The sequence below is a fragment of the Marmota flaviventris genome, chromosome 14 (assembly GCF_047511675.1).
Source record: "Marmota flaviventris isolate mMarFla1 chromosome 14, mMarFla1.hap1, whole genome shotgun sequence".
NCBI lineage: Eukaryota > Metazoa > Chordata > Mammalia > Rodentia > Sciuridae > Marmota > Marmota flaviventris.
This window is the reverse complement of record NC_092511.1, coordinates 83,896,771-84,040,949: the sequence shown is the minus strand read 5'-3', so window position 1 is coordinate 84,040,949 and position 144,179 is coordinate 83,896,771. Positions and strand designations below refer to the sequence as shown.

General features: G+C 44.0%; 2 protein-coding genes and 1 non-coding gene across 7 annotated transcripts; 2 read left to right on the top strand and 1 right to left on the bottom strand.

Annotated features, from left to right (window-relative positions):
- The first annotated feature begins 41,492 nt into the window (after positions 1 to 41,492).
- On the top strand, positions 41,493 to 58,779 carry LOC114105560 (putative speedy protein E7). The gene is made up of 8 exons (XM_071601262.1): positions 41,493 to 41,538; positions 41,725 to 41,850; positions 55,991 to 56,092; positions 56,261 to 56,455; positions 57,557 to 57,615; positions 57,879 to 57,964; positions 58,443 to 58,617; positions 58,720 to 58,779. Exons 1-8 carry the CDS (start codon positions 41,493 to 41,495, stop codon positions 58,777 to 58,779), a joined length of 849 nt encoding a protein of 282 aa, XP_071457363.1.
- Positions 58,780 to 65,228: 6,449 nt separating this feature from the next.
- On the bottom strand, positions 65,229 to 142,978 carry Anapc1 (anaphase promoting complex subunit 1). Of its 5 annotated transcripts, none has more exons than XM_071601819.1 (48): positions 142,722 to 142,978; positions 141,248 to 141,484; positions 139,648 to 139,809; positions 134,916 to 134,967; positions 134,619 to 134,719; positions 133,533 to 133,615; positions 132,462 to 132,535; positions 130,130 to 130,275; positions 129,608 to 129,828; positions 128,650 to 128,859; positions 126,012 to 126,107; positions 123,771 to 123,861; positions 123,594 to 123,659; positions 118,567 to 118,701; positions 116,097 to 116,237; positions 115,338 to 115,398; positions 113,755 to 113,942; positions 110,493 to 110,567; positions 109,682 to 109,950; positions 108,496 to 108,587; positions 107,615 to 107,763; positions 103,035 to 103,113; positions 102,656 to 102,692; positions 102,493 to 102,563; positions 100,057 to 100,235; positions 97,033 to 97,247; positions 94,391 to 94,509; positions 93,087 to 93,358; positions 91,330 to 91,564; positions 89,422 to 89,513; positions 87,973 to 88,107; positions 87,727 to 87,809; positions 86,662 to 86,740; positions 85,712 to 85,786; positions 82,532 to 82,608; positions 81,731 to 81,821; positions 81,560 to 81,613; positions 80,419 to 80,612; positions 79,197 to 79,283; positions 77,337 to 77,454; positions 76,175 to 76,252; positions 75,763 to 75,830; positions 74,627 to 74,765; positions 72,846 to 72,932; positions 71,519 to 71,614; positions 71,185 to 71,383; positions 69,478 to 69,612; positions 65,229 to 65,591 (listed from the first exon to the last, which is right to left on the bottom strand). In XM_071601819.1, exons 2-48 carry the CDS (start codon positions 141,458 to 141,460, stop codon positions 65,476 to 65,478), a joined length of 5,835 nt encoding a protein of 1,944 aa, XP_071457920.1. In that variant the 5' UTR covers positions 141,461 to 141,484; positions 142,722 to 142,978; the 3' UTR covers positions 65,229 to 65,475. The 5 variants fall into 5 exon arrangements, with proteins under 5 accessions (XP_071457920.1, XP_027807863.3, XP_071457921.1 ...); XM_027952062.3 differs by having other exon boundaries at positions 142,747 to 142,978; XM_071601820.1 differs by lacking the exons at positions 139,648 to 139,809; positions 141,248 to 141,484; positions 142,722 to 142,978 and adding an exon at positions 138,863 to 138,965.
- Positions 96,801 to 96,870, top strand: Trnav-cac (transfer RNA valine (anticodon CAC)). The gene has a single exon. It is a non-coding gene; the product is annotated as a tRNA-Val (tRNA).
- Positions 142,979 to 144,179: the final 1,201 nt, after the last annotated feature.

The window sequence follows — 144,179 nt, the reverse complement described above, 5'->3', positions numbered from 1 at the left end:
AGTATTTAACCCATAAAAATAGAAATTATGTCACACCCAAACCTACACAACCAGAAACAACCCACATGTCCGTCCATGGCGAATGGCTAAATCCATAACTGGGATGGACCATGCAGCTGTCTAGTCAGGGCTCTCCAGAGGACGGGAAACAGGGAAGCTGGCCGTGCTTCGGGGAAGCCACAGCGAGAGATCGTGAGAAACCAGGCTCCATGACTGTGGAGGGCGGCGAGTCCCAACCGCACAGTTCTCCATGGAAACCTTGGCATTGCTGCTGCCGCAGCTGGAGGCCAAGGCCGTCTGCTGGCAGAATTCTCTCTTCCTTAGGGGAGGTCAGTCTTTTTTTCTATTGACCTTCAACTGATTGGATGAGGCCCACACATTATTAAATCAGTCTGTTGAGTTAAATGTTTATCTCATTAAAAAATTTTTTTAAAAGTACCTCTCTAGAAACATCTAGAATGTTTGACCCATGGTACCATGGTCTAGGCAAGTTGGTGCATAAGATCCACTATTCACTATGGAATGCTACTCACAATAAGAAGGAAGAGTCCCCTGCTGCACATGGCAGCTTGGACAGGTCTCCAAGGAATTCTGCTCAGGGAAAGACTCTCAGTTTCCAAAGGTCACATACTGTGTGACTCCTTGTGTGTGACATTTACAAAAGAACTAAGAGACGCCCAGGGCTGGGTGGCAGGGAGGTCTCTGGTACTTCAAGGCTCTGCATCCATGATGAGGTGTCATGAAGCCATACACACGATGACCAGTGCATACTCCTGGTTCCAGTATTGTGCGATACTCAGTTAAGATGTCCCCAGTGGGCCAATCAGGTAGGAGGCACCAGGACCTCCCCGAGGTATGTAACCTCAGATGCACCTGGAATGACCTCAGAGTGATTCTTTCCAACAGTTAATAAATGGCACAGCATCAAATTAAAATATTCTTCCCAGCAAAGGAAACAATTGGGATTGTGAAGAGAGAGCCTACAGAAAGGGAGAAAATCTTTGCTAGTCACTCTCTGACAGAGGATTAGCATCTAGAATATATAAAGAACTCAAAAAACTTTACACTAAAAAAATCAAATAATCCAATTAATAAATGGGCAAATGAACTTAAATAGACATGACTCAAAAGAAGAAATACAAATGACCAATAAATTTATGAAAAATGTTCAACATCATTAGCAAATTAGGGAAATGCAAATCAAAACTACCCTGAGATTTCATCTCACACCAGTCAGAATGGCTGCCATAGGAATGCAAATAATAGCCAGGTGCGGTGACACGTACCTATAATCCCAGGGACTCAGGAAGCTGAGGCAGGAGGATCTCAAGTTCAAACCCAGCCTCAGCCACACAGCAAGACCCTGTCTCTAAATAAAATACAAAAAAGGGCTAGGGACATGGCTCAGTGGTCAAGTATCCTGGGTTCAAATCTCGGTGCAAAAAGAGAGAGAGAGAGAGAGAGAGAGAGAGAGAGGGAGAGAGAATGAATACAAATAATAATAAATGCTGGAGAGGATATGGAGAAAAAAGAACATGTCTACACTGTTGGTAGAAATATTAATTAATACAACTGCTATGGAAATCAGTATGGAGCTTCCTCAAAAGACTAGGCATGGAAACACCATATGACCCAACTACACCACTCCTCGGTATTTAACCTCAAGAATCAAAGTCATCATGCAATAGTGATATGTGTGTGTCTATATACTGATACAGCAGCACAATTCACAATAGCCAAACTACGGAGAGAAGACAGCAAGAGATTTTAAACTGGCCCACATGACTGTGGAGGGTGGTAAGTCCCAAACTGCACGGTTCATGATGGAAAACTCGACATTGCTGTCGCCGCTGCTGCTGCTGGAGGCTAAGCCCAACCCCTGGCAGAATTCTCTCTTCCCCAGGTGCCATCAACAGATGAATGGGCAGAGATCATGTGGTCGACACATGCCTGGAGTTTTATTCTGCCATAAAGAAAAATGAAGTTATGCCACTTGCAGGAAAATGGATGGCACTAGAGACCATTATTTTAAGTCAAACTCAGAAGGTCAAGGATCAAATGTTTCCTCTGATATGTGGAAGCCAGAGAGGAAAAAGGGAAAGAAAGTGGGCAGGGGGTGTCTCATGAAAATCAAAGGGGGTCATGCAGGAAAGGGACCAGGGAGCAGGAGAGGAAGGAGAAGTGCTGGGGAGTGAGGGTGCCCAAATTATCCTGTGTGTTGTGTACGGTGTACACTTATGAATGTGTAAAAACAAAACTCATCAGTACGTTCAACACACCAATTAAAAAATGTCAGAGAAAATAAAAAAGAACCAGCCAGGTACAGCAGCACACACCTGTCCCAGGAGCTCAGGAGACTAGGACAGGAGGATCTCAAGTTCAGGGCAACTCAGCAACTTAGTGAGGTCCTAAGCAATTTAGAGCAATTTAGTAAGACCTTGTCTTAAAAGAATCAAAATGACTGGGGAAGTGGTTCAGTGGTAAAGCACCCCTGGGGGTGGGGATTTAGCTCAGTGGCAGAGCACTTGCCCAGCACACAGGCCCTGAGTTCAGTCCTCAGCCCTGGGGAAAAAGAAAGAAGAAGCACCCTAATCCCCAATATATATGTATTTTAAAAACTGATGTCTTTTAAAAACTGTTGGAGGAAGTGAAAATCTCCTAAGATGCTAAAGGAAGAGTCCCCTGAATGCCTGGCAGCCACCAGGCTGACCAAATCCCAGAATGCCAGGTCCCCGGAGGAAAGTCTGAAACCCTCACTCTGCTCCTCATCCCCTTGTCCCCAGGGACAGCAGTGACAGGCAAATATTACCTGGAAAGCTGTCCCTTCAGAACCAGAATGTGGTTCTTTTTCATTTCCACTCCTTCCTGAAACAAACCAATTTCCCCTCTTTTCATTTGTATCTAAACCAAGGGTCTAAATAAAGAAACTCCACTGTCTGCAAAGGCCATGCAAATCTGTGTTCACAGATTCCCCTCCACTGACTTGTTCATTAAACCCAATCAGATAGAAGACCCTTGCCAAAGCAAGTTAATTGTAGCTGCCTTCATCAGTTTTCTGATGCTGTAACAGAATACCACAAACTGGGTAGTCTATAAACAATATAAGTTTATTCGGTCTGTGATTCAGGAGACTGGAAGATGAAAGGGTGTTCTATAGAGAGGGCCTCAGTGCTGCACCCTAACATGGCAGAATGTCTAACAAGCATACAGGCAGTGAGAGGGTGAGGGGGGCCAAAGTCACCACAAACCTGCTCTTCAATAACAGACACTCGCTCAGCACAAGAAATAACCCCACTAGCCCAGTCGTGAGGGCAAAATCTATGACCTAATCACCTCTCAAAGGTCCCCCTTCTTAGTACCGTTACAGTGGCAATTAAGTTCCCACCGAGTTTTGGAGTAGACAGACCACAGCAGAAACTATCAATGACATTAACTGAAAAATGCATTTGCGATGTACTTCTGAAGCCATGTGCATTCATTTAAGCTGACCCTCTAGTTACGACTTCAAGTGGCCTTTCAGAGAGTACTGTAAAAAAGAAGAAGAAGAAGAAGAAGAGCATGCAGTGAGGGCACGCAGGCATGGCTTTGGGGAACAGGAGGGCTGCCAAACAAAGGTCGGCACCCATAGCCCTTAATCAAAGTGGAATAGGTTGGGGTGACGGGACGGGGCCAGGCTGATGGGAAAATGATCCGCAGGGATGAACTTTGCCGATGGGGCCATCTGCTCTTTTTCCCAGCAGCCCCTCCTCCTGTTGGGCCTTCCCCATCCTCCCCCCACCCCCTGACCCTGTCGGCCAGGCGTTAACTGCCCTAGCTGGGCGGCACCTTCTGTTGGCGCTCCCCCGGCCCCTCTGCGGGCACGGGCGAGCAGGGTTTGGTTGGCCCCTTCCTGCCTGTGGTTTACCGCTGACTCAGCAGAAGCCCAGCACACAGCTTAGATGGTTGGTGCAATCCCCTCCACATTAGATCACGTTTCTCTCTGTCACTAAATATTCCTGGAAAACATGCTATTTACGGATGCACACTTGGCCAGGCCCATCTGTCAAGCTGGAGGATCGCGGGGGCCTCTAGCTCTCTGACCCATGCATGGCACACACACACACCCACACGTGGCCGTGCTGGCATCTGCCGTTCACAGGTCCCAAGCAAACCACTGCTTTCAATCTTGGCATCTCAACATTAGAATGTAACAGCCACAATAAAATAAAAATACATCCTGCAACAAAATTTCTCGTGACCCTAAAGCCTCCTGGCCAGACCGGAACACACGAACTATCAGCACTCGGCGTCATCAATGCTGGGGTCAAACCCAAGGCCTCGTGCTGGCTAAGCACACACTCTGCCACTGAGCGGTTCCCCAACCCCTTGTGACACTATTTTGGGCTCAAAGTGGAAAGAAGAAGGATGCTCTGCTATAGAATTCCAGAGCCCAGAGTCAAATCTAGAACTGCAAGTATGACAGCAAATGATGCTCCACACCAAGGGCCCTGAGTCCCTGAGTCCCCTGCCTTGCCATGGGCATGTCACCATTGCATCATGAGAAACCCACCCTCCTATCACAGGCTGTTCCTGAGCACCTTCCTGCCATCTTCTGCCCCTCTCCACCCTGTGGCCACCCACACAACTGGACACACAGGACAGAAGCATCTGCAGGGTCCTTATCCCCAGTTGTTCTGTGGCACATTATGTTTCCAAAGGTGGTGAAAAAACACCTCTCAGCCCACAGGCTCTGTGAGCAGACTGTACTCCTCCACCGATGGGTGGGATCTAATCCCCTACTTCTGAGTCCAGGAAGGTTTGGGTCTTGTTTGCCACTAGCAGAACACAGCAACTGTCCCACATAACTTCCAAGACTGGGTCATAAAAGACACAGTCTCCACCATTAAAATTGGGGTCTTGAGCCCCAAGGAGAAATCTCCATGTCTGCCACCACCACACTGGGGCCACTATGCTATGAAGTCCAGGCCCCTGTAGGTACTCTGGCCAATAGCCCCTCAGAAGTTCCAGCTGATGACCAGCATCAGTGGCCGTAAACACAGCCAGACTTCAGGAGACTACAGGCCTCAGACTTCAAATCCCACCAGCTGAGGTCCCAGACACCGTGGGCAGACTGGCCAAGAAGGCTAACGTGACTCATAAAATGTCAAACTGGTGAATGATCACTGTCACCCCTAAGAGCATCTGTGATTAATTGGTTCTTAGGACAACTTTCAGCTCAGGCATGAGGGACACTTAGAAAATAAGGACTAACTGTCCCTAAACTTGCAGAGCTCAGAGCTCTGTGGAAAAGCTGGATTAGGCCATTTGACTAGCCTCAGAGATGGAACTTGAGATCCTGGCTTCACTCCCTAAGTCTCAGTTCTAGAACTGCCGGGGGGAGTGGGGCTGCTAAGCCCTGTCTGGAACGTCATGTCTCTGAAGAATGGAGAGAGGTTAGCCAACGGGCACAGGGGTGCAGCTAGATGGGAAAAACCACTTCCAATGTTCAATAGCATAGTAGGGTAGCTACAGGTCAACCAAAATGGCGAGTAGAGATTTTGAATGTTCATCACACAAAGCAGTGATAAGCATTTGAGGCGACAGGTATGTCAATCACCATGATCAATGCACATCATTGTATACATGCATTGAAATTCCACAGCTAATTATTAGGTGTCAAAAAATATGCATATTTTGGTAGTCAGAACCAACATACTTGATAGGAACAATTTAGAGGGGGAGAAGTTGACTCTGGGCTCATGGTTTCAGAGGTCTCAGTCCATAGTCTGCTAACTCCACTGCTCTGGGCCTGAGATGAGGCAGAACATCATGGTGGAGGGACACAGTGGAGGAAAGCTGCTCAGCTCCAGGCAGCTGGGAAGCAGAGAGAGAGAGTGAGGAGCAGGGGCAAATGTGATTTCCAAGGACACACCCCTGTGACCAGCTTCCTCCAGCCACATCCCACCTGCCTACAGGTACCACCCGGTTATCCATTCAGATTACCAGTCCACACACAGATAAGGATTCAGCTCTCATAAAAAGTCATTTCACCTCTGAATGTGGTGGCTGCATTGGCTCGTGAGCTCGGGGGTGGGGGGCGGGGGAAATTTCATTTTTTTTTTTTTTAAGAGAGAGACTAGTCCTATCCCAGATGTCATTCCCCCCAGGAAAGAAGACTGAGAGAAGAACTGGCCCTTCTTTCCCAGGTGAGACTGTGGCAGTTTGTACATGGACCAGGGTATCCTTGAGCGCCCCATGGTGGCCAAAGTCCCCGTCAGTGTGACCTGAGCATACTGGTCTCCCATGGGCCTTCCAGTAAGAAAAGACACTTCTTCACTGGGGCAAGTCAGAAAACTGAGTGGAGAAAAGCGGACTGTTCCCCCTGCCCTCGGTGAGAACTTGGGAAGAGAGATAGGACCCCACAAGGGGAGCTGTGGTACAACAGGTCACGCTCCTCGCCCGGGCCCTCGTGGCAAAGGGATTTCCACAGCTCACCCTCCCCAGAGGGTGGAGCTCCCCAGTTCTGGGAAAGGGAGGCCTAAGTAATGGAATAATGAAGGGTGCTTCCCACATGGGCCCCACAGCTGGGAAAGGAAGGGCTCACCTGTGCTCATGGAAGGACGGGCCCTGGGAGGATGGCCATCGGGCTATCTCTTCCCTGCTTGGTTGGCACAGGGGGAGACCTCACTCTGGGAAGGAGCTGGCTGAGGAGGAAGGAAAGGTCAGAGTCGTTCGATAGGAGGGGAGAGAAAGGGGACATGATGTCCATCGCCAGGGAGGGGACAACTGAGCAAGGAGCAAAACTTGCCCCGGAAACACCTTGGTTTCCCTAGAAGCCAGTAGCCAGAGGAGGAAGGGGCACCCGGCTGCCTTGTGGGGCCTGCCGTCTCCCTGTCCCCTCTCTGGGCGCCAGCTCTCCTGGCTTTGTGTCCAAGTCTAACATCCAGAGGCCAAGCTGCACAGGCAAGTCACCAGGCAGCACACTGGTGACTGTGCTCCTGGAGCTGCTGCCAGATGGACAACAGACCTCAGAGACTGGATTGATAAAAGAGCTTCTGTTGGCAGTTTCTGAGGGCCCCTGTTCCCCCCCACCCTAGAACACCCACGGGCTGTGGGGATTAGATGGCGCTCTAGAATGGACACTTCCTCTCACCTGTTATCAGCTGCAGATCCATCCATCTGAGCCTAGCACAGTTCCCTGTATACACAAGGCGCTCAATCAGTGCAAATCAAGGGAAACCCTAGGAGTGACCTGTGTGGACTGTCTTTGACCCTGAGCCTGCAGGGTCAGACAGAACAATAAAGGCCCCAGGACCTCAGACCACGACAGCCGACAGCTGACGGCCAGGTGAGGATCTGCCCAGCTGTCCAGGGGCTCTGAGAGCAGAGCCAGGCTGGAGGAGTCTCTCCTCAACTCCAGGGCCCCTCGTCTGGCAAAGTTTCCTCCTCCTGGAAGGGATGTGTGGAGAGAACAGCAACCTTGCTTGGTCCCCCACAGGGCTCAGGGCTCACCAGCACCTGGGGTGGAGACCTATGAGCCTCCGATCTGAGGTACTCACTCAAAAAAGCCCCAGTGCTACTGTCTTCACCATCTTGTGTCCTTCCATAATACATTTGGGAAGAAAAAAGCCAAAGATGGCTCTTAGGGTAGCCAGTGAGACACCAACAAGCTTCCCGCCCTGAACGGCCCCTCAAAAGAGAAGCTACTTTCTCTTAAAAAGAAGCGCAGATGAACGCCCTGCCTGTTGCCAGCTGAGGGATTGGGACCCCCAGCAAAGGGTGGTCTCCTTGCAGTTGCTGCCTCCTCCCAGCTTTGGGGACTTTGCAATGTGAGGCTGGTCACCTCCCCTGGGAACTGCTTCTGAGACACTGATCTGTAATGACCCAGGCATCTGGCACACCCGGCCACCGGCTTCTTCCCTGCCAGCTGCAGGGAGCCATGGGACAGCAAGTCTTTGGAGTTCCCAGCCACAACAGGGACAATCCAAGCAATTTCCAGGGATCCCACAGCCTCGGGGTCTCACTTGATGGCAGGGACAAGGAAGTGCTGAGCAATGGCCATTTGACATTCTAATCCCTGTGCTCACAGCTGCAGAGCTCTGTGTCACTGGTCCCAGACACAAGCAGGTTGAGTGAGGATGGGGTGAAAAATCACTGTTAGCTTTGGGTTTAGAAAAAGAAGGAGGAGGAGGAGGAGGAGGAGGAGGAGGAAGAGGAGGAGGGAGAAAGAAAAGGAAGGAAGGAAGGAAGGAAGGAAAGAAAGAAAGAAGCAAGCCCGGTCTGTGTTCTCCTGGCAGATCCCAGCATTTCCAGGCCCAGGCTGGCACTTCCCTTCCTTTCCACCCTATGCTGAGCAGATCGGACGTGTTCACTCCGAGGTCTGTGCACCTGGACACCATCCTTTCGGGCCTGAGGACCTTAGGGGGGAAGTGGGCCCCTGACTCTGGGAGGGGGAGAGCTCTGTCTCCTGGTACCAGGGAGCACATGGCTGCCCGGCCAGGAAGCAAGAAGCCCCAGGGCTGGGAGTGGACAAATGCACTTCTTTTATGTCCATCCAGTAAGGAACGGAGCTCAAGGTGAGAGCTTTTGGCTCACCTGGGCTCCACAAATATGTGCTCTCTTCCAGAGTGGGGGTCCTGGGAGGTGCTGGGGACTGGTCCAGTCAGTGAGAGCGATTTAAATTAATGAATGGATTGCCTGACTCCAGCTCAGCACCTGCGCCGGGGATGCCCCACCCCCTCATGAGACACCTGGGCTTCCTAAGGGATTTGCCAGATGCAACTTATTTCCAGTTACACATTCGCCGTCCACCCAACCGGGGCAGCCTCGTGACTACAGCAAGCTGCTAAAACAGGCCAGCGCTGCTTCAAACAGACACCCAAACACCTGTTGTTCTTGTTAAGTAAAAACAAGTTCATAGTCACAGCAAAACCATCAAGAAAACCACAAGTGACCTAAGGATTTCTGACTCACCCTGCAGCCTGGGTACTTTGTGACATTCCACCAAAAGGCATCAGCCACCTGCAGGGGCACTGAAAGCTGTTCATCAGCAGTCCTTTTCCCTCCCTTACTGGGGTGATTACTCATGTGTGCCCTGCCCCCAGATGGCTCTTGCCTTCAGGGGAAAAAAAGAGAGAGAACAAAAAAACTACCTTCCCCCTAAGCCCAAGTGACTAAGAAAAGCTGGCAGGGACCCTCCCTCAGACCATAATTGTGGGAAACCTCTTGCAAAACAGTTTTCTCTGCCAGATAAACTGTGTCTGTTCCCAGCAGCCAACTGCCACACCCCAGAGAACCAACGGGTGAGAGATTTCCTTTAAGAAACCTCAGCAAACATCAAGAACGGTCTGGTCTGTCAGTGGCTGCTCTGTGCCCTGGAATAGCTGTGGGGAGCTGCACCCCAAGAACGGCAGCTGAACAGCCACCACTGCACAACCTGTGCGCTCTTCTAGAAACCAGTCTCCTGAAGCACAGTCCTGGACCTGGCAACTTCCTACTGGTAGAGGAAGCCACACGCCAGGCACCAGGCAAGGCCCTGCGTGGTTGCTAATTGTCATGAGCCCAGCTGTCTAAGAAATGCAGGCCCCGCCAGGCCACGGAGTCATCTTGGAAAACGTAGCCAGCCTCAGTGTTGCTGTGCTGTGTGTCACATGGTTCAGGTTTCCTGGTCACACCTGGCAGAGTTAGGCCTGGGCCACAAGCCAAAGGTGGCTTCTATAGATTGAACTATGCATGGGCAGCCAAGCACTGCGTTCCCAAACATTGCCCACTAAAGCTGCCCTGTGGGGACCTGGGGACCTGGGGACCCTGGCCCCCACCCACCCCCCTCACAACAGGAGCAGGTGCCAGGACAGCCCAATTCTTCTGCGCACAATGCCCTCTGGCCTCTGCAGCCTGCCTTCATCAGTACCACTGTGCCCTGTGCCCAGATGGGCTGCCCAGGGAACATCGCTGCTCCCTAAACACTGACTAGTGGGCACATGTTCAGGTCCTTGATACCAAAGCAACAGCTAGGAATTCAAAGAAGACACCTGGGGCAGGAATACCTGGGCACCAGGCGAGGAGAAACAGGGACTCTGAACCCCACAAAGAAGAGCTGCCCCTCATCCCGCTCACAGCTCTGAGCACCAGCTCTCTGAAAACCTCTCTGCTCAGGAAGATATCTCCCTCAAGTTCTCCCCCATGTGCTGGAAATCCTCCCTTAGAGCCACCTCCCACCACCCCCATGGCAGGTTGTCACCTTACTCTCCAGCTGGTGGCTCCATGGGATAACCACAAGAAAGGTGACATCCACAACTTCTGCGCGTCTCACAACATTTCCAACATATGGTCTTTCAATGAGTGATCACACCACTTAGGAGATGGACAGTTCTATTAGCCCATTTGGTAGTTGAAGAACTGCATACACTTGGCCCCACAGAGCCCACGCCACTCAATCCCCACAGCAGACGCCGTGGCTCTGTGGCGCCACCCACTGGCAAGCTGCAGAAGGCACTGCTCTTTTCCTTTTTCTCTGGGCCTCCTCCAGAGGAGGGCCTGGAGAGACCAACGCCTGACCCTTTGCCAAATGTGGATCTGGGCCCAAGCAGGTACCTCCAAGAAGGTGGCAGTGGGCTATACAAAGTGTGTTTTGCCCCCTGGAGGGTGCTCCCCAGCCTCCCCAGTCTCCCATTTAGCTTCACAAACATTGGCTGGGCCTATGCTGTCTGAGACTACATGTTTTTAACTAAGACGTTTCCATAAATCTTTTTTTATGTTTTTTTTTAAAGAAATAAACCTAAATTTGAGAATCATAATGTTCTGCTTCTCTAACACTCAGAATCACCCAGGAGGCTCTGAACTCAGCAGTTAGCAGGGGAAAATGTCTCTCTCTAAACTTGAAGAAAAGAGGAAAATCACCTCAGAAGGCAACGTGCCTTGTCTAATCACCCCAAGAACTGCCTTCCTCAGATTCTGTATGTGGCATTACCCGTAAGGTAACCGTTGTCATGTTCCTCAGAGGAAGTGTCCAGCCCAGGCGTGCCCAGGTCTGCTGGCCGTCCATGCTGCACAGAGAAAACACCAGCAGATGAAATAGTAAATATCTGAATAAAAACTTAAAGAAGCCAAGAAAATGTGCAGAACATTCTAGAAAGAGCTCCTGCCCAGGCATTGTATTATCACTGTTCTTTCCAGCAGACCCGACACAGGTTAATCTCAGCACTCATTCATTTCTTTCCTTCTTGGCTGAGAGCTTTTTAAGTAACAACTCAAGTCCTGCCTTCTCTCTTCACCTCAGGAAAAAATGAAATCCAAAATGAACCTTCCCGCCCCAGAGCCCCCAGCTGTGCTGTCTCTCTTTGCACGAACTGAACCGCTCTGAAAAGCAATTGGCACTGTGAACTGAGAGCTCTGAAAAGGGAGTTGATGTCCATCCACCTGGCAGTGACCCTTCCAGCACCACAGGAGGGAGCGAATTAGAAGCTTGGATCACTTTTCAAGGATGTTCACTGAAGCTTTATATATGGCTGTAAAAAGCTGGCAACAGTATATTGGTCCCACAATATGGAGATGGTTAAATAATGATGGTACCTCCATAAGATGGCATCTCATAGCAACCTCGAGATGGCACTTTTGAGACTATTTAATGATGCAGAAACATACCTATGCCTTGACGTTAAATGGAAAACTATAGCACAAAATTATATGCACAATGAATTCCAGAACAATTGAATTACACATACATGTACCTATACAGAGAATTAGAACAACAAAACAAATAAAATGTCAAAAGTGGGTATCTCCGGGTGGCAGGGGTAGGGTTCATTATTATTTTCTCCTTTGTCCTTTTCCTATTCTCTATACATTGCCTTTATCATCTTAAAAGTTGACTGAAAAGAAATTTCCATCCAAAAATTCAAGAAAAAGAAACACTTCCCCTCATTATTGGTACAGGTTTGGATTAATAGAAAGTTTTTTGATGTGGAATTTCTATAAGAATGAAAAGCCCCTTAGGGAGGCTAAAGTAGGAGGATCAAAGTTTGAGACCAGCCTCAGCAATTTAGTGAGGCCCTAAGCAACTAGTGAGACCCTGTCCCAAAATTAAAAATAAAAAAGGCTGGGAATGTGGCTCAGTGTAAAGCATCCCTGGGTTCAACCCCTAATACCAAAAAAATAAATAAATAAAAGAGAATAAAGAGCCCCTGCTCTGGTCTGGCTTTGCCTTGCAGAGCTGAACTTGGTACACAGTACCAGATTCTTAACCTGTTCCCAAGAACAGAATGGCGCAGGGGCTGAGGGTGGACAGAGCAGGACTGCAACAGTGCTGGAGACTCAGGACAAACTATCTTGGCACACCTAAGAACACCCAGCTGCTAGCTGTGTCTCTTTTTAAACACTGTAAAGGCTACAAGGAAAGTTTATAGAACGACTGTCTGTACTGAGAGACTTAAAAGAAACAAATCAAAAGCTGTCAGGTATAAACCACAGGACACAGGAAGGTGCGAAGGAGACACGTCTGCCCCAGTGCTGAGAGGGAGGACGGAAAGGGCCTTCATCTCCCAGGAAAGCTCTGGTCTGAAACCCATGAATGCAGCAGCGAGGAGGGCCAGGGCTGGTCAGCATGTCCTCGGCAGAGGCCAGGACGGGCAGGTGTAACTTCCCTGGTTAGGAGCCAGGCAGCTGGGACCCTACCACCCCACGTAACCATCCACAGAGCGCTCCCAGCTGCCTCCTCCAGGCTCCCTTGGATGTTTGGATGATAAAACCTGCTTCTCCAGGACTTCAGACTCAGGCACTCCAAATATCCTGCCAAAGCCACGCAGAGAAGCCCCTGTCTCTGAGACAGAAGCCCCCAGGGTGGGGCTCTGCACCCTCGCTCTCTAACCTCTACATGTAGGGGCCGTGGCTTGGGGTGGCCAGCCTTGGTGTCTGCCCAGGTCCACAGCAGGGGCCCACAAGAGACGCAGCATTCTGGCCAACCTGGAAGTTTCTACGGAGTCCACCAGCCAGCCATGCACAGGGAGCCCTGAAGGAAAGCCACTCGGAGCCCCTGCTGCTGGCAGGACATTGAGACCCCTCTGTCCTCCTTGGCCCTGTGGGCTACAGGGTCTATTAAATGGGTCTCTGGTCACTATCCAGACCTGGGCCTTCAAGACAGTGAAAACACTAGATAGAAGCAAGATATTCTGATTTTTTTTTAAAGCTTCTTTGAAACCACAAAGAGTAAGGAGCCTCAGAATGTAGTCACTGTTGATTGACCTCAGGTAAAAGGGGGTTCCTGCCTCAAGCTGGGGGAGAAGGATGCAGGGAACAGTCCTGCTCCTCCCCTTGCTGGCCCCTTGCTCATCCGCCTGGCTTCCCTAGGAGGAGAACCAGGGTAGGGGGCCTGCTGGGCTAGTGACTGGGACCCCTGGAGAGAGGGTGAGGGAGCATTCCAGGCACAGTGACAGGGGGTGGCAGAGGTAGCAACTTGTGCTCCACGCCCATGAGGATCTACACCAGTTGCAGTTGCTTTACAACTGAGTTTGGGGTGGGGACTGGAGCTGCACTGGGTGTCCTGCAATGGACCTGGGTGGTGGGGTCAAGCTCTGGACCCTGCTGAGGTATTCTCTTCTAAAACAGGTCTGACCACAAGTCCACTGAGGCCAAGTCCCCAGCATGTGCTTTGCAGGCAACCTGTTCACATCACAGGGTTTCAGAGCAGGAAGAACCCCTAAACCAGTATTTCCCAAAATGTCTCCCCCATCACCACCAAAGGGGGTTTGTGGTCAGAAGCTAAGGGAAAGGCTGCAGAATGTAGTAGTTCCTTCCTGCAGGGACTGGCGGAGCCCTTAGCATGCTAATGCACGTAACCGAGAGGAGGAGGAAGGGTTTCTGACATCTTTGTCAGTGGAAACTTCCACCCGCTGGAGTGGAACACTCTGGAACATGACCTGCTGTTCCCAGATTTTAAAAAAGCAAAGCTAAGTGTTGAGGGACTTGCCTGAGGTCACATGTCTGCTCCAAGTCAGAAGAGCCCCAGCATTGTCTACCCCCCCCATCTGTCCCACCCCACCCGGGTCACCTCCCAACACCCTGACCACATTCTTGCTCTGTGAGGCCCCTCTCCATGTCACTCCAACAAACACTGGGAAGGTACATTTTGAAACTGAATCTCAGCCGTGCGTCCCAAGGCTCAGTGCACGTTCCAATCGTGGATTGTTTGGAACTACCCAGCGCGGCTCCCGTCAGCAATGATTTATGTGTGGCTCGATCTGTTGGGGAGCTGACAGAAGAAAGGCAATCTAACCAAAACAGTGCCATCGAAGTTCACTACAGAAACCCTGCTCACCAGGACGCGGCAGCCACCTGCTGGGGATGCAGACCAAGGCCTCTCCACTGCGGTCCGGACCAGTGAGCCCTGGGAGGCAACTTTTGGTGTAGACCCCTCGTGACATGGATGGTTAGTGTGGACTTTTTAAAAAATCTGTTTGGGTACAATAAAAGCATCCTGCAAGCCAGGCACAGGGGCACATACCTGTTTCCCCAGCTACTCAGGAGGCCTGGGTTGGAGGACGGCAAGTCCAAAGGCCAACCTAGGTAACTCAGCAAAACCTTGTCTTGAACAAAATAAAAAGGGCTAGGGATACAGTTCAGAGATAGAAAGCCATTGGGTTCCGTCCTCAGTACCAAAACTCAAGGATCACTCGGCCTCTCCTTTTTTCCCCATGGTTCCTGTCTGCTATCTAGACCAGAAAACAAAACAAGAGATGACCCTTCCTTTTTGGACAGAAACATATTTCTGAGTTCCTTGGTCATTTGTGATGACCCTTGAACTTGGGATCACTGGCCGCTAAGATGAAGAGCACAAAGAAGAGAAACGAAAGGACCCGTAGGATTGCTGGTCCCCAGCTCAGACACAGCAGTGGGGAAAGAGGAGACGGGGTCAGGAAGCCCTCATCACCCGACTCTCAGCATGACATGCGCCACCAGGCTGCTCGGCCTATCCAGAAGAGGTTGTGCAGGGCGAGACAGGGATGCCCCAAGAAGCCAGAGCCCTGGCTGTCCCCTCCAGCCACCAGCAGCCTCGTTCCACCAGCGGCCCTGTGGGTGTGCTCCAGGAGTTACTGTCTGTGTGGGTTTGGAGACAGGAAGGTTGGTGCCCCTCACAGGGGGATGCTGGGCTGCCTCTTCTGGGCTGGCTTTGTGCCGTGCCTCAATACAGCCACAGACAGACAGACAGACATCCTGCGCTGACTTTCATGCAGCAGCAGCCTTACCAAGCTGCTTCCCAAGTGAGCACGGCCATAGCCTTCGCCCCCAGACCCCCGGGCTCGCAGGCCAGCAGGAGTCGACACAGATGCCTGCCGCAGGGGTTGTGTGGAACGCATCCTGTTGTACAGTGTGGCCGCTCCACTTAGTAACAATGTATTCTGAAACTTTTTAAGCAGGGCAACTTGGTGTTCTCACCACCCAGCGTAATAATTATGTGAAGACACACTGATGTTTATTAGCTCAATGGAGCTGGCTCACGATGTATGCATACTTCAAATATTGTATATGATAAATATATGCAATATTTATCCATTTTTAAAATAACATTTAATTTTAAAAAATAAAATATAGTCAGATACAATCGCACATTGCTTACCAGCAGGACATGCTCTAAGAAGGGGGTTGTCAGTCAATGTCCTCCTTGATGGAGCATCATACGTAGAATATACTTGTAGAACATATCTAGTCGACATTACCCAGGGGCACACCTAGGCCACAGGATACAGACTATTCTATACTCAGTGACCAAAAGTTCTTTAGGTGGCACATGACCCACCCAGTTCAAATGTATGAGGAAGGTACTGTTACAATGCCCATTTTAGAGATGAAGAAACTGAGACACAAAGAGTATTTGGTGTTTGCCCAGGGCCAGCAGATGGGCAGAATTCCAACCCTGGCAGTGTAGCTACTGAGCCTGTTTGCACTCATTTATCCCTCTGTCTCCCTAGAAATGGTTGAATAATCAATTCAGACCACAATCAATCCAAGGTTGTCCGAGTACCTACTTCTAACATAACATTATGCTACAACCTTGTCCCCAGGGGCTGGGTGCAGCTCAGTGGCAGAGTGCTCGCCTAACATGCATGAGGCCCAGGGTTCAATCTCCAGCACCACACACACAAAAAAGAAAAATGTCCCCAGGGAAGAGGAAGATGGAAAGAGAAGGTGAAGTGGTGCAGACCCATGCAGAGAGCCTCCTCATGTGACCGTCTGCAACATCACCAGGGGCAGAGCCCCAGCCTGAGCCGGCAGGGCTGGCTCTGGAGGGCTGAATTCTGACTGATGCTTTTCCTTGCATTTTTCTGTGTTTAGAATATCTTTGTTTATAGTGAGCGCGATTTGCTTTTACAAAAACCTTTTGAAAAGGTCAGGGTTTAATCCCTCCCCTGAGGTCTCACAGTCAAGCTGGGACCAGGAAAATGCTCAAAGGCAATGACAAGGGAGAAGTAAAAAGCCCACCTGGGCGGAGTGGGAGCAGAGGGAAGGGAGGGCACCTGGACTGGGCGGAGGGAGTGGAGCAGGTGGGACCTGGTTCGTGCAGAGGCTGGAGGTGGGGCAGTGCCCCATGAGCTCAAGGCCCACAGTTTCTAAAGGTGAGTAAGTGGAAAGTTGTTTCTAGTGTACTGTTGTTTTTATTGAACTAAAAATGTACAAAATGACACAAAATAACACATGGCTCTCCTTTTCTTTTCTCAAGAGCTAGAAAATTGTACAGTGCACACCCAGAGCCTTTCCTGGGAGGAACTAGGCATGGTAGGAGGGGTGAGGGCAGAGCAAGCTCAGCTGCGGGAGAAGCAAGGCACACACGTGACCCCCGAACCAAAACACAGCAAAGAGGTTCTGGGAATGAAAACCACAGGTGAGTCAGCACAAGGCGGGGGAGGCCTGGACAAGGTCTCTGCCCCTTCCCACCGTGGGAAGAGGACTTCCAAGGACAGGAAAGCTCCTCTGCCCAGGTGGTGGGCCCAGGTCTCTAGAGCTAACCCCAGGGCGGACAAGGGTCAGACAAACCCTCCCTGGAAGGAGCACAGGCCTGCTTCACCTGGGACTCCTTGGCCTGGCCAGCATGCATGCTTCATCAGGAGTCACTTGCTGACCGCACACACCTCTGCCTTCTTCTGTGCGAGTGTGAGCCATCCACTGGACGATTCCCCCAAAGGAGACAACACGCCACAGAGTCTGAGGGGAAGCCACAGTTCAGCAAGAGGGAGGTGGTCAGGACAACACCCCCGCACTAAACAGGGACCAATGTGGCGACTCAGAGCACCTGTGGGCCCAACCTGGGCTCACTCCACAAGACTGATCTCAAGTCATCCTCAGTGACCTCGCTTTCTATGATAATCCCTGTGAAGGACTGTGAAGACCAGAGAGGTTAAGCAACTGGCTCAAGGTCATCCAGTGGGTAATGACAGAGCTAGAATCTGAGCCCAGACAGGCCATCTCTGAATTTTTTACCATATTGTCCTGATAAGTCTCAGTAGACTGTCACAAATTGGTGCTGAGTGAATGCAGAAAAGGTCAGATGCCCAGGTTCAACACAGAACAAAACCCAGGCTGGAGTGGCATCTCACCCATAAGGTCAGCACCAAGCCTGGGAATGGAGGGGGACACTGCATTCCTGGCCCTGCTTGCCAGAGGCCAACAGAGCCCCTCACAGGCTTTGTTAAGCACAAGACCAACGGGGTCCACAGCTCCAGGAAGGTGATAGCAGGGTGGGTGGGAAAGAAGGAGAAGGAGAACAGAGGTCAAGGACAGCGAAGCTGGGACAAACCACATTGCCCACCACCCACTGGTCCTGGCTATGACTGGCCCAGTGCAAGCTGGCTGGTGCCGCGGCAGGTCTGGAAGGTTCAGCAGAAGCGGCCGGTGTGCACAAGGGAATGGCAGGGTCCAGTTGTGCCTGGAGGTCCTCCAGCTGCAGCCACCCTCGAGAGCCCGCTCTCTCCTGCTGAGGTCCGGCTCAGGCCCCTTGGCGGAGGGAGACAGAGGGCAGGTCTTGCCACTCAGATGCCGGCACCTCTCCAGGGCACAAATGCTTCACCCAGGCCCAAGGCCCTGCGAGGCCCTGCGAGGTCCCACGAGCTGCACAGGGTCCCTGCGTGGTCATTGGCAGCAGGCCATGTGGCAACGCCTTCCTCTGGGCTTATCAGAGCAGCCATCCTGTTTAGAGGATGCTGTGGGAAGAGGAAGAGGAGAGAGGTCCTGAGAAACAGCCTCCTCTCGCTCCTTAGCAATACCCAGGATGGGAGCGGCTATCACAGGGAGTGAAGAGCCCCCATCTCCAGTGGTTCTGGTGACGGCCTTCTCAGCTGCAGGGGCCAGCTCTGCAGGACGCCCTGCCACAGGGAACGCAGTCAGCTGCTGGCCTGCCATGAACCTCTCTTCATTCTTGTACTGTTGTTTCCTTTTTATAGATGTTTAAGTACTCGAGTGTTTAGATAAGTCCTTACTCACGCAAGCCACAAGGGTCAGCAGAGGGATCCATGGGCATGTGCACACAGAGGTGCCATCCTGTTCTTCCAGTTTTTCTGGGAGAGGCTCAGCTGAGCTTGTTACCCGAGCTACCAGGAGATAGGGGCATGAAGCAGGTGGAGGGAGGCCATGCAAGGTGGCAGCAGGGGTGGCCCATCCAGAGGAGACCAGGGAAGGCCTGATGGTGGAGGCTACCCGACTGCCACCAGAGCGGCCAAGGAAGAGGATGCTGGGAAAATCCTCACGTCCAGGCGCCAAGCAGCTCGGGCCCCGCTGCATTGCCCAGCCTTCGCCTCCACCACCCACTTGTTATCATCTTAGGAATTAATTATCCAGTTGCTCCAGGCAGAATACAGGAGCCAAGCAAGGCCGCAGGCGGTTTGTGGGAACCTGCGGAGTCGGGGAAGCGGCTTTGATGCGAGTAACAGAGGGGTCCTCAGAGGCTGGGCTCTGCTGCTTTAACATTTACAGCAGCTCTGCCTGCATCTGAAGTGACCTGTCCTCTGATAGAAGCCCTTGGTTGTGACGAGTCTCTCAACAGAGAAGAGGTGAGCCGAGGAACCACTTCAAGAGGGCCTCTGAACACAAGACCCTCCGCGCCCATCTCGGAACTGGATTTTCTACAAAATCAAAGTGTATGCGAATTAGTCAATGCAGGGTTGAAAACAAAGGGAGCTTTTCATGAGAAAGTGTCGGGAAGGAATCAGAAGGCTCCCAGGATGCCACTAACGTTCTTTGAGTTTGTTTTGTTCCAGACACTGCTTTTCCCTGAAGTGTGGAAACCAACACTGCTTCCCTAGGATGTGAAGAAGGGCTTGGTAACACCGAGGCTTGATTAAGAATGGGCCAGAAGGAGGGGATCATAGAAGCAGCAGTCACCAGAGGGTGGGAAGGCCAGGATTGCAGAGCACGGAGAGAGGATGGCTAAGGGGCATGTATGCAGCTGGAGAAGAATGACTTCTAATGTCCTACAGCACAGTGGCATTACTGTGGTTGGCAACAATTAAAAATATATTTCAAAAGAGCTGGTAGAGGGGATTTCAAATGTTCCTAACACAAGGCAATGAAAAACGTCCCCAGTGGTAGATCCCCAATTATGTTGATCTGATTGTTACACAGTGTATACATGCATTGAAATGCCACGCTGTACCCCATAAGCATGTAAGGTCATTAGTCATCAGTTTTTAAAATGCCGATTAAAATTTTTAATTAATCAAAAAATGGATAATAATCAAGGCCATGATTACAAAACACATTGTAAACACTATGGTAGCATAAGAAATCAGAGCTGAGCTGTCACAACTGGAAGGTGATGAGGAGAACTGGCAATTTTGAGAATGGTACTCTCTCATCAGATTCAACAGAAGCTTTTAGATTAGGGTTAAACTTTTGTTTTCTGGGGCATTTCAAAGGGCATGGGAAGAACATACTGTATGTAGTAAATGATAAATCATGTTTTCAAGAATATCTGAAACTTTGGGAGGAGAAGAGCCTATAAAGATTAAAATTCTTCTTTAGATTGAACACAGAGGTGCTCTATCGCTGAATGACATCCCAACCCCTTTATATTTTATATTTTGAGACAGGGTCCCGCTATATTGCTGAGGTTGGCCTTGAACCTGCAATCCTCCTGCCTCAGCCTCCTGAGGGACTGGGATTGCAGGCGGGCACCTTCTCCTTTACTCTGAACCTTTTGCTTTCAACATATTCAGTGGTCTGGCAGGCAAACTTCTAGAACTCCATGTTTGCATACATTTATAATAAAACCTATATATGCCTCATTCCATAGCTCTCATTCTTTACTTCTCAATTTGTCAGAAAGATCTTTTGATAAAGAGCTATTTTGATGTATCTAGAACATTAAGCCTCAAAGACAGCTTCTTTTAAATACTACCACCTCCCCTGTGCCACTGACCCAGAACCCTGGGGGAGAGTCACTGTTTGCAGGTGACTGGGGGGCAAATGCCTGAAGGCTGGAGATGAGTGTCAGTTTAGAAATGATGCAGGCCAGGTGAGGGGACCTCAGGTCCCCCAGTGGCCCCTTTCCAGTCAGATGCCCTCTGACTCCCCTCAAGGCCAAGTTAATGGCAACTGCTACCTTCCCACCCCTGTCCATCCTCCTAGTTGGTGTTCCAGTTCCCCGAGGGAGTGCAGCCTTGTGTGTCCTAGAGACGTGATGGACCAGTCTCAGCCTGTGGCTGCAGGGAACGAGGTCCCACCCAGGGAGCTCCCACACAGGCAGGTGTACCCCACCCATGGCCCTTTCAGGGTAGGAGGCCCTTGGCCTTGCCTCCTGCCCACTCTGGGTGCTGCCTTATGAGGAGTCCACCAGAAGTCTTTTCTAGAAGACTGGTTTCCAAGCTTACAAAACAGAATCCGTTGAGCAGGAGAGGCAGGGCCAGCTTTGTGAGGTCACCATGTGACTTAAGAAGTCACACCAGCCCCCCATACACACAATAGCTCTATCCATTGATTGCAGACACCCACTATCTGCATGAGAGTCTGAGTTCCCCTCACCACCCTTTTTAATCCTGGCACATTGGCCCTGTCTGTTCTCCTGAGGAGCTGTGCAGGGCCTACCCCACTAACCAGCTGGGAACCAGGAGGATGGGCTCCTGTAGAGCCCTGGGTGGCCAGGTGTCCCAGCCCACAGCCTTCCTGGTCAGGTGGCCTAGGGTCCCTGTTCCTGCCCAGGCTGGCAACATTCCTTCCCCCATCCAGGCTCTAGCCATGTCTTCTCTCAGGGCCTGGGCACTACTTCATGCTGCCAGTGACTAGAACCCCTCCCGGGAGCCAGACGCAGGACTGGGTTCCCACACTCCCACCACAGCCTGTTGCCCGACACCAAGATCCTCATATATCAGGTGAAGCAGCTGCTGGCCAGCAGGAGCCCACATGATGCTAAGCTGCATGCTCCTCTGTGTTCTGGGATGCCTTTCTAGACACCCACCCTCCAGTCACAGAACCTACATGATCCAAGCAGCCCTAATTATATTATTAATTTCTTGTATTCCTCCTAAATAACAAGGAAAACTATCAAAACATAGGTATTTGCCTAGGTATTTGTGGTGGCAATGCCTGTAATCCCAGAAGCTTGAGATGCTGAGATAGAAGGACCACAAATTTCAAGGCCAGCCTCAGCAACTTAGTGAGACCCTATTTCAAAATAAAATATATATATTTAAAAGGGCTAGGGATATGGCTCAGTGGTCAAGCATCCCTGGGCTCAAGCTCCTGTCCAAATACACACACACACACACACACACACACACACACAGGGATCTGCCTTATTCACTGAATCCATAGTTTCCAAAATAGGGCCTCAAGGGATTCACATCTAAAATGCTTGTCTTAGTAAATTGCTAGTTGAGGAAGGACAGGAAACCAGGTAGGGAAGAGGAATGTGCTAGAATGAGGCCAAAGAAACATCCCTTGGTTTATGATGCTTTTGAGTGGAAAGGCATGTGGGTAGCCAAGCTCTGCCTTCAATAGTGACATTTGCAATGACCAAGTACCCTAGGGGTCCAGATGGATGTGCAGGTCATGCTTCCCAGTTAGGCCATGTGTCCCAGCCATAACACAAGGGCCTGGGGCCAGGCACAAGCCCCCACCCAGGAGCTCTGAGCCTGTGGTCATCCAAACAGGATATGGAAAGCTCTTTCTTCCTTCCCCTGGCCCTGGCCCTGGCCCCGGCCCCGGCCCCCTCCCCCACTTTGGTGTGGCTGTGGAAGGGAAAGCAACCCTTACTGTGGTCTGGACTCAGGGAAGAGTCACCACTGGACAGTCACTGCCACAGAGTTCCTATGTGCTTTATGCTCAAGGGCCTTCTGTGTAGCCTTGAGTATTTCAAAACTATCCTCGTGTGTGTGTGTGTGTGTGTGTGTGTGAGAGAGAGAGAGAGAGAGAGAGAGAGAGAGAGAGAGAGAGAGAGATACATACACACAGGGCCAGGAAGGAGTGGAATTATGGTTTTGAGCTGTCCTGTGACAGAGGTGATGTCTCTCTGAGAACTTTCAGTACAAAAGTTCTGATGAAGATTGCCCAGTTGCTATGGTGACACCTTGTTCAAAAGGAGATTCTGTGCCAGCCTTGAAGTTCAGACACCAACTGCCCAGGGGTAGAAAATTATGAGTGCAAGCTGATAATCATGATCAGGCTGCTCATTCCTATGACTTTGGTTCTGCCTGTTTTGAAGAAACTTTCTCACAATAACACTTTTGATGTTAAAACTCATATATAATAATCATGCTGAGCTGGTTCTGGGTCACTAGCTCCCTACAGGTTTAAGGACCCACTGAGCCCCAGCTTTCCTACTTGTGTGTCTGTTTATCTTTTCTTCATCCCTTCATTGCCCCATCTGGTTTCCCAAATAAACAGCAGTGCGGGTCACAGCAGTTGGCACCTAAACAGGGACCACACACATGTAGGAACTTCCATTTTCAGATGAGCAGGAGGCTCCTGAGGACACACGCCAGATAAGAGAAGGTGAGGAACAAGTTTATAGCCCATGGGACACACAGGACGCTGGGAAAGGGGCCTCCATGTTGCAATGCGTAAGACTGTGCTTCAACCACAGGGCAGCTCCACAAAGCAGGCACAGAGACCCACAGGGATACACAGACCTTCATGACCTCAGCGTAAACCGCATGCACTCATCCCTCAAGGGCATAGCCAAGACCCAAGGGATGACTGAAACTGCAGATAGCTCCAAATCTCATACTCTAGTGTTTCCTAGAGGTACAATCATTGTGTTCAACCCTGGGGCTGCAAGGGCACAATCCCAAAGAAAGAATGTGGAGGACTCCATCAAGAGGCCTTGGACATTTTATTACTCACCTACTCCTTGGCAGTGGCAGGCCAGGACAATATGGAGGGTCACAGGCACCTGCAGGCAGAGGAGACACACAGGACAGGTCATGTGCCCACTGTGCAGATAGAGCTCCTCCAGAATTTTATGAGTACATTCCCCTACTTCACAGCCAAGGTCGCTCTGCTTTGATCCCCACCTGAAGACTGGAGACTAGGAAGTGGTCAGCTTCCCTCCCCTTCACCTGCCTTATCAGGCCTTCTTATCTCACCACCTGGAGCAACAAGCTCTCTAGGCCTTTGTTTCCCCAACACCTTGATAAAGTCTTTTATTTGTAAGTGAGGCACAGTAAGACATTAATAAAATAGAAACATGAATAATTAATAAAGTAGAACTAATAATAACACAATGACAACAATGTGTTGCAATAAAAGTTATTTAAAACTTGTGAATTGCATATTTCTGAGGTTTTCTATTTAATATTTTCAGACTGCCATTGACCTTGGAAACTGTAACCACAGAAAGCAAAACTGCCTCGCCTGCCAGGTAGGGGAAGGGTGACCACCGACAGAAAAGGCCCAGTGGCCCAGGGCGGGACAGAGCTTCCAATCACTCCTGCAAGGTAGGCGGGCCTGCGACCCACCGGCAGAAGAGGAGCAGTCGCCTGCTGAGAGGCTGAGCCGCCCCCTCCCCCTGCGCCGGCATAGTAGAGGGAACTGGGACCAAACACAGAGCAGGCCCAGCGGCCTGCTGAGGGGCAGAGCCGCCCCCCACCCCCCTCGCCTGCCAGGTAGGGGAAGGGTGACCACCGACAGAAAAGGCCCAGTGGCCCAGGGCGGGACAGAGCTTCCAATCACTCCTGCAAGGTAGGCGGGCCTGCGACCCACCGGCAGAAGAGGAGCAGCCGCCTGCTGAGAGGCTGAGCCGCCCCCTCCCCCTGCGCCAGCATAGTAGAGGGAACTGGGACCAAACACAGAGCGGGCCCAGCGGCCTGCTGAGGGGCAGAGCCGCCCCCCACCCCCCTCGCCTGCCAGGTAGGGGAAGGGTGACCACAGACAGAAAAGGCCCAGTGGCCCAGGGCGGGACAGAGCTTCCAATCACTCCTGCAAGGTAGGCGGGCCTGCGACCCACCGGCAGAAGAGGAGCAGCCGCCTGCTGAGAGGCTGAGCTGCCCCGTCCCCCTGCGCTGGCATAGTAGAGGGAACTGGGACCAAACACAGAGCAGGCCCAGCGGCCTGCTGAGGGGCAGAGCCGCCCCCCACCCCCCTCGCCTGCCAGGTAGGGGAAGGGTGACCACCGACAGAAAAGGCCCAGTGGCCCGCGGCGGGACAGAGCTTCCAATCACTCCTGCAAGGTAGGCGGGCCTGCGACCCACCGGCAGAAGAGGAGCAGCGGCCTGCTGAGAGGCAGAGCCGCCCCCTCCCCCCCGCGCCTGCAAGGTAGTCGGAACTGAGACCACCATCAGAACAGGTCAGACCTGCAACCGAGAGACAGAACAGGCCCAGTGGCCTGAGGAAGGGTAGAGCCGCCCCCCCCCACGCCTGCAAAGTAGGCGGACCTGCGACCCACTGGCAGTACAGCCCCAGAGGCCTGCAGAGGGGCAGTGCCGCTGCCTGCGCCTGCAAAGTAGACAGAACGGCGACCACCGACAGAACAAGCCTAGCGGCCCGCAGAGGGACAGAGCCGCCGCCCGCGCCTGCAAGGACGGCGGACCTGCTACCGACTGGCAGAGCAGGCCCAGCGGCCTGCCGGCGTGGTAGGCACATTGCCCCAATTGGCGGAGGGGCAGAGCCGCCGCCCGTGCCTGCGAGGGAGACTTTGCAACTATACAAGACCAATATAAATATATAGGGGGAAAATTCAATAGCACAACAGTTTCACCAAGAAGAAAGGAACGCGAACAGTATGAAGAGACAAGGAAAGAAAGGACCACAAGCATTGCAGGTCAACTCAACTTTAGAAGAGGTAATAGCTGCAGCTGATGGAATGTCAGATAAAGAATTCAGGATATACATGCTTCAGATGATCTGGAGTCTCAAGGAAGACATCAGACAGCAAAATCAGACAATGAAAGATCACTTCAACAATGAATTACATAAACAAATCCAAGAAGCAAAAGATCAACTATACAGGGAAATAGAGGTTATAAAAAACAAACAAACAGAAATCCTAGAAATGCAGGAAGCAATAAGCCAACTTAAAAACTCAATTGAGAATACTACCAGCAGAGTAGAACACTTAGAAGACAGAACATCAGACAATGAAGATAAAGTATTTCAACTTGAAAAGAACATAGACAGCTCAGCAAGACTGTTAAGAAACCATGAGCAGAACATCCAAGAAATATGGGATAACATCAAGAGACCAAATTTAAGAGTCATTGGGATACAGGAAGGAACAGAGTTTCAAACCAAAGGAATGAGCAATCTATTCAATGAAATAATTCGAGAAAACTTCCCAGACTTGAAGAATGAGACAGAACCCCAAATCCTAGAAGCCTACAGGACGCCGAATGTGCAAAATCATAAGAGACCCACACCTAGACACATTATAATGAAGATGCCCAACATACAGAACAAGGAGAGAATTTTAAAAGCTACAAGAGAAAGGAAGCAGATCACATTTAGGGGTAAGCCAATCAGGATAACAGCTGATCTTTCAACACAGACTCTGAAAGCTAGAAGATCCTGGAATAACATATTTCAAACACTGAAAGAAAATGGGTTCCAACCAAGAATTGTGTTTCCAGCGAAATTAAGCTTCAGGATGGAAGATGAAATTAAAACCTTCCACGATAAACAAAAGTTAAAAGAATTTGCAGCTAGAAAACCATCTCTTCAAAACATCCTTGGCAAAACATTACAGGAAGAGGAAATGGAAAATAACAATGAAAACCAACAGTGGGAGGTAGGACACTAAAGGGGGGAAAATAATCAAAGTGGAAAACAAACCATGTTTAGTAACATAAATAAACAAATATGGCTGGAAGAACAACCCATATCTCAATAATAACCCTAAATGTTAATGGCTTAAACTCACCAATCAAGAGACACAGGCTAGTAGAATGGATCACAAAACAAGACCCAACAATATGCTGCCTACAGGAGACGCATTTGATAGGAAAAGACATACATAGGCTGAAGGTGAAAGGTTGGGAAAAATCATATCACTCATATGGACTTCGGAAACAAGCAGGAGTATCCATACTCATATCAAATAAAATAGATTTTAAGCCAAAGTTAATCAAAAGGGATAAAGAGGGACACTACATACTGCTCAAGGGAACCATACACCAACAAGACATAACAATCATAAATATATATGCCCCAAACAATGGTGCAGCTATGTTCATCAAACAAACTCTTCTCAAGTTCAAGAGTCTAATAGACCACCATACAATAATCATGGGAGACTTCAACACACCTCTCTCACCACTGGACAGATCTTCCAAACAAAAGTTGAATAAGGAAACCATAGAACTCAATAACACAATTAATAACCTAGACTTAATTGACATATATAGAATATACCACCCAACATCAAACAGTTACACTTTTTTCTCAGCAGCACATGGATCCTTCTCAAAAATAGATCATATATTATGTCACAGGGAAACTCTTAGACAATACAAAGGAGTAGAGATAATACCATGCATCCTATCTGATCATAATGGAATGGAACTGAAAATCAACGATAAAAGAAGGAAGGAAAAAGAATATATCACTTGGAGAATGAACAATAGGTTACTGAATGATCAATGGGTTATAGAAGACATCAAGGAGGAAATTAAAAAATTCTTAGAGATTAATGAAAACACAGACACAACATATCGGAATCTATGGGACACATTGAAAGCAGTTCTAAGAGGAAAATTCATTGCTTGGAGTTCATTCCTTAAAAAAAGACAAAACCAACAAATAAATGATCTCATACTTCATCTCAAAATCCTAGAAAAAGAAGAGCAAAACAACAGCAAAAGAAGTAGAAGGCAAGAAATAATTAAAATCAGAGCTGAAATCAATGAAATCGAAACAAAAGAAACAATTGAAAAAATTGACAAAACTAAAAGTTGGTTCTTTGAAAAAATAAACAAAATCGACAGACCCTTAGCCATGCTAGCGAAGAGAAGAAGAGAGAGAACTCAAATCACTAACATACGGGATGAAAGAGGCAATATCACAACAGACACTTCAGAAATACAGAAGATAATCAAAAATTATTTTGAATCCTTATACTCCAATAAATTAGAAGATAGTGAAGGCATAGATAAATTTCTTAAGTCATATGATCTGCCCAGATTGAGTCAGGAGGATATAGACAACCTAAACAGACCAATATCAATTGAGGAAATAGAAGAAACCATCAAAGGACTACCAACTAAGAAAAGCCCAGGACCGGATGGGTATACAGCAGAGTTTTACAAAACCTTTAAAGAGGAACTAATACCAATACTTTTCAAGCTACTTCGGGAAATAGAAAAAGAGGGAGAACTTCCAAATTCATTCTACGAGGCCAACATCACCCTGATACCTAAACCAGACAAAGACACTTCAAAGAAAGAAAACTACAGACCAATATCTCTAATGAACCTAGATGCAAAAATCCTCAATAAAATTCTGGCCACTCGGATACAAAGGCACATCAAAAAAATTGTGCACCATGATCAAGTAGGATTCATCCCTGGGATGCAAGGCTGGTTCAATATAAGGAAATCAATAAATGTTATTCACCACATCAATAGACTTAAAAATAAGAACCATATGATCATCTCGATAGATGCGGAAAAAGCATTCGACAAAGTACAGCATCCCTTTATGTTCAAAACTCTAGAAAAACTAGGGATAACAGGAACATACCTCAATATTGTAAAAGCAATCTATGCTAAGCCTCAGGCTAGCATCATTCTGAATGGAGAAAAATTGAAGGCATTCCCTCTAAAATCTGGAACAAGACAGGGATGCCCTCTCTCACCACTTCTGTTCAACATAGTTCTCGAAACACTGGCCAGAGCAATTAGACAGACGAAAGAAATTAAAGGCATCAAAATAGGAAAAGAAGAACTTAAATTATCACTATTTGCAGATGACATGATTCTATACCTAGCAGACCCAAAAGGGTCTACAAAGAAACTATTAGAGCTAATAAATGAATTCAGCAAAGTGGCAGGATATAAAATCAACACGCATAAATCAAAGGCATTCCTGTATATCAGCGACAAATCCTCTGAAACGGAAATGAGGACAACCACTCCATTCACAATATCTTCAAAAAAAATAAAATACTTGGGAATCAACCTAACAAAAGAGGTGAAAGACTTATACAATGAAAACTACAGAACCCTAAAGAGAGAAATAGAAGAAGATCTTAGAAGATGGAAAAATATACCCTGTTCATGGATAGGCAGAACTAACATCATCAAAATGGCGATATTACCAAAAGTTCTCTATAGGTTTAATGCAATGCCAATCAAAATCCCAACGGCATTTCTTGTAGAAATAGAGAAAGCAATCATGAAATTCATATGGAAAAATAAAAGACCCAGAATAGCAAAAACAATGCTAAGCAGGAAGTGTGAATCAGGCGGTATAGCGATACCAGACTTCAAACTATATTACAGAGCAATAGTAACAAAAACAGCATGGTACTGGTACCAAAACAGGCGGGTGGACCAATGGTACAGAATAGAGGACACAGAAACCAATCCACAAAACTACAACTATCTTATATTTGATAAAGGGTCTAAAAGCATGCAATGGAGGAAGGATAGCATCTTCAACAAATGGTGCTGGGAAAACTGGAAATCCATATGCAACAAAATGAAACTGAATCCCTTTCTCTCGCCATGCACAAAAGTTAATTCAAAATGGATCAAGGAGCTTGATATCAAATCAGAGACGCGCCGTCTGATAGAAGAAAAAGTTGGTTACGATCTACAGTCGGTGGGGTCGGGCTCCAAATTCCTCAATAGGACACCCATAGCACAAAAGTTAATAACTAGAATCAACAAATGGGACTTACTCAAACTAAAAAGTTTTTTCTCAGCAAAAGATACAATAAGAGAGGTAAATAGAGAGCCTACATCCTGGGAACAAATCTTTACTCCTCACACTTCAGATAGAGCCCTAATATCCAGAGTATACAAAGAGCTCAAAAAATTAGACAATAAGAGAACAAACAACCCAATCAACAAATGGGCCAAGGACCTGAACAGACACTTCTTAGAGGAGGACATACAGTCAATCAACAAGTACATGAAAAAATGCTCACCATCTCTAGCAGTCAGAGAAATGCAAATCAAAACCACCCTAAGATACCATCTCACTCCAGTTAGATTGGCAGCCATTATGAAGTCAAACAACAACAAGTGCTGGCGAGGATGTGGGGAAAAGGGTACACTTGTACATTGCTGGTGGGACTGCAAATTGGTGCAGCCAATTTGGAAAGCAGTATGGAGATTTCTTGGAAAGCTGGGAATGGAGCCACCATTTGACCCAGCTATTCCCCTTCTCGGTCTATTCCCTAAAGACCTAAAAAGAGCATGCTACAGGGACACTGCTACATCGATGTTCATAGCAGCACAATTCACAATAGCTAGACTGTGGAACCAACCTAGATGCCCTTCAATGGATGAATGGATAAAAAAAATGTGGCATTTATACACAATGGAGTATTACTCTGCATTAAAAAATGACAAAATCATAGAATTTACAGGGAAATGGATGGCATTAGAGCAGATTATGCTAAGTGAAGCTAGCCAATCCCTAAAAAACAAATGTCAAATGTCTTCTTTGATATAAGGAGAGTAGCTAAGAACAGAGTAGGGTCGAAGAGCATGAGAAGAAGATTAACATTAAACAGGGATGAGAGGTGGGAGGGAAAGGGGGAGAGAAGGGAAAATGCATGGAAATGGAAGGAGACCCTCAGAGGTATACAAAAGTACATACAAGAGGAAGTGAGGGGAAGGGGAAAAATAATACAAGGGGGACAAACGAATGTCAGTAAAGGGGGCAGAGAGAGAAGAGGGGAGGGGAGGGGAGGGGAGGGGAGGGGAGGGGGGATAGTAGAGGATAGGAAAGACAGCAGAATACAACAGACACTAGTATGGCAATATGTAAATCAATGGATGTGTAACTGATGTGATTCTGCAATCTGTATATGGGGTAAAAATGGGAGCTCATAACCCACTTGAATCAAATTGTGAAATATGATATATCAAGAACTATGTAATGTTTTGAACAGCCAACAATAAAAAAAAAAAAAAATTAAAAAAAAAAAATAATTAAAAAAAAAAAAAAAAAGGTTACTGAAAAAAAAAAAAAAAAAAAAAAAAAGAAAGCAAAACTGCGAGTAAGGAGAGACAACTGTAGGAACTGTAGGAAATCTAGGACTAGGGCAGAATTGAGTGACTCCAGGGCCCATGGATCACAGAGAAAGGGTGTATAGATGACCAGGTAGACCAGGTCCTGACCTCACACCCACAGCCACCTGCTGAGACCAGAACTCACTCAGGACCCTTCCCACAAAGGTGCAGAATGTGTCCTGCAGAACACATCCCCTATCTTAATTACAGACCAAACAGGGTATGGGCCAGGACTTGTTCCTGGATTACGTTTGTAAGGTTTCTAAAAATGATTTATGAAGAGAAAACAGGAAGTGAGTAAGCAGAGCAAAATGCTGGTCTAACTTGATTGACAGGTGGCATTCTATCCCCAGCTTTTTAATAGAATAATCCTCCATGAGAAAGGCATGCTAAAAAACAGGAGGGTTAGAGGGAGGATTACATTTTTTTATATGTGTTCTATGGTATTTGACATTATTTTGTAGATTTAAGATACTTTTTAATCTCCTGTAAAAGCATGAGTTCAAAATATTAAAAATTTGCTCTTATATCCTTAAATATTCACTAAGCATGCTTATTAAGCTCTTTAGTGAGAGAAGCAGCAGGCTGGAATAGCTGGTTCTCAGAGCATCTGAAGAACAAAGATATGAGTCAGTTAGGGGGAACATGTGGTGAGCTACACACATTGCAATCCCAGCTACTGAGGAGGCTGAGGCAGGAGGATCACAAGTTCAAGGCCAACTTGGGAAACCTAGCAAGACCCTGTCTCAAAGGTTTAAAAAATTTTTAAAGGGTTGGGGATGTAGGTCAGTGGTAGAGTGTCCCCTGAGTTCAATCCCCACTACTGGGAAAGAAAAGAAAACAAAAAAGAAAAGAAGAAACAGTTGTTGTTGTTGTTGTTGTATGGAACAAAAAATTGTAAGGTTTGGGTAACGTTTTCAACCAGATAGAAATCATTATTTACATCTTTACCAGACAAAAATCATACCCAACCTGTTTTGTACCTGTTAACATGTAGCTTCAGTCTGCTCTGAGCCTGAATTCCAAGTAACAGTTCAAGAAACAAGGATGCAGTCACTAGAAGTTTAAATAATCTCTAAGCACACCTATTAGACAACACTCCCCCAAATGGTGAAAGGACCTGGAGTTATCCTTGTTCCTTACTTTAAGTTTTAAGTAATCTTTTTGAATACTTCTTAGGCTAGCGATTCAGGTGGCTCCCACCAAGCCTACCAGCAGATTAGCACACAGCTCCACACCTTTGTGAAAATGACTTCTGTATTAACAACTACACATAATACAAAATCACTCACTTCAAATGGCCTTGTACAAAATTCAAAGAAACTCAAACGCCCAGACACCATCTGATCTCTTTCCAGTTCTTCACATTTTATCATCACAGTTAAACTTGGTCTTCCCTGGTTAGCTTTAACAAGAGCATTTAATTTTTTTCTCTGAAGTTCAGTCTGTATCCTCAGGCTTGGCTGCTTAGAAGGCTTCAGAGAGAGAGCCGGGCAGGGTCTCAGATCCTGCAACAGGGACTGGCATGGGAGTGGACCAGACTCCAGGAGGCATCCAAAAACTTAGGTTCAATTCAGATCCTGAGCCTGATATGCACAGCCCAGTCAGCCAAAGCACAGCAGCTCTCTGCAGTCACATCTGAGCCAGAGGCCTCTGCCTGGTTCACTCTGCCCTCCATCCCTGAGTTGGACCCTCTACTCCAGGCCCCTGTCATGCCATACCTAGATTTCAGAGTAGTATCCAATGTCCTTGCATGCCAGGGCCTCCAATAGCACGAAGAAAAATCTACTCAATTTATTTAACAAATATTTTATGATCTGCTTCCAAATACCAGCACTGTTCTAAGTCCTGGGGATGATCAAAACCTAGACCGGCATTCTACTGTCATTTATAATGAAAAAGAATAAATTTTAAAAATTTTTTAAAAAACATATACCAGGGGGCTGGGGTTATAGCTCAGTGGTTGAGCGCTTGTCTTGCATGCATGAGACACTGGGTCGAATCCTCAGCACCACATAAAAAAATAAATAAAAGATATAAAATAAATAAATAAATACACACACACATGCTTATTTATTTAAAAAATTAAATAAATTGTATTTATTTATTTTTTTAATGGTGATACATTCCTGCAATACCAGTAGCTCAGGAGGCTGAGGCAGGAGGATCATGAGTTCAAAGCCAGCCTCAGCAACTTAGTGAGACTCTAGGCAACTTAGTAAGACCCTGTCTCAAAATTAAAAATTAAAAAGGGCTGAGGAGCACTATGGAAAGCAGCATGGAGATTCCTCAGAAAACTTGGAATGGAACCACCATTTGACTCAGCTATCCCACTCCTTGGTTTATACCCAAAGGATTTAAAATCAGCATACTATAGTGACACAGCCACATCAATGTTTATAGCAGCTCAATAGCTAAACTATGGAACCAAACTAGGTGTCCTTCAATAGATAAATGGATAAAGAAAATGTGGTATATATATTCAATGGAATATTACCCAGCTTTAAAGAAAAATGAAATTATGGCATTTGCCAGTAAATGAATAGAGCTGGAGAATATCATGCTAAGCGAAATAAGCTAATCCCCAAAAAAACCAAAGCCTGAATGTTTTCTCTAATATATGGATGCTAATTCACAATAAGGGGGTGGAGCATTAGAGAAAAATAGCGTTACCTTAGATTAGGTAGAGGGAAGTGAAGGGAGGGGAGAGGAGGGGATGTGGGGATAGGAAGGATATAGCAAGACGAAACAGACATTATTACTGTATGTATATATATGTGACTGCATGTACACTCAAAAAAAATGAGAAATTATATCCCATCTATGTATGATATATCAAAGTGCATAAATAAATTCTACCATTATATATAACTAATTAAAACAAAAATTTTTTAAAAAGGGACTGAGGAGGTGGCTCAGTATTTGAGTGTCACTGGGTTCAATCCCTGGTACCAAAAAAATAGTTCTTTGCTCTTACCTATTTCCCTGAGGGCACAAAGACACTTAATCAAAGGAAAGAAGCAGGACTAGCCACAGCTCTCCTCATGGGAGCCTGCCCCACACAGCACCAGGCTCTTCACCTCTCATGGCCAGTGTGTCTGGGTCCCCTCTGCCTGTGGAGGAAGGCCTACCCTGGCCTCCATCAGCCTACACACTAAGCTGTCTGAGGCTGGCCCAGTCCACTCACCCATTAACAAGCTGTCATACTGCCTATAGGTGCGTCTGTGGGAGCTCTGCCTTGGCCAGCCAAGCTTCTGACCTCCACCAGGAGCCAAGCTGGGCACCTGTCCCCTGGTGTCCTTTGACAGGGCAGGGGACTGCAGCTCTGTGGCCTGGCTTCCCTCATGTGGGGCATGGTTCACAACACAGAGTGGGCATGAGGCAGACGTGTGTATAGTGCCAAGGAGAGCTGCCTGGGCAAAATGAAGAGCCCATCATGGTACCCTGGGTGACCAAAGCCATTGCCTTCTGTTTGTAGCCAGTGCCCAGCAAGTCTGCCATCAGGGTAGCAGTCTCTTTCTGACCATCTGCACTGGGCCAGCACCTCCTGCTGCTTCTCATGGGAAGAAAAGCATGGGCTTTATGTCCCACATTAGGACTCTTTTCACCCTCTGTGGCCATTTGAAGCTGGAAGAGATGACAATGCAGCCCTCTGGGGCCATCTCACAGACCTGTGAGCACCGCTCCCACCAAAGCAGCGCCCCCCTTGGATGGAAGCTCCTTCCTCTGGCTGTAAATCATTTTAAATGCATATCCTGTCCAGTGAGTCTCAAGATGGAAGGAATGCTTCTCCCACAATCACAGTCACTAAGCCACACAATTCCCTGGCTCCTTCCAAACCTACATATTTTAAAGCAGGAAAACACCATCACTTCCAACATGTTCCATATTGTGTACTCCAGGGCGTGTGTCCCCTGCCTCTGGCGCTCCTGGATTATCCCAGGACTGCTGCATTTAGGGCAGATCAGGTAACACTGCACAGGCTGGGTTTGGGAGAGATTTCAGAAGCTGGATTTTAGGAGAGGCTGAGGCGCCAGAGCACAGAGAGGCCAGCAGGACGTTGCTGCTGAGAGCAGTGGGGGCGACAGGAGAAGCTGACCCCAGGGAGACCTGGCACCTGGAGGCAGGGGCTGTGTACAAGACACAGCTTCCCACTACCCCCAGTCCAGATGGTGCAGGGCCTCCAGGGATCTTCTGACACCAAAACAGCATTCCCAGACTGTCCCAAATGATATAAGCTGATGAAGCGACATTTTCTAGTGTCGTGTCATTTATCTCTGAATAAAAAACTAGAGACACCACCTGCCCCAACAAAATCTGCCCCAGATGGAGTGAAGCTCACCTAAACTTGATCCTGGGCCTAGTGATAATTAAGAGACATTGTCTAATCCCACAAATCGTGTGATCTGGGGGTTCAGTGGAACACAGGGGCGTGAGTGCATGCTCGCCATGAACTTCACAAGCTCATGCAGATAACACGGGCTCCCCAAGGAGAGGGTTGGGGATTCCAGGGAAGTGACCATTTTTCATTTTGAAAGGTACCAAGAAGGTATGAGCAATAGACTTTCAAGGTAAAACACAGTGACCCAGAAGCTGCCAAGAACCAGGATGTCCATTCTAAAAACCTTTTGAGAAGTTTCAGCCCAAGGCTAAGTCAACAGGTGTTTTGCCCCCATAACTTGATTTTTAATTGGGAGTCAGTTTTCACCAGATATGAGACACAGGGCCAGTGACCCCAAGTCAAGCACTCAGCAGAAACCTTCCCTAGCCCCAGACACTTGTCATCTTGGGTTTAAACTTGACCCTGCTTGCCCCTTAGCAGCATGGGAGAAAGGTCAGGGAACAAGCAGTTCCGCATGCCATCAACGTCTCCATGATTAATCACGTCCCTACCTGATCACCATGGTGCTCTTGCCTGTCGCCTTCAGGCATCATCTCAACACAGGATGAACTTGAAACCTACAGGTGAGGACTCAAAGGACACTGGGAGACCTGACTCACACTTGCATTTTCGTCAGGAAGAGACAGTGAGCATGATTATACAGCCTGGAGTTCAAAACCTGGGTCATCCCGTCCAGCACACCTCATCATCTTTCCCCAAAGTCAGGTCACTTAATTACATGTGGCTTCCAATAAAATTACCCAAAAATCATTGACAGATGGACAGCCGTGGGTTTCCAGAAGGCCCATCACACTCCTGGGCTGAGAGGGTCCACTTCAGATACAGAATGGTAAGCCACTGTGGGAGCCAGCTGCGCAGTGTCTCTGATGTTTAAACATGCACCTACGTTAGGGCCCAGCAAGCCCAGTCCTGGGTGTTTTATCAAGAGACAGAAGTCCACACAAAGACCAGCACGGGAATGTTATTAACAGCCATATTCAAAATTGCCCCAAACTGGAAACAGTTCAAATATCCACCAACTGGTAAATGGAAAACCAAATCCCAGCCCACCCTATGCCCCCACCACCCTTGACAACAAAAGGGGTCCCCCCTACCGATACATAATGACACGGACAAGTCAGAAATGTTATGTTCAGTGAAAGAAGCCCGGCACGGAAGAGAGGACATCGTTTGACTCCACTGATGTGAAATTCTAGAAAAGGAGCAAAACTATAGTGATAGAAAACCAGTCCCTAGTTGCTGGGGCCCAGGGGTTTAGGGGACCATGGGGGACAGAGTACTCCATATCTCAGTAGCAACTATGCTAAAAGCTATGTTCAATGCCAAAGTTCACTTTAGAAATTCACCAGAAATAAGCGAATTATCCAAAGGAGGTTGTGCCATGAGCACCTGCCTCAGGGAGTAATTTAAAGTGTTAAGACAACTCCCCAGAAAGCCAGAGAGCTGGGAATCAGTGACCCTCCATATCTGCAGGTTTTACAGCCTCAAGAGTCAACCAACCTTGGACAGAAAATATTAAAAAATAAATTTAAAAAAAAAATACAACAAGGGCTGGAGTTGTGGCTCAGTGGCAGAGCGCTCGCCTAGCATGTGTGAGGCTCTGGGTTTGATCCTTAGCACCGCATATGAAAAAAAAACAACATAAAGCCATGGTGTCCATCTACCACTACAAAAAAAAATCTAAAAAATTTTTTTTAAAAAATACAACAATAAAAATAATGTAAATTTAAAATTTTAGTATAATAACTACTTCTATTGTTTTTTACATTATATTAGGTATCATAAGTCATTTAGAAGTGATTTAAAGTCTGTGGGAAGATGTGTGAATACTATGCCATTTTATATAAGGGTCCTGAGACCAATTCTCCCAGAGACCAAGTGATAGTTGTTTAGCAAATGTCAGTGCTAAGACACATCCATAGGTTTGGCCAAGTTCTAAAGAACTCAAATCCTCTTTTCTTTCCCACTAGAAAACAAACCACGAAGCTTCTTACTTAGGGGACAAACAACCATGTTGGATTTGTTATTCTTACGAATTGCACACATGCATAGAGCCTGGGAAAATTCTTGAGCAAGAGTGAGAGGCGCCCATGTGGGTGTCTGCAGACCAGCAAACTGACCGCACTCTCTGCCCAGTACCCCGCTCACTGGAAGGTGTTGGGCAAACATGGGAGAACCAGTACTCCCACTTTTCACCAGCTGTTGGTACCAATTTCTGTGAAATAGCAAAGAAAGCCTCACAGGTTCTCTTGAAGTCAAAACCCTGAATAATACCAACAATACCACAGTGGCCCCCAGATTAAAGGGTGCAGCCGCCAGGCATGGAAGGGCTGCAGGGGCATGTCCAGCCACGGCCCTCAGTCTCTGCCAGCACTGCCCACATGCCCAGTTTTGAAAGCCACAAGAAGGTGCTGGGCCTTTGCAACCAAACTCCAGTGAATTTACAGAAAAAAAAGAAGGTTAATGCCTGAATCAGCAAAGAATGTAAAACCTTCGTATTTCCCAGGGCTCCCTGCCCACCACCTGGCCCCAATATCTGCTCCTCCCTCCTCCCACAATCTGTGCCCTTCACTGAAATCCATGTTATCTGGCCCCTCTGTCCTGCTCTTGGTTAACTAACAGGGTAAGCACTGTTGCAAGGGGAAAGTCTTGAGCTGGGAACAGGATGTGCAGGGGCCAGAGCTTGCAAGTCACAGAGGTCCATTTAGCCTGGGCTCCCTCTGCTGTGGCAAGCAGAGTGGGTATTATGCCTCCCGGCTTTCCTCAGTCCCACACCTGCAGATACAATTAGGCTGCTTTCTAAATCTCCTGCCCCAGCTGAGCTTGAGTCAGCTGCCAACAGACCAGGATTAGGGAAACTGTGGTTACAAAGAAGCCACGTACTGTTCAAAACAGTGGCCAGGAAATTCCCATGAGTCCATGTAGCTCCCACTAAGAAGATGGCCTGAGAACCTGGAGGCAGGGCGGGGCAGGCGGGCTTGTATCCAGGAGCCTGAAAACCTCAAGCACCAATGCCCTAGGTGGGCAGAAGATGGACGCCCCAGCTCAAGAAGAAAGAGAATCTACCCTTCTTCCCCCTGTTTTGAATTATGTGGGCCCTTATAGCAGTGGGTGATACCCGCCCATGTTGGTGAAGGCAAGTCTTCTTTCCCGAGTCCACTGATTCAAATGCTGATTTCTTCCAGAAACATTATCATGGGCACACCCAGAAATAATATTTTACCAGCTATCTGGGCAACTTTGAGCCCAGTGAAGCTGACACAAAATTAAAGCATCACAAACAATGGAATATTATTTAACAGGGAAAAAAGGAAATTCTGAAACAGTCTTTAACATGACTGAACCTTAGGCCATTGTGCTAAACTAAATAGCCCAGTCACAAAAACACATGGATTGTATGATACCATTTATACGTGAAACTCGAGGACTGGAATTCATAGAAACTAGAGTGGTGGTTGCTAGTGGCTTGGAGAATGGGAAGTCGCACCATGGATACAGAGCTTCCGTTTTGACATGAAAACTGTTCTGGTGTTTGCACAATAATGTGAGTGTACCTAATGCCACTGAACTCTACCCTTAGAAATGGTCAGTTTTGTGATCTGCATATTTAACCGTAATTATTTTTTTAATAAAAGTGTCCACATACATTAAACTCCTCACCACCCTGTGGCTGGCAGACTGAACTTCTGTTTTGCAGTGAAGCATCTCTTCTGTGGCTTCATAGCCATCTGGTGCCAATTTTATTAATGGTAGAATGAGATTCAAATAAACTTTCCTCCAGAGAAAGGACAAACTCGGGCAACTTGCCAGGACAAAAAAATTAAGAAAATAAGCAAAGGTTGGTGGGGGTGCACTCTTGGCTGCACCCCTACCCTGGGGCAGGAGGTGGGGGTGGAAGGCAGGCCCAGTGAGGCTCCTTACAAAATCTGACGTTCAGGGGAAGGGGAGAGAGACAGGGTGGGCCTGGAACCAGGTTGCTATCCATAAAGTGTATGTTCCCCGTCCTTCCGGGTTCTCAACGTTGCTTTCAATGAGTCACAAAGGTTAAAAAGCTCTTGGATTTAAAAACCCAAAGGGCTTTCCTTATATAGGTTGTCCTCAGGAGACCTCGATGAGCCTCCTCTGTCCTCATCCCCGACTGGCAGCTGCTTCTTAGCATGCGTGTTTACAGAAATACCAGTAGTTATTGCGTGCTCCTTGCCATGTGATTAAGCATTGCCATAAAGCCCCTGCTGGATTAGAAATAGATCTTTCCCTTTTGAGAAGTTCCTAGCGGCAAAGCCAGTGGGGGTGGTGTGCAACTGATGCCACCTACCGGCCACCAGTGGTATAGGCCCCAGAGCTAAAGATGACTGGGTTCTCCACCTGCAGGGGAGAGACAGCCTACCTACCCACAGAGCGGCGGATGGTTGGGAACTGTGGCCAGGGACCTGCCCTACTCTGAACCCATCTCCAGACCCGTGCTCCGCAGCTCAGGTCTCCAGTCATCTGAGCTGTTATCTGAGGAAACAGCTCCTTGGATCTCTTGCATCACGAAGGAACTAGAAGGACACTTCAGGGATCCCATGCCATGGCATTGCACGACATACTGTGTGCTCAGATCAGGGAGGAGTGGAACATATCCACATCCACTGAGACTTGCAACTTTCACTCACAACATTCTTCATCAACATTAGCATTTGTCTAATAGACTCCTTGGGCAGGACGCAGTAGCACACGCCTGTAATCCCAGCAGCTCAGGGGAGGCTGAGGCAGGAGGATCGAGAGTTCAAAGCCAGCCTCAGCAATTTAGTGAGGTACCAAGCAACTCAGTGAGAACTTGACTCTAAATAAAATACAAAGTAGGGCTGGGGATGTGGCTCAGTGGCTGAATGCCTGATTTCAATCCCCAGCACCCTCCAAAAAAAAGTCTCCTTCGACCTTGGCAACAGCTATGTGAGGTGGGTCTATTATTCTGGGTTTAGGTGAGAAAACTTAGGCACAGCATGGTCGGCTCACTGGGTCTGAACGGTTTTCTGACACACAGGGAACTGAGCCTCAGTCAGGGCTTGCTGGGAACTGTACCATCACTGGTCTCTATTTCATCCACGTTTGTCAAAGCAAACTCACCATCATACGGATAACCAAGAGGTCTCCTAATAATTAGGAAGATCCTGCTTAAAAGTTCCCCAGAAGATGCGCAGCCCCAATGTCCCAGGCACTGCTTCATCTCCTGGCTTTTCTTGGGGAATATGGGCAACTGCCTTCTAGACCCCAGGCAGAAAGACCCGCGAGGGCTTCATCACCTGCCTTGGTCCGAATGCTGACAAGCATGTGGATGTGCTCAAACCAAATCTTACTGCAGTAAGATTTGCCACCACTGAGGATATTCACCTTCGGAGCCCCTTCACAGAATTTTGAGTAATAATGGGAGCAAATATATAAAATCTCCAAGTGTGACCACTCCAAACAGGATTACACCATTCTGAAAGGTACATTTTTTAAAAATCAGTGGTATCCTATTTAGAGCCACACCTGAAACTTAGGAAAAGAATTCATTGGCATGGCAACCCCCCCAGAGACAGACCCATCCCTCAGGAAGAAGATTCCAGAAACTGGGCATTCTCCTCGCTCTTTCTAGTGGACCCTGTAATCTGTTCTAGTCTGTCTTGAAGAGAAAGGAAGAAAAACTTCATGCAAATCCTATAGCACCCGCCCTCATGTCCCGCTTGGAGGCTGGTGTCTGCCCTCAGGCTGGTGTGAGGCAGAGCTGCCCTGTCCTCCTCCCAGAGGCAACGCGACTGAGGCAGGAGCCTGCTGTGCAGTAGCTGCATAGAGAGCTGGGGGACACCAAAGTAGAGCGCAGGTGTCAGAAGGATCATCTGGCTCATTTCTGGGCTCCTTGCAGAGATTTTGCCTGCAGTCCACGGCCTGCCTATGGTGGAGATTTAAAAATCATACCCACATGCACTTATTTACACTTTGTACTGGGTAGAGCTCTCTGGTGCCATTTTCATATGAGATGCTACAGCTAAACCCTATGGGCTGCAGGACGGGTCCTGTTACAGCCAGGAAGAGAGCAAGGGAGAGGGTTTGGGCCCTCTGCCCAAGGCATGGCGGAATGGGGATGGAAATTCCATTTCCTGGCACATTCTCATACATATCACAGGGTATTAAGTCCCACATGAAAGAAAGAGAGAAGTTAAAGTCCACAGGAAATTGGAAGATAGGACTAATAAAAGGGTCTTATACCTAATCTCCCTCCTGACAATTTTCTTTGTGTTTGACTTTTAAAGAAATCTGGAGGTGGGGGCCTGGGAGTGGAAGGAAGGGGTGGCTTCAGGGGGATAAGAGGAGGGGAAGAAAGTGTGTGTAGGGAAAGGACAGAGAAAAGTGCCTCCTGCTTCTCCGGCCCAGGGACTTCCTTTCTGATTTGCAAAGCTGAAGTTGGCCTCTCAGAACAGAGTCCTGGGATGAGCATGGAGATGAAGGAGCTGGAGACGGAGGATCTGGAGACGGCAATCGGTAGAACCTACCCAGCCCCCCTTGCGTCCTCATGGAGAAAGAGAACTCAGAGGTTAGGTCATGCTCCAGTCACCCCACCTGTGTGAAGCATGTGAAGACCTCGGTCTCAAGGACAGCAGGACACCTGAAGGCATTCCACAGTGCAGGCCAGCTGCAGGTCTGGCTCCTTGGTCCCTTGTTCCCCAGGTGTCTCTGCTAATGCCAGCGAATGGCTTCCTCTCAAGTCCTGGAAAATCAGCCGTCGCTGGTGCTGCTGGAACGTCAGGCAGGGCAGCGGGGAGACGTGGTGTCGGACTCCAGGGAGAGAGAAGGGTGGGCAGAAAAGCAGAGGACAGAGGCCCCTGCCCAGCAGCCCCTGGCTGGTAGTGAGAAGTGGCAGGGGTGGAGCGTGACGCTCTGGCAGGGGCAGGGGCAGAGTCTAGCAGACCTCTGGCAGGGCCTCGGGGGCACAGAGAATCCCAGAGGAGAAAGCAAACCAGCTGCACAGCCATCTGGAGACCATGCCAAGAATCGAGGGAAGCCCAGCTCCACCCTCAGCGGAGCTCCTGTTCATCCACCAAATGTTTATTGAAAGCCTACTCTGTGCCAGCCCCGTGGGCAGAGCAGCACGACATCCCACTCAGCTTCCAGGACAGTAGAGGATGCAGACAGTGAGCAAGTGGCCAGAGTAGAAAGCACCATAATGAAACATGAGGCAGTGCAGCTGCTGCAGGGCGTCCAAGGCGGGCAGCCCGGGAGGCTTTCCTGGGGAGGTGAAATGTGTGGGCGCTATCCAGGTGACGCAGGCAAGAGGAGCACTCCAAGCAGAGCGAGGCGTCTTCAGAAGCCCTGGGCACAGGGACTCTGCTCCTGGGCACTGAGGAGTCAGTCAGAGAGAGTAGGGGATGATGGCTGGCAGTGGCCTTCTCCATTAAAGATGTCACCTCGACCTCCAGCAAGGGGACTCACTGCACACACCATCAGATATGAGAGTTCTGAAGATTGCTCTGGCTCTGGGTGGAGAATGGCCTGGGGCGTGCATGACAGGATGAGGGAGACAAGTGGAAGTTCTACTTGGGTCACCCAGGGAAAGGTCACTACCCCTGGGATGGGCCGGTGTAGCCCGCAGGAGGGAGAAGCGAGCAGCTCCAGAGTGTAGGAGCTAAGGGAGCCTGAGGGTGGGGTGGAGATGAGGAGGACAGGAGGACAGCGGCAGGGCAGCCCCGGGAGGCTGGTGGAGACTGCCCTGCAAGCTGCACAGTCTTGGACAAACGCAGCACAAGAGGTACGCGGCCACTCAGGAGCGGCCAGGGGCATGGAATTGGGTGTCCTCAGTGGGTGAGAAAGGATACACGGAGACAGAGACAGGAATGAAATTGAACAGGAAGAGAGTGTAGCCATAGGACACAGCAGACCAGCCCCAAGGATGCCCTGTGTCATGGTCAGGAGGTGGAGAGAGCCAGGAAGGAACGGGAGCTTGGTCCATGTTCTGTTGCTGTAGCGAAATGCCTAGTTTTGTGACTTATAAAAGAAAGAGGTTTCTTCCGCTCAGTTTTGGAGGCTGAAAGTCCAAATTCAGCAGCACCAACAATCTGGCCCCTGTGAGTGCCTCATGGCAGATGGCATCAGAATGGCAGGTACAGAGGGATGGCATGGATCACTGGACACCACAGGGAGGCAGAGAGCCAGAGCCAGGCCAGCTCTTCTGTGACCCGTGCTCTCAGGGGAACTATCCGAGTCCCATGAGAGCGACATCAACCTCTACGGAAGGCACCAGAAAACTCCTCATTGGTGCTTCTCTTGCGTCTCATAGAGAGTTGCTCTCACCCCAGAATCCCACCTTCTGAGTCCACTGAGCATTTTCTTTTGGTTAATTGGTACTCGTATGAATCCTGAGTAGCTGTCCTTCATTTATGCACACACTACATGAGTGCCAGACACCACTCTACGCAGGCAGGAGACATCCACGAACGAAAGCAGACCCACACCACCAGGGAGCATGTACTCCACTCCGTAAGTGGACAGAGCGTGAACTTCAGCATGCTGGATGGCGGAGGGTGACAAGGGCCATAGGGAAGGAAAGACACAGTGGCCAAGGAGGATTCGGACGCCAGCGGAAAGGGGAGGCAGGTACAGCTCAACCTGACAGGGCGGTCGGCGTTGGCCACACGGAGCACACAGGACTCATTGGCAACTGGACCTCTCCTTCTCTCTCCAACAGGCAGAGCAGAGTAGGAAGGTCCAGGGGCAGCCAGAAGATTCCACCCCAGGATGCATTAGGAGCCCATCCACAAAGCAGGGCATAAAACTCAGGTGAACGGGAAGCTCTCCAGATGCCAGCCTGACTTCAAGCCAGACGTGACCATGGAGAAACAAGAAGCCCACAGGGCAGGTCTCTGTAGGCCAGGCTGTGGGGCCTGAGGGCAAACCCACAGTGGCACCCAGCCTGGGGACAGACCTGCCAGCCAGGCCAGGTAGGCAGCAGCAGAAGCAGCCTCTGACCACAGGCAAGCACAGTGACGAAGGAAGAGGGACAGCTGTTCACCGCCAAGGTGGCACCTTGGCCTGGGACAGAAAAGGAAAAACCCCGTGGGTTCCAATTCTCTTTCTGGAAATTTCTCATGGATACAAAAAGGGAGATTCCGCTTCCAAGGAGAAGCCAGCTCCTGCGAATGGACTTGTGTCTCCCGACCATGTCGGTCCCTCCCTGGCCATCAAGCTGCCCTCACAGGGCCTGCGGGGCAGCAGGGGAAGACAAGAGGAGAGACGGTGGCCGAGGAGATGGCAGAGGGGAAGAGGCATGGAGCACGGAGTGCAGAGAAGGAAGCAGCCACGGGTCTGCTGAGTCACCATCTGGGCCCCTCCTCCAGGCCCCATGATGTGTGCCAAGGGACAGGAACCCAGGCAGAAGGGCTTCTTGTGGGGGAGGGGGGTGGACAGGCAAACCCTGGTCATGAGATGGGACTGCAGGTGGCACCAGGGTCCTTTGGGCTGACGTCCTGGGACCCTACAGGACAGTGTGAGTTCTCTCTCCTTTTCGGGGCAGCCACCAGCTTCCCCTGCCCAGCTGCAGGGACCCTGCCCCCAGGTCCTCACATCCACAGAGACAGCAGGGTAGGTGGGGGCTGCTGTCGCTCCCCCCCCCACTCCCTCAGGCCACTGAAAGGTCACATTCGGCCCTTCTCAAGAGCCTTCCACATGTGAAATCACACATTACCCACTGGCTCCATAGCCAGGTTATGGGGGTGAGAACAGCGGCCTGCACCCCAGCTTGGCCATCTCGATGCCTGCAGTCCCTCGTGGCCTGTTCCTGGTTCCTCCCAGGAAGAGGTATGATCCCCTCACAGACCCTGATGTGCTCTGGGCCACCTCCTCCACCCTCACCTCCCACCTTCCCTTCATTCCCCACCCACCACAGAATCTGAGCACCCCCATGTCCCATCCTGTGTCTGCACCAGCCTGCGTCACCTGAACGCCTGTCATGGTGCCAGCCGCTCCCACTCCTCTCCACCCACGCGCCGTCCCTTCCTGGGCATCACCAGAGACCCTCACGGGGAACCGCGATCCGTCCCTTGTGTGCCTGTCGTGTTTGTTTTTGTTTGTCCTGATGTTTAAGAACTTAGCAGGCAGGCACTGAACTCAACTCGTGCACGTAAACCCAGGCACTTAACTGATCACAATGAAAATCAACAGGAAAATAATAAGAAAATGAAAACTAATCCCAATTCCTTGAGCAAGGGTTTTCTCCCTTTAAACAAACAGAGTGCCAAATAGGGAGAGCCGACCTCCAGCCATGTCGGGGCTCAGCAGCAGCCAAGGAGAAAGCAATTGCTATTTCACAGCAATGCCCTGGCCAGAGCATTTAGCAGCCACTCTGTGGTCCCACGTGTGGACCTGTGGTATGCAGAGCCCCCAATGCTGTTTCTGCAGAGACACTGGTTTCACGGCCCAGCATGTGTACACGGGGATTGGGGCTCAAGCACAGCCCACTCTCCCCTTGGGCGTCATTGTATTAGGGTTCTCTAGAGGCCAGAGTCAACAGGGGGAATATGCAGGTGTGACTTTAAGGGGGGTTATTAAGTGGACTCACAACCAGAAGCTGGGAGTCCCATGATGGCCGTCTGCAGGCGGGGGAGCCGGAGGAACCAAGAGCTGCTCGGTCCAAGAAGCTGGAGCCTCAGAACAAGAAGGAGCAATGACCCCCAGTCCCAGGTAGAGGCCCTGGAACTCCCTGGAGAGTCGCCCTGCACGGTCTACTCTGGAAGAGGGAAGGAGCTAGAGTCTGACTCAGGTCCTCAGGTGACCACAGCAGCAGTCAGCACCCACTCCAGAGACTGGAGCTGGCGTCTGCTGCCACTGCCTTGTTCCTCCACCCTTTGTTCTGTCCACAGCCAGAAGCTCTTAACCTTGGGCATCTCTTAGTCCAATCACGTTGACGATTCACATTAACCATCACAATCATCTACCCAACAAGCCTACAGATGTGACCACAGACCACTAGCAGGAGCTGAAAATGCCTCCCACCTCCCTGGGAGAGGAACAGCCCGATGTGGACCAGCCTCCACGCAGGTGTTCGAGCTTCTAATCAACTGCTCTGTGTACACCGCTCATCCTGTCCAGTTAGGACATTTTCAATTCCTCACGCTTAGGCAACTGTTAACTCCTTCAAAACACTCTTCCATGCATTTTGGAGGTAGTTCCTCAAAATCCCATGGAACAGCTAGGCACCTGGCTTACTTTGCATTCACATAAATAATATTTCCACGTGTTAACCACTTCAGTTGGTGACATTGTCACAACAATTGTAAAGTAAAACTCCCTAAGCACATAAGTCCTGTGAATCAATTTACACTGTCCACTGTCTGGAAAGTTTCTTCACAGCATCAAGGACGTCCACGGGCTGCCATTCAGACCTCTCCCCTCCAGGGGGCACTCCAAGCCAACCCCAGCCTTTCCCCAGCAGCCTTGCATCTAACAGCCTTGGCTGGCGAAGGCCTTGCGGGTAAGATGCACATCAGCCAGGCCTACCAACAACCTTGTGAGGAAAGGAGGCCACTCCCTTATGGATAAGGAAATGGGGTTTAGCGGTGCTGGCAGGGAACCAAGGATTCCTGAATTCCTAGTGTTATTATAATGACACCCTGGAGGAACTGCATGTTGAGTGACACTTTCTCCTACTTGTACTCCAGTCCTCAAAGCCCTTCTACCATGATGAGGGGACTGCTTTTCTTTCTCTCCCTCAGACCTATAAGTGGAGAAGTACATGAGACCTTGGCTGTACCACTGTGTGTTCCTTCCCTGGCCAGGACATCCAGCAGGACTGCAGAGGGTCCCAGAAAAAGAAAGGTCTGTGGACCTAGAGATCCTCAGGCAGCTTGCTTGCTGGGGGCATTTCTAGGCCTCCTTGAGGGAAGAGGAAACTACTATTTCCAACGGAAAGAGTCAAGGAGCAAGGGGAGTCTGTGTAAATCACATGTCGTCACTGTGACAGAACACCTGAGATAATCTAATTATAAGGAGAAAAGGTTTGTTTTGGCTCACAGTTTCAGAGGTTTCAGTCCATGATTGCTTGGTCCTGTTGCGTTGGGCCTGTGATGGCACAGCACATCAAGGCAGGAACATAGGGAAGATGAGTTCTGCTCACCTCATGGCAGCTGGAAAACAAAGAGAGATGTAAAGAAATAAATAAAGGGAGACACAGAGACAAGGTGCAGAGGCAGGGAAGGTGGCAGAGTGGCCCTTTGTCCAAGCAGCCATGTTTATTTATACCAATAGGTTCCATTAGGTCATTGATACCATAACCACATTATTGTTTAGAGTATTCTGCAGTTACATTTCACAGTTACAATATGCAGTATCAGGAGCTTTGTGCAGCTCTCAAGGAGGTCCACTGTCTGAAGTTACTGTTAGGAGCACCGAAGCTTGGGGAAACATGGTAGTTACCAAGCAAGCAAGTTCCTTTAACCCAGAAGCTATGTGCCTAAGACTAAGGTTGACGCTGATAAGACTCTAGCATGGAGGGCATTGCCATAGCAACCGGGCATCCTATGCCTTTGCGCAAGCATGCCACAGCCCTGAAGTCATCCGGGACCCCAATCCCAAACACAGAACCCCTACAGACAGAGGAAAAATGGGCCAGGCTCCCAATATTCCCTTTGAGAGCACACCACTGGTGACCCCTTCCTTCCATGAGGCCCATGCTCACTACCTTCCAATAGCAGCTGGGGACTGGAGACCAAGCTTTCAACACATGGATCTTTAGGGACACTCAAATCCCAACTGTAACACTCTCTGGCCCAGACTCTCCCCACCACCCCAGACTGCCATGCCACCTCACAGGCCCACGGCCCCCAGTGAGCCTCGCCTCCTTGTGCCTCTGCGAGTCCCTCCCCATGGCTCTAGACATGGCCATGTTCTTCTTTTTCCATCCATTTACTTTTAACTCACCTGTGTCTTTGTATTTAAAGTGTGTTTTCTGTAAACGGCGTACCGCAGCTAGGCTGGCAATCTCCACCTTGAACTTACATCCAGCCACTGAATGTAGAACGTGGACAACGTGGTGGCCCATCCCCAGCCTCTTGGGCTACAGCGAGTGATTCTGGACTTGGCCTTTGCTGGGGTGTGGGAGTCACACATAGCTCCTATTCCCCAAAACCCGGCAGCACGGGAATGCACAGGCTGCGGCACGCAGACTGCCGACCAGCCCTGCTCGGTCACCTTCCCAGCAACGCTGCAGGGACAGACAGGGAGAGAGCTGTTGGGCTGAGGGGCAAATCCTTGCATTTGGACTTTCCAGACCCTAATGTCGCCCCAGCCCAGGCTGCTCCTTCTCAGTTCACACAGCATCCTGTCTGTGGGCAGCGGCCGCACTTGCCCCGAGTCCCAGGCTCACTGCTCACCTGCAGAGGGTGTGTCCTCCACGACTGTTCATCAGAGCTTCTCACATCCACCAATCTTCGAAATCCCCAGGAAATGCACGGCTTTTACTCTAAAGCTTTGCCACTGTAACTGTCACTAAGGAAAGGACTCTCATCTTTAGGCTACCTGCTGACCAGAGCAGCCCATCCCTTTGCTTATGCCACAGAGACTTGTGCTTCTCTTACATATAGCCAAGCCCAACTGAAAGGTTCAGAATGTAGGAAAGTCAAGTACATCTCATCCTGAACCAACTGCTGGCCATCTGCAGTCAGAGGTGATGACTGTGCATGTTTTAGAAATTGAATCTGAAAACATTCATATCACCTCCAAGACCTCCTTATCATTCATCCTCTAACTTCAGAGAAAATCTGTGCATTGTACCTAGGAATCATGTCTCCTTTGAATTAAAATATATATGAATTTCTAAGCTGTCTAGGCAGATATTTTGCAAGTTATGGCAAAGTTCCCTAAGCTCATTCATTTCTTTGCATCTCAGTTTCTACAAATAAAACCATTTGCTATTGAAGTGAGGTGATAATATCTCACTAATATAGGGTCACCTCATCTTGCTGACCCAGCAGGTGGATCCCATAGTTTACCTTGAGAGATTTGAAAGTACCTGGCACAACATAAGTGTTTTACAACTCTAGGGTTTAATTCTGATTTTCTCCAAATGGTCACAAAAGCTTTCTAATTCACAGATACTTCTCTCACCCTTGGCACACAACTGAGACCTCGACCAAAGTCTGCATGAAATGTGGACCTTCCTGAAAGACACCTGCTCTCTGCTGGTAGGAGAGGGGTACCAGGGGTCTGGGGAGAAACTGCCCTTCAGCATCATTGTACAGAGCAGGGCTCAGTGGATGCAGCCCCAGGACTGCAGAGGAAATAACTATCCCCATGGCATCAGGGCCCATTGGGGAGCAATGGGCCTGCAGAAGTCAGGTGTCCTGTCAACTCCAGAAGGGGACCAAACTGCAGGTCACTCAGCCAAAGCAACAGCACAGGGAGAAAGAGCCACTAGCCCCATGCAATTAAGAGGACAAGATGCTCTGTGAGCACAGGGCCATGGAGCAGAAACCAAGTTGAACTTCCATTTTGTCCAGGTTTGACCAGGGAAGGAAGGAAGGAAGCCTAGAGGGATGGAAGTGTGACACAGCTCCATTCTCTCCTCTCCCCAACCCCCTTTTTATTATTGTTGTAACCTTTTCATTTTGAAACCACTGTAAATTGACATGTAGTTAGTTTTAGGAGATGCAGAGAAGTCCCTCATGCTCTTCCCCAGTGGTAATGACCCACTGACTATATAGCACATTGACCCCAGCAGGAGAGGTATGACCCAAGTCTGAGCCCAAACACTGCCACTGATCAGACCGTTCATGTCATTTATATTTCACCACTTTTACATGCACTTTGTGTGGGGGGTGGGGGACGCACGCAGTTTTATTACATGTGGCGTGACACGACCACCCGACACATAACATGTCTGTCACCAGGATTCCCATGCTCTCTTACAGCCACAGCTCCTCCCTCCCAGCCCTTCCCCCCGAACTGGCAACTACTAATCTGCTCTCCCTCTGCGTGGTTTCCCACTTTATTAAAGCTACCTAAGTGGAGTCATGCAGTGTGGAACCCTCGATTCTGATTTACGGAGCTGAGTGCCTTGAGGTCCACCCAAAACATGGTTTTGGTTTTTAATTGCAGAACCATATTCCATGCTTTCCTTCAAAAAAAAAAAGAAAAGAAAAGTGCCGTATCCTCTGAATGTTGCCATGTACCTCAACTCTCACCATCGCTGGGAATAACAGCACACACTGGAGGGGAAAGAAAGCAGGCATGAAGCTGCCACACACTCTCCGTTTGCATTTTTCTTCCTGATTTGCTGATGCTTACTTTTAATTCAATTAATAGTTTTTAAAATTATTTTTAATTTTTATTTTCAGGGCAACCTCTTCCTCTGTTGAATGAAGTTTAAACAATGGCTAAATGGAAATTCAGATTTCTTCCTGACTCTTCTGGTCACTGGCAAGATGGAGTAAATGAACTTCTGTCTGTCTGTCCCTCATACAAGAAACACAAAAATGGACAGAAGCCTTAATGAGGACCAGGACATGAGAGATGACACAGTCCTAAGTCCTCTGGTCCCCAGTCCAGATTCGGTGCTGGAGAAGCCAGCAACCTGGAAATTATGCCAACAAGTAACACAGAAGAGCCCCCAGAGGAGCTGCTCTGGCTGGCCAGGTCAGGAAAGGCCAATGCATCCAGGCAGAAAACTTCCATCTGTGACCTTGTCTGATGATCACCCCAGCCAACCAAACACCAGGAAACGGAAAGGTGGCCGCAGCACAGAGGCTGGGTGGAGAAGCGGGGCTCCCACCCCGCTGGTTTAACATGGCGCCCTGACTGCCCAGTCTCCCCTGGGTGGTGTTAGACAAGGCGAGTGAGATCCAGGAGCTCATCCGTGCCCAGCCTCTGCAGGAAGGGTGGATGCTGCATGGAGACCCTGAGGCCCAGCCCCCACCAGCAGCAAGGAGGCGTCCCCTCACAGTCAGTGTGACAGAGCCAAATGGAGCAGATGGACTCCCACTCTGGCTTGGCCAGAACAAGGCAAGGCCCTCCTTCTGCTGACAGTGTCAGAGAACATCTGCTAAGACAGAAGATCTTCAGAGAGCAATTAAGAACACGCCTGAAACAAGTGAAAGAAGAAAAGCATTCAAAATAACCAGATGAAACTCATATCAGAGGAACAGGCTTCAGGAACAAAAGAGATGAAGGGCTGTGCCTGGTGACACACACCTGTAATCCTAGTGACTCGGAAGGCTGAGACAGGAGGATGGTGAGTTCAAAGCCAGCCTCAACAATGCAAGGCCCTAAGCAACTCAGTGAGACCCTGTCTCTAAATAAAATACAAAATAGGGCTGGGGATGTGGCTCAGTGGTCGAGTGCCCCTGAGTTCAATCCCTAGAACCAAAAAGGAAAAAAAAAGAGAGAGAGAGAGAGAGAGAGATAAAGAGAGCTATAAATTCCACCACTTCTCATAATAGAAAAACTTTAGAAGCCATACAATATCTATGTCCAAAAGATAGATAAATGATAGAGTGAAACAAAAGAACAGTAAAAATGAAAGACAGCAGCATGTTGGACATCAGTAACAGAATATTGGGTAAATAATGCAACTCTCAAAAAGTACACATTGTTTCATGTTCCTCAAATAATCTGGAATTAAAGAACCTACATCCAAGATATCGTCTGAGCATGCACAGATATGTCATACGACAACAGGATTCAGAAGCTCAGCCAAAGCCCATTTTGTTTTCCAGGGCCCTCTTCGAGGGTTTGCATGTTGATGCACTGTTAATAATAATAAGGTTAAGATTAATCAATATTTTTGTGCTTCACATTCTAAAATTAAATTAAATTTTCTGCAGATACTTTTTTGTTTGTTTTTGGTTCTAGGGGTTGAACCCAGATATACTTAACCACTGAACCCCATTCCCAACCCTTTTTGTATTTTATTTAGAGACAGGTATCACTGAGGTGCTTAGTGCCTTGCTTTTGCTGAGGCTGGCAAGTTCAAAGCCAGCCTCTGGGATTACAGGTGTGCATCACCAAACCTGGCTGCAGATACTATTTTAACTCAACAAATTTTTAAAAATTTAACCATACAGAGTATTTTTAGACCAGAATGGATGCGTCAATTCTCAATGAAATATTAACAAATCAAATACAGCAATATATAAAAAGAATTATACACCATGACTCAAGAAGAATTTATTCCAGAAATGCAAGTCTTGTTCCACATTTAAAAATCAATACCTGCAACTCACAGTATCAATAAGCTAAAGAAGAAAACTCATTTGTTCCCATCAACTGATGCAGAAAAAAATAATTGAAAAAAACTAATTTCATGATAAAAACACTCAGATGGAGAGACAAAGCATGAAAAAGAAGAGAGTGAGAGGAATAGATCTACTCTATACTCAGCATAATACACCATGATAGTGTGGTATTAGCAGAGGGGTAGTCACAGAATATAGTTAGCAGAACATAATACGGAACCCAGAAATAGAAACACAACATTCAACAAAGGCACAAAAGCAATCCAACCAAGCAAAAACCCCTTTTAATAAACGATGGTGGAGCAATGTCCCATTAACGAATAAAATGAAACTCAACCTAAACTTCACATCTCACATCTCACACAAACTTCACACATTCAAGTCAAAGCTGATTACAGACTTAAGTGTAAATTTAAAACTATACATTTTTTAGAAAATAAAATATAGGATAAATCTATCAACCTAAGTCTTGGTGACAAGTTCTTAGACTTAATACCAAAGACCCATTCCAAACAAGGAGAAAATGATAACTAAGCTGTTTTTAATTTAAACATTATTTAAGTGCTAACAAAATTTAAACATTTGGCTTTGTGAAAGACTTTGGAAGAGAAAAAAATATAAAGGCTAACAGAAAATATTTGTAAACCACATATCTGACAGAGGACTTGCAACTAGAATATATAAAGAGCTCTCGAAAGTCAAAAGAAGGAAAATTTTTCAATTTAAAAAGATATAAACAGACACTTCACCAAAATGACACACAGATGACAAAAAACACATGAAAAGGTACTCAACCTCATTAACTTAGGGAAATGCTGATCAAACCACAGGGATATGTGGCTAAAATAGCGGTCACATAAGCACTGCCCATCAGAGACTGGTGGGCACGTGAGATGGGAGGGTGCTCTAGAACACAGACGCCAGGTTCTTACAAAACCAAACGTGCTCAGGCGTGGTTTGATCTAGAAGGTCCTCCCAAGGCCCCTGTGTTAAAGGTTTGGTCCCCAGTGCTGGTGCTATTGGGAAGTGGTGGAACTTTTAAGAGGTAGAACTATTGCAGGTCTGGGTCACTAGCAGCATGTCCTTGAAAGGAATTAGGGTCTTTTCCTCTCTTTTTTGCTTCCTGGCCAAGCAGCTTACTGTGCCATATGCTCCCTGCCAAGATATGCTGCCTCACCCCAACAATAGGGCCAATAAAACATAAACTAAAACCTCCAAAACTGTGAACCAAAATTAAACCTTTTATTTATTTATTTAGACGCTGAGGATTGAACCCAGGACCTCATACATTCTAGGCAAGTTAGGCAAGTGCTCTATCACTTAGCCACACCCATAACTGCCTTTCTTCTTTTTAAATTGATAGCTTCAGGTATTTTGTTACAGTAACAGAAAGTTGACTAACTCATGTAGTTACCACCCTGGAGTGCTGCTTAGCTGTAAAAAGGAATTGACTGTTGATTCAGGCAACTTGGAAGGATTTATGGAAAATACTGCCTGGTTCCAGTTATATACTTTATATATATAATTTTTTATGTGTGTGGTGCTGGGGATTGACCCCAGGCACTCTACCAACTGAGCTATATCCCCAATCCTCAGCCCCAATTATATAATATTCTTGAGATAACAAAATTATAGAGTTGAATAAGAGATTGGTGGTTGCCAGGGACTGGGGAGAAGGGAATGCTATAAAAGGGAAGCATGAAGGATCCTCATAATAGAACTGTGATCCTGATGGAGGTCACACAAGTGTGCACAGGAGGTAAAACTGCACAGAACTGAGTACATAATCATAAGCAACTGCATTTAAATCTGGTGAAATCTGAATGAGGTTGGTGGATTGTACCAATCTCAATGTTCTGTGGTGAGATTCCACTATGGGTCTACAAGTTGTTACCATTAGGGAAAATTTGGTGAAGCAGAGTCAGGATCTCTGTGAATTTTTGTTGCTTGTGACTCTTTATCTCAGGACAAGGACAATATAAAAGTTTAAACTTTTTTCATTTTAATATGATAATAGCTGAACACAATAAAAAACGACTTTTTATTACAGATGAGGGATCAGTCCACTCTCAATGTGGGGCTGTCTCAGTCCCCGATGTGTGGACGTATCCTTTCACCTGGAACCATGAATGGACTTGAACACAGGACAAGGCCTTAAGTGGAAGTGGAGCTGGGATGTCAGGAGGTGACCCCAGTGTCCAGACCAGGACATGCCATTCCCTGGAGGTCTGTGGGCTTCTCCTGTGTGTGCAGCTCCTGGTAGAATGCATGAGGTCATCAGTGGTCAGGACAAGGGTTCCGGAATCTTGGAAGCCACTGGATCCTGAACGCTTGGCTATGGCCAGTGCTCTTTCCACACTGTCTGGTGAGCATGGACTCAGCCCTGGGCCTTGGTCTGGAGAGAGCGTGACCTTGCTCTCACAGGGAGGGTGTCACTCTTCCTCTTCTGGGCGGTCCCCGCACTGAGCTGTGCTCCTCTGAGGCATCCCAGGGAAGAAGGGGGCATGGCTCTGAACGTCAGATGAATGGCAGGGGTGAAGCAGGACACAGTAGGCCTCAAGTCAGGAGGGAGAGAGAACAGGAGGGAGTGTGGGCAGGAGGTGAGCCAAGTGAAGCTGGAGGAAGGAGGCCCAGAGGAACTTGGCCACCATGGCAGCCTCGAGGGCCTCGGGAGCTCGGCACAGTGGCAGGGGCCACTCTGGCATCGTTTGGAGCCAGCCTCAATTGCCTGTGAAGTGGCAGTTGTTTCCAAGGACTTGTACATAGAGCTGGTGACAAAGGAAACAAGTATGTGTGTCGCCCAGCTTGACCCTATGGGAACACGCCTGGCACTCACTGCCACTCTTCCCTTCAGCTGAGACGTGAGTGCTCATGGCAGATCCCAAGAGCTCTGGCCATGGTCAAGGGACAAACCCAGATAAATTGAGTCATGGTCCTTCATCCACAAATCAGGTGAATTGTAACAGTTGTCTCACACTTTATAAGGATGGAATGAGGTATTTCTTAGTGCACAGATCAGCATCTAAAGTTTAACAAGTAACCAATAATTGTTAGCTACCATTACTACAATTTAAATGATTATGGTCTCCCAAGAAGCAGGTCAAGCAGAAGGAAGATTCTGGTTGGAATCAGACGGGGTCCCTTACATGCTTCTGTCCCAAGGGAAGACAGGGTTCCTGTGAGGTCCACACCAGCTGCCTCCGAGCTCCAAACCAAAAGAACCACAGGAAGGGTCAGAAGCGCAGCAGTCATGGATGGGGAGGCAGGTGTGTGTGGCCAGTAGCCCCTTTGCCCCTGATCTCTGGATGGATGAATGACAGACACCTTGGTCCCAGCCCGGTGGGGATTCTCTTGACTCGCTTCTCTTGACTCGCCTGAGCCAGGCTCTGCAAGGGCATGGCAAGGGGGCGTCAGGGAGAACCAGGTGGTCACTTCCTGTTGGCTTTTGTAGCTATGAGAGACAAACGACGGGATAACTGTCTCCACAGAGGTGTTACCCAGGCCAAATGGCCCCCAGGATGAGGCCCCAGAGTGCAACCCTGGCCTGCTGACAAAAGGTGAACAACTAGCTCCTGCTCTTATAGAGAAAGGTAAAGGGGACAGTGGCCATTCCTGCCTTATGCTGCTAGGTGTCATCTGCAAGTTCCTTAAGGCAGGTGACAGGCAGGAGCCCAGGAGTGTCCCTCCCATGGTCACAGGTTGCCCTTTCCCTGCAGCCCCACAGAACAGCAGCCCTCTGGCCTCTTCGGCAGCTGTTCCTGAGCAGAGAAGCAGGAGGAAGAAGGGCCAGAAGAAGAAGCGGGCGAATGCCAAGGCAGGTATGTCCCTGCTGGACCCTCAAGCATCCTTGACCTTAGGAAGAGCCAGTGAGCACTTGGCACCTGTCCTCCCAGGCAGGTCTTATCTTTGGGGTCAGGGGCCCGGGAGGGTGGGTGCAGGAGCTCCGGGGGCCGCAGCCCTGCTCACCCGGGGCCTGTGTTCCCCAGCCACCCAGGAGGGCAGCTCTGCCGCCTCCACAGCAGCCTCCTCAGAAGCCATTTCCCAGCTGAAGCTCTGGAGGAGGAGGGGACAGAAGAACATATGGACTGTCGACCACATTCAGGGGACAAAACTGAGGATGAACAGGAGGAGAAGGCCCAGTTACCGCCCTGAGGACCAGGAAGCCTTCTACCGACTTCTGGGTGGGTTCTCAGCTGGTGACGTGCTCAGGGTCCTTTGAAACTAAGAGTTGTAGAGAACTGGGGCTGGCCTCCCTCCTGGAGTGCAGGTGGCACTGACGTAGAGCGCCTGGTCCTGTGGAGCTGTGAGGGCGCTTCTTCCTGAGCCACAGTCCTGGGGGGCAGGAGAAGGGGCTGCAGGTTGGAGAGCCGTCCCTTGCTGGGATGGCTCAACTGCACCAGTCAGGACAGAGCGGAGGACACAGAAAACAAACCACCACCTGCAGAAGCAGGGGTCTCGGCAGTCGCCATGAGGAAGATGTTGAGAAATGCGGGTGGAAGGGAGAGGGGACTGTCAGGAAGCAGGAGGCTCAAGAAGGGCCACTTGAGAAGATGACATCGGGCCCAGAAGCAGACCCAGTGTGGCGGCTTGGGGACAACACCAAGGTCACACTGTCCCACGCAGCATCCACTAGCCACATGAGTTAAGCTTTCCAAATTCAGCTCTTCAGCCGCGCAAGCCACTGGACTTCACAGGTGTGGGCATCCTCACCATCACAGGGCTCTGGGCACAGGGCTCTTCCGAGGGCAGGGGATGGGAGAAGGCACCCCTGTGCAAGTGTCCCTGTCCTGGGCCAGGGGAAGGGTACACAGGGCCTGGTGCTCTCAGGGGAAAGCTCTAGCCACAGGAGCCCAGGGAGGGGGCAGCTCACTGCTGCAGGGAAGGAGGCCCAGCAGGCAGGGGCTGCGGCCTCTATCTTACAGTGCTCGGGGCAGGGCAGCGCAGCACCGTCACACGTGACAAAGTATCAGGGCGAGGTGTCACAGAGTTGGAGACATGTCCAAGCTTTCAGGTGGAGGTACTGTTAAGCTTTGAGAACCAGGTCAAATCTCTTCTGCCCTCATGCCCCCACTGAGGGTTCAGCAATAGTCCCACATTCACGCCCCTGCTGCCTCCAGTGGGCCAGGGGAGGGACACGCATTCTGAGGCCAGCCCTTCCTGGGGCAGGGCGGCTGCTGTCCTCCTGGAGCTGCTCACTTGGAGAGCTCCTCTGAAGGCCCCCACACAGGGGTTCCCCCATGTACACTCATCTCCAGATGGCTGCTGTCTGCTTCCCTCTGCAGAGGATCCTGTTATCCAGAGCTTCCTGGAGGCCGACATTTTCCTCAAAGTGTCTGACAAGGTACCTTCAGATCCCAAGTGAGGGGGAGAGGGTCCTCAGGGTCCCACCCCCAGGGGGCTGCCGGGGAGGCATCTTGAGTCATGTCAGGAGAAGGCCTGCAGGGGCCTGCTCTCAAGGCCAGAAAAAAGAAGGGGCACACTGCCATTCTGCCCTGCCCCTCGGCTCATTTCCACATGAGCTCCCCAGCCAGGCTCTCCCGGGTGTCTTGGCCTTCTGATGGGGAGGCAGGGCCCACTCAGGCCACTTCCCCATGTCCCCCACAGTACCTGCTGTCCATGGTGGTGGAGTACTTCGGCCGTGTTGGGCTTCCTGGACACCTCTACAACAGGGTCCACTTCTTCCTGGCTCTGTAAGCAACTCCTCAGGGCAGTGCTCCATCTGCCCAAGTCCCCGAATGGCATGTCTCCTGTCGCCCCATCAGCAAGGCTCAGTCATGCCACGTGCCCAGTTGGGGCTGTTCTTGACCACAAAGTGGTTGAGACCTCCAGGAGCCAGGTGGTCATGGGAGAAGGGAAGAGGCCCTGAGACGGTGAAAATAGCCCGAAAGCACCACCAGCTGCCCAGAGACTGAGGGAGGAAGCCCCTGAGAAACAAGGGGCAGCTAGAACAGGGTCCTCAACTGAGCACAGCACAGGCCCCAGGCTTGGAGTCAAGGGTGCCCTGGGCCCAGCAGATCCAGGTCACCCTGCAGAGAAGGCCTCTCCAGACCCTATCTCCTGGATAGGTGGTTGTCTCCTGGTCAGCTCCATTGTGACCTCTCCTGCCTGTCCTTCTGAGGCAGGGAGTTGTGGTTACGAACAGGCAAGCTTCCCATTTTCCCATGGCAGCTACATCGCCTCTGACATGGAGGAGGACAACCCTACCCCCAAGCGCAGCATCTTCCAGTTCCTGCTGGGCAAGGAGCACTGGCCCAACCTCTACAAGGAGTTCCTGAAGCTCAAGGTGGAATTCTTCCACGCCATGGGGCACCGAGCCTGGGTCACCCCAGAGCTGTGTGAGGAGGTCTGTGGGGATTGACAATCGGGGAGGCTAGGAGACAGGAGGCAACCTGGAGATGTGTGGGCGGCCGTCCTCCGGGCTCACCTCTGCGTTTTTCCCTTTCAGATCCAGGCCCAGAATCCACACCACTGGGTCTGGAGCAGGGTGCGCCAGTGCGCCCCCTAGGTTCCCAGGGCCTGGGAACAACAGGCAGGGCTGTGGAGCAGGGGCTGCAGATGGTCCAGGTGAGAGTGGGTCCTAGCTGGGGCCCCTGCAGGGGAGCCAGTCCCCCACCCCCTGCCGTGTCCCTGAGGCCACTTCCGAGGCTGGGCTGGCAGAAGCGGACGCTTTGCTGCAACCTGTCCCTGAATTTCTTCTCACATGTGAGGATAGTGAGGGCTCTGAGAACGCCTGTGGTAAAGAAAAGGTTTATATCAAAGTTCTGTGATTCCAGGGTTATGTAATGTGCAACACAGAGTCTCAGTTTGCAGGCAAGTGCACACCTGTAATCCCAGCTGCTCTAGAGGCTGAGGCAGGAGGATGGCAGGTTTGAGCCCAGCATCAGCAGATTTGCAAGATTCTGTCTCAAAATAAAATATAAAAAGGAAAAAGGACAGGGATGTAGCTCAATGGTAGAGCACCCCAAGGTTCAGTCCCCAGTACTTAAAAAAAAAAAGTCTTAAATTGAATATTTTTTTTAAAGGAACCCTCTTGGAAATGCTTTTTTCTGGGTAACAATCTTTGCAGAATTTTGATCTGAGTTGAAATTTTTAAACATAAATACATGAAAAACACTGAGGTCATTCTTTCTGGGGAAGAGACTCTTACCACAGTGGCTCTTGGGAGGAAAGAAGATGAATCCCCACATTGCTCCTGTGTTTTGCATTTTGCTCCCACAGGAAGCAAATGCCCTGAGCTTGATCCTTGAGGATGCACTTGGCGTCTCTTCTCAGGGGCAGAAGGAGTTACCAGAGAGCTCTCTGGTCTCTGAAAAAATTATTATTATTATTATATATAATACTTATATTACATAATATTATATAATTATATAATATATAAGATATATACATACACGTGTATATATATACACATATATATCTCATTCCTGGGAACAAAAGGAAGACAGCGCCTACGTGTGGCTGTGAGGGACATACCAGAAGATGTGTTGGCAGAAAACCATCCCCTGTCCACTTATGCTCAGTGTGCTTCCTCTGGTTTAGATTTCCTTTACCCTTTGGCTTCGCTTAGGTTGGGGAGGCCACTAGTCAAATGTACAAGAAATTCTGCGGGGCATAAGGCTATACTGGGACAATCTTATGCCACACACGGGGCAGGAATGGGCCTGTTCTGAGCCTGGGGACACAGAAAGGGGAGAGAGGAGAGCAGGGTGCTATAAGCCACAGTTGGTGTAAGTTTTTTGTTTCTATTAGTACATTATAGTTATAATATTGGGGTTTGTTTTACCATAATCATACATACATGGAATATAATTTACTCCACTTCAGTCTCCAGGACTTTCTCTTATATTTATTGATAGTATTTTTTAATTGTGCATCCAAGTTTGAATTCATCCACAGGTTTTTTTGTGTTTTTGTTTTTGTTTTATTGGACCAAAAACAACCACATGTATTTATCAGGAATCTCAAAATTCCAAAAACAAATAGCAGAATCCCCCTTGGGTCCCGTCAGTCAGAGAAGTGCGGGTGGCTCCATCCTCCATGCAATCCCATGTGTGATGCACAGGAATTTGCCTCCACTGGGCTCTGATGGCTCTTTCTCTTTTCTTGTAGCTCCCGCCCACCCCTGCCTCCCCTCCCCCTCCCCCTCCCATGACGCAGCTGCCTCTTCCCAGGCTCCAGGCAGCTGTAGAGGCATCATGGGGCTTCCCTCAGACAGGCAGGACAGACGGAAGAGGATGCAGGGTGAGCATGGACCATGGCGGCCTGCAGCTGGGAATCCAAACCAGCCGAATGAACCACTGCCCATCTTTAAGCAGATGTCAGCCAGCCAAGCCCTAACCCCTGCATGCCCTCGGGAAGGGTCCAGCAGGAGACCCCCAGAACAGGAGCTTCAATGGAGACTGAGGAGAGGGAGAGGCAGAAGGGAAAGTCCAGGGAGGGCCTTGGACCACCAAGGAGGAGGAACTGGAAGGATGAGTCCAAATCAATTACTGGAAGGTGGCAAGGAGGGAAGGAGTGGGTGCAGAAGGAGAGAAGCCATGAGAGGAGGAGCAGAGCCCCTGCAGACAGGCAGGGTCCTGGGACTCTACTCGCAGCGCTTCCTGCATAATGGACTAGATTACCCGACGGAGTCCTATGCCACAAGATGACCCAGAAGTCTCAGCCAGGGGACCGAAGGGTGGCAGTGCTGAGCGTGTTGGTGTGTAGACCCAATGCAGAAACGAAAGCACAAATAAGAAATCATCTGCCACCACAGCGTACATCCTGGCAATATGGACATAGCCCAGCTTGAAAGATGAGAGGGAGGGAGGGGGAGGGGAAGGGCTCATGAGGAGGAGAGCTAAGAAAACAGTGGAAGCCAAGGTACCAGAAGGAGATGAGAACACAAACACGACCATCCCAATGCCAAAAGTAATACATACAACAGATTTAAAAGAGCAAAGAAAACAGAACAGATACACAGAAATTTAATGTAAGAAATAGAGCAAATACAATATATAAACAAGACACTGCTAAGACCAGCCGTATTATTTGTTTTAATAAATTTGAACTCACTACAAGAAGAAAAATTTTCAGATCGACTCATACTACACTGCGTGTGAGATGATACCCCAGGGATTCAGGATGCATTGATTTGGGGGAAAGGAAGGTAAATCAGGTCAAAGTAAGAGGAGGAATTATGATCTGGATACAGAGGGAAGGAAAAAACAGGCTCAGAATCCTTCAGATAGACGAGGAAGGACACACAAATGGGGTGGGAGGCCCTGGGCATCCAGACCCCAGGGAGGTGGGAACATGGCCAGGCATTAAATGATCCAGAGGCCTAGGCTGGTCCCCTGAGATTTGGTTTGCTCAGGTTCAGGTTTTACAGCTCTGTGTAGCTATTCTAGATGGGCAATTTTATTACAGAGCTGCTTATAGGAAAAAACTGCCAGGGCCAGAGAGAACCTGGCAGGGAATTTCTGCCAACTACAAGGTTCCCAGGGACCCCACAGTCAAGTGCAAGTTGAGCATCCCTAATCCAAAATTTTGGAATTTAAAATGCTCCACAATCCAAAACTTTCTGAGCACAGACATGACACAGTAAATGGAAAATTCCACAGGCAAATCCAAAAATATTGTATAAAATTACCTTTGGGGCAATTTTTAAATGATCTTAAAGTTCTAGGATTTCACAATAAGACTTTGCATTCAGTGTCTTGGTTTGCAAAGTCCATTCCTATTCAGTGTGGGATCCATGTCCAGTGCCTGTCTTAATACGTGAGACTACACAGCTTTCAGATTCCAGGGTTTGCACAGGAACCCAAGCAGAAAAGGTGTGGACGTGGGGACTCAGTGACCAGAGGGCACAGAAGCCCTAGCAACACACCAGGAATGCAGAGGTAGGGACACCTGTTCTAGCTGGTTTTAGATTGCTGCAGCCAGTGGACCCAGCTGTTTGCTGCAACCAATGCTGGGAGCACAGAGCTCCACCCTCGGGCCTCCAATGGGCTCTTCCCACCTGACACCACAGGGAAAACCCTTTAAGATAGAGAAGAGGTATCAAAAGCCCGAAGTGGACATCCAGTCCCCAGCTAGGCCCCGGGCGCCGTGAAATGACACACAAACAAGGGGGGATGGGCAGTGAGATGACACTGGTATGGGGATTTGGAGGAAGCTGTGCGGGATGTGAGTTGAGAGTTTGCACTTGACTCATCTAGATCTGGAGGGGCAGAAAGGCTGCAGCTCTGCCGACTACTAGCAATAGGCTGAAAACGCCTTCAACTTCAGAAATGTACACATTACCTCTCAACGTTTCCAGCCAGTGATTCTTAACCTCTGAAATGCAACAGTAAGCACTTAGAGTATGTGCGCGTGTGTGTGGTGTGTGTGGCTGGGGTCAAGCCAAGGCCTTGCATGTCGCCAGGCAAGTGCTCTCCCACTGAGCTACACTCCACCCTGAAGTATTCTTAAGTGAAAGATACACACAAAAATGAATGCAAGACAAATGAGGAAACACAAGTGGCACTAGCTTCCCACTGTTCTGTCAAGCTCCCCTAGGGACATGACCACCCCTCATGATGTAGCGTTTCTGAGTCCCTGGAGCATGTGGTCTACAGCTTCACAAGGCAGACTCAAGGCGGACCCATTAACTACAGAGGTAAGGCCGGCCTTCACACCAGCATGTGGGAGTAGAAGGGGGAATTAAGATAGCTGTTTTTAGACTTTGAGTTTAGTATAAAGTGTTTATTTTAAAATGCCAATTTTGTGTTATACCACACAAAACGAAGAAATATTTTCAGTTAAAAGAAAAAACTTGAAGATGTCCATTATAATGTGACCGAGAAGGCAACACACAGACCAATACAGTGAGTCTAACTCCAATAAGTTACATGAAGCGGGCGTTCATTTGTCTACTTCTCTAATGTGTTCATAAGCTCCGCCTGGCGCCGTCCTTCCACTGGGACACTGGGCCTTACTGCCTGAGTCTCCTGGGCTAGGGCAGGTGGTGGTGGCAGCTCAGGGTGGGGAGTAGGCAGGGGCTCAAGAGCCCAGCCTGCTGAGGGCTGTGACGAGCAGGGCAGCAGGCCTGGTGTCTCTGCCTCAGAGCTGCCTGTAGTCCCTCGACAGCCCCTCGAGGGAAGAGCACAGGCATCGGCGCCCACCTGGGAAGGAGGACCTGTCCCAATGTGCGCTTGCTTTTTCAGTTCCGGCTGCCTACGGAAGTGGTGACTCGTATTCCTAGCTGCGTACATCAGGTAAGATGGACAGGGAGTCACTGAGGAGCAGGAGTCACGCAACAGAGACATGGCTGCTACTCCACCTGCCTCGCGGCCCATTGACCAAGGTGACCAGCTGGCTTCCAGCCTTAATTGAGGTGATGTGGGCCACTTCAGCACCCAAATCCTTCCCCACCAGATGGGCTTCTTCAGCACCCCCACATGCCTCTGAGGAGGTTTAACTTTCTGGACGTGAGACTTTTCGAGCCTCATAGAAAGCTGAAAGTGCCCTGTGAGGATCCTCATGTGTCTGCTCAAGGGCAAGAGCCAGCGATCTCCTCAGCAGGCCCAACGATGCTGTGGCCACACCTTCTGCCGCCTCGCTCTGTCCCCGCCGAGTCCATATGTATCTAAATATGAAACGCTTCCCAAGTCCTCCCATGGTGAGAGAAAAGCACATCACCCACCAACCACTGCGAGTAAAGGGGGGAACTGTTGGCCGGGCAGTGCCTCAGTTTTTTTTCATTGCCGTGGATACAACCCAGGGCCTCGTAGGTGCTAGACAAGTGCTCCCTGGGTTATTCAAATCTTGACTCAGATGGAATTTTCCTAATTCAACATTTTTTTATGTAACTAGAACAACTGTTTAAGCATGGAGGGCAGCAAGTCTTGCCCCAGCAGTCGGCCCATCCTTCCCATGATTCACTCCGGAGCAGGCTGCTGGGCAAGGGGAGGACACTTGGCCTCTGGCTGAAGCCCTTCAAGTCCAGCTCCCCCTGCGGAGGAAAGCGTCACACAAGATTTTGGGAAAATCTCAATGAAGACATTCTCTTTTGCTTTAATATTTATTTTTAGGCTTAAACATCACAATTCAGGATATGGAAGAAACGTGAACTCAATGGGTGACATCTTGCAGCTTCCAGCTGCCACATGGCCCTGGCTACTCCAGAAGCCTGGGGCCTGGGCAGAGTCCAGCAGGGAGCTCCTCCCCCTGGGTCAAGGCTGGGAACAGGAGACCTGTGTGGCACGCAGACATTCTCTAAATCCTGTGCAGAATGTTTTCTTTTAAATATCATTTCTGAAGACTCCTGGGTCCTGGACGTTTCATATTTCAGCTACTTACAGAAGGCTTCATATATTGGTCTGCTCGGGCTGTCTCAACAGAAGAGCACACATTGGGGGTGGCTCGGGCATCAGAAATCCATTACTCAGAGCTGTGGAGGCTGCAAGTCCGTGATGAGGGAGCCAGCAGAGGGGGTCCTAGCAAGGGCTCCTCTGACGTGCAGGCAGCCTCCTCCTTGCTGTGTTCTCAGATGGTGTTGAGAGCAAGGTCTCTCTCCTTCTTCCTGAGGCCACCAGTTCTATCAGAGCAGGGACCCATCCTCATGACCTCACTTAGCCTCAGTTACCTTCTACAGCCTTCTCTCCAAGTCCCATCACTCTGCGGTGAGGACTCAACATGTCACCTGGGCCACCATTCAGTCCACAGCACTTCCCATCGGCAAGTCTTATAAGAGTACGTAGCTCCTGTGAGAGGTGTCACACCAAAAGAATGTCTGCCACCATTCCGGGAAGAACAACCTTACTTTAGATGGGACACCTGTGACATTTCAGGCAATGTTAAAAGCTCTTTTGGGGAAGCAGAAAGTCAAACTTTACCACATAGCTTCTGTTAAAACTTTACATTTTTAAGCACCAACACTTCACCTGAACCACCACAGTTCAAAGACTTTAAAACTAAAGCAATCATCAGGAGTTTTGAAAAACAACCAAAAACTTTATTTACAAAAGTAAATTTTAACTCACTTTTTTATATCATATAATGTTAACGCTGATAGCAAGATTCTCTGGAATATTTCAAACAGATTTTAAAATACAGTGAGGTGTGTTCAGGTCATTTCCCCTAGCTGTATTATAAAACTTAGAAATGCTTCTTTAGCTTGGACATTTGGTCACGTTGTGTGCAGAAGTCCCATTTCAAGGTGGGTTTATCCCAGACGCAGTCACATAACCATTGGCTGTGGATTTCCGAGGAGCAGAGGAGCCAACCTCAGCAAAGCACGCACGGGAATCTTCAGCTGCTTGGCTCTGAAGAGAAGTTCAGCAAAGCTCGTGCTCCCTGGAGAAACGCAAAGGGGAGGGTCACACCTGTCAACTCTAGCCACATGCCCCTGCCCAGGAAGCTTCCAAGACACCCTCATGCTGAAAGCAGGTGTTCCTCCCTCTGAAAGCAATCGCCCAGGGTAATACTCAAATTATGAATTTCCCTAATGCACCCTTATACAGAATTTGATATAAAAATTTAAACTTATCCATCCTACATTTCAGATAGTGGACTCTGTGAAATTATTAATAATAATTATATATAGTACTTAAATATAATTAGTAAATGCACCTGTCCACCTTCAATTACTATTTAAGTAACTTTATTTTACGGGTCCTGACAGTTTAATTCCTAATCCAAAAACTGGATCCTTTTCCTAAAACAAGCACACAGGCGGAGGACGAGCCTCAGAACCTGTTCAATGCCTCCTCCACTAGAGAACAACCCTCCCGCTTGGTCCCAGAAAGCCCACACAACACTCTGGAGTGTGGCCAGAGTGCAGGGTCTTGGAAGCTGCCAGGTGATTCCACTGTGCAGCCCAGGTCTACAGCCAGAGAGGTCTGAGGGTGTCCCTGAATGGCCCTAGCACCATCGTCCTCCAGCCTCCCTGCCACCAGTCCCAGTCCCGGGCCCTCCTGCCCGTCTTTTAGTGTGCCTTACAATTTTCTATTGTATGCCGGGAACTTCGAGCTTTGCCTTCCTGAGTGCTGGGTATTTCTGTATTACAGAATTTGTTCTCAAATAAAGTTAAATTACATGAAAACCAATAGGAACGTCTGGTGTCATGCTTTTAAGAACTGCTAGGTGGGACCAAAATTCTGCTTAGGGCTACTTTTCCCCCTCACTGAGGCAAGTCGCTGCTAAGCATCAGCCTAAGGCCCCTGGAGTTAGGGACCTGTGGGAACGGGCTTACTCCTGGCCCAGTGCACACAACTGCCAATGTGCCCTCTAGTCCACTTGGTCAGCTCCTCCCACCAGGCCTTCCTTCCCACGCAGTTTGACTGGTGAGTTCGAACTCTGGAGGGGCCCTCTGCCAGGTCAAGCATGCTCAGTGTGCAGCTCTTTCTTCTCGGGTCCCCACCTTGCAGACTCCCACTCCCCTGCTCCCTGTCCCCTGAGCTCCCATCCTCAACTCAGGGGGCTTCTGGCTCTGCCTGGACTCCCTCTCCCTCCCCTACAGCGTGGAAACTCCCTCAAGGAGGTGAGTGGGGGAGTCACAGGGCTCCTCCTCGGCTTCTCATCTCTCCTCTCACTGTTCTTCTCTGCCTGAGATACAGCCTCAATATGGACCATCCAGTACACTCTCTGTTTCAGCCGAGAGGGGAAATCAGGTCCCTCCGCTCCATCCTAGGTTAAAAGGGAAGTCTACACTCTAAAATGTTTTCCTTTTATTGTTTGACTATTACAGAGCTAGTGTGGATTCACTGTATTTTCTTTTGTATCACTGTGGGTTGGCATTCACCAACATTTTTCAAAATCGTTAGCCTCTATCTCTTCAATGTTGCTTCTTCCTGTCCACCTCTCCTCTTACTCCATGACCACAGCCACATGCGCTCGCTGGCTCTCCTTCACTGTGCTCCTCGCCTCTCACAGTCTTGTATTTCCCACCCTTTTCTCTGTGCTTCGACCTCTCTACCTTCCCCTCTCCTGTCATCCTCTTCATGGATCTCTCATATGCTCATTAATCCATATACTGAATTTGTAATTTCAGTATTCTATTTTTCACTTCTAGAACTTCTAATTAACTTTTTTATTGAATCTGGGTTTCTAGTGAAATTCGCTATCTTTCCCAATGTCCATTTTCTTGGAAATATTAGTCTCATTTGTTTTTTGCGTTTGCTGGTGGTACTGGGCATTGAAACCAGGGTTTCATGCACGCTAGGCAAGAGCTCTAAGCCACATCCCCAGTCCTTCTTATTTTGAGACAGGGTCTCCCTAAGTTGCTGAGGCTGGCCTCCAGCTTGAGATCCTTCTGCCTCAGCCTCACGAATTGCTAAGATTATGGACGTGCACCACCGTGCCCCAGTGGAAATATGAGTCTTAGTTATAAGTCCCAGTCTGTTAACTCCTACATCTAGATCATATAAGTGTCTGTTTCTATCACCTGTTTTGTTTTTTTTTCTTGTTATGTCTTATAATCCCTTATTCAACACTAAATACTGTTTATTAAGAGGCTCTGGATATTTTTTCCTAAGGAGGCTAGCTTTTCTCCCACCAGGCAGGGAGAATCAAACAGCCTTCATGGTTTTGCTCTTGGTCTAGACAGCATCAGTTTTACCTCCCCACAAGATCTGTATGACACCATTTCATGCAAATGGCAGGCTGCACAGCAGAGCCACTTCCTTTGGCAGGCCTGACCTGCGCCCTTTGTCTCTTGGCACCATGCAGGTGCTAAAACACCTGTGCACGTTTGTAGCCTTCTGGCTTCTGTTAGAGCTCCACAAGTCTGGCCCCAAGTGTACACAGGTAAAGATCTGGTGAGAGCCTCAAAGGAAAAGTGCCTCCAGGACCCAGCTACCTTTCCTTCTGTTCCCTCCCACCTCAACTCAGGCTCCTGGACAATCGTAAAGCCAACCACCTCCGGATCCCTGGCCCAGCAGCATTGCTCTTCTTGCCTGGGACTCCACTTCCTGTGCTGTGAGCTGGCACAGGCCAGGGTAATCCCAGAGTTCTCTCCCTGTGTGCCCCTCCTCAAGGACTTGCTTGAAGACTGCCTCTCAACCACGTCCTGCCAGCAAGGTCACAACCAGTTTCTTTAAACAGATATTCTGTCTGGCACAGTGACACACGTCTATAATCCCAGTGGCTAGGGAGGCTGAGGCAGGAGGATTAAGAGTTCAAAGCCAGCCTCAGGAAAAGCCAGGCACTAACCAACTCAGTGAGACCCTATCTCTACTAAAATACAAAATAGAGTGGGGATGTGGCTCAGTGGTCAAGTGCCCCTGAGTTCAGTCCCTGGTGTGTCCCCCCCAACACACAAAAAGCAGCTATTCCCAGTGCTTTGTCTAGCTTTTACATTTGTTTTTGTGGGAGAGTCAGTCCAATGAAAGCAATTTCATCATGACCATAACTAGAAGCCTCCATAAAATGCATTTTCATCTGAGGTTTTCAAAACAGCAATAAACTAATAACATCATTAAATTTTAAGTGACTAAATGAAAACAGCTTTTGTGCTTCTAAAAATATTTTTTACCTTCAATTGAAGTGACAGCAATTTGAAAGTGATATCATACTTTATTATTCACCCCATTGGATAAACTTTGTGTCTATTTCCATATTCTAAAAAATACAGTAGTTTTAATGCTATTAATTTTTTACACTCTCCAGCATAAGAAAACCTACACATATTCAAAATGAGGTTCCTGTGAATTTTAAAACTTTATAATAGCAAAAGCTAAGATTATATAATTATAAAAATCCTAAAGACACAGAAAATTTTAAAAACTTAAATTACAAAATCAACTAATAGAAGGGCTGGGGTTGTGGCTCAGAAGTAGAGTGCTCGCCTAGCATGCTCGCCTGGCATGCGTGAGGCGCTGGGTTCAATCCTCAGCACCAAATAAAAGTAAAATAAAGATATTGTGTCCACCTATAACTAAAAAATAAATATTAAAAAAGAGCAGTGTAGACTAATTTAAAAAAATTAACTAATAGGAATAACATGAACAGTTAGCGTATCACACTGATTGGCAGTTGTGTGGAAAGAATCCATCCTCTTCTTAATATAAATAGAAGTACAGGTAGATGTAAAGCACATGTAGTTTTGTTTTCAGAAAAAATTCTCAGCAATGACAAATGAAGCACAAATGAAGAGGAAAGCTGAACGGAAGAGAGTAGCTCACCACACAGCCCAAGCACACAGGGGCTGGTGGCACGAGCAAGCAGACCGACACACACTTACCCTCCAGTCCCGCAGGCGGCAAGTGCCGTGGGGCAGGCACGGAGTGATAGACGAGGAAGCAGGCCAGCATGCTGAGCTCAGGCCCCTCCACCGGCTGCCCGCTGAGATAGGCCTGCACACATACATCGCCCCCAGCTGTGAAGGAACCAGAGGGCACTGAGATGAGGACACAACAGGGCGCAAAGGAGTGCCTTACTGCTTTTTCTTCAAGAACTCAGCTGGGCGTGGTGACGTACACCTGTGATTCTAGCTACTGGGGAGGCTGAGGCAAGACTAGTCTTAGCAACTCAGTGAGACCTGGTCTCAAAATACAATAAAATAAATGTAAAAGGGACAGAGGGTTAGCTCAGTGGTAGACGCTTGCCTAGTATGTGCAAGACTGGATCTCCTGTACTGCCAAAACAACAGGAGTTTTTCTATGGTTCTCCATTAGAAAATGAACTCGTTCATAGTTTGGTAAATCAGAGTGGCAAGTGGAATTAAATGGAAGGTCAGAAGATGGTGAAGTCCACCCAATGCCCTAACAAATGGGACAGCCCAGGGCAGCACTTTCAGAAATGCTCCAGTCACTGCCAAAGTTTCACTGTGTTGTGTGATTTTTGCAAATCAGTGAACCTGGAAAGATTTAAGGGCCTGGTTCACATCAACAGCACTGGTCTGGTACCAATAATCAAATGCAAAACTCAATAAAAAGAAAAATACCAAAATCTATGAAATAATTTGTGTATTTCCCCCAAAATAAGAATAAAAATGATTATTTTTAAAAATGTTTTAAAACTATGTGATCTTTTGAATCCCAAGAGGAAAGCAAAGGGTGGATACAACTGCTAAACATGAACACCAGGAGTTTGAAACTGCTGCTCCCCATGTCAATCCCCCATAATGTGGTTTACCACTTGATTTTCCCCCAGAAACTTATTTCCTAGAGGGATAGATTTTAACTGAATTATATTCAAACTCTTGGGTTCTACTGAAAATTGATAGCATAAAGAATCAAGCAAGAATTGCTACTACTGATATTACTAGGGCCAGTATCAACCCAAAGCAGGTTGCTATCAGATATTCATTGGAAGCATCTAAATGAACTGAATAGACTGAGAAGATGGAGGAGTGGACTATGGAAAATCAATGCCAAGCTACATAACCAGAAGACACATCTCCACAAACACAGGGCCCATCGCCTGCCTCAGAATCAGAAACACGGCCAGTTATATGTGACAATACGCCTTTCTGCAATCACAAGTCGGCGCTTCTTTGGCAGAAAGTCACTGTCAGTGTCCCTGGTGCTCACTCACTGGCTCACAGGCAGGTGAACAGCATCCACTCAAGAAGCACATGTCATCTTCAAGTGTATGTGGGCTGAGACATGAAAAAGGAAGGCAGTGGCTGCTGGCCTCAGGTGGGAACAGGCTTACACCCGCAAGAAGCAGAAGACAATGTCATCTGATGCCAGGGAGGATAAGACAAGGCCCCAGTGGTATTAAAATGCTGCATATACTCTCTGCAAGGTTTAAGGGAGGGTTGCATGTGTTCTCTAAAGTGGAAACAGACAATCAGGGTCTAACTCACCTCACTGGAAGGAAGCATTCCCTCTATAGGCATTCTGGCTAATACTCAGTGTATCCTACTTTCAATGAAAAACTGTCAGAAGAGGAAAGGCTGGGCCCAGCGTATTTCAAGCACACCAGGGCACAATGCTGTCATTACCTTGCAGCCACTGGTCCAGGGTGCTATCAATAGTGCACTTCACCACGGGGAGGAATTCAGAGTGCATGAAGAGCCCCCGCTTGGGGTGGTTCTGCAGCCGCTCCTGATGGCTTCTGGAGCTGAAAAAGTCTAACACCAACTTGATCTGCCAGAGCTCTGATGTGTCAGACATCTCTTTTTTTCGAAGTCTTCTTATAGCCTGGAAGAGAGAAAAGGAACAGTGATCCGTTTCATGAAAAGGCAAAGTGATTTAATTGTCTTCCCCAGTGTGTAATACCACAGTCCTTTTTAAATGCAGCTCATAAGATCAGTAAAAGGCAGTGGGAAACTATACCTGATCCATTGCTATGTATGCAGGCAACATTTCTGGGGTCTCCTGAGTAACACATTCATAAAGCACTGAAGAAAAGAGATCCAGAATTTCCTGTTTCTGTGGAAAAATCACAAGTATTCTGTAGAACAAAGAATTTCCCAAAATCTACTCAAGAGACAATTGTACAACAACCACTATGGCCCACCCTTAATGTGCTTCAGTGAATGATACAACGGTAAGGTATTTAAAACTCACAGGACAGGCTACACTCAAAATCAATGAAAAACAAACAAAATTAGGTCCCAAGGGATAGTGAAGGATAGCACATGCCTTGGAAGAGAATAATAGATCAACCAGGGCAAAAGGAGGAGGAGGAACATCAAAGAAGTGTGCTTTGGGTAGGCTGGAAAGACCAGGGTCCCAAGGGGAGCACACAGGGTCCAGAAGGTAGCATCAACAAAGACGCAAGAGAAGACATTGCCCAGAACAAGTCTGGGGGAAGCAGGTTTGAAGGGCAGCTGGGGAAGGGCAGGCTCAAGCATTCTCAGAGACCTATGGCCTTTAGCACACATCCCAGCCCTTATTAGCACATGATCCAGGGCACATGACATCTCTGAGAGGCAGTTTCCTCATCCCTAAACCCAGAGTAACAAAGTATCTACCCTCAGGGTCAGAACTAAGTAAGAAAAGTATGTAAAGTACTCAGCAGAGTCCAATTCTAATTCTCACTCAGTGAGAATTAGCCAATAAGAGGGAAGGCCACATCATTCAACCCTCAGAGCAACACTGCAAGGTGCACTCTGTTAGAATCCCAACTTAGACATGAGGAAATGACATCTTAGAGAGGCTGAGAATTTCCCCAAGGCCACACACACACTTTAGACAACAGGCTTCAACCCTACATCATCTGATTCTTACATCCACTCTTTCCCTGTTGGGATAGCGGGTCAAATCAGGGGCCACTGGGCACCCTTGATATTAGAGAACACTGTATTCCCAACAGAAAGAAAGGCTATAATATACACAGGAAACAAAATTAATGAAATTATATAAAAACAAAAAAGCTGGTAAACACTGGAAACAAATGAGTTCAGAAAAGGACATCCGAAATTACCACTCATCAAAACTTTCTGCGGAATGTTAACTGGTTTTTCTTATTAAGGTAGGAAATTTACAATTATTTCTCTTGAATTTAATTAGAGTAGGGAACTCTACGCTTGTCAAAAACCATCTGAGGCAAGTCATGGATCTCAAAGACAAATATGGCTCTTAGAGATGCTTTCCGTGGTCCCAGCTAGAAGTAACAACGGATTTTAGTTTCAGAGCTCAGCAACCACACAGTACTTACCTGGCCCATGTTCACAGTTGGTTTGCAGAAATATTCAGCAAATGACAGAAGGGCTGCATCAGAAGTGAATGCTGAAATTGTTTCTGGCTAAAGAAACAAACATCAACATAAGTGAGATAATAAAAGATCATTTTCCTTTCTGCTCAAATCATAATGTGGAGTTACAAGAACTCTGCTCTCCTGCCTCACAGTGTCCACACAGAAGCAAGATGATGCCAACTTTGCTAGAGCTTCCTCAGCCTGTTCCACTAAGAAGGCACACAAAACTCTCGGCCCACTGGTTTATCAAAAGGCCAATAACAGGCAGGTCTTCTATTTTGTACAACTCCCCTGAAAAAGGCTTCCCCGTCCTTTATCTAATGCACAAGCCTATTTGACACTGGAAAATGAGGAGGAGGAACACTGAAATAAGCCAGTCACAAAAGGACAAGACCACAATTTTCCACTTATCTGAGGTACTTGGAATAACAAATATCAAAGATGAAAGCAGAAGGGCGGCTGCGAGGCAGGGAGAAGGGAAATGGGGAATCTAAGGTCTGAGATTGAATGTGGAATATGAAAGTATTGCGATTTTCCACCGAGGTCCATATTTTATTTCTGAACTCCCATCAGGCAGGAAGTTGAGATATCTCTTTGTGGTTTTGCTTTATTTTTTCCCAGTGCTGGGGATCAATCCCAGACCCTGTGCATGCTGGACAAGGGCTCCACCACTGAGCTAGACCCCTAACCCATCTTTAACTTTTATATTCTTTTTCCACTGAAATTCAAATCAAACTTCAAATTTACAATTCTTTACATATTGGATTAGTCTCTGAGATAAGCTCTAATTTTTAAAGAAGCAATAGTACTAACTTAAACTTTGTAAGATTGCCTCACAGACAACCTATTAAATATTGCCAGACAAAATTTGCTGATGTCAACCCTGGGAACTATTTACAGATTTAAATCCTGGTAACTATTATAAAAGCTCAATCAAAAGTAATTAACCTAACATGAAATATGAATGGAATTAAAATAAACTACTCTCTCCTTACTTGGAAGAAGAAAGAATGCTCATTCAATCCTCTGGCTGCCACGTAACTGGTTGACCTGACAAGTCCTTACTTATACATAATTAGGGTCCTGGCTATATTGGACTACGCATCATGAGCAAGAACATACTTGCTCCTGGAATTTCTAAAAACTGGGTTTAAATTCAGAGATTTTAATGATTATGAACAAATTTCTAGTGTAGGAAACCTCAAGTTCAGAATGTAGAACAGATACACACTAAACCTGTCACAGGGATGAAAGTATGCATTCATTCTTTTATTTAAACCATTTCTTCATTTTAAACTTCATTTAAACTTCATTTTAAACTGTACTGGCAGTTAAGTAGCAGGGAAATAGTAAGATAAACTAATAAAAGAAGCCTATTATATCTGTCATCATGTGATCCTCACCAAGATCTAAGAAACAAATGATGGTTTAAAAATGGAAAATAATAATTGCTAGCTTACAAAAATCTCTATTTTTGCTATGAATTAAGTAAATATTCACTGACTTGTGGGTTTTTTAATAAATAAAATTATCGAACTAAATTATAGTACTAAGATATATTGTGACTGTCCTTGCCACACAATGCAAGTCTTACTTAGAGTACTGACTGACCCTATTTTATTAAGGCCATCAGGTAAAACAGCAAGGGAACCCAACATTAATCAGACATCACAATCTGCAGCAACAAGAAGCTAGTAGGACTTGGAACTATTTCCTCCTGTCTTTTTACCAATTGGTTCTACCTTGAAAGCACGGGCTTCAGAATTCCTGTTGGCAACAGTCTGGGCCAACAAACTTTGCCACCCCATCGGATCTTCTTTGTAGGAGAGCTGACCTGCACGGAGCTTAACGTATAAGACCCCATCCTTGGAAAGAATAGACCTAAAAGAAAAAGTCTGAACTTACTATAAGGCACTACTGGCAGTTTATGGCTAGAAAAACAGTGTTTTCCAATGTCACATTTACAGGAGAGGAAGTCTACCATCCCCCACCAAATCCAATGGTGATTTACTGTCTCTAACTTAAAATAGCCCTCAATAGAAGGCCTGAAATAGAGTCCCACCTCCCTTCCTGCCTAGTCACGGAACCTGTCAAAGGAGAAGGCATCTTCATCATCTGCTACAAGAGGAGCTTCAATGGTAGTATTTTAACTAACACTTCCTGGTGTTTCCCATGTCCCTTATCACTATGTATGGAACACACGTGCATTTATTCATTGCTCTGCAGCAGAGAGGAAATAATACTACAAATCTAAAATCATAGCAACACAAAAGCCAGTTACTGTATAGAGTGGGAAAATAAAAATGGGACAAAACTGAAAAAAAGAACGTTACATGACTTAACTTTCTGGATATTTAAAAGACTTATACACTACCCAAGTTTTAAATTATTAACAGTCTGAGCAATTCCTTGCATATGACTATTTCCACCTCAAAACAATCTACTATAAATTTAAATTTATGAGAATATTCTAACAAGAGAATAGTAAAGAGGCACAACAGGAAAGACATGTGGGACCATCAGCTGTCATGACGAAGTCCCCTCTGTGGACATATGTATCAGCCTTATTTCCCTAAACTAAATCTTTCACTAATGTACCAAGAAACAATCCCTTTGCTGTCTCAAAGTCAGTTCAAGTTTCTCAATGAATAAATATAAATATTTAGGGCTTTATTCTGAATTAAAGTCTTCACTTCCTAATGCAAACTCTATTATCAAAGATTAAGACCACTTTATTCGATACCTACCCTACACACTATATTGGAAGAAATCAAAGGGTGATCAAACTCAAACAACAATCTATAATTTATACCTCCCCACGTTTCTGTTCATTTTCTAAAACGTATATTTTGAGAAATTAAAAATTCAATATACTTACTTCAAGTGCTGTGTTCCCTTGCTTAAATCTATGAGCAGTTCCCAGTATCTTGGGCCTTTAACTTTAATCTGTCAAGATAAATGTAAACACAGTCAGTCAAAAACTAAAAAAGTGCTCGTGTTATCAACTGAAATCCATGCTTCTCAAAGGACATCCTAACTCAGTAGGAGGAGACACTGAGGTCAACCTGACATGGCAAGTGGGTCCCTTCTTGAGGGCACTGAGCCTATTGGGAAAGCTCTCCGAGACAAGACCTCTGTTCCTCATGACTCTCCCCCCTGCTACACACAAGCCTCTGCCCTGCTCTAACCAAACACAAGGAGGGCAGAGGCTTGTGTGTAGTCATTGTTAATGTGACACCCCTCTTGAATTGAACCCTTGGACAGACGTCCCTAAGTCACACCCAACTGACCTGCTTTAAAAGGTGGAGTTCTGGAAGAAGGGTCGGAGCCATCAGTTCTTCTTTGGTTTGTTCATACCACTGAGTGCCCTTTACAAAGATAAAAGTACAGCCGCAGTTTACCCAGTGGTCAGCAGAAACTCCAGAGGAATCGTCTACAGTCCACACCTCCCCTTCCCTGCAGTCTGTACAGAGACCACCAAATGGCCTAAAATCCTCTCTGGTACTCAAGTCTTAGGGGGTGAGTCTCAGTTCCTCTACAGGGCATGTGTCACTTCCCATGATATCAAGCTCTGCCCTTCACAGCCAGCAGCATGAGGGGCCACACTGTCAAGGCCTCTGGGTTTATGCACATGTTGTCCCCTGTGCTGAAAAGAAGCCCCATTCTGCTGGCACATGTCCACTGTGACAACTGCCCCAACCACCAGAGGAGGACAAGGACAACTTCACCTCTGTACTCTGCAAATCCTCCCATGGTCACACCCTATTCTCAGTGCACCCCTGCCTGGCTCATCAAGGCACAGATGCTCCTCAGGGAATATGCCAATGCCATCTAGCTCAGTGTTGACACACAGAAGGAACTGAACAATTTGCTGAAGGAAGGATATGTGACTTGCAACCTATTCATGCATCAAAATAAAAGATCACTCATCAAATATATAATTTTGGGTTTTCAAGTGCTCAGTCAACAAACCTAAGAATAATTCTAACCCAATCGTACACTACCCAAGTAGTCTTTCAGACACCACTCTAAGCCATGTACAGTTGGGGGAACATTTTTAAACTGTAAGTTTCAAGGACAAAAGATAGCTGATGGTGCCTGGAAAAGTAACCCAGGGACTGTAAATGAGCGTCCATGTGCTGGCAGGTTGCACAAAAACTTGAGAAGCTTAAATTGGGGGTGGGAGTGTTAACAAAGGACTGAGTCTTTGTGCTCTACCACTGAGCTACACCCCCAGCACTTTTTGAGATAGGGTCTTCCTAAGCTCCCGCAGCTGGCCTCAAATTTGTGATTCTTCTGCCTCAGCCTCCAAGTAGCTGGGATTTGAGACGTGCATCACTGCACCAGGCAAGGGAAGCTTCAATTTTTTTGAGAGTTCAACTCACTACTATCACATTTTACTAAATAACACTTTTGAACCATTCTGACCTGCCCAGATGGATGACAAAATACCTTGTAGGTGACCTCTAAGAGCGCGTAGCAGGGCGTATTCGTGTCCACATCCACCGGCACCAGAAGCCTGGGCTCTGCAGCCAGCACGTAGAGGTGCCGCAGAGCCTGGAGATGATACCTGCACAGAAAACAAAAGGGATGCCAAGATGGTGGGGCCCGTGGGCTACCAAGGACAGAGCTGCAGCAGACCTTCAAAGGAAGAGCAATCTTGACGGAAGCTGACAATTTCAGTAAAAAAGTAATGGAAAAGGTCTCTTTTAAAAAGCAATACATGATCCCTGACCCAAGATTTCTTTACCTGAGTTACCAATTACAACATTTTGCAGGAAAGTATTCACTAACGAATACTGATAAAATAGGGGCTGGGGTTGTGGCTCAGTGGAAAAGCGCTCGCCTAGCGTGTGTAAGACACTGGGTTCCATCCTCAGCACCACATAAAAATAAATAAAATAAAGGTATTATGTCCAACTACAACTTAAAAACATTTTTTAAAAATTAAAAAAAAAAATACTGATAAAATACTTGACCACTGATAAAAATCTGTCCCTCCCAAATAGCTCTCTCTGCTTGACAGGTACCTCCTCCATTGCCTTCTCAGGGATTTACTTCCAGTTCTTTTCTCCTTCTCCTTTTAAGGGTTGGTAAGGAAGGAGGCCCGTTTTCTCAGAGTGCAAAGCTCTTGTACATACACACACCCTTGAAATATACAGTACAGCAAAAACTGGTAGGTCAGATGATGGCAGAGAGAGAGAGAGAGAGTGTGTGTGTGTGTGTTGGGGAGAGTGTACTTTTTGAGTTTTTTTAAAAAAATTTTTCAACTTTAAAATTTACATTTTTAATATAAATACTCAGCTTTTATGTTTATAGATCCCACAGAAGAGTAAGAAAATGAGACTTCAAGATTTTAAAAATTATAAAAAGCCTCCCTCTTCCCAGATCTGCCCACTCTGTAAGTCCACTAAAAATAAACCAATAAAGGTAAAAATGTTTATAAATTACATGAAGATTCTTGATGCTTATCACTAAATTCCTTCTTTCAAAATAGCTAACCCAACTATCGTACACTACCCAATAAGACTTCAGCAATTCAGACGAGATCAGGCGCATTCAGGGTGGAATGGCCGTAGACAGACTTCAGCAATTCAAAAAAAAATCTTTCCTAAATGGCAGACACAAGATCCCAGAGTTATATGAACTTCATACTTATGCTTGGCCTATCAACAGACTTGGGAATCTCAGGTCAGGACACTTTCCTAAAACAGCCCTCTTTCTTCTATTGTTGGTTATAGGTTATGCTCTAGTTTAAAATGATGCTTTAAGTGACTACAGTGAGTGCCCCTGACCCCTCTCTCTCTACCACCAGAGGACTGCTCCTGACACCGCTCTACCACAGGATGAGTCTCCTGTCCCTTCTCTAGGCAGGACAGGGGGTTAAACAGAGTGGTTATCTGAGATGTCACTTTTAAGAAGCCATTTTCCTCCTTTCCCCATACACAAGACATCTGCTCATTGGAAACTTCTGGGGAAAATAAGTGTTTGAGCTATAAAATGCAAAAACTTTTGTTATCATTTGACTGCTTCTTAGAATTAAATTATTATAGCAAAAAAGGTATTTTCTTGCACTTCTCTTGACTACTATCCTTTACTTGATGAGTTCGTCTCTACAAAATGTTACTTTGCTTGGCCTATTTATGGGTTCCAAACAGTTTTACAGGTTTCAGAAGGATGCAGACTGGCCAGCCATTCAATGTCCAACTCCTAGAGGACTTCTGGCCTGACACTCTAAAGAAAAACTTCTTAAAATTAACCCCTCATAGAACCAAAGGAATATCACCTGGAAGACAGAATCCCTAGACTCACCGGTTGTCAGTGCTGTGAGCTGGGAAGTGTGGGTAGAGGGCACAGAGGAGCGCAGCAATGGAAGAGTTTGATGTGCTCAGAGAGTACCTGCAGAGCAAATTCCATAGGGGCAGTTAATAATTTTCATGCACATATTTCAAAGGCACTGTTGAGAACGAGGAAACCAGGGTATTATGACAAAGCACACAGGTAAGGAGCCTTGATAAATATAGGTGTGTCAATGTACAAACGGCTCACTTTTCAGTCAGTCCTCAAATCATTTCAAGGTCATGTAGTAAGTACTTCAAGTAAAAACAACACCCTACGTTTGTTCAGATCCAACCTCAGAATTAATAAGCAAGGTTTTAACCTACAATAGCTTAGCAGTGAGAACCAGGAAGCGATCCTAGAAGTTATAAATATTCAAAGTCATGTGTAAAGCATGCTATCTTCTTCTTCTAGTTCCTGGCTTTTTAAAACAGAGGGCTTTTTACTAGGTACTTAAACATTTTTTTTCTGTTTCTGTAAAGCATAAATATTCCTTTAGAATGATAAATGTTGTTAAAGAGTACAAGTAATCATTTGAAACCAAAGTCACTAAAAAAGCAGTAGCAGAGTGGGAAGATCTACTCAATACAGAAACTGAGCCAGCAGTCAGGTCACGTGGAACAATGGCAGAAGACAGTAAGGACATAAGATAAAGCAGAGGCTTACTTCGAAAGGAAAAAGTTTTTTTCAAAAATCATGGACTGAGACGAGTTTTTATTGCAACATATCTTTAACTGTTCTTAATTCTAAACAGTTAAAAGAAGACAATTACATAAAACTTTTTAAGAAAACTTTCACACCTTCCTGATAATCTTTATTGTTTGTACTTCCAGAAAGGTGAGTCAATGGTGGGCTCGGTCTCTAAAGGGGAAAGCCCATGTCCTGTAGGAACTGTAGCAGCTGGCCAGTCACAGGAGCTAGAGCTACCAGATGAAGGCATGCACACATTCACAGACTGGAGACTTAAGACTGGCACAGTCCAATTGCCCTAAGAGTGATGCACATGATCCGTGAATACCAATCAATATTTTGTCAGGTCATCTAGACTGGAACATGACAAATTCCAACATTTATATATGAAAAAGCAAAGAGCCAAGAACTGAAAACTATACTTTTGAAGAAGAAAATTCAGGTCAGCTTTATAGATCTCACTCATGAGATCTTTTTATTGAGGAAAAAGTACATGTTCATTTACCTTCCTCCTCCCAAAAACAGAAGCCCAAGGGCCATGTGGTGGGCTAAGTGAAAGCCATAGTTCATTTCACCTCCTGTCTTCATGTGCAAGAAGCGACAAAGCTGCAGAACCTTGAGGTTCCCCGAGCCAGCCATCACCATGGAGAGGGACAGCAGCACCACACTCAGGCAGGTCTCTAGGTTGTAAGGGCCTGTCTGATGACAAGAGATGGTGACATTGCTACACCTGCATTACATTTCCTATCACCAACACTAAACACACCCTCACTGGAAGGCTATCGGTGTTTGTAACTTTAAAGAAATTTGTAAGAATGAGTATTTCCACTGATTAAGAATTTAAGTTCAATTTAGAACATTCAAAAAACTGAAGTGCCAAGAAGGAAATAATAATCACTTGGAATCCCATAACCCAATAAGAATTAGCTCTGACATTTTAGATTCATTTTTTTCTATACTTTTTCCTATATGTATATATACATATTTTTAAAAATAGGGCTTTTTTACTAGGTACTTAAACATATTTTGCTGTTTCTGTAAAGTATAAATATTCCTTTAAAATGATAAATTAAATGAAAAAGGCAAAAGTTAGCATCAAAAAAAAAATTAATAACTGCCCTACAGAATTTGCTCTGCAGTATCTCTGAGCACATCAAACTCTTCCACTGCTGAGTTTCTCTACGCCCTTTACCGGCACTTCCCAGATAACAGTGCTGACAACCAGTGAGTTTAGCCACTGCATAGGTCTGGGTGGTGTTTCCAGGAAATAAAATCTAGCAACCTTCTTGTCAGTAGAGCAGCAATGACACCAGAGCAACTGAATCTTTACCAAGTGCTGATCTGTTTAAAAAGTCACTCCCAACATTCAGTACTGAAAATGTGAGGAATGATTATCCCCAAGTGCCAGGGTCTTTTCTATCTATTCTCTCATCACAAAATCTAGATGCTGGTGCATCCTTCAAGGGTGATCATATTTTCACCTCATTAATATCCCAGAACAAAACTAAAACGATGCACCACAGCCTCAAATTCCCCATTTCTAATTCAAACAGCAGAGACATTTGACAACACTTAAGTACTTGGATTATCAGTGAATTTTCTTTGAGTTTTATTTTATTCCCAAGAAAAATCATAAAAAGACTTACTACGGAAGCATTAGGTGCAGACAAATAAGTCATAAAATCTTTTGCAAATTTATGCTGGAGAAAACAAAAGAAAAATTCAAGGTTAAAAGAAGCAACTTAAGACTTTGATTTAAAAAAAAAAAGAGAGAGAGAAATAGAGAACAGAACAGAGGACACCAAGCTACTTCTTACCAAACAGTTAAATGCTGATAAGTTTTCTGAGCCAGCAAATCGAAAACCCAAAGACAAACAGGCTCCTGCAATTATGTAGACATGTGCCTGCCTGAAAACAAATAATGAGAAATTTAACTGTCATTCTCCTTTAAAAGCATTATTATCTATTATCTTGGGATAAAAGTCAAAAACGTCCTGTTGTCTAACCTAGTTCACATCCTTCTGAGAATGCTCAAGTGTGCCTGAACCAATCAGCAGGTTCTGTGCAGCTGTTCCCAGCAGAAGCACCACATGAGCCTTACTGATGAAGTGTCTCCCTCTTGCTTACTGTTTCATATGCCACAGAAACAGAATTTTAAAGAACTGTTGCCAATTTAAATGGAAAGAATGAAAGAAGAGCAGGTACAAGTTAAATCTTCAATCTTATTTCCTGAGGGATAGATAAGAGCTCTACATTCAGAGCAGGACATGGTGGCACACGACTAATCCTAGCAGTCTGGGAGGCTGAGGCAGGAAGACCATGAGTTCAAAGCCAGCCTCAGCAACTTAACAACACCCTGTCTCAAAATTTAAAAACCTAAAAAAGGCTGGGGATGTAACTCAGTGGTTAAGGGCCCCTGGGCTCAACACTCGGTACCCATCCATGCACCCACCCTCCCAAAAAGAGCTTCTATATTCAGAGAGTTAAAAAACAAAAATTAACTTTGTGAACATCTGATGAGCAAAAGCTCTCAGAGACAACAGTATTACTATTAGGACATTTCAGTTTATTTATCTGATAGATGCTAGGACAGTTAATTTGTATCATACATTACTTACGACAAAGTTTCCAAATTTAGATCCTCTGAACAAGGCAATTCGATTTCACTCAGAGAGATACTATTTTCTCTTATAATCTGTCAAGACAGAAAGCAAGAGTACTTGAATGTCATTGTCCTAGTTACAAATATTTAATAATTTGAAGAACACTATACTGCTCCTTCATGGCTGTATTTACATAAAACAAACTTCACCAAACCATTGCATTCAAAGGTCCATATTTTATTCACATTAAACACAATCATATTTCAAATCTAAAATGGAATAAGAATTGAATAAGACTGAACAAATATAAGAAGATTTAAGTATATTCAGAATTAATATAGTAATAACAACATTTCACAGTCAACTAAAACACAAAGATGATGGCTATAGAACTAGGGCAGGGATGAGGGGAGATGGGGAGAAGAAAAAAGCCACTGGAGAGAAATCCAACCAGACACACTCCTTCATGGGATGCTTGTGGTACCAAGCCTACCTGCCCAGAGGGGAGGCGACTCGCTGGGCTCATTATCAGGGCTAAACCACACTGTCAACATGCTCAGGCAGACACCCCTTTCCTTTCAGTAGAGGGAGTGAATAATTTATCAATAACAGGACACAGAATATCTACCTTTAACAGCCAAGAACAGATTTCATCTTTTACTCTGAAAAAATACAAATAGAAAAGGCTACATGTTCTCTAAATGCATGAAAGTACAGAGAACAAAAGTGAAACTGAAGACTTATTATTTTAATCCTGTTCAGAAGACTGTTCAGGAGAATAACAATCAGGAATGCAATAAATATTCACAAGTCACTAACAATAGTCATCTATGGACTGAATATCATCAAAATGATAATCTGTCTTGACAGATTATAAGAGAAAATAGTATCTCTCTGAGTGAAATCGAATTGCCTTGTTCAGAGGATCTAAATTTGGAAACTTTGTCGTAAGTAATGTGTAATACAAATTAACTGTCTTAGCATCTATCAAATAAATAAACTGAAAATCTGATATACCCTTTTTCCTACTAATCCCAATGAGACAAGCAATTATGTTGGCTGTATAATAAAAGTTGGTAACTACTTCTCTTTTCCTCCCTTCCTTAAAGACTTTATTTTAAATTTTGAATGTTATTTACTCAGAAATTGAGTGACATTCTAAGGAACTACACTACTCTGAAGTGAGTTACTTGTACACACATGAATAACCTCATCTCAACATTCATTCATACTGAAGTGTCTGCCCTCAGCATCACGTGGTAACAGGAAAGCTCTACTTGGACAGCAGGCACTTCTAAGCTACTCTGAGTCTTCAAAATATACTCTGAGTCTTTAAACATAACATGTACTGAGGAGCTTGAAGGCCCAGCTCTGAATTCCGGCAGAGGCACCTACAAGCTCTGAGGCCACAGGCAAGTTTCTTGATGGCTCTTGTGACTCATCTACAAATAAGCATAACAGTTGGTCCCACCTTTCTATGAGAATCAGACTACTTAATCCAGGGAAAGCTCTTAAAATTAACACCTGGCACATAGTAAGTCCTTTGTAAGTGTTAGCTATAATCATTACTACTATTAATCTGTACCACCCTTGGTGGCAACATCACACTTATGTATCATTAAAGAACAGAGTTGGAAATAACTGGGGGGAGGGAAGAGTCCTAAATCTGGTCCTTTGTCACCATTCTATGGTTCCCTAAAGTTAAAAACCAAAACAGATTTGAGTGGTCACAAGGAGACGTGTGATCACTTAAGAGCTGTGGAGCTAGAGGTGCACATGAAACAAGAAAAGACCACCATAACTCAAGTCCTGTACAGGGTCCAGTGCAAAAATCTGAAGCTCCAGAGTCCCAACAGCCAGGCTGCAGTCTTGTCCAGCCCCTCCTAGCTGGGTGACTCTGGATCAGCCTGGGCTTCCCAGCAACAGTGATGTACTGAGCTCTGGGGGCTGTGTCCTAGTTGTCATAAATGTTCATGAAAGCCTGAGGCACGGGAGCCAAAACCTGGAACCTGTCCAAGTGTCCCACAAAAGAAAATGGAGAAAGAAATGGATAAAGGCATCCATGGATCATAGCTTAATAAAAAAAGAAGCACTATTAACACACTCACCAGTGTCTCAAAAGCATGCTGAGTGAAGTAAGTCTTTAGACAAAAGGATGTACACTATACTTCACTAATGTAAACTTCTACATCCGTAAAAATAATATATTTTGGAGAAAAAAGCAGAATGTTGGTTGTTGAGAATGGGAGTATGTGACAGGCTCAGGGAAGGGGAACAAGGGACACAGGCTTGTGTCCTCAGGCACATGCATTTGTCAAATCTTACTAGGGAGCACACTAAGGGTTTGTGCTCTGTAGGGTATAAACTGTGTCTTGTAGAAAACAAAAATACTGACTCCTTTAACTAAAGAGTGTGTGTGTGTGCACACGCGCGCGTGTCCATGTGAGCGCACACATATTGTAGGATATGCATACTCAATTATTCAGGAAAGTTCATTACTGCAACTTTGAAATTCATACAAAAATGACAGATTAGATAATGGAATAAATTATTAAGTGATGAATTAGAGACTTTAAGTTTACATCATAAAATATTAATTGTTGAATCTACTGGCAAATATGGATGTTCATATGAAGTTTTTTCAACATTTCTTTATTCTGAGATTTTTCTTATGAAAATATTGAGGGAATCAGACAATCTAGAATAATTAGATTTGTTTCAAAATACAAATGAAGTGAGAGACCACAAGAAATAAATAGCGAACTAAAGGAAACAGTTATAATATTTGATTCCAAGTTTTTACAAAGGGGTCTCTTTATTTTTAACTAATATACTTGGCTTATTTAATAAACATGCTATGAAATAATTCAAACAACTATAAATGATCCAAAATTTTTACCAATTAAAATATCATCTTAGATAAATGTATGATTAGAATTGAAATTTCAAAATTCTTTTCTAGTATTTTGATTTTTTTAAAAAAAACCATAATTTTTAGGTATCTAGGGTCAAAAGGGAAGGCTAAGGTCTGTGGTCAGTACACACTTTCACAATGCAAGTTCTTCTGTCTTAACTGGATATCCCAGTTATCAATATTGCCTTCACAAGAAAAATTATTCTACAAGATTTTGGAAAATACCACAAGAAATACCAATTTTATGCTATTAAAGGTTTACTATTTATTGAAGTACTTACTTGAGGAACATTGCTGTCGACCCACTTGGAATTTGGTAAAATATCATCCCACAAAATCAGGCATCGAGCAAGGGTCTTAAAAACGCATAACAGATAAAATTAATTAGAGCAGGCAAAGTTCATAGATTTTTTTAAACAGTAATAATATTTAAGAATCAATTTCTAGTTAATGGCAACTTTGAAAAATAAGCATAAAGTATTGAGTTAGGCTACTCATTAAAAAATTTAGCTCTTAAAGAAAAACTAAAATTGTACCAGTCATCATCAATATTTAGAGGAGTTAGAAAAGATTTTTAAATTGTTGTATAAAAGAAAAATCTCACAAGAGAGGAATCACAGCTCTGCCTACACACCGTAATTCAAAAGATTTCACAGAGTAAGTTTAACATTAAAAAAAAAAAAAAAAGACAAAAATTTTAGGCAACTGTAAAATTGTTACTGTCATTATACCCTTAACAATATTGTTACACCCTTAATAATTCAAAAAAATATATAAAATATAAAAGCTAATAAAGTTCTAGTTACTTGTTGCTTTTTTTAAACATTTATTTTTAGTTGTAGATGGACACAATACCTTTATTTCACTTATTTATTTTTATGTGGTGCTGAGGATCAAAACCAGGGTCTCGCATGTGCGAGGCAAGCAAGCGCTCTACCGTTGAGCCACAACCCCAGCCCTTTCTTGCTGCTTTTTAAGGAAGTTTTGAATAATAATAATTCTCTTATTACTATTAATAAGAGAAATGTCACATCAAGCATTATCAATGTGGTTGCCTTTCCTACAATTCCTGAAGCTATATTTGGGATATTTCAAAAGAACATTGCCAATCAGATATACATGATGAATTAAAAGTAAAAGACTCTCTTGTCAAGGTATTTATATCTGAAAGCTAAATTTGAAAAGCCCAAGTAAACTCCCCTCATGTCAAGAGAAATGAAAATGCACATACCCTAAGTAAGAGAAATTCTGGTTTCACAAAGTCGAGCAAATACATAGTATCAGGAGCTCGGAGCCAGTCTGCGATGGATCTGTTGGTGGAGGTCCCAGCGGGGTTATGGTCAGGTAGAGAGCAAGGGAATCAAGCATCCTAAGAAACTTCAAAATGCTGCTTCCCACTCTTCCAGTGATCTTTTTTCCATAATACTTTCCACTCTCTAACCAAATATTTATTATGTATGTGTTGCACCTTCCAACAACCTAAGCTCCACAAGGGCAGAGGTTTTTAGTTTTGTTTTGTTCACTGAAGTATTCCCAGGGTCAAGAAGGCACTGATACACACATTCACCTGAACAGAACATGAACAAGAATTTTGACCATTCTGTCAGTTCTCCACACTCTCACTCTTCTAAAGGGAGGAATTTAGAACACTGAAAAGTTTCGTGCATCTTATTCTATTTTTTAAATGAAAAGACTTACACCATCATATAATGTATCTCCTACCCAACTATATTACTCTCCTATGCAAATGTTAAAATAAATATCAAAGGTCTACTTTTAAGTGTCAGCAACTAGCGGGGACTGAAAGGCAGGCTGTCTGGCACTCAGCAAAGCTTCAGGGCTAAGCAGAATCATTTTTAAAAATGGTTAACCAGGAACAAATAATACTAAGTATTTCTGGCTTAACCAATCCTCACAATGATGTGCGAAAAGAACCTTTGACACTGTTTGTCAGTGACATTAACTATAAAACAGAAAAGAATAGAAATTGGCAGTTACATTCAGCCCTCTATATCCTTGGGTTCTGCATCCAGCTGAAAATATTCAGGAGTAAAAACCTACATCTGCATTGAACATTTACAGTTTTTTGTTCTCATGATTATTCCCTAAACAATTCAGTATAACAGCAATTTACACTGCCAATTCTGATTACTTACAGTAATCTAACCTATAGAATTTAAGAAAAGGAAAATCAGGTTCCTTTAGCAGAAAGAAAATTAATATGTAAGATAATTTATTACTGAGGTCAGAAAGGAAGATAGGCCGTCATGGCGAGATTGAGCAAGGACACAAATACCTGTTATTGGTTTTTAAGTAGATCATAGCCAAAGCTAGAGTAGCACCAGGACAGGTCACATCCACATTTATGGTATCTCCTTCCTGTTGAAAGAGAAGTCACTGATGTTAAGACTTTGAACTATGTTTCCGAATGCTAGTCAACACTTCAAAGTAGCATATCTACAACTGTTGGTATGAGAACAACTGTTATCAAATTAACTTCTTAGGTTCCGGCAGCTTGATCTGTTAGTTTATTTGGACTTACTTTAATCTGGTAGCTTGGAGATTTATGTTTCTCCCTGTGCACTCCCGCTTGAAAGCGCCTATGACCTCCAACCATGTACTGATACAGCTGCTCAGGCACATTGAGATCAGACATGCCTATTAGATTGCTGCCATGCTAGAAAACAAAACAAGAGGCATGAAGAGAAATCTTATAAAAGAAAATCCATAACACGTACCCACAACAGGTGAAGCACTGAACTAACTTCAAATCAGTGTATTTTGATTTGCTTTCTTTCCAATTAAAATAAACATTCCTTATGAGATAATATTGAAACTATTCTCATAAAAATTATAAAATGTGTTCAAGTTTAAGTACTTTGATTTTGTAAAATACATGAAAAGCTTCAAACAGTCAGTGACCTTACAGTAAAGGAAAAGATTAGCTGTGTAACTGAAACCTGGAGTGTGAATCACTGTGCCTGTAAAACTTTCCAGCAACGGTAATCAGTAACTTATTGATACTTGCTGGTTGCCAGGTTCCTTTCTGTGCATGTTTAACATGAATTAACTCATTTAATTCAGACACCCTAGCCAAGAGCTACTACTAAGAGTCCCATTTTATAGATGAGGAAAGTGAGGTAAAGAGGGATTAAGCCCAAGGTCACCTAGCTATACATGCAGGTTTAAATGTACAACAAGGCAGTTCTGCTTGACAATCCACAGAGTAACTGTCCGTAGACAACAATGGAGTCAACTGACCTAACTCACTAGTCAGGACCCGAATTCAGGCCCCATTCCCAGTATGATGCTTTGCCACTGTACCCGCCTCTTCAGCTCAAATGCTAAGTCAAAACTCCAACAGATGGTCAAACACACGGTGAATTTTTTGACTGCACATAAGAAAAAACTTTCTTTATGCCATTTAGTATGACCATACACTGAACTAGTGGTTCTTCAGGGGAACTACATTCCAAGTGGAACAATCACTTGAGGAAATGTCTGCGGTCATTTCGTACACATCCCTTGTATGAAATTAAAGATGGGCCAACCAGATATTGCAAGTGTCACAAAGCAAATGCTATTGTGGCAGCATTCTGGGATACAAAGTGAACATCACAATGGCAAGAGAAGGTCAGGGTTTGTTTCTAGCTAGCACCTCAGCCGACTCTGAGGCCTCCTATCATAAATTTTGTTTTCTATCAGAGTGGGCTGTCACTTCTTCACCTTACGTCTTGAACTTTTTTCAAGAAACTTCTTTCCCTTAGTTCTCTCATGAAAACCTATTATCTAAGCCAGGGCGAAGACACATTCAGGTCCCACTCTTCATTACAATTTCTCTCTATTCTCAAAACTTTGAAAAATTTCCAGAAGGAAGGGCTGAAAAATCAGGTTAATCACAGCAGGGCAGAGTGGCAACCAAGTTAAAAGTCAACGTCATTCCTCTAGACATGCAGATGTCCCAAGTGGAGCATGGGAAGGCGCAGCTTACCCCCAAGCAAACCATGCCCAGGGCCAGGCCAGCAGCTAGAGAGTATGACTCTCGGTCAGTGCAGTACTCCATCTCGGGACCAGGGGGCCGTCCTGCAGGAAGAGAGCAACCAGTTCAAGCCAGCCTCCTAAGACTCCAACTCACACAAATTTTGTAGAGTTGACTTTCAAGTTGCCTAAGAGAAACGGGCTCAGTATGACTCCCTGAGAAAGTTGTGACACCATCACGAACAGCGTCTACACTTTCTCTGGATACATTCTCACTTATTTTAAATCTACATAAGACTGATCCCTACTATGGTAAAATTTCTATATTGATCCTAAAAGTTAGGTTGGATGTAAAATTCACACTTTAAAAATGCACTCCAAATTCTAACTCTACCCTTTAAGAAAACAAAATGTATTACGTATAAAGAGCACTCCCTCCAAAAAGAGTTCACATGCCTAGGATTTTATCCCCTGGGGGAAAAATGCAATTAAAAAGAAAAAATTATTGGGCTGGGGATGTGGCTCAAGCGGTAGCGCGCTCGCCTGGCATGCGCGGGGCGCTGGATTTGATCCTCAGCACCACATAAAAATAAAAAATTAAAGATGTTGTGTCCACCGAAAACTAAAAAAAAAAAAATATTAAAAAATTCTCTCTCTCTTAAAAAAATGATTTAAAAAAAGAAAAAATTATATAAAGGTACTTATACATAAGTAGCAAAGAACCAGAAACAACCTAAAAAGTTCTGAAGACAGAAATGATCAGGCATTTTACAAGACACTGACTCAAGGAGATGTTATACAATATAAATTAATTTTAAAAACCATTTATGATGGGGCTGGGATTGTAGCTCAATGGTAGCACAGTTGCCTAGCATGTGTGAGGCACTGGATTTGATTCTCAGTACCACATATAAATAAAGTCCATCAACAACTAATAAAATATTTTTATAAAAAAACTTTATGATTGATCTATTTTCAAAAAGCAATTCTTATGGCAATGTATAAAAGAGCATACACATAAAAATCAAATCTTCTCATACAATATAAGAGAGGTATGCTCGGCAGTGAGACCATGCAATGACACCATCAGTTATCACTATGAGACAGCCACAGTATGTTGAGTTACCGTGAAGATGAATACCAGTGTTGGATACCTCCTGAGTAAGCATTTTTCACATCAACAACTTAAGTTATATTTTGGTAACAAGAACATCTCAGTTTTGTGAATAATTTATTTCATCATTACAGTAGACCCCATTATCAGTCCTAATCTGCATTGCCCTACCACGTTTATCCTCTGAAATAGCCTCCAATGGACCTGAAGGCCGGCTTTGGTCTGGAACCCCAGCAGGCACCATGGACACAGTACTGAAGCGTGCTTGCATTCTTTGGTTCCCTCTTACTGATCATGCACAGCCTTTTCCGGTCTTCATTCCCTGAGTAACATGTGTAACAAGTACTTATACAGAAGTTACACAGTTTTGGGCTTCATCAGAAGAGATGATTTAAAGCATATGGACATGTGCAGGTTCCATCTTCCACTCCGCTGCAAGCGCTACTGCCCAGCAGAAGAAACAAAGTGACACCAGGGGCCCAAATGAGTTTTAAGTGGGCCACTGCCAGACACTGACTGGAAAAGACACAGTGGATAAAATCACATGCTCACATGTGATTAAGACCAGAGGTACCTCATATTGGAGTTCTGTTACAGGGCTGCCAAATAAATACCTATCTAATTATCTACACAGTAACACTAGCCTTGGAACCATTACTTGTAGCTTGTTAGTTATTCTGTGCTCATAAAAGCTACTACTGTTTTTCCTTAATTTTTGTAATTTTACTATGACTTAACCTGGGTTCATATGGAGTGGGACACATTTACCTATGACAATAGTGTCTTTCAACACTATTAACCCCATACCTATTTCAGCCAAGAGAACCTCAGCAGTGTGTCTATGAGCTGTCCCTTGATATACGAGGCCAATGCCCACTACTGCAGCCACCTGGACATTGTGAGGAACATCAAGCTCTGTGGACGTTGGCGGTAAGAGAGCAGGAATGTGAATGCTAAGAAGCCGAGTGATTGACATATCCATGGTGCCCAGTTTTGCAGCAGAAACACCAAGTAGCAGTCCAATGCTCGTCATTTCATGGCCCTAAGATGGAAGGAGAGTAAACTTAAGACTCACTACCCAAACAAATATGTATTTTTAAATGAAATACTACCTGCCACTTCCAGTAAGAACTTTTATGAGACAGGCATTGACAGACACCAAGAATATAGTGGTAAACATGGACCTTGCTCTCTTATAGCTAGTGTACAATAAGGAAAAAAGTGTTAAACTAAAAATACACAAATTAGTCCATTATTAAAAAGTAATTACAGGGCTGTAGTTGTGGCTCAGGGGTAGAGCACTTGCCTGGCATGTGTGGAGCACTGGGTTCTACCCTCAGCACCACATAAAAACAGGTAAATGAAATAGAGGTATTGTGTCCAATTATGACTTTAAAAAAAAAAAAAGATTTTTTTTTAAAGTAATTAAAGCTGGGCATGGTGGCATAGGCCTATAATCCCAGCAACTTGGCAGTCTAAGGCAGGAGGACTGCAAGTTCTAGGCCAGCCTCAGCAACTTAACAATGCCCTAAGCAACTTAGCAAGGCCCTGTCTCAAAAGAAAAAATAAATATAAAATGGGCTGGGGATGAGACTCAGTGGTAAAGTGCCCCTGGGTTCAATCTCTGGCCAAAAAAAAAGTAATAAAAGCGTTGGGGTGTAGTTCAGTGGTAGAGCACTAACATGCACAGGCTCTGGGTGTGATCCTTAGCACCACAAAAACCAAAAGGTAGGGGAGAGAGAAAACAGGAGAATAAGAAAAAAATTAGTGGGCTGGGGTTGTGGCTCAGCGGTAGAGCGCTCGCCTAGCACATGTGAGGCCCTGGGTTCGATCCTCAGCACCACATAAAAACAAAATAAAAGCATTGTGTACAATTAAAAAATAAATTTTTTTTAAATTAGTATAAAAAAATTAAGAAGTATCCAGTATCATGAAAGAGTATTTACAAAGGAACCCATTTAAGATTAGAGGAGCTAGAGGATTATCAGGAAAGTAATCTCTAAAGATGACACAGCCAGCCAGCTTCAGTGGCGCAAGCCTATAGTCCCAGCAGCTGGGGAGGCTGAGACAGGATAATAAGAGTTCAAAGCCAGCCTCAGCAACTGTGAGGCACTAAGCAACCCTGTCTCTAAATAAAATACAAAATAGGGCTGGAGATGTGGCTCAGTAGCCAAGTGCCCCTGAGTTCAATCCCAGTACCCACCCCAATGTCACCGCCAGAAATTGACATAAACAGGACTTGAAGGATGAGCACAAATTACCCAAAAAAGAGGCAGGAAGGGGGCACTCAAGTTGAGGAGGAGCAATGGAAGATGATGTGGGTGTGGCTGGAGAAGCAGGGAGCATCAAACAGGCTCCCAGCAGCACGTCAAGGGCAGTGGAAGATGGCTGGATGGTTCTGGCAGGGGAGTGGCCCACACTGGCTTACACACTTTAGAAAGATGATCCTGCCTACAGGAGATGAAGAGACTCAGGGGGACAGGAAGGAAGGGCCAGCAGAGCAAGGAGGGGCTGACGCAGCAGGCAGACAAGGTGCAGCACAGGCCCTGGAGTGCGAGTCTCACCTTGGTCAAGTAGTCATGGATGTTGAGAGTGGCCAGCTTGGTAAGATGCCCATTCAGACCTAGTGCCATGAGGAAGCCAGCATACTCATTGGCTAACTCGGCATGCTTGGGCTTGTTGTAAACAATCCACGCGGAGTCAATCTGGGAGGCTGGGGCTATCTTCAGGCCAGCAGCGACACCGTTGTGGAAGCTGGCCCAGCTTGTCATGTTGGGGGGCACATCAATGTTCCCACTGTTGAGGTCCACTGTTGTGTTCCGAGGGGGAGCTCTCCCTGTCCAGCCAAAGGGGAGTTTACATTGAAAGAAATTAAAAATTCCAAAACGAACTTATTAAATTTAGATCTTTGAAAATAAGATTGCTTTCATTGCTTTTGAAACCTTACATTAGCCCCATAACACCTGGAAGGTTATCAGGCTGCATGGGCACTTAAACTTCATATATGAGAGTCAAACTTAGTGCCAGGTGGAAAAAATAATAACTGCTCATTGACTGTCTAGCTACAATGCACAGAGTTGATAACAATGGTACTGATTTAACTTTACATGGATCTGATTAGGATATGCACTGCTTTGAAATCTTTCAAATTATAGGAAGCTTAACTGGAAATTAAAATAAGGATTCACATCACAGTTTAACTACATGAATAACAAATCTCAAAAGGTGACCGATGATACTGAGGATAATTTCAAACATTTCATCCCACATTTTTCTTTGGACATTAAGGAAAAATTAGATTTTAAGAAGAGATGAACTTTATAAATCTGCTTGCTCTCTCTGATTTGTATGTGCCAATCCCTCTCTATGTGTAGACAGATATCTAATCATATGCTACTGTTAAAAAATGCCAAGTTGTGAAAGCTATATAAAAAGCATCTGTTGACAGACATGAGTTACCCAATCAACTACAAAGAAGCTTTCACTAAATTTAATTTTATGTTCAATATATTTAAAAGCAATACAAATTAAACATTTGTGAATCTCCACGTTCAGTCTGAATTTGTTCATTGATTCCTTTGTTTTTGGTCTATATCATGTACAAATACTGAATTCTTTTTATGTTTTGAATGTTCTATATTAGCTCAAGTTATTGATGGATATTTAAGATATGTATTCTAATTATTGCAATTGTCAGGTTCATTAGCACTTTGAAAACATCGTTTTAAAAAATTTCTAAAAATGTATGCAAAATAAATTTTAAATAGTGTGTTATTTGTAGTGTACACATGTATGCACACACACACAAACACACAGCATGGAGTACAAAGTGAAGCACATTTGTGTTTCCCCTTTGAATATAACATACCAGTCAGGTTCAACTTGGGAATAGGCAATGGTTCTGTTGGAACAGGATGGTATGAAAACAAGGTAAACATTCCTCGCCCGACCGGAAGGGCCATTGTTCGCTGACACAACTGGAGCAATCTATGATTAAAGTAAAAACCAAGAGATGAAAAACTTAAAAGCCAAGTATGTCACGAGTAGGCAGGCACTTCCACAGAAGGCAATATGTAAGATAAAGTCACCACAAGGCAAACCCAGAACCCAAAAAGGAATATCTCATTCTAATACTCCTGCTCCCAATAAGGACTCTAAAGGGGAGGTACATTTCCTTTCTTTTGTTTCATATTTGCTTTGAATGAAACCCAGCTGCCTACAAACCAAGCTAATACTCCCTGAGTGTTTAGAAAAAAGAAATGTCAAGTTATACTCTGACTGATAAATAAGGTACTTTCTAGGTTTTGTCACTGTGTGGCTTTCTGGCTGCCCTCAGTACCTGCAGGTTCCTTCCCCTTTCCTTTGGCCAGCATTCGACCACCGTCTGGTTTACACACAGAGAGAGAAAGGTGAATGGATTCCAAGCCTCTTGGGGACACAGACCCAAGGTTTCACTCCCGTGGGCTAGGCAGGATGGCACTAGACCACCACTCAGCAGGCGTGCCCCAGGGTCAGACAGTTGCTGTGGGCTCTCCTACAAAATTAACACAGCACTCTGACTTGTTTCTATGTTGAATTCCTTTCCATATAAGCCCTTAAAATAAGACAAAACATTACCAAATTTTGAAAGTAGCACTTGTAACTAAGAAATGCTTTTCAAAGTTATATTTAAAAACACAGAAATATCCCTTCAGAAGCTAACCAATGGGCGCACATTCTCTCTGCAGATGAAGCTATCCATAAGCACTCTCCCCCCATAATTATACGCATATATAATTCCTTTTCTAGTTCAATGGAGAGGAAAATTTTACTGTTCTAAGTTTCCTTGGGAACACAGCCACATTAATTCGAGATCAGGCAAGGCCAAGAGGCTGCATCCCATAGAATTTTTTAGTGGAAATTCCAATTGTAGATAGATACAATATTTTTATTTATTTATTTTTATGTGGTGTTGAGGATTGAACCCAGTGCCTCACACTTGCTAGGCAAGCGCTCCACCACTGAGCCACAACCCAGCCCCTTAGTGGAAATCTTATACATAATCCAATTCAGCCTTGCAAAAGTCCCAAAATTATAACAGCAATAACAAGAATACTGTATCTCTTGAATATAAGATGCCACTAATTAAATGCTTCATGAGCTCACAAAGTACCAAGGAAGAAAAATGCTGCCAAGTAAACTAACATCTATTGACTAAAAGATGCATTCTCATTTCAGAGATAGTAATAAATTTTTTTAAAAAATGAGCATCTCAGAAGCAATGCACTGATAGTGACACTGGCCCGCAGTACGGAGCTTCACTGTGTGTGAGGCAGGACTCCAGGTACTATACAAATACCAACTACGTCCGGGGCTGTGGCTCCGTGGCAGAGCACCTGCCTCTCCCATGTGAATCCCTGGGTTCGATCCTCAGCACCACATAAAAATAAATAAACAAAGTAAAGATACTGTGTCCATCTATAACTAAAAAAGATTTTAAAGATATATATATATATATATATATATCTCACACTGGGTGCAGAGGGGAGAGATGGTGCACACAGGGAGCAACAGAGGTAGCTTTGCTTCAGTAATTCATCCAAAGTCACCCAGCAGAGAGTGGCCCCGTCTGGCTCTAGAGCCCGCGCTCCTTACTCCTAGGCTCCACACTCAACTTGTCCAACCCTCAGGCTGCTCATTATAGGTGACTAGTGCCTAACTGCATATGGAAATTATGGCTCAGAGCCTCTGTAGCCTGTGCTACATACAGGTGGCCCCCTCCCCCTAAAGCAGAGCCTTTAGAAAAAGTAAAAATTAGAAAACAGTGGCAGAGGAATGACAGACAGGAAAGATAGGCAGAAAAAAAGAAGAATAAAAACTTAAAAATTAAGTTCAAGTATCCAAGGGCAATGACTCCGGAAGGTCACAGGCATGACACCAGTTACTACTGAGTCTAACAATTTATAAAGGGCTATAACATGTTATAGTGTATCCAACCAAATGGTTGTAGAGTATTACCTGTCACACTTAAAAAAAAATCATTTAAGTTTAAAAGAAAAACACTCAAAATCTATTCCTGATTAAGACACAGAAGAATGAGTGCAGTGTTTTGCTGTTTACAATTCTGAAGGTGACTACCAGCAAAATAGTTTTAGATTCAATTTTTCTAAACAGTACACTGCTATATTTCGAGAGGAGGAGGATCTAACTATGCCCTCAACTGCCACAGGTATTCTGAAAACATGTATGCTTTACTGAGGCTGGATGAAAAATTAAAATGCGTGATTAAGAGAGCTGGAGATGTAGCTCAGTTGGTAGAGTGCTTGCCTCACATGCACAAGGCCCTGGGTTCAATCCCCAGCAGCACCACTTAAAAGAAAAAAAGAGAGAAAAAAAAATTGTGGTTAGGTTTTAACTTCACTATGACTTTTAAAATCTGTTTAGAGCCTCAAATGCTAAAAATGTGAAGAGAAAACAGAGTCTCAGACCTAACAAAACACTTGGCCGGAGACAATGGATGTGCTCCTTTACCTGTTTTCCTTCTCTTCAATGAACTCGTGGTCACTGAGCTCCGGATACTGCACCACATTGACACGAACAGGGTGCGCGCTCTGCAGCAGCCTGCGCACATCCTGCACCCGCAAGTCCTCACTCCACACCAAAGACATGACCTCATGGTTCATGTCATTCATGCCATCATCCTCCTCCTCAGCTTCTGTTCCTGAAGGAACATCTGATGAGAGCACCTGGGTGACAGACTTCATTATAATAATAATTTAACAAACAGCAACAGGTACTTACTGAACGTGAGGACACACGGGCTAATACACCATGACTACACCAGCACAGGTAAACAAGTTTTCCAAAGCAGGACTGTGGGTTCCCAGGCTGGCCTGAACTCCTAGGCTCAAATGATCCTCCCGCCTCAGCTTCCCAAGTTAGTGGATCCATACCAGCCACTGGCATGCCCAGCTCCTTCAAATCTTTTTTAAAAGCACTATAGTGCCTACTTGGAAACATTCTTTTTTTTTTTTTTTTTTTTGGCGGGGGTGGGGACATGGGGGTGTGTACCAGGGATTGAACTCAGGGGCACTCAACTACTGAGCCACATCCCCAGACCATTTTTATTTAGAAACAGGGTCTCACTGAACTGCTTAGCACCTCACTTTTGTTGAGGCTGGCTTTGCACTCACGATTCTCTACTTGGTAACATTCTTTATTGAACTGAGGGAAAATTTTAAAATTTAAGTTAGACAGAAAAATTCTAAATAAACTGTAAAAATCTACACCCTAACCATTTTAAAAAGGAAACTATTCCCAGTGGACACTTTCTTATAACTCAGTCTGACTACAACCAAGACGCATTCACATGGGATTCCTCCACTTGCTTCCAAGAAGAGTTTTATAAGCCTTTAGCAAAAGATTAAATCTCACTTGAAAATATTATTAAACTTTTGCTACACTTAATGTGGAAGCAACAACGTTAGCATGAAAAAAAAAATAACCAATACGAGCAGATTATCACTGTTAGTTCATAACAATTCACTGTGGTTGCTCTGGGGGGATTTAATTTTCAAGGAAGCCATAGTCAAGCCCTGCATAAGCACAGCTCCTTCACAACAGATCACAGTCAGACAGTAGTCCCTTAAGAGAACACTGACACTGGCCATGAGTACCAAGGTGTTTTACAACAGAACTGCCTAGTGACACGTCTCAGAACACATTCATTGTTGGATGACACATGACAGTACGTCAGGAGTGAGAGTTACCCAGAAAATACAAGCCCAGATAGCTCATGTTACAAAATGTACCTTGGAATAACTGAACAAATTGAATTTGGGTGAAATTACATATGATGACATTTAAGTAATTGTTAATGGTGATGAAATACTCCCTCTCATTAAAAAAAAAAAAAAAAATACTGAAGACGATTTTTGGTCAGGGAAAGAACATATTGTTAACAAAATTGGTTTCCTGTTTTAAAATAGGGCAAACACTACTTCAATTAAGAGCTGATATTTTGGTACACATTTAAAGAGATGTATCGCACCCTGCTGAAGATGGGATCCCCAAGGAAACATTCTGGCACGGGACTGAGGCAACTCTGGGGTTGGGAGTAAGTTTTCACGCAGGCGCTGAAGACGCATTAAAGGCCCAAGACCTAATGGACTAATTTCTATGTGACAATTCCAACACTACTAAGAGATGAGCCAAATCCCCTGTTTCCTCAGGGACATGAGTCACCAGGAGGGGATTCATTCCTGAATCTTCCTTGATGAGGTACTATTTATTTTTAAAAGTTAACTAGAGGGGCTGGGGTTGTGGCTCAGCAGTAGAGTGCTTGCCTAGCATGTGCAAGGCCCTGGGTTCGATCCTTAGCACCATATTAAAATAAAGGTAATGTGTCCAAGTACAACTAAAAAAATATTTTTAAAAAAGTTAACTATAGAGTTCTAGAAGTTTCAGACATTTCTTAATTATTTATTATGGTACTAGGGATCAAACCTAGGATCTCATATATGCTAATAGTGTTCTGCCATGGCTAGAGCTCACAAAACTTGTAAATTCTTTAATTGATATATAATTTTTCATATTTTAGGGGTTTAATGTGACATTTCAATACATATACACACTGTGGCATGATCAGTAGCTAGCATTTCTATCATGATCATTTCTTTGTGTTAAGAACATTCAAAACCTTCCCTACTAGCTATTTTGATATAATTAATGAATGGCTGACAACCACAGCTACCTACAAGTTTCATTTCTAAGAGAAGCTGATTATAAAAGATAATTGGATATAAAGAAATATTTCATTTCTAGGCTTCTTAGGACCTACTCTTAAGCAGATAAAGACTGAAGGGCGGGCTGGGGATGTGGCTCAAGCGGTAGTGCGCTCGCCTGGCATGCGTGCGGCCTGGGTTCGATCCTCAGAACCACGTACAAAGAAAGATGTTGTGTCCACCGAAAACTAAAAAATAAATATCAAAATTCTCTCTCTCTCTCTCTCTTTAAAAAAAAAAAAAAAGACTGAAGGGCAATATTTCATGAAGGGTAACTTAAGACATCTTCTCAACTCTAGTAAAGAAAAAAAATCTTTTCCTGGGGCTTCAGTTTTATTAATTTAAAAGATATATTTATACCTACTTAAAGGGACATTCAACACATCAGAAAGTATGAGAAACAAAAGTGATATAGTAACTAAGTTCAGGAAACACTTGTTCTCATTTTTCCTATACAATAATCATGAAGTGGCTAATGACTAATCTGAGTACAAACAGGGAAACAGTCATGGTGATCACCTACTGATTCAGTGCCTATCCTGACTCAAGTAAAAAGGTCTAGGCAAGACAGAACAGCCACAAAATCTCCTGCCCCAGTGCCCAATTTACAATCAATAAGATGTATTTAATAATAAACCCCACCTGGCATGTAAAAGACAAATTAAAAATATATTTGCAGCAAAAAAATGTAAAAAAAATTTTAAAAAACATTTCTACTTTGATTTTCTTTTAATCTAAAACTGAACTTTGACTGCCCTATGTTACCACTCACAGATTTCCCTCTGGGTAGGTTTCCTTCACAAGCCTGCTTGGAAAGATCCTGGCGTCCAATCAAGAGACAGACAGCTTCTGGCCAGTCTGACGCTGGCTGCTCACGACAGTGATAAATTGCGTCTCTGATGGGAAGAGCAACTCCAAAAGGAAGAGTTTCCAAATCTCTCTGAGTGAATCCTGTGGTGAAAGGAAGGGAGAACAAGGGACAGTGGTGATTCAGAACTGCTACTTTCCCAATTGCCACTTATCCTCTGACTGGATAATACACTTCTATCCTGACAGGAAGAAAAGAAATTCATTTTATTCATCTTACTCCTACACTAATGGCTTGACTTGATACCAAAGATAATGCCTAAAAGCCTGAGGAAAAACACAGACAATCCAATAGGAAAACCACAAAGGACCAAAGCCATTTCCCAGCAGAGGAAACACAAATGGTCAACACACATGAAAAGAGACACTCTGCCTACAGAGTGGTCAGGGTAATGCAATTGAAACCACTGGCAAATATGATCTCACTCTTCCTTGACAATACTGAAGTCAATCCATACTAAGTGCCAGCGAGCACCAGGAATTCTCACCCGCAGCCCATGTTGTATCAACTATTACAACCAGTAATGTAGTGAGGTCCACCCAGTTTAGGCCACCAACAGCCAGACAGAATCTAGAGGACTTGTGCACCCACACACAAGTATAAAAATTCTCAACAGCAACACTGTGTCACTATGGCAAAAAAGGGATGGGGGGAAGGGCCAAGTTCTACTGTATGTGGCCATAGAATGACTCCAGGCACTGCTACAGGAGTTAGCATGGGTGAATATTTGAGAAATAATGTTGACTGAAGGAAAAAAGACAAAACACACATATCTACATATTTACATAAGGTTCAATAACATACCATACAAAGCAACACATAAAAATGCAGAAGCCGGGCATGGTGGCACGTGCCTGTAATCCCAGCAGCTTGGGAAGCTGAGGCAGAAGAATTGCGAGTTCAAAGCCAGCCTCCGCAAAAGCATGGTGCTAAGCAACTCAGTGAGACCCTGCCTCTAAATAAAATACAAAATAGGGCTGGAGATGTGGCTCAGTGGTCAAGTGCCCCTGAGTTCAATCCCCAGGGCCCACCAGCCCCCACCCCCGCTCTCGCAAAAAACTACAGAACTATGAAGAAAAGCAGGGGAAGGTAGCAGATAGGTAGGTGGGTAGTGAAGTGTGGAGGGTTCCACCCAGCAGCAGAAAGCAGGACCCTCAACTCCACGTCAATGTTACCTCCCATCAAAGCTTCATGATAAGGATAACAATACTTGCTTTCAGGTTAATTCTCTAAATTAAACATACATATTTCACAATCTTTTATAACATACTTCATATTTAATTTTTTGAATCCTCAGACTAATGCAAACTACTTTTCTCATAGTGAGTTTCTAAATTTTATAAAGCTATGCATTATTCATGGTTTAGAAAGTTGATCAATATTGAAATGAAAAATGTTTCCTTATATGAGAATAACACTTTCACTAAACATTAGATGATACAGGCAGAACTCAGCCAATATTTTCTGGCATAAGTATCCTATATGTAAAGTCTAAAACAATTATTTTCATTTTCAAAATGAAAAAATATAAAAAACCACCAGGAAGGATGGCCCTGTGTCCAATCTCCAATATTGGGAAAAAAACAAAACCAGAAAACTTCATTTAGAATATACTTCAGATATGAATTCAGAAACATCAGTCTAGGGCTACAGCTCAGTTGTAAGAGTCCTTTCCTTGCATGCACAAGGCCCTGGATTCAATCTCCAGCACAACCAAAAAAATAAAAAGATTTCAGAAACATCTGAAAAATTCACTAAAGCACTATTTTTTAACACAGAACTCTATATGACACCCTCATATATTTTTAATCATATACTCATATCAGCAATTATTAATTTGTTTTTTTCCAATTGTTTCTGAAAACACTTCTTTAGTATTTTAGTTAATTTAAAACCTAGAAACACAGATTTGGGGAACAGAAAATACAGAACTCTTTCCTCTTTTCATCATGGTACCTAAAATCTTCAGCCTTCATCCTTCAAAAGCATTCTCTATACCATTTATACAATTAATTTCAGACTTTGCCAGAAATACCTATTTCTGATACCAGAGTATCACAAGGCTTCAAGTTTGAACGAACAGTGGTTGAAGTTTCCACAGATACAGCCTCAACTGGCCCACAGTGAATAATGAGGACTTCAAGGGACTGACGATAAAAAGCAGGTCCCCCAGTTATTCTGACGCAGAGATGGTGAAATCACCAGCAAAGGAAGCAGGCCTGTAGAAGCGCAATCACAATCCAAGACCTGCCCTAAAGCCAGAGCCCCTCCCTCCTGCCCCAGTCCCAGCAGGCTTGGGGGATGCAGGATCAGTCAGTGGGGTAACAGCGGGGTTCTTACCTACACTTGTCATCCAGACAACTAACTTTTCAGCTAAGCTAGAAACTGATGTAGCATGACGGAAACTAAAACTGTAAGAGAAGAAAAAGCCAAGTTATTAAATAGAACAGTAAAACAATACTGTTTTAAATTTAAACACAAAAGTTCAAACAGAATAAAAAACCTGTTTTCTTCTTGGTCCACTTGTGACTTTTGGGGAGCTAAAAGACAATAAAATAAAATTTTATTTTGATAATCATTCTGGAAATGAGAATTCACAAACAAACCACTCATAAAATAATAAAATGCACAGTACTATGGCAAAGCCAAAGTTTAATGTCTTCCTTGAGGCTAACATAGTCCTTTTTAGACACACTGAAAATAAAAGATTTGCCAGATTCTAAGTAATTCTGGTATCTGAAAAATCACTTATGGAATATAAACTAGAAAAGTACCAGAGGCAAGACAGCCTCTAAAGCAAATGCTTATGAACATTTTATTTCAATTCCAATATTCACATTTATAAAAGTTTATTTTCATAGGCCTGTTTTATACCAACTTACCTAAAGTTATTTTGGATAAATATTGTGAGGCCTCCTCAGAAACAGAGCTCTCATCACCAAGGATGTAGAGTGCAACACTCTGTATTAAAAAAAAACAAGAAACGGTTATTTTTTTAAACCACTGAAATATAATTAGGAAAAATCATAAGGTAGGAAATTCATCCATTTCAGGTGTGCAACGCTATAAGTTTGAACAGATGTTATACAACCACAGCGCCAATCTGACTCACAATATGGAATATCTGCACCACACCAGAACGCTCCTTCTGCCCCTTCTTGTCAACTACACCTTCCCTGGAAACTGCTCAGCTGTTCCTTGCCCCACAGTCCTGTCCGCCCTACCACATGATATAGAAGGGATCATAGTCCACGTGGTCCTCTGGGCCCCACGTGGGCAAGATGGCACACAAACACGTTACTGTGTCAGTGGTTTGCTCCTGTCGCTGCTAAGAAGTATGCCATTATACAGATACACCAAACTCTGCTTACCTACTGAAAACCAAGGGACACTTGGGTTGTTTCCAGTTCATAACAGATATGAGAAAAACTGCTTTAAGTATTCGATTAAGTGCAAGCACATGTTTTCATTTCTCATACAGAGGTAAATACCCAAAAGTAGGACTGCTTTGTCTTGTGGTATGTACAGGTTAAACTTTAAAAGAAACTGCCAGTTTTCCAAAATGCTGCACCATTTTTGCTGTCCCATCAACAAAGTACAAGGGTTCAGTTGTTCCAAATTCTCCCCAACACCTGTTCCAAGTCATCTGAACAGATAACTCTAGTCATATTTAATAAGCATCTAGAAGTATCTCATCTAGGCTTTAACATTACAACATTATATTTACTTATAAACAGTACTCAAATAAATTTGCATACTAATTCAAATAATCAAGGTCATCCTCTAGAGGAAGGTAATTATTTAATATATAAGGCCTCTGCTCACCAAAAAAAAAAAAAAAAAACAGAAGAAACAAAGAAGGTTTATACTGCTTTGTCAAGTCAATGTATTACGACACACAGATTTTTAAAATTTAATTACCTCAAATCCATTTTGGATTAACTACTGGGCCAAAATACATCTACTCACTAAGAATCTCCACACTGTCACTCTAAACCTCAAAGAGCTATATCAGTATTTGCTTTAAGGAGAAAAGGAACATAAGATATTGGGGGGGGGGGGGGAATCACTTTAAAGTATAGAATATTTAGCCTATGATAAAAGTATATTTTTTAATCTGTTTTTTTAGCTGAGATTACATTATTCAAAAATATCAAAGTAGAGATAAATCAGGTGTATTAAATGATAAAACAAAGTTCCTTGAAGACAAAGACTCCTGATAAAATTAGATTACTTCCTTCCTTTCCCTTCCCTCATCTCAATAGATGGTAAACGGACTCCACCATCTCCACGGTGAGACTCGATAACCAAGAGCCACAAGCTGGAAGGGTCTTGTACAAGTTATTGCAAATATCTCCTCACCCAAACATCGAATCAAAAACACTAAAGCAAATAAACTCATGACAAAGTCAAAGCCCATCAATAAAAACTATCGATATATTTTTTAATATTCTTATTTAAAATGTCATGGGTCTGTGAGCTGGCAAGTTAGGTAGTAATGCCAGGAGTACAAACAATGTGAAGATGGAAGCCCAGAGAGGCAAGCTGAGCACCGAGAACACCGGAAAAGGACAACCGCCAGGACAACAGCACACCTGCAGATGGAGAATGGGACTGGGATCACATCCAGCATGTAAGAACTCCACAACAACAAAAACACAACTCAGAAGTGGTCAAAGGAGGGCTGGGGCTGTAGCTCAGGGGCAGAGTGCCTGCCTTGCAAGTGTGAGGCATTGGGTTCCATCCTCAGCACTACATAAAAAATAAATAAATAAGGATATTGTGTCCAGATCCAACTAAAAAAATAAATGGTCAAAGGACTTAAACAGACACTTCTTCAAAGAAGATCTATAAATTAGAAAAAGCACATGAAAATATGCTCAATATCGCCAGTCACTAGGGAACTACAATGGGACACCATTTCACACCTAGGAGGATGGCTGCAATTTTAAAAAAACAGGTGGAAATTATGGATTGGCAAGCATGTGGGTAAATTAGACCCCTCCCTCCTGCATTGCTGGTGAAAATATAAAAAGTGCAGCCCCTGTGGGCTGGTGCTGTACCTCGGTGGTACAGCACCTGCCTCGCATGTGTGAGGCACCGGGTTTGATCCTCAGCACCACATAAAAATAAAGATATTGTGTCCACCTACAACTAATATACACACACACACACACAGAGCCACTGTAAAGAAGTCAAACATTTTACTCTCCTGACCCAGCAGCTCCACTCCCAGGGGTACATCCTGAAAACTGAAGGCACAGACTTGAACAGACACTTGTATATCCCTGGCTCAGTGCAGCATTAGCCAAATAGCCAAAAGGCAGACACTACCCAAGTGTCTACACTACCCAAGTGGCTATCTGCAGAAGAAAACATGAACTGTGGTACCTCTATGCAACAGAATACTACTCAGCCTAAAGAGGAATGTAATTTAGTTCATGCTAGAACACAGATGAACCTAAAAAACAATATGCTAAGTGAAATAAGCCAGAAAAAAAAGGACAAACAGAAAAATTCACAGAAACAGAAAGGAGGTCACCAGGGACTGAGAAGAGTGGGAAGGGAAAGCTATTGTATGACAGTTACCTAATTTACTTTAGGCAGGATAAAAAAATTCTGGGTATGGGTGCTGTTGATTACATAACAATGTGAACATATTTAATGCCACTAAACTGTACACTTAAAAATGGTTAAAATGATATGCATATTTAGCCAATGCTATTTAAAAAAAAACAGTCTACATGTAGGCTTGGGAAGCACTTTTCAAGAACGTAAAAGAAAAGGGTAGGGAGGGTGCCAGGACATTTGCAGTCTGCTAATTTGGGAGAGGGAACAAAAGCACATGGTTCCCTTTAAGCTCAGATGACCCCCCAACATAGGTCCACCTGGGCCCTCCCTTAGCAAGCTGCTGCAGCTTCAGGAACAGAAGGACACATGCCAAAGACTCACTTGCATCAATGCCTTCCGGTTCTAAATGAAGGTTTGAGGTTAACGTTTATTAACTATTCAAAATAAACTAAACTCTAAAAATAAACAAAGATGTATTTCCTTAAAAAAAGTGTTCACAGAATTTTTTTGTAACTATAGATAAGGTGATTATAAGAATAATATGCAAAAGTTTAAAAAAAAACCTGAAATGGTAAAGATAATTTTTTAAAAAGAGTAATAGGAGTAGTAATAACCAATTTCAAGGCTAACTACAAAGCTACAATAATCAAGGCAGTGTGGACAGTCACAGAGATCAATGATCTAGAAAAAGAAGTACAGGACGAGGCCAACTAATTTTTGATGAAAGTACAAAAATGGTGTCATTCAACAAATGGTGTCCAAGAACTGGATATCCAAAAAGATAATGAACACCTTGACCCAAACGTCACACCTTATATAAAATTAACACAAGAAATTAGAGATCTAAATGTAAAATATGAACCTCAAAAAACTCCATAAGAAAACACATCTTCAGGGCCTGAACTCAAATTTAAGAATTCTTAGATATAATACCAAAAGCAATATCTCTCCAACCCCATGCAAAAAAAAAAACAAAAAAAAAAAACCTGGTAAAATGGCTTTAACATTTTTTTGTGGGGAAAAAGCATTAAGAGAATGATGAGACAAGACAAGTGAGAAAGTATCTGCAAAAAATAAAAATCTCACATCTAAAATTCAAAATATCATGACATCCATTAAAGGAAGGCAAAAAAAAAAAGGAGAGAGAGAAAGAGAGACAACACTACACAGCTATTAGAATGACAAAAACTAAAAACAGGGACAATACCAAATACTGACAAGAGTCAAAGAAATAGTCTCATAAATGCTGCTGGTGGGAATTTGACGTGAATAGCCACTCTGGAAAACAGTTGACAGTTTTTTAAAAAAAACCACAAGAATACACTTACTCTATGACCCATCAGTCCCACTCCTAGGGACCTACCCTAAAGAAATGAAAACTTAACACTCACCCAAAAGGCTCTACATGACAGCTCACAGCAGCTGTACTTACAATTGCTAACAACTGGAACCAATCCAACTATCCTCAAGAGAAAACCGAGGTACAGCAACATGACAGGCTGCAAATCAGCAAGAGAGTGCGACAATGGTGACAATGCAATAACTGGTGATAAAGGTGATGACTTGAATGATCTCAAAATCACGAGGAAAGCGGGGTGAGATGGTGTGTGTCTGATCTCAGCTGCTCAGGAGGCTGATGCAGAGGAATCGCCAGTCCAATGCCAGCATGGCCAACATAGCAAGATGCCATCTCCAGAAAGAAAAATACTGTGAGGGAACTTTTGGGGGACTGGTGCAAACATTCTCTACCCTGATGACAATGGTAATGATATGCTAAAATTCAAAAACTGTACACAGGAAGAAAAAGTACATTTTACTATGTAATTTTTAAATTTAATTTAAAAGAAAAAAAAAACAATCCAACAAGACAGGCAGCACTCTACATACATACCAAGACAACAAGTCTGCTTCGTTCACAGATTCCAGGAAGGTACGGGTAGGGGGGCATTCCCTCGCCCTTCAGACAAGAGCTCACCCACTGGTAGATGCTTGGTGGTTCAGAAGTGAAAAATGATGGATGATGCATAAATCCTGTTTGACCTTTAAAATTAAATAAATAAATATAATACAAGAATACATTAAGACAATACTACTTTACTCTAAAAGAAAAACAATCAACAGTACATGTCATCTTGAAACAACATTTCTCCATGTTCTCCAAAATGCCTCATGTTTTCTGTCACAGTAAACAAGTGACTACCTTACTATACTATATAAAAATGTCTAACTAAAACTTTTTGGCCTAACCCTAAAGGTGAGAAAACACAAGAGATATCAAGGATCCACCTCTAATCTAAGAATTGAGGCCCTGCTAAGTCCCATTAGCTCAAGGTGATAATGTAGGACATTTTCATCTTGCTGTCCAACATGATGGGCACCAGCCCAATGTGAGTATTTGAAGCATGGCTAGTGCAGCTTATACATATATATACACACATACGTTTGTATGTATTTTTATTATTAAATTCAAATAACATGGCTAGTGGCTACTAGTAGGATAACACAGGTCCAGGTTGGAGCATCCCAAGTACCAGAAACTCTCCAAGTTTCCGCCATTCAGACCCCATAGGGAGGGTGAAGTTTTCCTTATATGCTGAAGAGGTTATGACTTATGACCAGTCAGGGATTGAATACTACAAATTAAAGTCTGCCTGGTGAAAAGTCATGGCCCTGGGCTGGTGGTAAGAAATACATCCTCTGCCATTCACTGAGAAAGACACAAGCAAACGCCACCACACAGTTCAGAGCATCTTTACTGGCACCAACGCTTACCTTGATCAATTGTGCACACCTGTCCAGTAGTGTTGACAAGCATGGGATAGTCTCTGTAGTAATGATCAACATAGGGCCCCAACTGTAAGTCCCTAAAACATAAGCAAATATATAGAAGAAGGTACAGCACTTTCCCCCTACGGAGTTAGAATTCATCAGTGGAAATTTTCAATTTAAAAATGTGCTTATGCCACAGAAGATAATCCAATTTAGAGTCTCAGTGTTTCTGGGCTCTGAGGCACCCAGAGTGACAATGCAACACAAGCCCCTTTTGCTAGGTACATTTCATGGAGGCGAAACTACAGAACACCACTCCAGGCTCCTGCCCCTCTGGGACAGCTGTGTGACCTCCACCACATCATCTCCACAAACTTCAGAGTTTTCTCCTACACCGTGGGAAACACTAGCTAACATACTCCAAGGCTCTGACAATTAAATAAGAACGTATGTGAAAAAATACCTTATAAATTGTCAAACACTATAAAAATGCCACTGATTTCAGAGAGCATGATTGGGGTTTGGGAATTAATTAATTACAAAAGAATTTTCATGACAATAATGATTTGTTATAAGTGAAACTGACAGCAATTAAAACTGTCACATCTCAGAAAAAAAATTTCATGATCTCAAAGAAGATCATACAAAGCAGCAAATGTGCTATATTCTTTAACTCTAAGGTGGAAATATCAATTTTACCTTCTCTCTCACTAAGGGTCAAAAGGGCTCAAACAACACCCAAGTGTGACCTTTGGAATTCAGAGCCAAACACAAGGAGCCACAAAGTCTGCTGAAATCTACTAGGAGAGCCACCTGGGTCCACTAGGAGTGCCTGAAATTCACAAAAGGCCCTGGACTGCAACAAGCTAAACCTGCACAAAGAGCCCACGGCTGACAAACATTTGACAGTTTCTTCCTCACTGTAACAGGAAGGACACCTACTCTCAAAAATGGTCATCCCCATTTTCTTGTGATTTTCTGCTGTTCTTGTGACAAAAACTAAAAATCCCACTATGGTCCATAGGCACTTACTCAACCAGTATCTTCACACAATTCTATGGTTTACAGAAAATGCTCTAGTTGCCTAAGAAGGTAAATTTCAGAAACTTAACAAGGTTCCTAATGGTAACGTAGAAAATAAGTCACCTAAGGACCTCAAGGCTGTTTCTAACACACAAACAATATTTACCTTGCCAACTGAACAAGAAGTTCAACTAGGGAACAAATTCCTTCACCCATTAGGGTATTCAATTTAAGCTCCTCATAGACCAGGTGAAGAACAAAAAAAATTGCAGGTATATGAGGAAAGAGAAGGGTAGAAGAATCCAGACTGAGGTTCTGTGAGAAATCTTCATCCTTCACTCTTGAACCTTCCAAAGAACTCAAACATAAAGATCTGTTCAAAAGATGAGACTCAACATTCTGGTGGTAGTCTGAATTTACTAAATATTCCCAGTCCTAAGAAAAATAAAAAGAATATTGTTAATACAATGATGTCTTTTTATAATGTCATTATTAAAAAAGAAAACCACATCCACTTCAAAAAATTCAAGTTTCATCTTCACATAGGTCAATATAGAAATAAGAAAAAAATCTTTTAAAACATCACAGCACTAAGAAAGGAGAACAACTACAAAACAGCCACGCCATTTCCAGACAACATGGAATCTGGTGTATTTAAGAGTCCAGTTAGAGAACTAATGCATAAAAAGGGAAGTGATCACTTTAGGTGACCAGTAAAACACTGACAATAAAATATCTGTAAGTTCACACTGAAATCACACATCAATACACATGTTTAGATGGTGAATGAGGAAAAGTAAATAAATGACCACCAGAAACAGAACAAATCCTTCTCTTCCAAATAACTATTATTCATTATTAAAATAAACTAAGCAAAATATGCTGGAAATACAGACAAATAGGAATACCACAGAAGTGGGAAACCAGTACAATCATCCACTGATTACTTTATATTAGAAAGAAATAATAATGCTTACATCATCAGATCCAGTCTCAGAAGGCCTTGCTTTTTTGGGTGCAATGACTGGAGAAAGTGACCCTTCAAAGTCAAACTAGAAAACAGCCCCAAAAGAGAAGACAAAAATCATAAACATATTAGTCAACTAACCAATTTAAAAGATTCAGAATCAGTTCTGCTATTTATTAAAACTGAGGAAAGCCACCAAAACTCATTTTTCCACATGGAAAATTATGGTACAATTATCTTTGTCCTAGGTCCTAGTGAAGCTGAGATCCATCACATGCGGCAGCACCGAGTGCAGCGCCTGGGCTGGCAGCACTCAATGCCATGTCCTCTCCTCTTCCACTCGTGTGATGACAGACCCATCACACCTGCAGTACAGCAAGCGCTCCAGGTACATCCCCAGGGAGGACAGGCCAAAATTACAAAATGAGGCACTGGCAGAAGGCTGCACGCTCCGCCCCAGCAAGGGCAAAGTGAACAAAGCAAGATGAAAACCACTCGCCAAGGAGGACCTCTTTATCCTGAGCTCTGACTCTGAGAACAAAAGAGGACAGGGTTTAACTCTGCAGTCCTATAAATACATGTCACAGCCACTTGGTGTGCACCTGTGATCCCAGCTACTCAGGAGGCTGGGCAGGAGGACCATTGGAGCCCAGGAGTTCGGGTCAGCCTTGGCACATACTAAGACTACATCTATTTGAAAAAACAGCAACAATAATTTTCAATTTTCCTCTTCCTTTTTTGACACCATCATGCAATAAGTCAGTCAGAGAGCCACGTCCTTCTTTACACAAGAAAACGGGCAACGCCCAGTCCTCCCACAACAGGGGAATGTGGGGAGAACTAGTTCTCTGCCACACACTGGGGCACCACTCTATAAAAATAATTTCTTTTCAACAATTTTCACATTTAAAATGACAAAAAGCTGAAGTGCACTCATTCACAATGTAGAATTATCTTTCTAATCTTTTCTTATGTAATAAGGTATGGAATATTGGGGATAAGGTAGGCAGTTTTACCACAATTGCTGAGAATAAAAGAAAACTGTACGTTTTTTCACAGTAAGATAATTTTGAAGTAAATTGCAAAGGGCAGTATTTTCATATGCCACAACAAACATAAACTCTTTTCTTTTTTAAGAGAATTTTTTTTAATATTTATTTTTTAGTTTTCGGCAGACACAACATCTTTCTTTGTATGTGGTGCTGAGGATCGAACCCGGGCCGCACGCATGCCAGGCGAGTGCACTACCGCTTGAGCCACATCCCCAGCCCCCAAACATAAACTCTTAACAACAGTATCCAGGACATCAATTCAACAAATTTCATTGAGCATCCAGCCATGCCACTACCATGGGCCCTGGGGAGAGAGCAGTAAGCAAAGCTACACAAAAACCTTCACCTCTCTAGAATTTATACTCCAATGGAGGGAGAAGGGACACACAAAAAATAAATAAGTTAAATATATAGTATATTTAGCTGCTCCCAGGCAAATGGAGGGGGTGCATTTGTACATGGAGTAGCCAGCATGGCCACAGTGAGGTGCCATCTAATAAAGACTTGAGCGTCTTGCCTCGGGGAGGCATTTTCTGTAGCAGTAACTACAAGTTCAAAGAGCCTGAGGTAGAACATAGGGGAATGCTCAGAGAACAGAAGGGAGGTTAGTGTGGCTGGGATAATGTACGCCGGGCAGAGATAAGAAAGGAGGAGACAGGGAGGTAAGAGAGGGCTGAGTCAGAGGGCAACTTGTAGGCCTCTGGCTTTTATTCTGAACGAGATGGGAAGCCACTGGAGAATTCTGGCAGAGTGACTAGCATGACCTGACCTCATCAGACAGGACTGATTTGGCTGCTGGGCTGAGCAGAGACAAACACAGGCAAAGGAAATGAACTGCAGATCAAAACCTAAGAATTATAAATGACTGCAAATCTGAGAAAAAAACTTCACAGTTACTTACACAGAAATCAGACAAAATCTCAAAGGAAGCTGGCAAAGGTTCACCAACACACATAACCAACAAGGCAGAACAGGTGCCTGGCTGACCCCGGCAAGAACACCGAGTGGACGTTCTCTAAGAAATCCCTAGGGGTGTGGGTATAGACTTATGTGGAAAATGATGCGTGCAAATTACTCATAATAAGAAAAAAAGGACTCAATAATGCTTAACTTCTAGCTCTTAGTTACGATAAAACCACATTATCATAACTAAATATAAATGAAGGGACTTTTGTGAACGATTTTTAAAGATGTGGGAAATTTCCACTTACAGCATTTAATCTAACAACCAACATCAAAATGTTTAGAGTGGCTATTTCTTTTTTTTTTTTTATTAGTTATTGATGGACCTTTATTCATTTATTTGTTTATATGTGGTGCTGAGAATCAAACCCAGTGCCTCACACATGCTAGGCAAGTGTGCTTACCACTGGCCACAATCTCAGCCCCTAGAGTGGTTATTTCTGAGTAACAAAATATAATTATTATTTTCTTCTTAATTCCTTCATATTCCAAATTTTCCTCAATAAGCACATGATTTTTTTAATGGGTTTGCTAGCCCAAGGCTAAAATGTATAGTTGGACACAGCTAACTGGCCTGAACCAAGGTAAGTGTGCTCTAAAGTGACTTCTTCAGAGTGACCCGGGCAGGGCTATCCTGGGAGTAATCTCAAGTGGAAGGAAACGCCCATACTAAAGGTACCACACTGAAGGGTTCTCAAATACCTACAAAGAGCCTAAGACCAATCCCAGTGAGAGGTGAGGCATCCAGTCTTATGCCCATAGTGGGGTCAATACTCAGGCCAAGACTGCCAATCCCCCAGAAATCAACCCTCCTCCTCAAGTGCATGTGTAAAGACAGTCTTGCCTTCAGAAAAGAACATTAAGCCAAGAGTCAGAAGCACAGCCTAGTCCCGGCTTTGAACAAATCACAGGTCTGTCATCTCTCTATGATTTAGCTGCTTGACTAACAAAACCAAGACTACTACTAATCCTAACATAACAAGCAGGCATTTTAAAATGAAATGAGAAATAGTCAAATGTGCTTTAACACATTATAAACTCAATAACATTTTACTAGTGATCATAATTACTAAGTATTAAGTGATGTTTGATTTACAACACATAAACACAATAAGCCTTGGCATTAGTCCAATATTTTATAAGGTACACCTATTTTTAAATCTGTCTGCTATTTATTCTGAATGTTACATTGCCAATTATGCAAACATTACACTGATAATAGAAAAGTTCATGAAGAAAACAATTGAATTTACTTACATTACGGGTCCACGCTAAGCGGTCCGTGTTATAACCCATCATGTTCATGAGACAAATCACAAATAAATTCCACTCGGAGTGATAACTGGGTCCTCCTGGTGCACTGTGGACATTGTACCACTTGACAAGCATCTGAACTGCTATTTCTTTGGGCAGGACGAACTTAATTGCATGCACACATGTTTGTACTATTAAAACAAAGATTAATTTTAATATGCTTTGTATGTATGCACTTCTTCCTATCTTTCAATAATAAAGTTTTTAAATTACTATAATGGGAAGGTCAATTACTATGAAAAGAGAACTGTCACTCAAGAGCCCAAAGGATACACACATTACTGTGTCAATCATCTGAAACTTCAGTCAGCTAATAAATAAAATAGGGCTTGCTAGAGGTCTGAGGGCAGCCATTGGGTCATTAACTCTGGATCAGAAGGTAGTTGAACAACAGTCCAGCTCACCTGGGACAACACTGATTTCCATCCACTGCCAACAATTAATAACTGCTCCCCTTTTCACTCAAAAATGTCCTAGCTTGGACAATAAACTAAAGTTACTCTGTGAAAAATATACTTATATGAAATATTGCTTAAATATTTTAGTAGATATATATTTATTTAATATACACACCCACAAACAGCAATGCTTAGTTAGCATTAAAAAAAAGGTCTAAATGAGTTTCCTGTCAACCAAAGCTTTGTACTTTTATTTCTGATAACAAAAAATGTTAGAAAACCAAATAACCAAGGATATCACAGTTGAATCCACAGTAAGTGTAACCCAGATCCTGCAAGAGGTTTTGCTTTAGCAGCTAGAGTCTAAAACTAATACATGTGTGAACTTTCTTATATCACAAAGGCATTCTTTTTTTCTTTTTTCTTTTTTTTTTTTTGGGGGGGGGGGGGGCTAACTCCTTCAATCCTAACATTTTGTGTAGGATTCTATGTTCAGAAATATTCTCTACTATTATCTTCCAAATCGCATTTCAGTAATAACTGAAGCAGATTCCAATATTTCTGAAAATATTTCTGATTGTATTTTGACTTTAATACTAGGTTTTATCCAATCAAAGTAATTATGTTAATTTCACAATTTATCTAAACTTGAGAGATTTACTTTAGAATTAAAAACATTACTAAATATGCCAAGAAATATTTTAATTGTGTAGGTTTTCTGTTTTCTCAGATTTTCTTCCAAGAAGCACATCCCTATAATACTATAAATCTCGCTGCCTCAAATTCTTCAGCAAGAAAATCCTAGAGAAGCAGAGTGTAAGGAGGCAACCTGTAGTCCCAGCTACTCAGGAGGCTGAGCAGGAGTTTAAGACCAGCCTGGGCAACACAGATAGACCTCCTCTCCAAAAAAAGTGACACCTCAGACAGTCAGAATGAGCATGTCCTCCACGGGTACTCCAGTCTAGGCGCCCTCAGTTGTCTACAGCTTCTCTGCAAAATGAAAACCCTGACCGGTGGCTTCAAAACAGCAACATAAGTGTTAAAATCCCCATTGCTGATATAAATCAGCAGTTACTTCAAATCTTACCAGAGCTCTCACAAACAGTGAGGTCTAACTATCAATCATACCTAATTCAGAGGTGGCAATTTCCGGAATAGTGATCCTAACCATGGAGCCATTACTCAGTTCCTAGTGAAAAGAACAGAAACAAATAAGACATACAGAACTTGAGCTTTACAAGACTACCTGTCAATAAAAAAATAAACAGTATTTTTCAAACAAAAATGAACACTTGAACTAAATGTGCCTATTTATAAAACATTTCCAAAAAAGCATTTAATAAAAAGTATCTAATTTTCGTAGACATACTAAGCTTACATCACCATAACTAAGATGGTGACTTACTTTAAAGAAAAGACAAAAATCACGTCAATATGCAATGCAACTTACTGAACAGGGTTTTGTTGCTGACACATTTTTAATAATAGAGAAACTTTAGAAAACTTAAGCAGAAACACCTAAAGTTAAAAGTAAAATGGTGCCAAAAAAGTGACATATTGCAAAATATTTTAAAAATTGTATGAAATGTTTGTTCTTGTTTTTCAGACAAAACTTTGCATCCTGACAAATTTGAAATGACAGCCATATTTCTTGGAAAGCCACCTAATCTTTTTTTTTTTTAAACTCTTCTTTTTTTAAAGAGAGAGAGAGAATTTTAATATTTCTTTCTTTTTTTTTTTTTTTTTTTTGGTTTTCGGCGGACACATCATGTTTATTTGCATGTGGCGCTGAGGATCGAACCCAGGCTGCATGCATGCCAGGCAAGCGCGGTACCACTTGAGCCACGTCCCCAGCCCCGCCACCTAATCTTTTAAAGATATACTTACTAGAGTTACTCTATTATGGACAGGATCTCTAACAGAATGAATATAAGTTCCAAGCTGCTGGAAGGTACAATCCTCATTATAAAGAGAATCATGAAGTTTGGAAGAATCCCTCAGTTCCGGAACTGGGGACAATAGAACAGCCTGTAAAACGTCATAAATAAAAGACAAATGAAGTACTTTTTGAAAAAATAAGGATAAAATAAAGTATTTCTTGTGTGCATATAGTCTAACAAATGATCTCATGTAATGATTTAAAACCATTCTACTACACCTACCATATAGTACCATGCAGCAGACCAACCTCCCCACAGGAAACAATAGCAACGCATCTGATGGAGGAAAGCTCTGGAAAGTTGGGGAGGCCACCAAGCTTAGATGGAGTCACCAAGATCTGAGAGAGACAGGAGCCACAGGGACGGGCTTTTCCTGCTCTGGGCATCTGTAATTTGGGTGGCAAAGGAGCATACAGATAGGTTGAGGATGCCAGAGTGGCCACAGCAAAGAGAAGCCCACAGCACCCTTCACAGAGCTAGACACACAACCTGCAATTTGAGGCAGGCAGGGCACACATGACTTAAGGAACTAAGAAAGCAGGGAAAAAGGACAGCAATGAAAAGCAGATAAATGAGACCCATATTTAGTGGTATTTCTCCTCTAAGCAAGTATTTATTTGAAAATATAAGAGCAAATATTTTTAGCTACAAATATGTAAACAAAAAAAATTAAATGCTCTTTGATGGTAACTACAGATGCTTCTAATCTTCAGTCTCTAGCCATGACTTCTGGCCCTTTCTGTATTGAATCTAGAACTTCCCCAGGTGAATATTTTGTCAACACTGAGAACCAATCATGTCTAAGATGTGTTTATTGTCCAGTTTTCATTCCAACAGTCAGGAAAAATGCAGCTCCAGCGGACTGTGCTACCGGCCCCAGACCTAGTTGTACAATCTGCCAGAGAAGTGGGAAGGCCCACAGCCAGTGGGAAACCACAGTCTCCCGTGACCTCAAAGGACACTAGCGATTCCTGGGTTTGTGGAACTCTTCAAAAAGCTGGAAACCATTTTACATTACTTCCAAATCACGTAAAACCCTGTGATATTTCTCCAGCTTCCTTTCTGAAAGTCCTGCAAATACGCTTAAAGAGAAAAAGCTCAATGATGTGCATATTTTAAAACTAAACTAGGCCCTAGACATTACTCAGTACAACTGCCAGCACCAACTTTCCCTTTGAATTTCCCCTAAATATCTGCATTTAGGTGTTCCTCAAATATACCCTTCTTTACCTAAACTAACAAAGACAGGCACCTGCCAGGTAGCTTGGGGAAGTCTGAGCTTTGTTCCACAGCACCTCTCCCAAGTCCAGCAGTATAAAACCAATCAGGTGACAAGCTGTTACTTACACCTCCCCAGGTCTCGTATGTCACCGGCCCCCTCTCGTCTCGTACCACTCTAGCTAGACCTTTTCTGCATCTCTCACATGGACGCAGACCTCATTCAGAGTCTAAGTGGTCTCCCTACCTCCAATTCCAAGAGAAAACTGTCTAAAACATACCATTACACTCACAACCCCTTCCTCAAAAACCTATAATGCTCCGGCAATTGCATTCAGAATAAAACCAGCTTTTATCCTTTCTACCTTTAAGCACATGTTAGTAAGCCTATAAACCCCAGCTCTACTATTCATTAGCTTTATGGCACTGGACAAGTGGCGTCTATGTATCCAGTTGTGTCCAGTTATAAACAAGGATCACCCAGCATCTTCTCAGTCAACAAAGCCATTCTCAGGACTTCGATGCATTCATACTTATGATACACACGGCAGTGCCTCACACACAGGAAATGAGCAGGGGTTTACCATTACCACCGTCCCTCCTGCCCTGCCTCACCTCGCAGACAACACAGATTTTAAGTGTCCATTCTACAGATCCATGGAGTCCCTAACGTGTTGGGAGATGGAGATGTCAACACGCTTTATCAACTATTCTCCACTTGGCTGCCTTCAGGCCTGTGTCTGTGACTCCTCCTTTCCCAAGGCCTTTTCTGTTTAGACTCCATACTCAGCCTCCCAGTACAACGTGCCTCTCAGAGACAAAACTCTGGCTTTGCCACATCATGCCACTGGATCCATCTTTACCTCAGTGAGTCTAGGGAACGTTTTGTTCCTCAAAGGTCAAAACAGTCTACCCTAATAATATAGTAATAAAAGCAGTCTACCCTAAATTATAATTTCTTAGACAGCACACCTATTCTATCCAAGTACATTCGAGTTCCCTAGCTGGAAAAGAATATATCACTTTCATCTCTCTAGAACCTTCAAGGGTTCTAGAGAGTAGCACACAGGTCACAGGAGAGGTTAATGTATGGCAATTTCATCATGTATATTCAAAAACATATTCTGTAAGTATTATCTAAAATAGATAATAGTTAATAAATAGATAATAGTTTTGCTAACACCTAATCCACTTCTTACCTCATCCAAGGATCCCAACAGTTTACCCAGAGGCTTAGGAGTACTGGCACTGTCCAGGGGTGTGCTGGGCCGCGGCATGGTGTTGGACATTGTTAGGGAGGGTGCTGGCAGTCCAGGAATAAAAACCTTTCCCACCTTGGAGCAACAGAGATATGGGGAAAGTACTGGCTTTAGTGAATGCATTATACTCTTAAACAAAATGTTAAAGCAAATTAAGCACAAATTTCTTTTAATATGTCAAAGTTCACGCCCACCAAACACAACTGAAAAACAAACAATATTTTGACAATTTTTCAAACTCCACCCAGCAACTGCAAGCACTTTGATTTAATTTCTCATCTGTCTCCATTTCATTAAGAATAGTGGCACACTGGCACATGCCCACAATCCCAATGGTTCAGGATACAGAGGCAGGAGGATTGCAAGTTCAAAGCCAGACCCAAGAATTTAGCAAGACCCTCTCTCTAAATAAAATATAAAAAGACTAGGAATGTGGCTCAGTGGTTAAGCACCCCTGGGTTCAATCACTGGTACCCAAAAAAAGGAGGGGGTGTGGGGACAAGTGCAGGGTACTGTATACATGGCATACGTTAAGGGTGTCTGAGTGATAAACCACTCCCCTGTTCTAGGCGGGTGAGCAGCAAACCACTTCCTCGGGAGGCACAGCCCTCTGTGTGAGGCCATGTGTTGCAGTCCCAGTACTTGCTCCATAGACCCCTCCTCAACTGGTCGCTGCAAAGACATCTGGCAAGAAATTGCGTTAATGGCTGCCTGTAACCTACTTAGCTGCTGCCTGATTACATATACATGGTAACTGCACAGTAAAATCAGACCTGCATCCTGCTTGGTCTCCAGAGGTCTTGATTAGCGACTCCACAGCCACACTCTCCTCTACCCTGTTCCATGGACCTCTTCGCTGGATGAGAGAGCCCACGCAAGCGGGGGTGAAGGGGACGAGGAAAATGTTAAGATCATCAAAAAAACGCCATGTAGTAGTAGTACACCTGATCCTACCTTTTAGGTGGTAAAGACAGTAAGGCCCCTAAGCTTTCAGAGGTTACATGCAGTGATCTTGTTAGCAAGTCTCAAAGCAGAGAGAACTGTGACACAATTACTCTCAGAAGCTAAGAAACTGTGTGTGCCTTAAAAACTGAAATCTGGCCTAATTCTAACGACTCTCCAGCTCACTATTTCTGTTTTCCATCATCAAGTCTATAATATTTCTTCCCCAGAAAACATCACATACACAAAATTCTTCACTGGCCTTAAAAGAGTGAGTAGACAATCCACGCTAACCTCCCAGCATTTCAGCTACCTGTAGGGCTCTCAGGAAAAATGCCACAGAAATTCAGGTCCATACAGGCTGAAAACCTGATGAGACCAAAGGGAGATGCTCAGAGTAAAATGACATTTTAACAATATAGATATTAATGTATTACTCAAAAGCTAAAAAAATAACAAAAGCTGCCAGAATAAAATATCCTTAGCCTTAAAAAACAAAACTGACAATGAGAAGTAGCAAGACACAGAAGTTTTTTTCCTGAAACCCCCAGTTCACAAGATGATGGAGCAAGCACTATACTCATTATTCCTTCTACTAACTACCAAATAACAAATAAGCACTGCTCAAAACTCATAAAGCAATTAAATGAAGACTCTAAAGATGTCAGAAAAAGAAAATGGACTCGGAAGGTCCTTGTTGTCTTTGTTACTGTTGCTGTTTAACCCTTATGTAGCAGGCCTTGGACCTCAAGGGGCCTGTGGCCCAGACATGCCCATGGTCACACACAGGAAACCTTGTTTCTTTTAGTCAAGTGTTGGCAAGAGCATGACCAAGCAGGACAGAAACAACACAACTTCCCTACTCTAGGTGAACACCACGCAAAAAGATGTGTGCCTCTCCCAACACTTCACCAAGAAGCATGGCCTAGGCAACTGTGGCAGAGCCCTCTCATCCCCTCTGCCAGGACTTGGAGGCACCCCTCCCCCAGCACAGAGGCTAAGGGCCAGGACAGACCTACATCCCAGCTCTGCAGGGACAAGAAGGACTGTGGCAGAGCTCTCACCTTCCTTCCAGAAGGGGCACCTCTACATCTCCCCTCCTTCACTGCAGCTGTGGTGGGGCAGGAACCTGGGCTACCCTCCTCTCCCCACAAACAAGGAAGCACACGAGGAGGAAGAGACCCCAAACTAGAACCTCAGGGACCTGTGTGGAACAACAACAAAATGCCTGACAGCTGCTTCACTGGAGAAGCAGAACAAGAGAACAAGTATAGAACTGAACACACATTTTAAAAAGTAACATGACAATATGGGAACTAGGTCTGTAGCTCACAGATACATAGGCCTGAATTCAAAAGACAATATTATAAAGATGTCAATTATGCCCCAAATTTATTTATATTCAACCCATACCTATCAAAATCCCAGCAGCCCCAACAAGATGGAATAGAGAGACATCTTACTCTTCTTCCAGCTAAGTACAGCTGAAAACCCTAAATGTTGTATATAAAACAAACGTAAGATCCTGAAAGGCAGAGAGAAGGCAGAAGAGCTCAAGACCTCAAGACCCAACGGATGACAGGATGATGAGTTCCCTGTATTTCTGTCCATCTCACACATCAAGCTGACAACCCAGAAGCACTAATGAGAACAGACCAAAAAAGGGGGAGGGCAAGAAATCCTGTTCTCACTCATCAAAAAAGTATCAGGGAACAATTTAACAAGATGGAAAACTGTCACACAATAACCAACCACGAAGAAAAAAATGTACCCAGTTGCATCAGCAAAGGCCTAGTGGGCAACCTAGACACCCATCTTCAGTTGTTTTTAACAATGCACTAATTTGGAATAACCGGAAAAAAAAAAAAAAAACACTAATCGTAGTACCACAGATTAGCAAGAATGTGAAGAAGCACTGAGGACTCATATGCTGCTGGAGCTAAGAGGGAGAGGGAGAGGTTGAAAGTCGGTACGACCTATGCTTTGGAAAACAACTTGACATCACATGGCCAAGTTAAATATCCACATACTCTAAAGACCAGGAGACACACGTATAGTTTCATTTTATTTATTTATTTTTTGGTACCAGGGATTGAACCCAGGAACACTTAGCCACTGAGCAACATCCACAGCCCTTATTTTTCATTTTTGAGACAGGGACTTGCTAAGTTGTTTAGGGCCTTGCTGAGTTGCTGAGGCTGGCTTTGAAGATAACGATTTTTGGGGGGGCGGGGGGTGTACTGGGGATTAAACTCAGGGGCACTCCACCACTGAGCCACATCCCCAGCCCTATTTTGTATTTTATTTAGAGACAGGGTCTAAATTGTTTAGTGCCTTACATTTGGTGAGGCTGGCTTTAATCTTGTGAGCCTCCTGTTTCAGCCTCCCGAGTCACTGGAATTATAGGCCTGCACCACCACACCCAACTGAAGATAAGAATTTTTTAAAGCACTGTTTATCAGCTGGGTGCATTGGCCAGCCTCAGCAACTTAGTGAGGCCCTAAGCAACCCAGCAAAACCCTACCTCAAAATAAAAATAAAAAAGGGCTGGGAAGTGGCTCAGTGGTCAAGTACCTTTTGGTTCAATCCCCTGTACAGAGAAAAAAAAAAAAAAAAAAAAAAAGCACTATTTATCAAAGGAAATGGCAGAGGCAATGGGGAACAACTTCAATAACTAATAAAAGAGTGAAGATTTTGGTATAATAACACGATGTAATACTAAAGAACAAAGAATGAGTGAACAACATAGATAAACCTATTAAACTAGGTTGAACAAAATAAACAAGTCCGAACAGTATGACTTCCTTTATATAAAAATTCAAAAACAAGGGAACCTAAACAAATGACTCTTTCGTGATACAAACATAATTACACAACTAATAATAAAAACAAGGGAGTGATTTACCACAGAAGTCACAGAAGTGTCTACGAGTGGGGGGGTGGGAGGGGTTTCACAATCAGAAAAGAACATGATAAAAATGTCAAGGACATTGACAAGCCCAGCCCCTCGGAGGCTGAAGTGGGAGGGCTGAATTGGAGGCCAGTCTAGGCAAGGGTGAGACCCCAACTTAAGAAAAACAAGGGGCTGGGGTTGTGGCTCAATGGTAGAGTGCTCACCTGGCATGCATGAGGCACTGAGTTCGATCCTCAGAACCATATGTGAAATAAAGATACTGTGTCCACTTAAAACTAAGAAATAAAATAAATATTAAAAAAAAAAAAAAGAATTGTGGGTAGACAGTGGCAGGGCTCCATTTCTTAACCTCCCAGTATGTGAACACTTATTTTATTATCCTCAACATTATACACATGTTAAAGATCATCATTTAAATTTGTAGAATGTATCTTATTCTGCATATCTACATATTAATTCTTTGTTATATATATAAATCTTATGTGTATTCTGTACATCTATATAAAAATTTTGCAAATGTTAAAAGAGAAAAATGTAACCAACATATGCCACAAGCACTGTTTATCAGCTGGGTGCAGTAACCAGCCTCACCACAAACCCTCACCTGAGAAAACTGCAAGGAATCAATATAATGAAACGTCACAAAACACTGGTAACCAAATTACAGATGCCAATTTCAAAAGTAGAATTAACTAACTTCATTTTCTTCGTTAATACTCGGCCTATCCTCATTTAAGGACGCCCTGCCACTGTCTACCCACAAGTCTTTGTTTTTCTTGACTTGGGGTCTCACCCTTGCCTAGACTGACCTCCAACTCAGCCCTCCCGTCTCTGCCTCCAAGGGGCTGGGCTTGCCAATGTCGTTGACATTTTTATCATGTTCTTTTCGGATTGTGAACCCCTCACCCCCACTCATAGACACTATCCTACTTTTGTGTCAGGTTCACATACCAATGCATCTGAGAGCAGTGAGCCCCACCACTCCAAATTAGGACCAGCCTCGACTTTCAATGTAACAAAAATCTCTGCCAAATTGTGCAGGAAGGAGCACAACAAATTTTAAATAGTGGAGACAGTCCTGCTAAAAGCATCCAGTGTGCCTGTTACTCACCCGAACCACTCCCGTGTACAGCACCAGGTTTCCATTGCCTTCCAGAACCAGCACAGTGTCTATCTTCTAAAAAAGACAAATTTATTTTCTACTCTGAGCAAATTAACAATTTTTTAGCTGAAAATTCTGATGAAGCAAAATAATTTTCAACTTCTCTAGAAATGTGCCTCCATTTACCTCCACTGGTGCTGCGTCCTTTGCATGTATGGTGGTGACAGAGCCGAAGATGAGCTGAGCTTTATCATTACTTTCTTGAAACTTAACACAGCTAAATATTAAAAAGAAAAAAAGAAAGAAATGGATACATGTAACAACCTGTATGAATTCTAAGACTATCATATGAATGGAAAGATAGTCTTTAAAAGTTACACGCTATAATAATTCCATTTGCCTGACATTCCCAAACGGCAAAATTATCCATGGAGAACAAGTCTGCAGTTACTAGTGGCAACTTGGAGAATGAGATGAGGGTTGGGGACTCAGGCATAACTACTAAGGGCGGCATAAAGGGATTCATAGGGTGATAAAGACATTTTTTATTATGATTGTGGGAACAGTACCACAAACCCTCACCTGAGAAAACTGCATGGAATCATAAACACATACATACACAAATGAGTTCTTTGTACGACTGATGAAGTCCTAAAGAAGGGTGTGGATCGTACTGACACCAGTTTCTTGGTTTTGATCATGTATTATAGTCAGGTAGCACGTTACCTCTGGGGGGAGAAAAATGTATGGTACATAGGACCTCTCTACTATTTTGGAATTTCCTGAGACCGATAATTATTTCAAGATGAAAATACAAATAAATGGGCGAAATATCTAAATAGATATTTCATTCAAGAAGATAAATGAGTGGCTCATAACCACACAAGAAGATACACACCGTCAGAAGGCATTAGGGAAATGCAAATTCAGCCACGTCACATCCACTAGAATGGCTGCAATCAAAGACACTGACCATCTCCAGTGTGCTCCAGGAAAAGAGAAATGAACCTTCAAGTGCTGCTGGTGGGAATGTAAAATGCTGCAGCCTATTCTGAAATAACTTGGTAATTTTTAAAAAGTCAAACAAGAATTTACCATTCAACCCAATAATTCTCCTCCTAGGTAGCTACCCAAGAATAATGAAATCATATGTCCTCACAAAGACAGAAGATTCAGAGTGCCATAATTCACAGTGGCCAAAAAGTGGAAACAAACCACATATCCATGGTGAACAGATGACCCCCCTATGATACATCTGCACAGGAGTCTACTAAGGGAACAGGAATGAAGTAGTCGTAAGAGTTGCAACACGGAGGATTCAAAAGACAAAGTACAAAGTGAAAAAACTGAACACAAAACAACACGTGTGCAGTGAAAAAACTGAACACAAAACAACACGTGTGCTTGTGTAATTCTACTTACATAAAATGTCCAGAAAAGACTGATCTATGTTATAAAGGCAGAAAACCCACAGAGTGAGTGCATGAGATTTGGAATGGAAATAAGACTGACCACAAACAGGCACAAGGGAATTGTGCTTTGGGTTTTTTTGTTGTTTGTTTAAATATTTTTTTTTTGTAGATGGACACAATATCTTTATTATTTTTTAATGTAGTGCTGAGGATGAAACCCAGGGCCTCAACATACAAGGTAACCACTCTACCACTGAGCTACAACCCCAGCCCCTTGGTTTTTTTGTTTGTTTGTTTGTTTTTTAAAATCTCTATTTTTTATTTCATTTTAAGGGAATCTTTTTATGGTGATAGGAATGTTTAAAAACGGATTGTGGTGATGATTGCATAACTGTAAATATACTAAAATTCATTTAATTGTATACTTAAAACAAGTTAATTTTATGATATATAAATAATACTTAAGAAAAAAGTAAGAGCTGGGGCTGTAGCTTAGTGGTAGGGCACTTGCCTCACAGGTGTGAGATCCTGGGTTCGATCTTCAGCACTACATAAAAATAAATAAATAAAGATACTGTGTCAATCTACAACTAAAAAATTTTTTAAAAAGAAAGAAAGAAGGGGGGAGGGTGGAGGATGGGAAAGGCAGCGGAGCACAACAGACACTAGTATGGCAATTTGTAAATCAATGGATGTGTAACTGATGTGATTCTGCAATCTGTGTATGGGGTGAAGGTGGGAGTTCATAACCCACTTGAATCAAAGTGTGGAATATGATATGTCAAGAAATTTGTAATGTTTTGAACAACCCACAATAAAAAATTAAAAAAAAAAAAAGAAAAGGTAAACAAGGGGCTGAGGATACAGCTCAGAGATAAAGTGCTTGCTTTGCAGAATCAAGGCCCTGAGTTTAATCCCCAGAACCACAGGAAAAAAAAAAAAAAGAGAGAAAGGAAATAAGGGAAAAAGAGCCTAAAAGTATTTACACAGGAAAATGGGAAACACATGCACTTACCGTAGCTGCAGCTGCGACTCCACTAAAAAACACAAGAACTTCTGTCCACACAGGTCAGATGTAATGAACACCTTTGAAGCCTGTGAATTTTTCTCTCTGCAACAGACACATTAACAGACTGTTAGCACTGGTACAAAAATCTACCTCAGTAACTAAAAATTCTAAAAACAAATCTACAAACTACTTGAATCAAGCAATAATCTTGAAGACAAAAAACACTCATGTGAATTAAACTTCACTCTCTACATATCTGATCAACCAACATTTTCTTCTCCCAAGGAGAAATCTAATCTCTCCACTTATGCCCCTTTCAGGTCCCTCACTCGATCAACTCTTTCCTCCCTCTGTATTTTCTAGGTTTTCCCTGCTTTGAGTATAGTCCTAGTGGCCTAGGTTCTCACATTAAAAGTCATGCAATAAAGAAAATGGACCAAGAGCCACCTGAAATCCCAGTTACTCAAGAGGCTGAGGCAGGAGGATAGCAAGTTTGAAGCTAGTCTGTGCAACTTACCAAATTTAGACCCTGTATCAAATTTAAAAATAAAACTAAAAGGCTAAGGATATAAATCAGGGGAAGAGCACCCCTGAATTTAATCCCCCAATACTACCAACAGAACAAAACCAACAAAGGATGGCTGGGCATGATGGCATACATCTGTTATCCCAACAACTCAGGAGACTGAGGCAGGAGGATCACCAATTCAAAGCCAGCCTCAGCAACTTAGCAAGGCCCTAAGCAACTTTGAGAGACCCTGTTTCAAAAATAAAAAATAAGGGCTGGGGATGTTGCTCAGTGGTTAAGTGCCCCTAGGTTCAGTCCCTGGTACCAAAAAAAAAAAAAGATGGACTAAGGACTGGGGATACAAACCCTGAGTCTGATTCCCAAAACACAAAAAAGAACAAAAAAGGGTGATAAACTAAATATCAGATGAAATAAAAGGACTTGTTAATTTAATTCAATTTTAATTTGAATGTAAATTTTGTATTATAGTTAGGTAAGAAAATGTTATTTTTTGGATAAACACCAAGATATTTAGGGGTAAAATTTCATAAAGATTAATTTTATTTAACATAGTTCAGAGAAGCCAAAAATCTCCTTAACCCTTCAGACTCCCACTAGCTCATTCTGTAGCCTCATCCCCAAAGACAAACTCCCTGGAGTAGTCCACATGCCTGGGTTCACTTTCTCAGCCCCCATTTACTTTTTCTACCCTGCTTCCCCCACCACCCTCCAAGACTAAAATATCTGGGCAAGGTCACCCATGAATTCACTGCCCTCCAGGCACCTGCACTCCAAGCTTCAAGCTCCATTCTCAGGGCACACTGCACCCTAACTCTGGCATGCCCTTCCTCCTGAAGTGGGCTTTCTGTGTGTTCTACGATGTTCCCTGCTGCGGCTCCCATCTGACCTCTCTTGCTGTGTCGCTCTATAGTAGCTTTGTCTCTTTTCACCCCAAGTTTCCAGGACTTCAGTCCTTAGCCCTCTTCTGGGTTTTAACTTTTGGAGGTCACAGGCCCCTGTGAGAATCTAATGACTTTAAGACTCGCTGCTTAGGAAAAGGCCCACCTGCCACATACCACACGATCACTCAACACACTGCGGAGCTGAAGAAGCCCTGCAACTGCCACACCAGGCCCGCAGGAACCACCTCGACACACTCCTTACAGTGCAATGCACCTCTCCTGCCTCAGCCACCACTCCCGAGCCACAGCTTCCCCGTTTATTGCTATGCTCTCCCTGGGTCACAGCATACAAAGTGCTTCTTGCTGCTCTCACCAAAAAGAACAGCCGAGAAAGCAATCCTTCTCGCAAACTCCTCTTTCCCAGCCCTTTCCCTTCCCCTGGACAAATAAGGGTGGGAGGAGCTGTGAATCCCTGAACATGCCTTGCTCACTTCTCAACTTCTGTTCTGAGCTCACCTGCCCAGGAAATGCCTATCCGTCTTTCCAAAACCCTACCAGCCTGGGTATCTGTCCCTCCTGTGCCACCACCCTTCAGTTCTCTGTCTCTCTTTCAAGGACAGAGATAGTAACCTTGTTTGTTTGTTTGTTTTGTTTGTATTATTTAGGAATAGTAACTTATTGGCCTATTAATTAGCACACAATTGGCATATGGCCAAATCAATAAAAGAATAATTAAAGAGAACATAAAAGGAGAGAAAGATCACACAGAACAGAGGTCTGAGCTGTGTTTCCCAAAAACTGAGCTTACACTCAATGAAAGTGAGGGTAAAACTGAGGAAAATACTACAAAATTCCCAATTTCCTAATCTATTGAAATTAGCTATTTCTCTCTAAAATGTCAAACACCTCAAATCATTTTTACTGTTAAAAAATATCAAATGACAAAATAATATTTTTATGATCACTTCAATAACATTATATAAATTACTGAAACTTAGGCAGCCGTAACATAAATATCTACATGTTAATAACTTTTACATACAAAAAGGAAGCCTTAAGAAAAATGCCTATTTCCCACCCCACCTCTTTTGGAGGTGCTGGGAATTGAAGGCAAGATCTTGTACACACTAGACCAGCCCTCCACCACCAAGATAGATCCCCATACCTGATGCCAAGAATTTTCCAAGACTTAAAACAATGCTTTTGTTTGAATATAAAATTAAATATTCCAAACCTTATACTGGGAATTGGTTCTGTCCACAAATGATCAATGCAGAGTTCAGGAACAATTGGCTCTGTTTCTGGTGCGAGAAAGGAGCCATTAGAATTACTATTTGGAGAATGAGAAATACTGTGTCTCTTTGGAGATTGATTATGGCTTGAAAGGTTGAACCTTTGCACCCCTGAAAAAGAGTGCACTCCTAAGGCAGGAGAGTGAGCACGGCTGCAAATAAACAGAGAACAGAGAGCGTCACAATTGTGATTCAGGCTCATGTAGTACATATCTAATAACACTGCCCAAATCTCCACAGATGGTCACTCATGGCATAACCTCAATGAGAAAAGAAAAATGTTTTCTAACACTTCCATATTCTAAAGATTTAGAACTCCTGTTAAAATAATAAATACCTGTAAAACTAAAAATTCAACTTCTCCCTCAGAAAATGAATCGTTTATATTTTTAAAAAGGTCTAAATTATGTTCTCTATAGACAGATATACATATATGCATACTAACAAAACTATGTTCCAGAATCTTCACTGCTGATATGTATATCAGCAAAAATAGATAGATATGTGTATATGTATATGTGTGAGCAAAAACATATACATACACACATATATATCACCAGATGGAGAGATAGACATGAAAATCAAAAGAAAAAAGAACTAATATAAATTAAAGCCAAAGAAACCTACCATCATATTTTTAGAATTAACATTCATTAAACTGCTGCCACATAGTGGTAGAAACAAAATAATCTTATGATGGCATAAACAGCTTCTAACCAAGACTCATCAAAGAAAAGTGACATAGTAGACTTAGGGGACTAAGTAAAGGTGGCACAATAGGAATTGTGGATATTTTCCCCTAAGAATATCCAAGACTTGTCAAGAGAAATTCAAAATCTTCCAAAACTAGAAAAGGAGGTATCTGTTTTGTGGGACCTTCAGTTCAGCAAGCAGACACACCTTAGGGCTGCCATATTGGAAATGGAAGGTGAACGGGAGTGCAGACTGGGCGATGAGGCCGAGCGGCTCTGGCTGTGAATGGAGGAGTAATTCTGGAAAGGTGAAGCCACAGGGGAATCGCCTTTGGAGAGGCTTCTGAGATGAGCTGTGAGGGAGCTGCTACTGGCCACGTTCTGTGGGGTTCCTCCCTGATCAGAGAACTTTAAAACAACATTCTCTTCCTAAGTCAAAACAAAGGGGCAAAAAAGAGACAATAATTAGAATAAAAAGGAAGCTTCCTTATGAGAATGCAGGATACATGTAAGTTTAACTAAAGACATAACTTCTTTTTTTGGGGGGTGGTGCTGGGGATTGAATCTAGGGCCTTGTTCGTGTGAGGCAAGCACTCTACCAACTGAGCTATAGCCCCAGGCCAACTCTGTTTTTCCTAAAAAGCTCAATCTATTACACAAATGTGTCAGCCACAAACATGTGAAGGCGTTCAGTGTCATCTGTCTTCCCTATTAATGAGGGTGACATTACCTCTGGCTTGACCCTCCGCAGAGTCCACACAGAATGCACATTGTGAACAGCATCATAGGTCATGACAATGGAGGGGTCGATGTTGAGGAACACAATTTTCATTGCCTGATCTACAACATATTGCACCCGTGATGAACCAAAAAGACCTTAAATATAAAATAGAAATGAAAGTTAAGTTGGGCACAGGGGTGCACACCATTAATCCCAGCTATCGACTGGGTAAGCTGAGGCTACCAGATCATAAGCTTGAGGTCAGCCTAGAAACTTTGCAAGACCCTATCTCAAAATAACAAATAAAGGACTGGTACAATTAAAACAAAATAAAATGTAAAATTAAATGAAAATAAAATAGAAGCAATCAAGTGTAGAACAATGAGCTTGATAAAACTGATAGTTGTGAACTGAGTTCTTAAAATTCCTAAAGGTAGAAGGAGAAACCAAGCCAATTAAAGCACAAAACCCATTAAAAACTATGTAATTAGCCCTGAAATTTTAATAAGCTTACTATGGGTATCAACTTCCTTAAAAATACATCAAAGATGAAGTGCTACAAATTTCACCCTTATATACATACAACTAAATGTTGAGGATTTCTGACTCACCATCAATTCATTGGCTAGATATAAAGAGTCCCAGACTCCTTCAACAACAAACTTATTTCTAAATTGCAATTAACTATTTGCACAGTGTCACTTCTTACTGTACATACATATATATACACTTTCTTCTGTATATACCTGTCCTCTATAATAACTAACAATCAGTGCTGAACAGTATACTACTGTTGCTGCCTTACAGGTTATACACGAAAAATAAGTGTTTTCTTACTAAGTTCAGCTTTTACGTCTCTAATACCATGGATTGGTTTCCACATCCTTATTTAACAGCTTACACTGAAATGCTTTCTTCTCAGTTAATATATTAAAAAATAAAATTTAAGTATTTTATAAAAATGAATTATTTTATAAAGAAATGATAAAAAGTCATTCATAATAATACCACTATCCTATTAATATGTTAGGGAGTTTTTCTTCTTGATTTTGTTGTTGTTGTTGTTGTTTTAAGAGATGGGGTCTTGCTACACTGGCCAAGCTGGCCCCAAGCTCCTGGGCTCAAATGATCATCTTGCCTCAGACTCCCAAGTAGCTGGGAGTACAGATGCACACCACTATGCTAACCTACCTCACAAGGCTTTTATAAAATCAGAATCATACTGTACTCACAGTTTTGAATCCTACTACTCATGATATCCCACATGCAATTCCTAAGGTCATTAAATATTATTCAAAACCAGGATCAGTAATGACTATGTATCATCCAGTCAGAGATTCTAACATGTTTACTTAGGTTCTCTGCAACTGTTATGAGTATAATATAAAAAAATCAACAAACTTTTTCTATAAAAGGCCAAAGAGTAAAATGTTTAGGCTTTTGGGCCCACATACTGACTGCACTGCAAAATCTTTCTTACAGTTGTCTTCAAAAAGGTAAAAACTTAGCCCAGCAAGGTGTTGCACTCCTGTAATCCCAGCAACTGGGGAGGCTAAGGCAGGAGGATCACAAATTCAAAATCAGTTTCAGAAACTCAGCAAAGCCCTAAGTAACTCAGCAAGATGCTGTCTCAAAATAAAAAATAAAACAGGATGGGAATGAATGTAGTTCAGTGGTAAAGTGCCCCTGGGTTCAATCCCCAGGACCAGAAAAATTTTTTAAAAGTAAGAACTGTTCTTATATTATAAGCAATATGAAAACAATCTGCAGATCAGATTTAGCCAATACACTCTAGTTTGCCAACCTGTAAAACAGAATATAAAAGCCTCAGTGATATTTCAGAATATATACTTGGAATAAAGCCCTAAAACTAAAAATGTCAAAGAACATATTTTTTCAGTCTTCATTATTTATGATTACCTATTATGTTTGGTCAAATTTAAAACTTATGGAATAGCATCTAGAAATATCTGTAGAAAAAGTTCTAAATCCCACTAAACTATTGTTATGAATAGGAAAAGTGAAATCCTAAAATTCACAGTACTGGCATAAGGCCCTACATTTTCAGTTCATGCAAGGATCATTTGTTAACTTACTAATTATTAAGGAACAGAGTCAACTCCAGATAGGTTAATAAATACAACAGTACTGTTCTTTGATTTACATGCCTTATATTTACTAAAATAGCTACTAAACAATTGGTATCATGGTCTTCAAGTTTGTGTTAATATGAAATACCTTTATAATGAAAAAGTTACTCTTGTATCATGCTTATTTCCCTCCCTCACCTAAAGTCAAAAGAGAGTCTTTATGTAAAAAAAAAATATAAAAAAACACTTACTTCCAGATTTACAAACAAGTGGAGTTATTTCATCTAGGGGGTGCAGCATGCTGAACATAGTAGGTAATGGTTCTCTAGCAATAAACAAATACACAATCAATCACCAACACAAAAAGAGTATGTTTGTGCAAAAATTTTGCAATTTCCTTGCAAAGGAATATCTTCTCCAGATTACATAAGCAACTAGAAATCTACCGTCTCAAAAGGCAACCCAAACTTTACTATTTTTCCATGTTTTCTATTTCATTTCTAGAGATCTCTCTTCTAATAGTAGTTCTACACATACAGAGAGGGAAAATCACTATAACCCAGGGAACGTCTAGCAACAGCAGTCACTACAGATGGTCTTTCCCAGAGAGTGAAAGAATTAAAGCCATCTTTTCATTGAGCTTTCTTGGTGGCTGTGTGACTGTAGCAGCCAAGAAAGAAACTCAGCCCTATACACCTGTTTACAAATGGGTGTACTTAGGGGGAAAAAAAGAAGCAGTAAAACTACATCAAGTAAACAGAAGTTCACATTTGTTAAATATGACTTTAAAATAAAGGGGGAAAAGATTTTCTTCTATTAGAACAGAAAGAAATTAAAATCTCTAAGCAATTTTCATAAAACTCAGCAAGTGTCTGCTTTTTGCCCCTCACTATAGCAGGTGCTATATGTTCTTGCCCTTCAGTGAACAACATTTAGAGAAAGACAAAGTCAGCAGACCATGAATAACCATCTACCATTTACTGGGCACCTAATACCTAATACTGGGCACATTACTAGGTCCTGTGTCAGTGTGCATAAATCCAAGAGGTAAATGACAGTATTCCTGTAGTAGACATGGAAACTAAAGATTAGAAAGCTCTAATCATCTGCCCACAGTAACACAAGGAAAAAACTGCAGAGCTAAGAACTGAGTCTCATTATTAATATATCTGCTCATTCAAATTTACTTCAGGGGTGGGTGGAGCTGTAGATAATTAAGTGCCAAGTAAGTAGAGCTGCTAAATGTACAATACTGACTTCAGAGAACTTTGGGGTTAGCAATTTTACCTCAAAACCAAGTGTGAACTCAGTCAAATGAATACCTGGGTGGACCTGGAGGGACCTCATGTGACGAGCTGCTTCGTTCGAACAACAATCCATATTTTGTGGGCCAAACATTTGCAACCTGTCAGGCAAATGGTGGGAAAAGGCACAAGTAAGAGAACCTACCCTTTCTTTAAAAAATGTTTTTAGGAAACATGACAGAACATTGGATTTTCTTTCAATAAGAACTTTACAAAATAATATGATCACTAGCTATAATTTTTTGAAAAATGTAATTCTTGGGCTGGGGATGTGGCTCAAGCAGTAGTGCACTCGCCTGGCATGCGTGCGGCCCAGGTTCAATCCTCAGCACCACATACAAACAAAGATGTTGTGTCCACCGAAAACTAAAAAATAAATATTAAAAAATTCTCTCTCTCTCTCTCTCTCTCTCTCTCTCTCTCTCAAAAATAAATAAATAAATAAAAATTTAAAAAATGTAATTCTAACAAGCAACTCTTGGATAAAAACAAATCTAAGGAATAATTCAATGTGAAATTCCTGCCAGTGGCTAGTATCAAAATGACAATGTGATAAAATTTTAACCATAGCACTAGGCATTAAAAATATAAGCAGCTTTGAAAAAAAACCAGTCTGTCACTTGCCTTATTTAACAGAAGCAAAATGATAACTTTCATTCTGGTATCAGGGATTGAACCCAGGGGTACTTAACCATTGAGCCACATCCCCAGCTCCATTTTATTTTTTGTTTTAAGGCAGGATCTCACTAAGTTGCTTAGTGCTCGATAAGTTGCTGAGGCTGGACTCAGATTTGAGATCCTCCTGCCTCAGCCTCCCAAGTGCTGCAATTATAGGCATGCACCAACATGCCTGGCTCAAAATGGTATTTTTAATATTATTTAAACTGACAAAAACTTCTCCCAAAAAAACTTCATAATTCACTTCATTAACTTATTTCTTATGCAAAGAACAGAAAAATGGTAAGCCATTAAAGCTACTAAAACTTAAAATTTTTTGACTAAAAATAGCATTCTTGATTATAAGACATAAAAGATCTCTGAAACCAATTAATTTAAGACTGCTCTCCAACAAAATACACACAAAACTAAAACATTCAAGTTTACCTGAAATGGTAAGGAAGCTATATAATCCTTCCCTTCTATGCTATGCATGTTAATACATGAGCTCTGCAATATACAAATGCATTTCTCTACTTCATGTCTACCTGAAAAGAAAGCATACAACATTTTGGAGGGGGTTCTGCTGAAGAGTTCAACCTGATGATACAAACATTCTTATGCACAATATGAAAGTGCTTAGCTTAAACTATTACCATCAGTGACTATGCATTTTGAATGAAAAAAAAATGAGATAAACATTTGGAATCATCATAAGAAATAAAATTTCAAAAAGAAACTTACTGTAGGTCTTTTCAGACTTATCCTGTGATATAATGAAGTCACACCACAATGCCTAAAATCAAAACAAAATGCTTACCTAAGAAAAGTGTATCTAAATTATTAACTAATGGCATCTAAATAATAATGAAAATGCCTACCAAATACCTTTCTCTCTCCTCACCTCAAAACATATACCATAAGAAAACACAAAATTAGACTAATGATAAGTATTATAAGGAAAGATAAAACATGTTTATAATTAAATTTTATGGAAAAAGAAGACAAAAATCAAAAAATCTAGACAGAAGCCTTGCAGCAAAAATTCAAATCCCGGCTCAGGCTGTATTACAGCCTGTATCCTATACAAAGCTGAAGGTATTTACCAACTGATTCTAGACTCACATTAGAAAAAAATATTTAGAAAAAAAAAAAAGACTTTTTTGGTGTGGGGGGGGTAACTGGGGATTATATCCAGGGGTCTCTACAAGAGTCAGATCTTTTAAATTTGTTTATTCTGAGTCAGGATCTCACTATGTCGTCCAGGCTGGCCTCAAACTTTGTGATCCTGCTGCCTCAGCCACTTGACTAGCTGAGATTAAGGTGTGCACCACCACACCCAGCACATCTTCCTTTCTTAAAGGACCACTGTATAAAATATCAACTAAGAAAAACCATTAAACTTTAACTGGCATGCTCAACAACCCCTGAAATTATTTAATGGCATGTCTGTGTTTTTTAACTTTGCTAAAATGTACACAATATAAAATCTGCCATTTTAGCCACACAATTCGGTGGCATTAAATACAGCCACAACTGATGCAACCTCGCCACCACACGTCCATAAATTTTGTTCCCCCACATCAGAAACTGCTTGTTAAACAAAATACTCTCCTTCTCACCCTCGCCCAGCCTCTGCTCCACCCTGCCTATGGATCTGCCTATGACTGACACCTCATACAAGGGAACCTTCCAATATTTTCCCTTTGCGTCTGGTATATTTCATTGAGTGTAATGTTTTCAAGCTTCATCTGGGTGGTGGCATGTATCAGTATCTCTTACCATTGTAAACTTGAGTACTATTTCCCCAGTTGCATATGCCACATTCTGTTTACCCATTCATCTATCCAGGGGTTGCATGGGTTAAGCTCGCCTTTTGGCCACTGTGAATGATGCAAGCCTCTGCTGCAATCCCTATTTTCTTCATGTAGACACCTAGAAGTGGAACTGCTGAATTATATGGTGATCCTGCATGTAACTTTTTAAAAAAAGACCACAAGCCATTTTCCACAGCAGCTTTTTTACATTCCTAACAGTAATACACAAGGATTCCAATTTCTGTTCAGTCTCAATAATACTTTTTTTTATTATTTTTGCTCACACCCAACCTAATGTATGTAAAGTACACTTGTAGTTTGTTTTTTGCCTAGTGACCAGTGATACTTAAAATATTCTGATGTGCTTACTAGCCATTTGTACATCTTTAGGGTAATGTCTATTTAAGTCCTTTTGCCCATTTTTTAAAATGGTAGGAGTTTTTAATAGCATTTTTATTAAATGAAAATTCACAAATAAAATACACATTGGAACTACACTTCAATCTCAAATGTCCAAAATCAATACTGCCCCTATTATAGCTTCAACTTCCATTCAATCCTAGCTCCTTGGTCTCTAAAAGTAACTATAGTTACATCTCTTTTATCCTTGATCTCTAAGAGCTCACCAGCCCTTTTTCTAACTCCCTCAGCTTTGTCACCTATCTTCTCTTTCCTCAAGGCACCAATCTCTTTCAACAGAACTACCACAAAATAATGACCCTAACCAGCCTCACTACTCTCTAGTCAATCCTGTATATTGCCACCAAACTCATCTCTTCTTTTTTTAAAATATTTATTTATTTTTAAGTTTTAGGTGGACACAATATCTTTATTTTACATTTATTTGGTGCTGAGAATCGAACCCAATACCTCGTGCATGCTAGGCGAGCACTCTACCACTGAGCCACAACCCCAGCACCCTCATCTCTTCTTAAGTCTACAAAACTAATCTAAAAATCCTTGTTGGTTTAAAAAATCCATTTAAAAATCTCTGGTGGGCTCCCTTCTGCATACAGCTTAAAATCCCAATTTTTTTATTTAATACGAGCCTAAATCTACCCAGTACCCACCTGCCTCTCTCTATACCCTCATGTGTACTTTTGAAGTTAGCCTAAGTTATGTTTTCTACAATTCTTTTTGCTGAGATTTCTTTTTGCCTAGAATCCCCTTCTTTCACCAATTTCCAACTCAAATGTCATCTTCTTTGAAAATCCCTCCTTCAGATCTCAGCGCTTTGGGTTCTCACCACACTGTGGATATAGGTTACTATACAGCCACAGCTATAGCACTTCAGTTATTTGCTGATCAGCCCACCTTCTAGGCTACAAGCCTTTCAAAAGCAGAAACTGTATTCATCGTTGTAGCCCCAGCACCCAGCACCATGTTTATAACACTAAACACCAGTAGGACCAATAAAGAATGAACAGGGCTGGGGATACAGCTGAGTTAGTAGAGTGTCTGCCTCCCTTGCACAAGGTCTGTGTTCAATTCCCAGCACCACCAAAAAAAAAAAAAGAACAGAATCTGAGTCACACATACCTGCTAATATTCCTTAACCAAATAAAAAATTATCTTTCTCCGCACTAGCAAGAAGACTAACAATTCATTTTCCAGAACAAAAGGACTGAAATTCCAAATCTTATGATTACACTTAGAAGTGATATCAGTATAAAAGAGACTTAAGATGAAGGAGATAACTATACCTCCATGGAACCCAACAAACAAGCAACTGTTCCTTGGAGAAATTAAGATGGGAACATAGAAGCTAAAAAAAACTATTTGAAATTCACTTTTCACATTTATACTCTGTGGGTTACATGGGAGAAAATTTACCTTTAAAAAAGATCAGTGACTTAACATTCCTGGATAGATGCTTTCACATCTGCCCTCAAATTATGGAATAATTTAGTCTGTACTAAATAATAATTTAGTCTGTCAGTGCAATGCTCTATTTATTAATAGAAGGAGGAGGGTATAGCAGTGTCAAAGCACAAAGATTTCAGTATTTATAAATGAGGAACTTCATATCAGCCAAAGCCTCCCGGCAATGGCCCAACCTCTAATTCAGCTATTATACATGGATTAAGTTTTTCTCCTAATTTTTTATTCTAAAACTTTTCAATAAGAAAAGTTAAAATAATACAGTCAATATCTGTTTCACCTAACCCAACAACCATAACATTTTCCCCTATTTGTCTATGTATGTACATTTGTGTACTTGTGGGATTGAGAGGGAGGTCGGTGACTACTTAAACTGCACAACACATCATGATACTTCGACTCTAAATACTACTTGTGACTTCCTAAAAATAAAGATGTTCTCCTATAAAACCACAAAACTATCATCCCTCCTAAGGGAGGAAAAAATTCTCTAATATCACCTAACATCCTGCCCCTTCTCAGTTTTCCCATTTCCCCACTCCCTTCAAAAATCTAGGAGTCAACCAGAGCTCATTTAGCAGGATTCAAAAACACTGCATTTAGTGATGTTCCTTGAGTCTCTTCATTTAGAACAGTCCTCACCATTTTTCTTTCTCACTGAATGACTTTCTTAAAAAGATCAGAATGCAGGTACTCCTATATTCTGGTTTTGTCTGCTAGTTTCTTCATGGTGTTTTTCTCTTTAAATTTTTTAGTATGAAAAATTTCAAATATATACCAAGTAAACACAGTAAGATAATGAATCCCCCTCAGCCAGCTTCAAAAATTACCAACCTTCAGACATTCTTACCTCATCTGTACCATCAACACACTCGTCTCATACTACTTTACAATGTGATCCTCTAGTCCTCACCTGTCTATAAACTAGAAATTAGGTCTAAATATTCAGTTAAATACTCTTGGGAAGAACACCTGGAGAATGACACCACGTACCTTACTCTAGGGCACACAATGTCCCTCTTCCTGTTGTTAGCCATGCTCCAGTCCATCAGGTGGTTGAGGTGAAGATCAATAGACAACTCCAAAATAGAAGTACATTTCTTCCCTTCCATTTAGCAAGGAATCCACAGGGTGACAACCTTACTGTCATGTATGACCCTTTCATGCAACAGTGTTAGCAACCATCTACAATCTTAGCTAAACCAATTATTACACTGGAGGTTATGAAATGGTGATATTTTAATTCTATCACTTCTTCTACATGTACTAGCTGGAATTCTCCATCAACTAGAGATGGACTTCATGTCTTCCTGAAAAAACACAGCAATTGCTTAATTCCTTCCCTTTATTCACCATTTTTTTTAGAAAAGAGTTAAGTGTAAAAGCCAACTGCAGCGGTAGTAAATTAGTTGTTTTCTTTTTCTTTTACTATAAATGCCACAATTTTTATTTATTCCTTATGTTACAATTAATTATAATAATGCATTTGAAAATATTTTCATATCCTTAACAGATTTTTGTGGACAATAACAAATTGAAGTACTGAAGAATAATACTAAGCCATTATCACTGGCAAAGGATAGAGTACAAAAAGGTGAGGATACATAAAATGAAATTTTTCTTTTCCTGCTATTATGTTTACTACATGTTAAAATGTACCCACAGCTGCTGGGAACTTCATACTGTTATCATTTCTGTTAAATTTTGAAACAAAAGCTTTTTTGAAAAAACACATGTATTAAATATTCAATCAAATGTTAGAATTCAAATCAACTCACCTGCTGAACAGGACTGTCAACAGTAAATGCTTTATAAACAGCCAATGCCTGGCTTTTACTTCCTTTGCTCCAAATCACCATATTTCCCGCCACATAGAGTTCCTCATCATAGTCCGCTTCATCTCCAATTTCACTGACACCTTTCCTTAACTGCCAGCTTTCCTTTAAAATCAACACATATAAGACATGTTCAAGCACTCTTTTTGCTTTTTCAATAGCCTGGAACAAGATTTATTTGTCTGAGGAGTTAAACTCAATACAGCCCAACTTCTCAGAGGTTTGGTGCACTAGTGAACAGAGGATAGAGTACACAGGGTGTAATATATCTTACAGGATTTTCAGAAACAAAAATTCACTCAAGAATTCTCTATATTATATGTTTTACATTATACCCCTGTATTACTCTCCCAAAAAGTAAACAAGCAAAAACTAAAGCTTCCCTAGATATCAAAAAAGAAAATCATATCCTTGGGAGACTAAATAGACAGATTAGGTGTACACAGGGTGTGGAGAGGGGAAGTGAGGTGCATAGAGCATCATGGGGAGTTCACACACAGTGCAGACTTCCTGCTCCACGGCTGCAAACATTCACCTTCCCTCCCTTGTCCCAGCCATAAATAAGTGGAAGAAAGAAAGGGTGCCTGTAATCCCAGTGACTCAGGACACTGAAGCAGAAGCAACACAGGTTCTAGGTCAGCCTCAGCAATTTAACAAGACCCTATTTCAAAATAAAATACAAGAAGGGCTGGGAATGTAGCTCAATTGTAAAGCACCCTTGGGGTTCAAACCTCAGTACTGCATAAAAAAAACTTTTTTAAAGTACTACTGTACTATCTGTTTGGGGGTTTTTTTGTTTTTGTTTTTAAAGCTGCTGAACAAGACTTTATTGAGATCTGCTCCCTGGCTAGACCCTCCAGGCCAACAGAGCGGGTCTGGGGGAATCGCCTCTATTTTCTGCTTTTTTATGAGTGAGACAGGATCTTGCTAAGTTGCCCAAGCTCCTCTAGAACTGAAAATCCTCCTGCCTCAGCCTCTTGAGTAGCTGGGATTATAAATATCTTCTTAAATAACAGTTCCCTCTCCTCATAAACATATAAGTGAGGGCTGGGGTTGTGGCTCAGCAGTAGAGCATTCACCTAGCATGTGTGAGGCACTGAGTTCGATCCTCAGCGCCACATTAAATAAATAAATAGATACATAGATGAATAAATAAATAAAGCTTTGTATCCAACTACAACTAAAACAAATATTTAAAAAAAAAAAAAAGAAACATGTAAGTGATTAACTGCAGGGACCATTTCTAATGTCTATCATTTAATCATCAAATAACACAAAATCTAGTTCCCACATATTAACAGAAATGCTTAAAAAGAACCATAATCACAATAATGATTCTCAGTATAAAATCACAAGCTAAAACTAGCAGTTAAGACACTATCATTTAGTACATTGTTATTTTAGCATTGACTGAAATTACAACACCTTAGCATTTACCCTGGAAGTAGCACCTTACTCTTTTCTCAGCTGCATCGAGACAGCCTTAAATTTCAAGATTATAGTACTCAACATTTCAAAAATACAATCAGAATCTTCATGGCACCTTGTGTTTCTCGTGGATTGTAACCTCCTGAAGAGATCCCACCAAGCCAGCAGCACCATCAGAAGACCATAGCTCAGAGGCCGGCTGCAGCTGGCGAAGCTGAAGGTTCAAAGCATTAGGGTGGTGCTTGCAGTGGTCTCGACCAAAAGGAACAAATTCTTGCAAATCTCCGGCTGCAATCATCGTTGCCCTTTCTTCATAGAAGTTCGACATGGGTTCCAGATATCAACATTATTTCTGTATAGATTCAAACACATCTGGTCAGCTTTTAGAATCAAACCAGTTTATTTCTACAAAGACATGGAGGAGTTGTGGTGAAAACATACCACTCTTACTTCCCAAACACTTCCACGTGGAGTGACAGTGGATAAAATATTAACACTGTATAATATATTTTATAGTACAGGTGCCAGTTCTGTCCCTGAGACAACATCCACAACAGAAATGGGTTTCATGGCATAACATTTAAGCTGTGCAAACCTCAAATGCAGAACTCGAAATACTTGATGTCAGCACTACAAAGAGCCCTTAGCATGACTTTAACAGCACTCAAGAAAAACAAAGTTTAACCGAATTTGACTTAAGATTCTCACCTGAGGTCTGTTTGGCGTCACTTTGAATTGCTGCACAAACACCTCAAAGCCTCTGTAATTTCTATACAGCTCCCCTAGAGCCACAAAGTTATTTCACTATAAATGTTATGCCTGAGATAATTATGGCATGAAATATGGCACAAGTTCTTTGCTCCGCGTGCTAGAAAATCAGTATTGAGAACACTAGATGTGGGACAGAACCTAAAAACCATCTTATAAAACTTACGAGAATTTCAAACTTCAGCTGGCCTTCCTATCTTCTCAACAAAAGAACTAACATTAAAGAACTCGGGACTTTATCCAACTTTAGTCGTGCAGTTTTTTAATGTATTCTCTTAGAACCGGAGAGAAAACTGCAGAATTTTTATTTGTATTGTATTAGCCTTATTTTTTACAGCATGGTATCTTTTTGTTCTGATTAGGGCAACGTATTTAATATTTTTACAGTAACCCAAGCTTACTTTACAAATGTGTCAACAATTTAGGCAACATAAACAGCTACAGTAAGAGGAGTAAGTTGATGTGGTGTCAATCAAAACGTCAGCACTGATGACTAGAGCAAAAACTACCGCGCCAAAAAAGGACACCCCCATCCAGAGCCGGGACCTGGAGCCGCGTCTCCATAGAGGGCAGAGCGCCCGGCCTTTCCCGGGTGGTGGAAGCCGCAGGCTACGCGCCTCAGCCTCCGCACACCCGCTCCAAGCCCCGGTCCAAAGGCCCGGGCCGCACCCGGGACGCCGCACCCGGCTCGGCGAAGCCAGGCGCGCCCCGGAGAGCGCGGCCCTGGGGCGGGAAGCCCCTTGGCCCGCCCCGGGTCCCACCCCTGCTGTCCCCGCGCGAGCCCCTCGGGGCGGAGGCGAACGTCAAGGCGCGCGACCCACCCGCTAGCGGCGGCGCGGCCCGCACCTGTAGGACTCGGGACGCGTCAGGCGCGGCGAGCCCCGGCCCCTCCCCGGAGGCGCGAGGACCGAGGAAGCCCGAGGGCAGCGGCAGAGCGGTCGGGGTGACTCCTCGGCCGCCGCAGCTTCTCATCCCCTCTCCCTCCCCTATTCCGGAGGGAGAACGGGCAACAGCAGTACTAGACTGTTAACGACAGGCAGGCATGCGAGACGTTCAAATGGACGCGTCCATCTTGGCCTTCCCGTCCTGCCTCGCGCCGGGGCGGGGCGTCGCGGGAGGCGGGGCGTCCGCGGCCCTGGAGCCTGCGCAGTAGCGCGAAGGTGGGCCCGCCCAACTCGCGCCCGACCGCCCCTTTCACAGTTGAGCGCGGAGCTGGGCGGCGGCCTCTGCTGGGTCTGTGCACCCATGCACCGCTGCAGGCATCCAGAGATCCTGTCCTGCGTGTGTCGCCGGGAGCCTGAGCTGCCTCCTCACTCAGTGAGATGGTTTTTATGGCTGGTTTTGCTTCAGCCTACTGACCCCAATGGAAGTATGTGCCTCCAGACAGGGTTGGAGGGCGAGGGAGATGGCTGCTATTCTCTCTTTGCCGGTGCACTATAACCCCGTGGGATCCAGACTCTGATTGGCAGGAGGAGTGCAGTTTCCGAAGTTCGCAGACTTTCCAGGCTTTCATCTTAGGAAGCCCAGCTTTATCCCTCCCTCCCTCCGTCCTCTGGGTCCACCTATAACGATCACACTTTTGAGAGCTAGAACTCTTTCTTGAACTTCATGTCCCATTGCCTGAATCTCTAGGGTCAGAGTATATTGCCATGAACCAGGCACGGTATCCCAAACCTGGGCTGGGAATGTAGCTCAGTGGTCAAGTGCGAGGAGGGGGAGGGGGAGGGGGAGGGGAGGAGTAATTGGAGTATTTTATTTTACTACTCCTATTATCTAACAGATAAAGTTCTAATTCTTTATTTTACTACTCCTATTATCTAACAGATAAAGTTCTAATTCCTTACTCAAAATGTAAGGTTGGCTGGAATTTGTGTCTTCACTTAAAAGTGTTTACTGAAATTTCCCAAACACACCTTGCTCTTCATCGCCTTGATATCTTGATTAATTCCTTGCCCTTATCTCAAATGCCCCTTATTGAAAACATTCACTAAAACTCAAAATTTTTTGCGTAAACCGGGTTTTCATTTTAGACATTTATCTGAAATCAAAATATTCTTAGAATATCCTGGCCTGAGGATACAGAGGACAAATTAACAATCTTCCCACATGCGCTGCTCTTATCCTTAATCTGCTCCTTCCCACAGGTTTCACCTTCCTTCAATGTCCCTTTCCACCCCCACCAGGATTTTCTGGAAAAACCTGCAGCAGCAGGACACACCTCAGTTATCTCTCAGTTTCTCTTCCTCACCAGTTTCCATAACCCCTACATCGTGCTCCAC

Bases quoted from the DNA above. Each gene is read 5' to 3' on its own strand.
- LOC114105560 (XM_071601262.1), top strand. From the start codon at position 41,493: ATGGAGATGAAGGAGCTGGAGACGGAGGATCTGGAGACGGCAATCG. The intron at 41,539-41,724 runs GTAGAACCTACC...CTTGTTCCCCAG, and splicing joins GGATCTGGAGACGGCAATCG to GTGTCTCTGCTAATGCCAGC. The intron at 56,456-57,556 runs GTGGGTTCTCAG...TTCCCTCTGCAG, and splicing joins AGCCTTCTACCGACTTCTGG to AGGATCCTGTTATCCAGAGC.
- Anapc1 (XM_071601819.1), bottom strand. From the start codon at position 141,460: ATGTCGAACTTCTATGAAGAAAGGGCAACGATGATTGCAGCCGGAGAT. The intron at 82,609-85,711 runs GTAAGTACTTCA...CTGTCTTGACAG, and splicing joins TCGACAGCAATGTTCCTCAA to ATTATAAGAGAAAATAGTAT. The intron at 72,933-74,626 runs GTAGAACCAATT...TTGTTTCTTTAG, and splicing joins CTGAAGCCCGTGCTTTCAAG to CCAGAAACAATTTCAGCATT.